The sequence below is a fragment of the Camelina sativa genome, chromosome 7 (assembly GCF_030686135.1).
Source record: "Camelina sativa cultivar CO46 ecotype springtype chromosome 7, ASM3068613v1".
Classification (NCBI taxonomy): Eukaryota; Viridiplantae; Streptophyta; class Magnoliopsida; order Brassicales; family Brassicaceae; genus Camelina; species Camelina sativa.
Window position 1 is genome coordinate 2,089,723 of NC_141886.1, and position 106,268 is coordinate 2,195,990.

Consider the following 106,268-nt stretch of genomic DNA (forward strand, 5'->3'; position numbering starts at 1 on the left):
TCTGGCCTTTGGATATATAAAAGCCGAGTAGTAGTTTGGGAAATTGATAGATTACCAAATACTCCGTACTACATTAGCACTAGACACTAGTTATCCACATTAAATTCAATTAATTTGTGTAACATTACTTTAATTAGGTCAAATTAAAAATGCACGAATACATCTTTAAATTAAATATTAAACTCTTTGACGTGTACCAAATATTTTTTTTGCATGATGACATAGCCTAAATTAAGAAATTAAAGTTTGAACTATGAAGTGTTTATATCGAAAGATCCGCCATAGTTTCCAGACCTACTATTGATACGAAAAGATCGTATATTTAGGGACGTGAACATGGATCTCCGATCTCCTCGATCGTTGACCGAAAAAAGGAAAGCAAATGGACCCTCTCTACGCATAAACCACACTATTAAACTATTAATATTCTTCGACATTACAAATCAGCTAATTACTTTCGTGTAATCAAATGGTGGAAAGTGAAGATGTAGATGTGTGTATATATGGCAACCCATATGCATGATTATTGCCTTGAATACCGCAAACCTTTTAGATTGGATGTCCAGTGGATCTGCTACAAAGTTCATTCAATAAAAAAACTTTTAGTTTGTCATATATTCCCTCTTGTCTTTTTAATAACTCAGTCCTGTTTTAATGAATAAAGAATTACGATTCCTACTTGTATTTCTATACTGTATTTATACAATTGTTTTCTAAATAGTAAATATCCATACCTAAAGATCAACTAGCTAGCACATGAATACATTTATAGAGCAATATGTAGCTTAAGCGTGTGTAGTTTGAAATTGAGGTGAAAAATAAATGAAATTAAGTTGTAGTTTGAAATGGATTTTCCATGTATATCAAATTAATGTACTTTTAAATAACTAAGTTCTATAAAGATATAATAAAGTTTTACAAATAAAGAACCATTTAGTTTAGACAGACACACTACAAAAAAAAGATGGTATTACATCATTTATATTATATTTTTGCATCAGATTTAAATGATACAAAAATAATTTACATCACTTTAATGAATAATTTATTTTTGGTTGATGCAAATAATTCGCATCGGTTGAGACAAATATTTGTATCGATTATTGTAATCGAAGTTATTATGTATCAATTGCAAAAAATGATACTAATTTTGCATCAGTTAATATAAATGATTTTAATATTTGTTTCGGTTATAGTAAGTGATGCTAAATATTTATGTCAATTTTAAATAGCTGATGTTAAGACAATATCAGTTTTAATAAATGATTCAAATAATAGTATATTTTACAATTAAAATTTTAAATCAAATCAAATATGAATAATCGATAAATTTAGTGTTAATTTTTAGAAATAATTATAATAGTTTTGCTATTTTCAATAATCAATAATTATAAATAAAATAATATAAAAATCATAAATTTCATAGAAACATGAATACATTGTTCAGAATTAAAAAACAAATTCCAAAATCATAAACACTTTTGTTCCTAATCCTTTAGCTCTTTTCATCAACGGTGAATTACAGAGACATATGTCTCTATAATCTCCATCACGCCTGCTCAGCTCCTTCTAGGTCTCATAATCCTAGAAATATTAATTGACATCATAGAAAAATGTTTTTATCTAATCTCACGGTCTCTCTCACCATCCTTCATCATCTTGATATCAAAAGTTGTAGTAAATGGAACCACTGTGACCTTAGCCTGAGGATTGTACACCGTTGACATTTTTTTTGCGATGACTTCTACGATCTTCTTCACCAGTTACACAAACGTAGACATGAACGATTGGCGCTCTAGGGACGGTGGCATGGTTCGTTCTTCTCAGTGTGCTTGGATGGCATATGAAAGGGCAAATCACTGTAAAGTTAATAATGTATTAATAAGGTATATTGATAAAAGAAAGAAGATGAGGAAGAAGAAAAAGAAGATAAAGAAGAAGTTATATTAAAAAGAATTTTAAGAAACTGTTAAATAATGCAAAGTAAACGTAGATTTCTAGAGAATTTTAGATAAGTTAGGATTCACATGATAGTGGGGAAAATGAATATTCTGTTTTCAACAATATCTTAAATCATTGTATAATGAAGGAAAGAAACAAAAAACTGACGCCCATTTTTAAAAAAAATGAAAAGAAAAGAGACTTTTTTTTTTGGTTCCTCAATAAAAAAAAAGTGATGTGAAGTCATTAAAAAAGCTGATGCTAAACTACCAGTTTTATAGAAAGTTAAGAACCGATACAGTTTTTTTTATGTAATTAGTATAATTTAATCAGCATCACTTTTAGTGATGTAAATCATATATCATTTTCTTTAGTGATGTTAATATAAATTAATAAACATATCAATGATTTAAGTGATGTAAATTTTTATATTTGCATCAATATGTAAAATTGATACAAATTAATTTAGTTTTGCATCAATTTTAATCAATTGATGCCACACATAATCGGTTATTGCAACTGATGTTACGTTTTAATTTTTGTATCAATTATAAATAAATAATTTAATATAGTATCATTTAGTTTAATGATTCAATTTAAGTGATTTAACTTAAGCTGTTTTTTGTAGTGACATGTATGTAGTTTTCGACAGTCCATATGCATATAGACGTATGTTTTGGTCTAATTCTTTGACACTTAAAGTACAATAATCATCTCAATAACAAGGTCCATATGCTCAGAATCAATCAACACATTGTCGACTCATTTTTTTTTTTTTAATATCTTATGTTGGTCAGCTTTTTAAAGATGGAAATAATAATAATAATAATACTCTTCCATTAATTATATATACTTTATAGTTATATTAAGTATAATTTTGTTGATATATATGGGAGAAAGGCGATGAGACATTGAGGATCGAACGGCACACGTAAGTGTAACTTTACGTGGCTCTCTTTTGCCTTTGATACAATGCATTATAAATTTATAATCTCTCTAAGAGTCGTCGACGACCAAACCAACTTGCCTAATTGATATTCCTCGTACTCTTTAGTCCCCATCTTCTGTTTGCTTTTTTTTTTTAAAAACGAAATTACACATTGCTATATTTTGTTCTTGTTAAAAATATTAATCCTAATTAGTTTAAAACTAAATATATATCGTCTCTCTCCGACAATCATCCCTAATTAATAGCTCCGGAGCATTTATGTACGTGGTTGGTCTAATAGAGAGAGATTGGTCGTTTTCATGAGTGATGTTAGCATGAAATTATATTTTGCTATCCAAAATTTTGGAGTATGATTAGGTTCAGAGAATCATAGGAAAGAAAAATAGGGTGACAAAGACAAGAAGAATAAACATACTTTTATGGGTTTAACTTTTTATTTTATCGAACTTTAATTAATTAAGAATCACAGATTGAAAGGGAAATTATGAGAAAAGAAAACATGTATCTGCTTCTCAGAGGTCACTGGGTTCATTGCATTTAACCTAATATATCAATTTTATGGTACAAATTCAATTAATTAGAGTCATGGTCACGGTCATGTCTAGCTAGATTTCAACAAAAACAATGTTTACGTACATTTTCTTTTTCAGAACGAGTTTTAAAAGTTGATTACATGACCAGTTTAATTTGAAAGTGAAAATCCAGTTTGTATATTAAGCAAACATAGAGAAAACCCGGTTTAGATCATTAATTAAAAGAGAAATTACCGGTTTTCACTTTTAGCTACCCTCCGGTGTAGGTTGAAACACCACAACCTTAACCAGAGGCTTTGGATCTGACGTAATGGTTAAAATATAGTATGTGTTTGGCTTTTAGTTCTAGAACCTTAACAAGAGGTTTATCCAGAGGCTTAACCAGAAGCTTAACCAGAGGCTTTTAATCCAATCATCCTTATAGTTGATTTTTAACTACATAATAATGTGGAAGCGTTGATTTTTTTTCTCCAACCAAGCGGTATATTTTGCACTATAATAGTGTGATTCCTTTTGTTGTACAGTACACTATTATATATAGTGTTTTTCTGTAGCGACAACAAACACTAAAATATTATATTATTTTTTATTTTCAAATGTTATTCTATTTTAAAATAGCTTAATTATAGTAGATTAAATATAATTTGTATTGTTTTTTAAGTATAAATAGCTTAATTATAGTAGATTAAATATAATTATATTATAAATATAATTATAATTAAAATAATATATCAAAATAGTTTTGTAGTTTTTTTTGGTGAAAGAGAGGGGATAAATCCCCTTAGTTTTATTAAAAAGTAACTATAGAATTACATCCCAACTTGACGAGGAAACGCAGTTCCATTCGCATCCTCCTAAACATTGAAAACATAATAAAAAATTTAAATAATAAAGAGAATCTTTAGTTAAGTAATATAATAGTAGAAAATAATATTTTTAGTATAATATGTGCTGATCAATTGGTGACAGTTTGACCTGTGGAAAGGTTGTTAAAGGGTGAGGACCAGAGTTCGAGGAACGCCTGGCGCACCAATAACCTATTGGTGGATTGGGATATCCACAATGATGAGTTAGAATCGATGTTCTGCAGAGCCAGCTTGAGGTCTGTTAAGACGACTAGCGTGAGACTAGCAGGGTCCACGGACAGTCTATTGGGACAGCTAACATTGGGCTAGTGGGGTTCGTGGGATGGATTGTCATATAAAATTACACCAAATACAGTGTTATTTCAGCACTAAAATTGTGTTGCGGTGGAAGATGTCCTAAGTTGAAACCACAATGCGCAATATGGTCATTGTCAGCGCAAAAGGCTCACGTATACTTTCATGTTCTTGATTCACCTTCATATTGTAGTATCGTTCAATGTGTTTCATTATTATTGCTATGTTATTTGTTAATTTGTGAAGAAAAAATTACTTTTCAATCAATATTACTATGAGTATATACTATGAATACATATCTAGAGATCCAACTGGAAACACACAAAAACCAAGGAAATGTTAGCCTCCAAATAGAACAAAATTGATTATCTTGAAGTTTCTGCCATTGTGGACTACCATTTTTGCCCGTATAAAGTTTCCATATATACAGATCTTCAAATGGTTTGGGATGACAAAACCTTTTACGAAACAAAATACTCAGAGGTATAAGACCAAGATCCTCCGACTTCTCCTATCCCTCTGCTTGCTTCCGTTTTCAATCTCTCCTTTCTCTCAGTCTTCCCCGACAATGGGTGAACAAGTAAGTTCTTTTTTCTATTGATTGATTTGGTCATTTAGAGACAATATGTTTTATGGAGTAAGGAAATCTTCTTTTTCCTTTGATACCAATTTTTTTTTTGTTTCTTGCACAGTACCGTATGCTTATTGGTGCAGTGACTTCTAAGCATGTCGCCAAGGCTCTGAAAGTCTCTACCAAAACACAAAGACATTATTGGTAAGATCCACTATCTTTTGGTATTGGAGAGAGAAACTTTTAAGCACTTTGTTTATTTATTTTCCTTTTTTTTTCCTTACATATGCTTATTGCTTAGTGCCGGAGCACCGTGAGAATTCTTTTATTTTGTATCGCGATAGTGCTGAAACTTAGGCTGTGATTGAGAACAACTAGAAGCAGATTTTAATGCTTTTTTTTTTTGTAAAAACTGCATTTTTCATATCAGTAGTTTTTATATAAGTTGCGTTTTCTTTAACAAAAAATAAATAAATGCGGTTTTACCTAAAGGATTTAGCCTTGTACAGCCTTTCCAAATAGGTGCACTATTTACCGTGCGGTTTTAAAAAAAAAACGCCAAAATATATATTTCTTAGATTTTTAATATACTAATAATTAGATATTTTTTATCCAAATAATACACAGGCAAAGAAAAAATAACTTATCTGTTTTCTCTATCCTATTCAAGTAATTTTTTAGAATGCATTAAAAAAATATGTAGTAATATATAGTAGTAATTTTAGTAGTATATATGCATTGCATATATAACCATTAATAAATCCAATCTTTCTAATAACAAATAGATTTTTTTGAAACTTTTAATATAATAACAAATGGATTTGTCATGGTCATACATAGCTAAAAGTTGATTACGTAACCAGTTTAATTTAAAAGTGAAAATCCAGTTTGTATATTAAGGAAACACTAGATTTTAACCCGTGGTACACCACATGCATATAATTTCATTATTATTTATATTTTATATTGTATTTGTTTGTTAAATATTGGATGTTTTCCAAATAGAGGAAAAACTAAATTTTCCGACTGTTTGTGCGGCTATAAGTTTATATTAATTTTCTAACCTGCAATATTTTTCATGACCATTTGTTTGCTATATTTGTTTTGTTTAGTGTTTGAGATTCTATTTTGATTTTTAATTATTATAACAAATAATAAGGGATTCAAATACATGGTAAGTCATTTATACGCTATGATTAAGTCACATTTTTCCTAATGATTTAATTATTTTACACAATCTTAATTAAATCAACTTAATTTTTATATGTCAAATATTATAATGTTAATAATATTGACAAATAATAAAATAAAAATTTAATCCGTATTAGCATAAATTTAATAATATTTTATTGATTCCAACATGTCTTCTTTATAACCCTATATAACCATATTATAAAGTATTTTAATAAATTTTAATTTTACATATTCGTAATATTTTAAAATTTTATTAAGTGTATATATATTAAATATAATATTTAAATAACTGTGAATCAAAGTTATCTTAAGTTAAGAATCATAGCTCATAAGATTTTTGGAAAACAAAATAGGAATCATATTGTTGTTTTCTTTGTTTGCAAAAGATTTAGAGATATAAATATCTATAATACACAATAGAATGTGTTGTTAAATATATTTCTGTTTCCATATTAATTATGTTGTGTTTTTAGTTGGAATGATCTGTAAACTATTCAGGAAATAAAATATGAAATAATGCTATTTTTGGAAAAAAATTAGTGATTTACTTTGTAAATAAGTTTTTAAATAAGTACAAATAGAAAGGTAGAACCCAAAATGTACTTAAGAAAATATAGATCAAATCCAGTTTTATCAATAAATTAAAGAGAAAGTCCGGTTTTGATCATTAATTAAATGAGAATTTACCGGTTTTCCTTTTATCAACCTTTCCCGGTTTAGGTTGAAACACCACAACCTTCACCAGAGGGTTTGGATCTGACGTAATGGCGGCGAACATGTCTAAAACCCTAGAATCGTACCGTTCGGCGTTCGCCGGTCGAGTTTTTTTTCAAACAAAGGTTTGAACTTTAAACTTTGATCTCGTCCCTCGGGAGCAAACTCGGACCAATTGTAAATCTTGATTCGTATAGAGAATGGCGGCGAATGGGTACCGTCTCTAAACTTGTTACATTCTTTGTCGACATTGGTTTGATCTTTAAAGTTCTCATTTTTTTTTCTTGTTCTGGGATTTGATCACAGGCTAATGGCGGCGTCCAATGTGTTTCTCCATCGTCCTGAGAATCGCAATTTCTCGTTTTCCTCTAGAACGAGTCAAACGGCTCTGATCGGTGTTAAAGGCCGTGTTACTTTCATGGGCAATGTGAAACGCTGTTTTCCTGTGGTTTTGTCAATGGCAAAGACGGAGACTTCCGTGCAAGCCGTTGAGCCCGTTTCGCCTGGTTACGGCATATCCATCATGGTATCTGGTTATTTCACATACACTCTTGAGTTGTGATTGTGATGTCCCGGATAGAAAGTTATTGCCTTTTGTTAGAATTAGCGAATCTTTTCAGGTCAAGTTACAGTTTTTTGAAGCGAGTATGATCTTTGTGAGAGTGTTAATTGTAGGATCAAGCTAAGCCATTTGTTCTCTCTCTCTTTTTGTGCCTTAGGTGAATGGATGCAGTGGCAAAATGGGGAAAGCTGTCATCAAGGCGGCAGATTCTGCAGGAGTGAAGATTGTTCCTACATCATTTGGTTCTGCTGAAGAGGCTGGCCAGACAGTTGAGGTCTGTGGAAAGGAGATTCTTGTTCATGGTCCTACTGAAAGAGAGAAGGTTCTGTCTTCGGTGTTTGAGAAGTATCCTGAACTTATTGTTGTGGATTACACAATTCCCTCTGCAGTAAATGGTACACTCCTGTATCTTAGAAACTTCATTTTTTAACATTATCTTTCACTCGTAAGTGAACCTGATTAATGTGAATGTTTACAACACCACCTGATTTTTAGAAACTGTTTATCTGCATTAGTTGATTTCAAAGGTTGTTTTTTTGTTTTGTTTTGCAAAATGTAGATAACGCAGAGCTGTATGGCAAAGTAGGAGTTCCCTTCGTTATGGGTACAACTGGAGGAGACAGGACAAGATTGTATAAAACTGTCGAGGAATCAAATATTTATGCTGTGATCTCCCCACAGATGGGGAAACAGGTGCTTACTTAGTAGTCAATGTGTCATAAAAAGCTATAAATTATGTATATCAACTCCCACCCTTTGACCCATAATATCTATTCTTTGTCCACTAGGTTGTTGCGTTTCTTGCAGCCATGGAGATCATGTCTGAGCAGTTTCCTGGTGCATTTGCTGGTTATTCCCTAGAGGTACTTCTTTTACTTTGAGATATTCATTTGATTTGAATTTATAGGTTGCAATACGGCTGATTGGCTGTAATCTCTATAGGTGCTGGAGTCTCATCAAGCCAGCAAATTGGATGCATCTGGTACTGCAAAAGCTGTTATTTCTTGCTTTCAGAAATTGGGTGTGTCTTACGACATGGACCAGGTGTTTTTTTTTTATCGTACTTCGTTTTTCTAAATTTATCATTCTCTTGGTAAAATCATCACCATTAAGACCATTTTGCTTACTTTTGAAATCAGATACAATTAATTCGAGATCCTAAGCAACAGATGGAGGAGGTGGGTGTTCCCGAGGAGCATATCTCGGGTCATGCTTTCCATCTCTATCACTTGACATCACCAGATAAAACGTACTTGCAAGACTGAAGACATTCATTGTCTCTCTCTCTCTTTTACTACTTCTCCATGTGCTTGGAAACTAAAAACAATCCTTTTCTTTTGCAGTGTGTCCTTTGAGTTCCAGCACAATGTTTGCGGAAGATCAATATATGCTGAGGGTACTGTCGATGCTGTGCTTTTCCTTGCGAAAAAGGTTAGACAGCTTCTTCTTCGAATGTTTCAAACGAATCAATGAACCTCTTAATATGTAAATCTGCTAAAAACACATTTTCATGAATTGCAGATCCGGTCTAAAGCAGAGAAGCGGATCTATAACATGATCGATGTCTTGAGAGAGGGAAACATGCGTTGAAACTACCAGAGTTGTTCAACCAAGGCTTACCAGAGCAAAACTCAGCTGTGAATTTTGTTGTTTAGCTTTCAGAAACTACTAGAGTTGTTCAACTAGTTATTGTTAGTTTTACTTTGCGCCTGCATTGTATTTTCTGTTGACAACCTTTAATTATATCTTGTCTTTCGATCTTTAAAAAGACTTAGATAAAATTGGAAGTGTATAGCCCAAAATTTATCAAGGTGACTTTTTTTTATGTTTTGAGGCAGCAAATCTAATGCAGGGATCGTGAATCACGACAAAATCTGCTGAGTATCTCAAGGGTTGAGGCATAATCACCGGTAGTTGGACAGTATCGAGCAGTGTGAGTAAGAGAATCTGATCCCTGTTTTGGCTTACGTAGATAAAAACTGGAATCTTTAGGTCGAAACTAGAACAATGTGTTAAGAATTATCCGCAAGTGTAGTAGTACAGGTTCCTAGCTCCCGTGGTTAAGTTTCTTCGTGGGCTCGATGTGTATAAGAGCAAGACTTAGGTTTATGTCTGGATGAAAGTAACTTGAGATTCTAAGGTTTAAGCTCCAACCTCCAAGGCACGAATGGTTAGCTCTTAAGTTGCTAATTTGGTAAGTATCAGTGTGAGTCCTAGGGGCATTGTTCCAAAGGGTGACTCAGTATCTTTATTCTTTACCTTTTGAGGATGAGAGTTGGAACTATGATCGAACCTCTTGTAGATGATCGCATTGTAGCTAGGATGTTAGAGAAACGTTCATACGCATGATTTAGAAGAGGTTGCGAAACTAAATATAGAGATGTCAGTTTTTAACATCAAAGGAGAATCAAAACTCCAGAAGCTACAGGGCAAGGGAATTAGAAAGTTCCTTAAATTATTGGTTTCTTAACTGCAGCGATCAAAGATTTGAGGAATGGTTACACACCGCGACATTATCGATCTAGAAACCGATGGTCCAAGATTTGATTTGATGGGAAGTTAGATATATGCCTGGTGGCAAATTAGTCTCTGATAACTGATGAGGAAGAAGATGAAGTTATCTACAGACGTGTGGCAATGATTTCTTTACTATTCGGATTATATATTAGAATTTTCGATAATTTGTTGTTTGTTCTTTGCATCGAAAAGGTAAGAGTAATATTTCAAGAACATTTTTAGGCATTGATTAATCGATCCATAGAACAAGTTTAGAGTTATTCATTTGTTTTTACTTTGTATGTTTCCATTAAGAAAAGGGTTTATTCCAAAGCATATGCTTAAGAATATCCAAAGAATATTCTTGTCTGGAATCATGTTCTTGTCAATGTCTGTACTTCTACAATCCCAAAACTTGTTTTTATACATCTTTTAACTTCCATGAACATTACAGGGTTTTTTTTCTTTTCTCTTTTGCAACCCTTGAATGTATTTGTTGATTGACATCTATGCATATCGGTCATCCTCGTGTTGATCGATTCGTTAAGATGACCATCAACAAACGCTTTCGTGGTTTTGCATCGCCTCTTGATGATGTTTTTAGCGTCTTTGTGACCATTTTCTCTAGTCAAAGCAGCCCAGGAAGTAGTTTGCATCACCTAGAACATTGAAAAGCTTCTTAGGGATTTCTTTCTAAGTTTGTAACTTCTCTGACATGGTTTTGTTCTTTTTTTTTTTTTTGCAGTCGTCTATGGTCTAGTATTTGCAGTCGTCACATATTTAATTTGAAGAGGAATCCCAAAATCTCTGAAGCTCACTGGATTAAAAAACTGTTAAGCCGCAGGGTTTCTATATCTTGAAATTCAAAGCAAGACTAGAATTGAATTTTGAGAATATCAGTTTATGGGTTTTTGTGTGTAGAAAGATGTATGATATCTGTAAAGAAAATAGACAAGTGTGTTAAAATGACAGTCAGTACTTATAGTCGATCTAAGATAGTTACATACATCGAAGCTGTTGTGGTTGTGGAGAGATGGGACCAAAAAGTCAACGAAACAAGTCTTAAGTTGTTATGGTTTAGCTACTTCTTTGATCATTTGATGTATGTATAGTTGTTGACTTTCATAGCATTTATTTCTGCTCTGGTTCCACTAGATTCCTTATTTCTAGAAAGAAACACATAAAGGTTGTTTTCGTGGTTTATAAAAAGATCAGATTCAGAATAATTCCTAAAACTGTTTGGCATTTTAGCATTAAATCATCAAAATCGATTAGAGTTTATCTTCGGGACCATTAGGACTATGACTATTGACTAGCTAGGTCGAGTGGCCCCATTATCACCCCCTTATATCGGTCGAGTTGTGTATTACGTCAACTCTTGGGAAGCTCTATTTTGGATGCTTCTATACCCAAAGGACAACAACATCTCTATTTTCTCACTTCAATACGTACTTAAGCGATATCATAGTTAGTCAAAATTAAACAACATAAAATAATAATACTCGTATCTTTTCAATAAGAACGTCAAAAGTTAGCCATCTTTAAATTTTAAACTAAAAAAAAGATTTATATTTCGTTAGTGAACACGTTCTTTACGCAAGTCTCAAACTAACACCGTGTACAGCGCATCGTCAACTGTACACTATTAGGTGAAGACTTTTGGAAACATAGTAAAAATATTATATTTTGATAACGCACTGCTAAAGTTTTCTTCGTTTTTTTCGGTATAGAGCCACAAATTAATGTAAATGTGAAACTAAACCCCAAAACTTTACACATCAATATCGGAATATCACCCCGAAGTACAAAATTTACATTCTTTCCCCCGACGACTTCAGACTTTCACCCATCATGACACAAAACAAGATCATGCAAATAAACCTTTTTTTTTGTTTTATTTAATTCTTTGGATGGATAAATTATTCACCTGAGACACAAGAGAACAATCTATGGCTTCTATTCCTCACAAGCTGTCCTCGCCGTGACGGAGAACAACCGATATCTCCGCCACCGTCTGCGCCAGATCTTCTTCCTTCCCGACAAGACATCGAAGAGAAATCTCCGACCGACCAACCACGGCGGTGACGACTTTGTTGAACACCAACGTTATTCATCTCTATATGGTCAAAAGACGACGAAGGTCGAGATACAACGGAGTGATCAGGTTTAGCGGCGAAAGGGAAATGGTCGTAGTCGTCGTAGGAATCTTTAGTCGTGCCGGTTGAGGAAGAGAGACACTCGTAACGCCGGCGAGTCATGTTTTTCTTCATAGCCTTAAACGCCATTGGAATCAAACCATCCATTGGTTCCTTTCTTCTTTTTGTTGCTCTCTCGTTTCTTTCTTTCTGTTGTTATGTTTTTTTTGTGTGTGCCTGTGTGTGTGTATATATGTATGATTGTTGAAGAAAGAACAATAGTAAAAAGGCAAAACAAGAAGAAGAGAGGAAGGAAGGGGTTTTATATGTGTTGTGTGTGTGGAGGTTGGGGACTCGGAAGGTTTATTGGGTTGGGTAGTGGTTTGGTAAATTACTCAATACATACCCTCCATCAATTTTTATTTGTCTATCTTTCTTTTCCCTTTTTATACTTTACAAATGGTTGTTGACAAAAAAAAAAAAAACAATGGTTTCTCAAATTTCTTTTATTTTCTGTTAACTATATAAAGTCTATAACTAAAGTATATTTGTTGAATTTATATTTTTATGGGATTTCACTGTTTTTAGTGTTATTTTCTCCTTTGATTTTTCTATTTAAAACCACATACATAGATTAAGAACTATTTGTGACTAATTTAATAGTTTGCAAGATTTCATATTAAATTTTCCATTTAAAAAAAAATAACAAACCTTATTATAGCATTATGACGGCTGAGAACAATAGTCATTCGGCCAAGAAGAAGTCATCAAGTAAGTAGTCAATATAATTGATTCTTAAATTACTGTTCTCTAATCTAGAAAATCAAATAATGAAAGAGTTGCAAGATTTGAGACTTTTTATTTAAAATTATGCTAATTACTTTTAGATACTGTACGTAGAGACTATTCATAGATCTATCTACTACTGATTACCAAAATTAAACTTGTAAAACAGGATTGACATTGGTGGAATAATAAAACGAATCATTAGAAGAAAAAAAAAACAAAAAAACATGGAGGCATATAAATATGCGAAACGCGAAATGAGAGAATCACTCTCCCAAAAAAAAAAAAAAAGAAGAGTGTCTTTGCTCTTTCCCGCTAATCTCTTTGATTGCTAAATCCTTCACTCGCTAAACCCTAATTTGTCCCACTGTAATCTTTCATCACCAACAATGGCTGATCAACAAACCCTAGATTCCTCTACTCCTTCTCCTCCTCCTCCTCCTCAATCCGATGATCTGTCTCATTCCCCAGCTCCTCCGCTCTCAAGTCGCCTCAACGCTAGTGCTCCGGAGTTCGTTCCTGCTCGACCGAGGATGATGATCCCACCTCCGCCTCCTCATATGTACCTCCACTACCCTTCTCCGCCTCTGTTTACTGGACCTCACGAGCGGCGTAGAGACCGTAAGAAGAAGGAGCAACCCGAAACTGGAGCTTCTGTTTCCATTGATCCTAAGAGTGGTTTACCTGAGGATACAGTCCAGAAGATAGTTAAACAGGTAAAAAGCTTCAATCTTTACCCCTTTCTTATCCCGTTTTTTTGACCATAACTGCTCATCAAGTATCCTAGATTAAAAAAAAAAAAAAATCTCTGCTTTGCTCCGATGTTTTAATGTCAGGTAGAATACTATTTCGGTGACTTGAACTTGGCCACAACAGATCTTCTGATGAGATTTATCAGCAAGGACCCTCAAGGATATGGTAAGGAGTAGATGTCTATTGCTAACTCGTCGATTTTGAAACCCTTTTAAAGTTTTTTTTTATTTCTCTCGATCCATTGTGCTTTTGATTGGTCAATCTTGGTGTGTTCTAATTCAACAATGATGTTTCATTCTGGAACTTATCTCTCAGAAACTTAGTTTTTGGTGTTGCTATTTTCAGTGCCTGTACATGTAGTTGCATCTTTCAACAAAATTAAATCATTCATCAACAGTGACTCCCAGCTTGCCTCAGTGCTACAATACTCCTCAAAGTTTGTGGGTATCCCTTATGCTATTAATTTTATTTCATTTGTTCACTGTTTCTTCTTGGCTGCTCAATCCAAATTTGTCTGATAAATAACATCTTTTAAGCGTTAAGAACTCAGGTTTAACTTTTAACTCACTTTTCAGGTTGTTAGTGAAGATGGACAGAAAGTGAGACGCATATATCCCATTACCAAAATTGCTCTTGAAGAGTTACAGGTAGTTCACTTCATTCATTCTGTTTATTATATATGTAGTACCAGCTTCCTTCAATCACTCTATGACATTTCCATTACTTCACATTTGTAGCTTCTAACTATGAGAAACTTTGATTATGTACTTGCTTTGTAATAACAACTTAACATATTTAGTCCCGAATAGTGATTGCCGGAAATCTACCTGCGGATCATTGCTACCATAATCTCATGAAGATTTTCTCAGCTGTTGGAAGGTACTGCTAATCTATGTTATAAACCGAAGAATGACTTCTTGTTTTTCCTAGACCAGCTGCGATTTTTGCAGAGTCTCTGAAATTTGATCATTTATATGTCAGTGTGAAGCACATTCGGACCTGCCAGCCACAAAACTCTGGCAATGGTTTTCCATCAGCAGCTAGATCAGCTAACACTGATTTCAGTAACAAGGTGACTTAGACGCTCGCTATGTTGTTTTTGGTTTTGAAAATAGGGGAAGCTGCTGCAGTTTGTGCTGCTGTCATGCAAAATTGATGTTTCTTTACTTTGTTTTGTATAAATAGGTCCACGCCTTTTGACAATGTGATAACTTGTAGGCTAATGTTATTGTGCAGGTTGCTGAATTAAATGAAGAAAGAAACTGGAGGAGTGGTCTTAGGGTGAGGTTGATGCTGCAGGATCAGGTACATTTAACATTGTTTAGAGATTGAAACAGCACTTATTAGTATTCTCGCCAGCCTCAGAGTTCCAATCGCTTTTTGTTGTGTTTGGTCATCTATAGACGAAAGAGCCAAAACATGTTCTTCAAGAAGGAGGAAGAAAGGAAGATGATGATGATAAAAAGTATGAAGATTGTGGAGGAGAAAGAGATGGTCATGTAAGTAGACAGACAAAAGCACTTGAAACTTTGGGTTAAGCTTTTCTTCTGCTGATATTCTCAGCTTTATATTTTCACATGAACAGGGAGAGGAGGAGGAACAAGGAGACAAGAAGAGAAGAGGGCATAACCGAGGTGGACAAGGACGAGGAAGAAGTCAGCAAAACCAAAACGAAAATTCAAAGCAGAACCAGAATTACCATAATGGGCGTGGGAATCATCATCCTTCAAACAATCAAATGCACAACAACACAGATCATCAAGTGAGCATGGGGAAGCAACAGCCACCACGAGGACCACGAATGCCAGATGGCACAAGGGGATTCTCTTTGGGGCGGGGAAAACCGGTAATTGTTCATCCTCAGTGAACCGGAGCTGGTTGGTATATAATGAAGGGAAAGGGTTAACTTCAAAGATCCACAAGAGAGAGATGGATCTTACTAGATATTTTACTCCATAAAAGAAAAACAAAAATTTTGTTACTTGGAATTATTAGATGGAGTTAGAAAAGTTTTGCCACATTTGCTTTCTTCTATCTTTCATAAACGGACCATTAGCTAGTTTGAATAATCCAATGTGCGGTCAATTAACTGAACCAAAGAGCATCTCAAAGCTAAACCGGAAATTAATTTGGTAAAATATGTCAATCATCTCTTCTTCACTGTTCACCTTGTTAGTTAGATTTCTTCACCTGAGATAATCAAAACTTATAAAGGAATCTTTGATTGCTCTTTCTTTGTAAAATCATCATCCAAGAGAACTGAATCGTCGTACGTTTACTTGGTTGGTGGAGATGAGTTCGGCTCTACCTTTGAAGCTTTTGTTACCTCTTACAACAGCAACAACAGCATCGCTACCTTCTCCGTTCCGATCCGAAAACCCTAATTTCTATCGCCGTCGTTCCTCTTCCTCTACTTCGTGTTCTTCCCAATCTCATTCTTCTTCTTCTTCTCCGCTTCTCTCTGTTAGACGACGCCGATTCAGATCCTCCTCTCCCTCCTCTATTCCCATGGTAATTTTCTGATTCTCTCTTACGGCCTTTTGATTCGTGATTGATTCGCCTCATCAATATGTTGGTGACTTGTTTTTTTTACTCATTAGTATAGAGAGAGGTTGAGTTCCATAGTACCACTGTGGTGCCAATTCATTGTTGATTTGCAATTCTCTATAAGAGTTCATTGGCATTGAATAAGATTAACGCCTGAACCTACCATCTGCAATTAAGAACTCTGTGGTCCGTTTTTATTGGTGCTATCAGATTCTATCACTTGTTTCATGATGAAGCCATTTTGAATGTTGTTGTTAAGTTTTAGTTTTCTTGGAACAGAAGATTTAATGAGCGCAGAAGTTATGGTTTACCAACTTCTTTGTTTCAAACTTTATGCTCACAACATCCCAAATTCCCAATCTCTCTGTGTCATGGTCTTTGTTTCTTAAATCAGCTATTGCATTTGGTTTTTCACTTATAATTTACTCCCAGGGGCTCTGTTTCTATGTTGTGCTGGTATATATATATATATATATAGTGCTTTCCTGAACACACGAGAGATCAAGAGGACGTAGAAGATATTTGGATTAGCAAAGAGGACAATGTGACATGTAGGTTTGATTCTGATGAAGACACCACCACTACCGGACTCAGGATTCCAACTCAGGCTCAGGCTATCGTTGAAGGACCTGGTTCAGTTACTGTGTCAGAGCTACAACCAGCCCCTGATGTGGATTATATACAAGTAAGTTAGCATAATTTTCGTAGACAAATACCATGGAAAATCAAATGTTTTTGAGCCTTTTAGGTTGTAACCATTATGTGAAAATTTGCAGGAGCTGTTGGCTATACAGCAACAAGGACCTAGATCAATTGGCTTCTTTGGAACAAGAAATATGGGTTTCATGCATCAAGAGCTCATTCAGATTCTTAGCTATGCTATGGTTATAACTGTAAGACCATTGGCCTGGCTACAACTTCTGAATCATATATTTGGCCCACCACATCTTATAACCCCTCTTCCCCTATGATTTTATCTTGCAGAAAAACCATATATACACTTCAGGTGCATCTGGAACCAATGCAGCTGTTATAAGAGGTGCACTTAGAGCAGAGCGACCAGAGCTTCTCACAGTTATCTTACCTCAAAGTCTGAAAAAACAACCCCCTGAGAGCCAGGAACTACTGTCAAAAGTAAGAGACTAGTTTCACAATTCTGTTTCCTTCAACACTCTAAATATTAACATCTGTCTGCTATTAATCTGGATCTCATCCATTCTTGGTTATGCTATAGTACAACTGAGTCTCCTTTGTTATGTCTGCAAAACAGGTACAAAACGTGATAGAAAAGCCTCACAACGACCATTTACCATTACTAGAAGCCAGCAGGTTTGTCACTAACTAACTCATACATACAGTAGCAAAACCGTGAAGAAGATGGCATTACGATATAGTGAAACATTGTAGAATAATTTTTCTGAGACGTATCTCTAAGTAAGTTAACTTGAAAATTGTTGGATTGCAGGCTTTGTAACATGGACATCATATCACAAGTGCAACAAATCATCTGCTTTGCGTTTCATGACAGTAAACTTCTCATGGAAACATGTCAAGAAGCCAAAAATCTCCGGAAGATTGTTACTCTCTTCTACCTCGATTGATTGATTTCAGTTTCCCACGTCTTCTGTCTTCTTACTGTTTTTGTTCATCTTCTTCTTTGAAAATAGATTCGGAGAAAGACAAGCTCCAATTGTATATTAGGATTCCTCATCTACACATATACACAACCTATTCTTTGTCATACATTCTAAAATTTCGATTGGTTTTGTAGGATCTCTCAATCATTTTAATGATAGTTTGTGGTTAAAGTTTCGTAAGATTGGCTTATCCATCATAACGTGATCAGAAACGAATGTATGTGATGGAGTTGGACGGTGAAGATTAGTCATCTTTTGTGGACTGCGCTTGTTTGGCATATTTCTAGCCGTAAGAAGCGCATTTCTAATTGGAGCTAAACCAAAAAATACACATAGGTCTCTCTAATACTAACACAATAACAACACAAAAACATAATAATAGACTGTTTAATTCCTAACAATTGTTTTTGTTTTGGTCAATACTGTATTAAGTAAAAATTGTTTTTGTTTTTAGACGAAATTGTTTTTTTTTTTGTTAAATTTTCTAAACGAAATTGTTTGTATCCTATATCATTCGATCGTGAAAAAGATACTAGGTTTAAATTTGTTTGGCTATACAAGTTTCCCAAATATTAATTTCATCTTATCCCTTTACAATGTAGGTCTCTCTAGTCTCTCTACGGAGTGGTAGGCCAATGGTTTATATATAGCGAACTAAAATTAACTTAAAAGGCCTCTCTACCTATCCTTAGGCCACCGATTATTTTTATTTTTAGCCAACTACATATTAACTTAAGGGTTATGTTGTGAACACGCCTAACGAAGATGGAGATATATTTGGAATATTGAATGAAAGGAGAAACAGGAACTCAACAGAACAAGGACATGCTTCTTCTTATGGTTTAAGTTCATCAACACTTTAGTTCGATATTTTAAATTACATTTCGTGATCCTAATTACACGGCATGCGGCAATAAATGTGTTTTGATTGACAAAACATCACATTTTTTTTCTGAATTGTTTGGTCATGCATGTGGATGTGAGATATCATCACCCCCTCATAATACATACTTTGCTATATGTTGTTATTGGCCAATTGCTTCTCCGTTTTCTTCTCCACTTGTCACGTTTCCCACTCATGTTTGGTTCCGTATGACCCGTACATTATTGCATTCTTTAATTGCTTAATTTATTTTAATATATGCATGGATCCGTAAATTCCTTGCCCTGCTTTTTTAAATAATTGGGATCGTGTAAACGTTTTATTGATAATTAAAGCTAAATCGGTTACTACCAATTTGAGTCGTCACATGCTTTGATCTTATGCTCCCTGCCATCAACATGCACTGTCCCTGACCATTTCCACTTGCTTTTTTTCTTCAGTTATTTATTATCAGAATACAACATAGATGATTTTAATGTAGGAACACGTTTGAGTTCTACTCTAAAAATCGTAAGAACTGGAACACAAAACTTACGTACACATTTGAATAAGAGTCCATTAATGTATTAGACACTTTTTGAAAAGTAATTAAAAAAATAGGCAGCTTTTTGTTAGAAATTTGAAGAATAGACACTTTTTTATTTTTGTGAGATAGAAAGTTTGAGAGTATAAGACAAAAATAAAAATAAAAATATCGATATATCCATGACCATGTGTCATAAAATTAGAGTTTTATTTGTGGTACCAGTTTTAAAATAGATGAGAGATGTAATATGACAAAAAAAATGTGGGACCCGATTTTGAAGTATTGGATAAAAAAACTAATGTTTTATGGTCCACTTAAATTAAGAAAATTCTCTCAAATAACACCAAATAATTTTTAAATCCTAAACTCTAGATACCAAAACTCTACCTTTCAAAATTATACATTAAGTGTAATATAGAGAAATCAAACCTAAAAAAAATATTTTAAAAAATATTGTAATGTGTCGAATAATGTTATTTTGGTGTACCAATTTGGTTTGGTGTATCATCTGAATTAAGTGTACAATATGGGTTTAGACTACAATCAGGGTTTGGTGTACCATTTGGTTTGGGGCACCATAGGTGTTTTTTGTACCATTTGGTTATACTTTACAATCTAGGTTTAGTGTACAATATGCGTCTAGTGTACTATCTGAGTCTGATGTATCATCTGGGTTTGGTGTACCATATGGGTCTGGTGTATCATCTGAATCTGGTGTATCATATGAGTCTAATATATCATCTATGTCTGGTGTATCATCTGGTTTTGGTTTACTATCTTGGTATAGTGTACCATAAGTGTGTGGTGTACCATCTGAATCTGGTGTACCATATGAGTTTAGTATACCATCTATGTCTGGTGTACCATCTGGGTCTAGTGTACCATCTGGTTCTGGTGTACCATCAGAGTCTAGTCTACCATATGAGTCTGGTGTACCATATGAATCTTGTGTACCATCTTGGTCTAGTATACTATCTAGGTTTGGTGTACCATATGAGTTTAGTGTACTATTTGGGTTGAGGTGTACCAACTGAGTTTAGTGTACTCTCTTGGTTTGGTGTGTGATCTAGGATAAATAAATATTAAATAAAATTCTACAATCTTAAAAATCATTTTCCTGTGTTTGTGTTATTTTTGGAAAATAAATCTTTTATGATTTTTTGGAAATAAAACTTAAAGCTTGATATTTTAAAGATTAATATCAATGTGTAGATTAATATTAGAAACTAACCATTAAATCATAAAAACTAATCATACCCCTAAAAACTATAACCTAAATTTAAAATTGTCAACCCAAACCTAACAAAATAAATTCTACATCCTTAAAAACAATTTTTTTTGTGTTTGTGGTATTTTTGGAAAATAAAACTTATGTGATTTTTTGGAAAAAATAATTAATACTTTTGTGTTTGTGTTATTTTTGGAAAAAAACTTAAAATTTGGTATTTTTAAGATTAATATCAAAGTATAGATTAATATTAGAAACTAACCATTAAATCTTAAACACTAAACCCTACCCCTAAAGACTATACTCTAAATTTAAAAGTGTAAACCCAAACCTAACAAAATAAATTAGAAATCTATAAAAACTATTTTTTGTGTTTTTGATATTTTTGGAAAATAAAACTTATGTGGTTTTTTGGAAAAATAATTAAAATGATGTATCTTAATAAAAACTTAAATTATGGTATTTTGAGGAATTTCTATAATTATTTTGTATAAATTAATAACAAAATCAAGTTAAAAAGTTAAAGAGGAAAAAAGAAAAAGAAAGAAAAAAAAAGTATGATTGTACAAATACTTTTTTGTGGGATATTTATGTTTGCACAAGGTTAAATAAGTCATCGTTTTCAGTAAATATGTCTTCAAATCTTGAGGGTTTAGGTGATGGCCATACAATAATTCGTGATAGACAAGCACATCACAAATCAAAGGAGGATTTGATAGAGAATATATGGAATAAATTTGGACATTAAACTATGTATTAATTAAATAAAATGTTTGTGTGCTTTAATTAATTAAGTAATATGTTTGTTTGTTTTTTTTTTAATTTTATTTACAATGTTGTTTTGTTTCATAAAAATTTGGTATTGTATTTTGAATTTTATATAAGTATGAATTTAAATGTTAATTTCTAAGTTTTTATAATATTCATATGTTTAAGAATATTATATTATTAAATCTTATGATCTTAAACATGTTCTCCCAATAACTAACTTCTTAACAAAAGATTTAAACTAATGATCTTACATTATTTTCATAATATTTTTACTCTAAGAACACCCAAAACTGTTCCCTAAAATGATGCCCTTAGAGAAGAGAGATAAAATTGCCTATACTATAAATATATTTTGTAAAGTGCCTACTTTACAAAATGCACTTTACAAAATTATTATATGAGAAAGTGTCTAACAGATACTAATTCTTGTGTATCATATTACTTGAATTTCATCATTAGTTACTAGCTATATGAAATATAACATCTTATAAATGATCATGCATTTACTCACGAATCACGATAAAAGCATATACCTAAAAACAGCCTGATTTTTTCAGCATACTAGAGTAGAGATCATGATAATAACCTACAACAGACACCAACTTCTAAAAAATCAAAGAGTCTACAACTTGCAATATTCTGAAATTTTGACAAAACAAAATATGTTGCCAATCATCGCTTGACAAACCACTCGAATAAATTAACTATTCAAGAAAATCAATTTTCATATCAAACTTTCTCCTTCAGATCTAAGGTTTCGTTTATTTGATAAATAGAAAAATATTACTCTACAAAAATAATAATAATCCCTTTCATAAATACGCAAATACTATATATACCCTCCACTAAACCGTTTCAAATTCCCACACACCCACCACCACTATTAATCAACTTCTCCATCTCTCTCTCTCTCTCTTTAAGTTTAAACAATGCCTTCTTCGCTTATCATAATTCTTCTATTTCTCCTATCGATCTCATCGTCCTCAGCTCAAACCTACAATATCCTCTCTTATGGAGCCAAACCCGACGGCAAAACCGACTCCACAAAGGCCTTAACCGCCGTGTGGGCGAAAGCCTGCGCCTCGGTCAAGCCGGTCACCATATTGGTACCTAAAGGACGGTTTTTATTAAGAAGCATTGTTTTTGACGGTGCCAAGTGTAAACGCAAGTCCGTCACGGTCCGTATACAAGGTACACTTGTGGCTCCATCGGATTATCGAGTCATTGGTGGTAAAAACTATTGGATTTTCTTCCAACATCTCGACGGCCTCTCTGTCTACGGCGGAGTTCTTGACGCTCAAGGAACTTCTCTATGGTCTTGCAAGAAATCCGGCAAGAGTTGCCCTAGTGGCGCTACGGTAAGAGCTTAATTACCATTTTAACGCCTTTTTCTTGTTAATATTTGTGAATTATGCTTTTACTGTATAGCGTTTATAATTACGTTGTGTCAACCTACAAAACGAACAATTTTATACAAATTGTGATCAACAAAATGAGTAAAATTGTTGAAAAGTTTTGTTTCAAAAGGGAAAAAGTTTATCTTCGACATAAAATTTTAAGGGCAAATCTAAAAACTTAAAAGTGTCAATTTTTTCTTACATATATTTGCTTCTGTTCCAAACTTGAAATTGTTGAAACTTGAAACCATTGAAAAGCATTTTCTTAAGTAAAATAGATTTTAAAATTGAATGTATATATACGCCGTTTTTTTTAAGTTCCGCCAATTTCGTTATAGCACGATCCAAAATTATGCATTTCCCGTAATTTTGTTTCTCTACTTTTCCGCTAACATGAATTACAAGTTTCATCCATGCGTAGCAAATGCAAAAATATGTTATGTTTGGTTGACTTCTTATAGGGTGTTAATTTAATAGTGTATATATATACACTATTATATTTGGATAAAATGTAATTGACACGTGAGCAACAAATTAAATTGCAAACAGAGCATAGGGTTTCAGAACTCAATCAACGTGTTGGTCTCCGGGCTGACGTCACTCAACAGTCAGATGTTTCACGTCGTGATCAACGGCTGCCGTAACGTAAAGCTCGACAGAGTCAAAGTTTCGGCTGACGGAAACAGTCCAAATACTGACGGCATCCACGTGCAGTCATCATCAACCGTGTCCATCCTCAACTCTAAAATTTCCACCGGCGATGATTGTGTCTCCATTGGTCCAGGCACTAACGGACTCTGGATCGAAAACGTCGCTTGTGGTCCTGGCCATGGGATCAGGTAATCAGTTTGTTACTAATTATTTAATTCCATTGGTGAACATTACTAGAGTGTTACACATTATAGAGAGGTTTGATATGGTTTAAACCTTTCATTCGTGTTTTTAAAATTCAGTTCTAACCTTTATTTGGTAATTTGGTAACTTTATATAATGCGCGCAGCATTGGGAGTTTGGGAAAAGAAAGTGTGGAGGCAGGTGTACAGAACGTGACAGTGAAAACGGCGACGTTTACCGGAACAGAGAACGGGGTGAGAATAAAGTCATGGGCCAGGCCCAGTAATGGATTTGCTAAGAACATCCGTTTCCAACATTGTGTTATGAATAACGTACAAAACCCAATCGTCATTGACCAAAACTATTGCCCCGGCAACGAAAATTGTCCTAACCAGGTTCAATAAACTTTTTTTCTTTCTTCAAATTAAATTAAAACATTAAATTTGAAAACGAACATTGTTAACCTGAATATGAATTGGTTTATAATATATATGATCAGGTATCTGGGGTAAAAATTAGCGACGTAACGTTCTTGGATATACACGGGACATCGGCGACGGAAGTAGGAGTGAAATTTGACTGTAGCTCTAAGAAGCCGTGTACCGGAATCCGAATTCAAGATGTGAAGTTGACGTACCGGAATAAACCGGCTATAGCTGACTGTAGTCATGCCGGAGGGAGTGAGGCTGGGTTTCAACGCCCCAACAGTTGTCTATGACCTAAACATATTTTATATATATATATATATATATATATATATATATATTTTCTTATTTTAATTTGTCTTAGTTGTGAAAATGTAAGTGATGTCGTCTTTTTTTTTTTTTTTTAATATGTAATACGGCTTTATTCGTGTATGTTTATGGTTGGAAGATTTGAAATACATGAAATTATGGTCTATTTAGACATTTAGTACATGCGATCTATCTCATGTCCAGCCAGCATAGGTTGTAACCAACTGATCCCACAACGGCCACAACCATTCTTTTTTTTTTTTTTTTAACTCAACAACAACTTTATTATTCACCAATGTTATGTGATACAAGTTCTGTTTCCACTAGATACTCTAGCCAACGCGGTGCATTAGAATAAAGTCGGATCTCATCTCTCTGAAAAGAGGTAGTCTCCTGAGCTATCCTGTCTGCAACCGCATTCCCTCCTCGTTTTATAAACTTGAAAGTTACTTCCTCAAACTGGCGGCATGGACACTTTATATTTTCTAATAATGGTGCTATTGGGGGTCTCCTTTCATCGCCATTAATCGCTGAAATAAGGTCTTGGGAATCTGATTCAAAGATCACCTTCTTATATTGGAACCGCGCAACCGATACCATCGCCCACCGGAGGGCTTCAGTTTCAACTTCCAAAACGCTCCATGTTCTTGGTAATGCTCTAGCTCCCATCCATAACACCGACCCTTGATGATCCCTTAGGACCCAACCAACACCACTCCGATCACCTTCCCTAGGCCAAGCTCCATCCATATTACATTTGACCCACTCTAACGGTGGTGGTCTCCATCGAACTTCCAGTGATAGAGCCGAAGGGTTAGGCCTTAATCTACCTGTGTTCTCTTCTCTGCTCCTCCACTCCTCAGCATCCTCCTCTACTAACTTGATCAGTCTTTCCACCCCAATGTCTTTCCCGTTAAAGCACATCTCATTCCGACTTTTCCATAATCTCCAAAACACCCATTGAGATACAGTCGGTTGCGGAGTCTGACTTCTCTGTTCCTTCTGATAATTTAAAACCCAATCCATATTCGCATAGAGAGAATCAGACCATTCGCCCCCTTGAGGGGCTGGGACAGAAGATACCGCCCACACCACTCTAGCATAGGGGAATTGGAAAAACAGGTGGTTCACTGTTTCTGTACAATTTGGGCATCGGATGCATAGAGCTTCCTTAGAAATATGGCGATAAGCCAGATTCCCATTCACAGAGAGGCAATTGCTTAAGCACTTCCAGACGAAATGATGAATCTTTGGTGGTGCCTCCAGCTTCCATATCTGTTGATAGAGCGCATCGAGGCTTGGCTGGGCCACTACTTGGGCTCGCCCTCTCTGCCTTATCACCTTTAGTACAACCCAATATCCAGATTTTACACTATATAGTCCCGACTTTGTATAATCCCAAGTATATCCATCCTTTGTCTGGAATCCTCCTGGTCTGATTTCCTCAATATATTGCTTATCTTCGTCCTCAAAAGCTAAGGATAGGAGATCCCTATTCCACTCTCTCCCATCAGGGCCGAGGAGATCTTTCACAGTCACTAAATGGGCGACAGAACTTTGAAACTCAGGTGGGATTTGCTTTACTCTTGATAATCCTCTCGCCGGTTTGGATTGGAGCCATTGATGTTGCCAGATATTTATTTCCTTGCCATTTCCCACCACAGCCCTAGCTCCCTGCCTCAACAGCTCTTGGGCTGCCTGGAGACTTCTCCAAGCATACGAAGGGCGATATCCCAGGGGAGCAGTCAGAGGATCTGATTTTCTAAAGTAACGACTTTTGAAAACTCTTGCCACAAGGGATTCCTTCTGGGTTATGATCCGCCATAGTTGTTTCCCTAACAGGGCATCATTAAAAGCCTCTATATCCCTAAACTCTATCCCCCCTCTGCTTTTGGCCTGGTCAGCTCTTCCCATGCTCGCCAATGCATTCCTCTGGAATCTTTCTTATTTTTCCACCAAAAATCAGCCATAACCGAGACAAGTTGATGACACACAGTTACTGGAAGTTTAAAACACGTCATCGTATAGGTCGGTAAAGCCATAACCACTGCTTTTAAAAGGACTTCTTTTCCCCCTTGGGATAGAAACATTGTTTGCCACCCATTAACTCGTTGATTCAACCTTTCCTTCAGATAGCTTAGTATGGTGACCTTGGAGCCTTTAAAAGCTTCTGGTAAGCCCAGGTAGATTCCTTCCCCTCCTTCTTTACTTATTCCTAATTTATGCTTGATCTCTCCTCTAGTTTCCTCAGGAATAAGCTTCCCAAAATAGATACTGGATTTCTGATAGTTTACTCGCTGACCCGAAGCCAGGCTATATTCCTCAATTATCCGAACCATCTGATTTATCTCCTCCTCCTCCCTCCTACAGTAGAATAAGCTATCATTTGCAAAGTGTAAATGGGAGATAGATGGAGCCCCTGTTGCAATCTTTAACCCAGTAATCTTTCCTTCCTCTTCCGCCTTGTTTAGCATCCTCACCAACATTTCTGTGCAGATCACAAAGAGGTACGGAGATAGGGGGTCCTCCTGTCTCAGCCCTCTTGTTGGTTGAATATCCCCATACGGTACACCATTAATCAGCACCTGATATTCTAAAGTTTTCACGCACTCCATGACCAACCTGATCCAACTCCCTGAGAAGCCCAAATAGGTCATAGCGTTTCCAAGGAAAGATCATTCCACACGGTCATAGGCCTTGGAAATGTCGGTTTTAATGGCTATGAAGTTCTCCGCACACATATTTCTGGAGCTGAGAGCATGTAGCATCTCATGTGCGATCAGAATATTATCTGAGATAAGCCGCCCTTTCACAAATGCAGCTTGTGTCTCGGAGATAATATTGGGGAGGATCCGTTTAAGTCTCAATGCCAACAGCTTACTAACAATCTTATAGACCACATTGCATAAGCTAATGGGTCTAAAGTCCTGGAGCTTTAAAGCCTTCATTTTTTTGGGAATCAAACAGATGTTTGTTCTGTTTATTCCTTCCTCCAACCTTCCAGTTCTCATGAAGCTTCTTACCATCTCCGTAATGTCCTCTCCAACTCTCTCCCAGAACTGCTGAAAGAAAAAACCTGTAAGACCATCAGGGCCAGCACACTTATTTGGATTGATCTCAAACACTGCTTCTTTCACTTCCTCCAGGGAAACTTCAGCTGACAGCATTTCATTCATTTCGGTAGAGACAGTGTTTGTGCCTTGTTCCATCTCTTGGAGCCTATATCCAACATCTTCAGAGGTATATAGCATCTTGAAGTAACTTTCCGCTACTCTGCCTAAGTCTTCTTCCGCAAACCACTCAATCCCATCCTCATCCTCAAGTACCTAAATGCGGTTCTGAGCTCGACGGTTTTTTGTTGCTGCGTGGAAAAACTTAGTGTTCTTATCACCATTATTCAACCAGATGAATCTGCTCTTTTGCTGCCAAAACTTCTCTTCCTGCACATACTCCTTATTGAGCTCACTTTTCAATCGTCTGACCTCTTCTATACTAAAGGGGCTCTGTTGTGTGGCCCGATCAATCCTGCTATGAAGCTCTTGGATTCTTAATGAAGAGTTTGGCTTATTCCTTCTCTTCCATCCTGAGATTTCCTTCCTGCAGCGCGTCAGCTTCTCAACCAAAGAATTTGATTGTTTTACTTGTTCCGAGTCCCAAGTTTCCTTCATAAAGTCACAGAAGCCTTCTCTTTGAACCCATCTCTGATCATACTTGAAACCGGTCCATCTTCTCCACTTTTCCCCCATCAGAGTGGTTATAAGTGGACTGTGATCAGAACTAACCTTCTTGAGGTACACAGCCTGTGCTTCCGGAAACAATTCCATCCATTCTTGATTCGCCACTGTCCTATCCAGGCGACATTGTACAAGTTCATCATTTCTATTCCCAAACCATGAAAACTGGTAGCCTTTGTGTCTTACTTCCCAGAGTCCACAAGCTGACAACATTTGTTGAAACTCAACACATGTTGCCATCGATCTGACTGGACCTCCCTTCTTTTCCGACGGATCCACCAATTCATTGAAGTCCCCTGTCATCATCCAAGGACCCCATCTTTCGATGCCAATCCTCGTTAATCTCTCCCACACTTTCCCTCTCTCTCCTCGGACTGGATCCCCGTAGATACAAGAGAGAAAGAACTCCTTATCTTGCCATTTGACTTGTACATCTATCATTCTCTTATCCGAATGCAAAACTTTGATATGCACTTCCTCTTTCCACATCAGAGCTAATCCCCCACTCTTTCCCAACGGTTCTACCGTATGTAGATCGTGGTAGCCCAGGTGACCCACAACATTCTCCAAGTAACTTCTTTTATTCTTGGTCTCACAGAGGAAAATTACCTCTAGGAAATACTGACCACGTATTTCCCTCAGGTGTCGAACTGTAGGGGTATTCCCCACCCCCTGACAGTTCCAACTCAATATTCTTATATTGATTTTGAAGGGTTGGAATTACCCATCAACCCTTCTTTTCCAAATTGACCACTAGCACCATCAGACACATGGTCTGAAGAGTTCCTATGGTTTGTTGTAACCGACAAGACCGAATGATTGGAGCCTTGGTAAGCTCCGTTCCCATCCAGATTCGTAGAACCTCCTCTTTCGCGAGTGTGAAAACTCTTCTGAGGGAGCTGGGGTTCCAACCTATCAAAAACCGACGGAGAAAGCTTTTCCTCCCTTTGAGAAGAGTTAGACCCAGATTTTGACAATTTCCTCTTCTCACCACTATTGGACTTCTCTCCACTTTGTCCAAGTCTCTCAAAAACCGAGGGAGATTGACACTCTTCCTCAGCTAACCCCAGTCTCGCTCTTTTAACTTGTTTTTCTCCACTTCCACTTTGGCGTCTTCTTTTTGAAAGCAACATCGTCTGCTCTCCCTGGGAACATAGGTCTCCCGCCTTTGCAGAGCTCTCCTCTAATCTTTTTTTTGGTCTCCATTCTACCGAATTAGTAGCCCCCTGTGCTTTACTTCCTCGCTGCCTCTTAGCCCCTTCAGATGGCCATTGGAGTCGCTCTTTAACCCCGGTCGTCTTTGGTATAGGTTCAGAGGGTGAGGGCAGACTCTTCTTCCCCGGGTTTCCTGACCGTTCCTTAACTCCTTCCTCTACATCTTCCACCACTTTTCCTTTACCCTTGGCATTTGCCTTATACATTGTAGACCTCGCTGTCGGGCGACCTTTTCTTGTTGTACCCTTTCCATTTCCCCCCATCAAATCATTGATTTGGAAAGGGCAAATGGACCTTTCATGAGTCAACCTCTTACACAGCAAGCACACCTTCAGTAACTTCTCATAAGTCAGCTCCACGGTCACTCTCTCCCCTGATGCAAAGTTCGCTACTTTACAGAACTGCAGTGGTTCATCAGCTTTCACTCATGTTCGTGCTCTCACATACTCTAAGGAGTTGGAATTTTTGGCATGAAGCTCCACAGCGTCCACTTTCCCTAGAGGTCCGATAATACTTTCCACTGTTTGTCTCTTTAGGAGGTGAATGGGAATGCCTTTGATGCGTATCCAAAAAGAATCTTGTTCAGATAGTCTGGGTCTGGATTAGGCTTCCACTGGTCCAGGGACACGATCCATCCATTGACAAACCACGGGCCCCGAAACAGAACATGATATAGATCTGCTTCTGTCTCGAAAATGAACTGAACCTTATCTTCACTCACTCCCCTTCCACGGACTCTATCATCCATTCCCCAGATAGCCGGGAGAGCTTTGACCAAACCTCCTACTTTGTGAACTGTCGGGTTCAAACACCTAACCACCACACTCATTGAGTTTTCTTCAATTAAATCTTCATTTGCCAGATCTGGAATGTTCACCGTCTCCCCTTCACCCAATAGATCTAGCTCGCGAAGTTCCTCCATAAGTGACTTCTCCTTCTTCTTGCGGGGCCGATTCATCTTTCCGTCCTCACAGATCTAATCTATGTGGTACTTCTCTGAAACTTACAGCCCACCACCCCCAGGAGAGGACACTCTACGACACGGCCAAGAACTGAGATTGAAATTTTCTTACCGACTGATTCTCTAGGGTTTCACTCAGAATAGATCTACGATTCGCCGTTGAGAAGCTCTCTGTGCGAAAACCCTAGCCATTTCCACCCACCGACAAAGCAATTTGTTTGTCAAATAAAATACAACCATTCTCGAAAGTGTAATACACATTTGTTGTTATTATAAACCCACTTGACATACCTTGTTTAGAATTGTTGTGGATATAATAAAACGTCGTCGTCGTTTCAAATTGGGGAAAAAATAAGAAATCTAGGGCTCGCGATTTGGGTTTGTCAGTCGTGATTTTATTTCGTTCGTCTTCTTTTCTAGAAAGCGGCGAAGTGAGAGTGGAGCTGGAGAGTGACGAAGAGGGACGATTAAGGTTACGATTTGGAGAATACATCGCGTAGTTGTTGTGTTTGCTCAAATCTTTGTAATTAATGAATGAATACTGGATTTTATGGTTTGTGGAAAATTCTCTGGTCTTTGTTCCCCTCTCTGGTTCTTATTGTAACATTCATTCATACAATCTTGAGCTTTGTCTAGGCCTCTTAAGTTATGTTGATATCCTCTCTTTTTTTTTTTTTTAATATTCGTTGCGTGCATTTTGGCTTTTATATGAATCACTCTGAACTCACTTCATGTTTCAGGCACTTATTACTTTTAAGGAAGAGATTGCTTCTGACTGTCACTATGGATACCAAAAATTTGGATACTGGCTCCGAAGATGCAATCAGCTGGCTCCCTCATGAGGTTCTGGGCGACATCTTGTCCAGAGTTCCGACCAAACTGGCTGCTTCAACATCTCTTCTCTCGAAACAGTGGAGGGATCTGTTTGCATTGGTGGTACACAATCTCGATTTTGATGATTCTGTCTTCCTGCAACCGGAAGATGGTAAGCGAGAGAGGGACGAGATCCGGGAGTGCTTCAGGAACTTTGTCGACAGAACACTGGCTTTGCAATGCGCTTCTCCGCTCAAGAAATTCTCGTTAAAATATCACATTGGCGACGACAGTGAGATGGATCATATGTACCCCTGGATACGTAATGCCGTAGAGCGTGGTGTAGTGGAGCTTGACGTTAGTATTGAACCTACCTATGGTGACATACTGCTGCCTCATGAGTTCTTTATGAGCAATACATTGGTTAAGCTGACACTGGGGACACGAATTTCTTTTGGAAAGTTTCCTCCAGATTTGTCTCTTCCAGCACTAAGTGTCTCTTCTTGGACTCGGTCGTTTTTGAATATGAAGATCTGTGTCATGTGCTTCTTCCTGGTTGTCCAGTGCTCGAGGATTTAGTCGTACGTCACAAGTACTTCGAAGCACTCCCATACTGCATCTCGAGTCGGAGCATCAAGAAGCTATCAGTTCACTACGATTGTGAGCTTGAAATTGGTCCTTATAGTATTATGTCATTTGACGCCCCAAGTCTTGTGTCCTTGGACTACTCCGATTATGCCTTGGCTATATACGAACAAGTTAACTTGGCTTCCCTAGTGGAAGCTAAGCTGGATATTCGTTATTCTAAAAGAATCGAGAGGCCTGATGTATCAAGTCTCATTGAAGGGATATGCAACGTGGAGACCCTGCATCTTTCTCCTGCTTCTGTTGATGTAAGTTTGCCACTTTCTTTTCTTTCTTTGCAACTTTGTAAAGAGCTTGGACATTCTCTCTAAGTGTGTGTGTGTGTGTGTGTGTTTCAGGTGATTTTTCGATGTGTTCAACGTGGAATACTTCTACCGGTGTTCAACAATCTGGTAAGCTTGTCTTTTGGGAGTAAGAATAATGAAGGTTGGGAACTGCTGCCATATCTGCTTGAGCAGTGTCCAAAGCTGGAAACTCTAATCATCCAGGTATATATATATCATTAGCAAAACCCATGAACTAACTGACAGAGATAGGAACTTAAGTGGTTGATCCTTTCCATGCATTTTCTTGATGCTTCTACAGGGGATTGATAGTTACACAGGGGATGTGACCATGATTCCGTCCCAAGTGAAGGTGTTGCGTGTTGTTGGTTATGGAGGAACCGCTAAAGAGTTGGAAAACGTGCAGAAATTTATTGGGGAGTCGGAATGCCTTGAAGTGGTGGTGCTAGAGGAGGCTGCGGAAGCTGTGGTGGATGATGTCATATAAGCTGCGTTTCATTCTAGTTCTAGGATTGAGAATAACTAAGTTACGATTAAAAAAAAATGGAAACAAAACTTTTTTTATCTAAAAGTCGAAACTAAAAATATATATGTAGAATTTTTTTTCCATAAATGTTACTTTGTTTAGAACGAATTTTAAAGTATTAAAAATAATTAAAATAATCAAATTATGAACAGCTAACAGTGGAATCATTCCACAATATAAAAATCTTTATCTTAAACAAAAACAAAATATATAAAAAATATTTATGCTTGAAACTTCCTTTATCCCCCCCCCCCCCCCCCCAATATATATATCTTCTTTCACCATCTTTCATTGAAGGGAGAGAGGTCTTCAATTCAATCGAAAAGGAAAAGGTTGAAGCTTTTACATTCTATGCCCTCTTTTTTCTTTTTTTTTTAGAGTTGTGGAACGTCATTGTTATGTGCAATTTGTAGTATCCTCATAGTTTTGTAGAAGCTTTACATTGTTAAAATTTGTTATATGAAATTGCAATTCTCTGATCTCTGTTCTCCTACAAGGGCTTAAAGTGTTGTTCTTTTGAGCTTCCACTTGGTTATATAGATAGATTGAGTAATTTGATGGATTAGTTGTGCTTTACTCGGCTTCTTGGTGTGACTATCGAGGTCGGACCTTGCCATTAATTTAAGGGTTGATTCAAGCGTGAACCTTTACGCTCCTGTGTTTTTTTTGTCTGAAAGTAATTTCGTTGATTTAGCTTTCATTGCGTAGTTGCGTGCTCAAGTGTTGAACTTCTCTTGACCTTTTGTTCTCTCCCCCTCCTTCTTTTGTAACATTGATGCGATTTTGAGCTTTGTCTCTAGGTTATGTTAATATCCTCTCTTTTCTTTGTTTAATCCAGCAGTCACTCACTGTATATCACTCTGAGCTCACTTCATATTTCAGATACTTTTGAGGAAGATATTGGTTCTGTTCTGTCTGTATGAATACCACAATGTTGAACACTGGCTCAAAAGATGCAATCAGCTGGCTCCCTGACGAGGTTCTTGGCAAAATCTTGTCCTCGCTTCCTACAAAACAGGCTGCTTCAACCTCTGTTCTAGCTAAAAAGTGGAGGAATGTGTTTAGATTAGTTCATAATCTTGATTTTGATTATTTTGACTTGCTAAAACCGGAAGAGGGTCCAGAAGAGAGGGTTGTGATGCGGGAGAGCTTCAGGAATTTCATTGATAGAACACTCGCTTTGCAGTGCGGTTCTCCTATCAAGAAATTCTCTCTAAAATGTGTCATTCACATGGCCAGCGAGTTAGCTTGTGTGGGCCGCTGGATATGTAATGCGCTAGAACGTGGTGTTTTGGAGCTGGACGTAAGCATACAGACCTTATGTACAATCGTTCTGAGTCCTGAAACTGGTGTTTACGAGCATCCCGCAGATAGGGAATACGGTGACGTCTTTCTGCCCCCTGAGCTCTTTAAGAGCAAGACGCTGGTTAAGCTGACACTGGGAACAAAAATTGATCTTGGGAAAATTCCTCCAGATGTGTCTCTTCCAGCGCTTAAGAGTCTCTGCATCAATTCAATCTTTTTTGAATCTGAAGATCTGTGTTACGTGCTTCTTCCTGGCTGTCCGGTGCTAGAGGAGTTAGTTGTCCGGGCTTACTCTGAAGGATACCCATACTGCATATCGAGTCGGACCATCAATCAAACTGTCGGTTCACTACGATTGTGAGGTTGCAGTTGATACCATGCAGAGTATGTCATTTGACGCCCCAAGTCTTGTGTCCCTCGACTACTCCGATTATGCCTCGGCTGAGTACGAACAAGTTAACTTGGAGTCCCTAGTCGAAGCTAGGCTGGATCTGCGTTATTCTGAAAGGGTCACGGAGCCGGATATAACTCGTCTGTTTAAAGGGATAAGCAACATCGAGACCCTGCATCTATCTCCCGGTTCTACTGACGTAAGTTTTTTTTCCCCAAAATGTGTTTATCCTTAAGAAACGTTTAAGAGCTTAGACATTCTTGAAGTATGTGTGTGTGTCTGTTTTCAGGTGATTTCTCGATGTGTTAAACGTGGACTATTTCTACCGGTGTTTAACAAACTGGTGAGCTTGTCTTTTGGGAGTAAGAATAAACGAGGTTGGAAACTGCTGCCATATCTGCTTAAGCAGTCTCCAAAGCTTGAAACTCTAATCATCCAGGTATGTATATCATTTGCAGAACCCCATGAAAGAATATATTCTAGAGAGAGACGGACGGACTTAGTCGTTGATCCTTTACATGCATCTTCTTGATTCTTCTCCAGGGTTTGGATGGTTACACAGGCGATGTTACCATGCGTCCATTCAAAGTAAAGGTGTTGCATGTTCTTGGTTATGGAGGAACTGCTAAAGAGTTGGAACACTTGAAGAGTATTATTGGGGAATCGAAATGCCTTGAACTGGTGCAAGTGGAGGTTGCACAAGGTATTGCGGTGGATGATGCCATTCTGTCTAGGGATCTAAAGACGCATCTTGGAGTTTCATCAAAGTGCAAGATCAAAGTTGCTGATTTCATGTGCAATTATTCTGTGTAACATTAAACTCATAAATTGTTTCTTGCAGGTTTGAACTGTAAATATTTTTAAATCGCGGACTTACTTTAACCATTAGGCCATCATAAATCAAAAACTACACAGTGAAATATTTTTAGAAGATATTTTAGTAACTAAGATAATATATTTCAATTATTGATACATATATACTTATAATAATGAATGGTGTTTGGCGTTGTGAGATTTAATTAGTTAGTCACTTCTTGTCATCGTCACAGTACAGTACTACAAATACGCATCTGGGCCAGAAATGTTCCAGCACCACAAATATTATATCGTACCAATTACCAAATATGCTTTTGGCATGCAATTGAGTCCTTTCTATGATGTGTGACTATGTGAGCCAACTAAAATTTTGTTAAGTTTGGAAGACTGTATAGATATCTGACCAAAGCAAGAAGGGGTTTACTGATCTTAGGAATATGGAGACCACCGTGAAAAACAAGCAAGTGATTCTAAGAAATTATGTGAAGGGTATCCCTAAAGAGTCTGATCTTATGATAGTCACAGCTTCAGACATTATGGAACTCAAGGTTAAGCCCGGATCAGGGGCAATTCTGGTGAAGAATCTTTACTTGTCTTGTGACCCTTACATTGGGATTTTCATGAGAGAACCAACTCCTTCGACTTCAGCACTTTGGGATGCTTTCGTCCCTGGCAAGGTAACAGCACTACTCACACATTCATACATACACAAGCACCTGAGATGGTTTAATTAACAATTGTTGGTGATGCGTGGTTGCAGCCTATAGCTGGATTTGGAGTGTCTAAGGTGATTACTTCTGATAATCCAGGTTTTGCAAAAGGTGATTTTGTTTGGGGAATCGTCGACTGGGAGGAGTATAGTATTATTAACGCGACTGGTAGTTTTTTCAAAATCGACATCAACATCAATGTTCCTCTTACATATTATACCGGAATCCTCGGTTAGTATCAGATTTATTTTTGCAGAAATTGAAAAATATACATTACAATGTTAATTGACCTATTTCTCCTAAAAAGCTCTGTTTTTTTCCTTTTTCTTTCATAAACAGGTATGCCAGGTCTGACTGCTTACGCTGGATTTTTCGAGATATGTTCACCTAAGAAAGGAGAAACAATGTTTGTGTCTTCGGCTTCTGGTGCGGTTGGTCAGCTCGTGGGTCAGTTTGCTAAGTTGATGGGCTGCTATGTTGTTGGAAGTGCTGGAAGTAAACATAAGGTCCTTGGTTCTGCACTTTCCGATCAAAAAGAGTTCAACTTTTTGGTTTTTTTTTTTTGGCGTTCTCTTACATTGTTTTAGTTCCCAATAAAGGTTGATCTCTTGCTGAACAAATTTGGTTTCGATGATGCATTCAATTACAAGGAAGAGCCTGATCTTTGACTCCACCTTAAAGAGGTTCTTATATATTCTCCTTCTTAATATTCAGTTTCTTGAATCACAGAAACAAAATCTCATAGCTTTCATCAGTTTCCTCTTCATTGTAGGTGTTTCCCAAAAGGCATTGACATATACTTTGAGAACGTGGGAGGCAAAATGCTTGACGCTGTGCTACTAAACATGAGAACTTCAGGAAGAATCGCTGTCTGTGGGATGATCTCTCAGTACCATCTCGAAACCAGAGACTTGGTACAAAATCTACCGGACATCATCTTCAAGAGGATAAGGATGCAAGGGTTTGCTGGATATGACTTCATCGATCGATATCCCAAGTTTTTGGAGTTTGTGCTTCCCTACATAAAAGAAGTCAAGTTAACTTACGTTGAAGACATCGTCGAAGGACTTGAGAACGGTCCTGCTGCTCTTGTTGGACCTTTACATGGACAAAAACATTGGTAAGCAAGTTGTCAAAGTTGCTCAAGAGTGACCGAGTTGTATGTAAAACTATACCAATCTGTTATCTCTGATTACTTAGCATCAGCATTGTGGGCTGTATGCGGAACTTTTAAAAGTTTGGTATGAAATATAAGGATATACTACCAAATTCACTGCTGCAACATATTTATTTTTTCGTTAAAAATCTGTCCTAATTTTTAAACGAGAACATAATTACTACTTTTTAATTTAACGGAAAATATGCTTTCGTCCACCGGCTTTAGTGTTGTATTTCACCTTTGGTTCCACCACAAGTTGATGAATAAAAATTCCAGTCGACCAAAAAAAAAAAAGTTTAAGAAGACATTTTTTTTTTGGTAGAAAGTTTAAGAAGACATTTTGTTTCCTTGTTAGTTAAAATAAACATTTAATTCATCTCAATTAAAGAAAAAGAGTTCATATAAATTATTTACTCCCTCAGTCTCATTTTATAAGATTTCTTTGACTAAATACACAAAGATTAAGAAATAATAAATACACTATTATTTATAAAAGTTCAACCAATAGAAAAAATATTGCAGAATTTAAAAAGTCATAAACTATTTAAATATAAAAATTTGAGAAAATCTAATAAAATGGAACAAACAAAAAAAAGCTAAAAGATTCTATATTTTGGGATAGAGGGAGACATGAATACAATAGGTCTAAATTGAGATAACTCGTGAATAGTCACTTGTCATTTTCACAGTGCACTATATGTCTATATATGCATCTTGACCACAAATATTCCAACACTCACAATAAATAGATACTCCCTAGTAAAACAATCCGGAGGGAGTAGTTTTTTTTACATCAGAAACACCACACATATCGTATCCCAACAAAGATGCTTTTGAGTCCATGTGTAACATGTGAGCCAACTAAAACTGGGTTAAGTTTGGAAGACTGTATATAGATCTGACCAAAGCAAGAAGAAGGGCTTTACTAAGGGCGTAAGTGTGCAGCCGAGGAATATGGAGACCACCGTGAAAAACAAGCAAGTGATACTGAGAAATTATGTGGAGGGTACCCCAAAAGAGTCTGATCTTATGATTGTCACCGCTTCAGACATCATGGAACTCAAGGTTAAGCCCGGATCAGGGGCAATGCTGGTGAAGAATCTTTACTTGTCTTGTGACCCTTACATTGGAATTTTGATGAGAGAACCAACTCCTTCGACTTCAGCACTTTTGGATGCTTTCGTCCCTGGCAAGGTAACACTCACACATTCATACATGCATTTTGCATACACAAGCACCTCATGAGATGGTTTAATTAACAATTGTTGCTGATGCGTTGTTGCAGCCTATATATGGATTTGGAGTGTCTAAGGTGATAGCTTCTGATAATCCAGGTTTTGCAGAAGGTGATTTTGTTCACGGAATCGTCGACTGGGAGGAGTATCGTATTATTAAAGCGACTGGTAGTGGTAGATTCACCAAAATCGACATCAATATCGATGTTCCTCTCACCTATTATACCGGAATCCTTGGTTGGTATCAGATTTGGTATACATTACAATGTTAATTAAAGACATATATATATCTCCTAAAAGCTCTGTTTCTTTCTTTTCATAAACAGGTATGCCAGGTTTGACTGCTTATGGTGGATTTTTCGAGATATGTTCACCTAAGAAAGGAGAAACAGTGTTTGTGTCTGCGGCTTCTGGTGCGGTTGGTCAGTTAGTGGGTCAATTTGCTAAGTTGATGGGCTGCTATGTTGTTGGAAGTGCTGGAAGTAAACAAAAGGTCAGGAGGCCTTTTTGTTCTGAAACTTTTCGATCAAAAGAGTTAAATCTTTTTTTGGCGGTCTCTAGCTTACATTGTTTAAGTTCCCATAAAGGTTGATCTCTTGCTGAACAAATTTGGTTTCGATGATGCATTCAATTACAAGGAAGAGCCTGATTTTGACTCCGCCTTAAAAAGGTTAATTATTATAAATTCTCCTTCTTCTTCTTAATATTCAGTTTCTTGAATCACATAATCAAAAGTCTCCTAGCTCTCAATTTATTTTCTTGATTGTAGGTGTTTCCCAAAAGGCATTGACATATACTTTGAGAACGTGGGAGGCAAAATGCTTGACGCTGTGCTACTTAACATGAGAACTTCAGGAAGGATCTCTGTCTGTGGGATGATCTCTCAGTACCATCTTGAGACCAGAGACTTGGTACAAAATCTACCAGACATCATGTTCAAGAGGATAAGGATGCAAGGGTTTACTTGTTACGAGTTCATCGATCAAAAACCCAAGTTTTTGGAGTTTGTGCTTTCCAACATAAAAGAAGACAAGTTAACTTACGTTGAAGACATAGTGGAAGGACTCGAGAACGGTCCTGCTGCTCTTGTTGGACTTTTACATGGACGAAACGTTGGTAAGCAAGTTATCAAAGTTTCTCGAGAGTGACCAAGTTTATCAGTGTCTGGTTGTTATACCAATCTGTGTTGTTTTTGAGTTTGTTTTGGTCGTCTTAATTTGTTTCTGAATAAGCTCCCATGTATAAGGAGTCAATAGGTTGTCCTAGTATTTTGTTAGTGCTTCCTATTTATTTGCTTCCAGTATCTGTAGAAGATTGAGTCTTCAACCTTTGTGTATTTGCTTCTGAGAAATTTGGGTTTGTATGTGGTATTTTAAAAGTTTGAGCTCTAATTGGAATTCATATGAAATATAAGGATATATTTATCAAAACTACATATTTTTATTTATTTATGGGCTTAAATTGAAACCCAACTGAAGCCCATACTAAAATTACAAGGCCCAATGTATGTAACAAAGGGGGGAAAAAGATGAGATAAGCCCTAATTCAACATTCCCCCCCCCCCCCCCCCCCCAAATCTTTCGAGAGAACCACCGATTCGAGCGAGAATAGCGATGGGGATTCTATCATGGTTCACGGGAAGTCCTAAGCCGTCACAGTCCGAGACGTCTAAGCAGGATATGATACAGATGCCGAAATCAGAAACTCCAGCTCCGGGTATGAACGGAGCCATAGAAGTTCCTCGACCCGATCGCGCGACGGTTTTCGAGTTCGGCTCCGTTGCGGCTACCGGAGACAGAGTCACTCTCGCTGGATACTGTCCCGTTTCCGAAGATCTCGAACCTTGCCGTTGGGAGATTCTTCCCGCCGACGGCAAAGACGCCCCGCAGTTTCGCGTCGTCTTCTGAAGTATCAGTCACTAGTTAATTCCCAGATCCGAGTTTCTAAAAGATGTAATCTCGTCTTCGAGAATTGTATTTTGTTCTGGTAATGCCATCATCGCTCTTCTATAAAAAAATGTACAATTTTTATTTTTCACTTGAAGTCGAACAAGTTCTCATCTTTGCTAATTCGACTGTTTATAACAAATAAATGTCAACGTTTGAATTTATCATTACAAATAAGCTTCGTTTTGTTTGGTTAATTGTTTTTTTGTTTTGTAGTCATATAAATTTGTAATTAGTTATCTAATTATGTATGAGATGAGAGATTAAAAAAAAATAGCGATTACCCGCGTTTTACTGCTCAAGAACGACATTGTTAGCCAATGAAACCATTGTTTTGTCAATCTGTTTATGGATAATACCAAAACGAAGAACAATCAAAAAAAAAAGAAGGAAAAAAAAACGATCGTCTCTGTTTCTTGCAATTTTCAACCTTTTCTTCATCGTCTTATCTCCAAAAAAAAAGATGCAATGTGGTTTTGATCCTTAACTGATCGTTGGTTCTTTTTTTTGTTTGGCAATTCAATCACATCATGGAGAACGTAGCGGCGCAATTGAAGCGTGGGATATCGAGACAATTCTCGACAGGATCAATGCGGCGAACACTAAGCCGACAATTGACGCGCCAAAACTCTCTGGATCCACGCCGTAACAATATGAGGTTCAGCTTTGGTCGTCAATCTTCGCTTGATCCGATAAGACGTAGCCCTGAGTCTCTTAGCTGCGGGCCGCATATGTCTGTCCCCGAGAATCTTGATTCGACGATGCAGCTTCTCTTTATGGCGAGTAAAGGTGATGTTAATGGCGTTGAGGAGCTGCTTAATGAAGGAATCGATGTGAACAGCATTGATCTTGATGGTCGTACGGCTCTTCACATCGCCTCTTGTGAAGGTCATTACGAAGTTGTTAAGGTTCTTCTTAGCCGGAGAGCTAACATTGATGCTCGTGATCGTTGGGGTAGCACGGTCTGTGTTCATCTGATTCCCCTGTTTTCATGAATATATTATTGGATTCGTTTTGGTTAAACCGAATTATGCATCCTTAAGGTGACATTTTGTTAACATTGTTCAGGCGGCTGTTGATGCAAAGTACTATGGGAATGTTGAAGTGTATAATCTTTTGAAAGCTCGAGGAGCTAAAGCTCCGGTATGGTTTTTTTAACAAAAAGATTTATCCTTTATGTTCTTAAGATGATTGGTTTCTTTCTCTTCCTCTGGTGCTTTGCTTCGTCTTCAAGATTTGTTTTTTTGTGTTAAATTTTAGAAAACCAGAAAGACTCCAATGACGGTAGGGAATCCGAAAGAAGTTCCTGAGTATGAGCTTAATCCACTCGAGCTTCAAGTCCGAAAAGTTGATGGCATCTCTAAAGTTTGTTGATTCTCCTGTTACAAAGAGCTGAAAATTTTTTTGTTTCCTACTGCATCTTTTATCCTGCTGATGTGTTTGCTTTTGCTTCATTTGCAGGGAACTTATCAGGTTGCTAAATGGAATGGCACGCGAGTCTCTGTAAAAATATTCGACAAAGATAGTTATTCAGATCGGGAACGCGTGTATGCATTCTTCTTGTTCTTGAATTACTCTGTTTAACATGTTGGTAACATCACATGAAATAACTTAACTCTTTGTTTTGCTCTTTCTGTCTCTTTGATATGACCAGTAATGCTTTCACAAACGAATTGACTTTGCTAGCAAAAGCTCGGCATCCAAATATTGTTCAATTTGTTGGAGCCGTCACTCAAAATCTACCAATGATGATTGTAGTTGAGTATAATCCAAAAGTAAGTAAGCACTGTATTTGTCTTTTTTCACTTTATTTCCAAATCCAACTGTGGCAATCTTGTTTCATTAACCAATTTCAGGGTGATCTAATTTGTTTCATTAACCAATTCCAGGGTGATCTAAGTGTTTACCTTCAAAAGAAAGGTCGTCTGTCACCTTCAAAAGCTCTGAGATTTGCTCTTGATATTGCCAGAGGCATGAACTATCTTCATGAATGTAAACCAGATCCGATCATCCACTGCGAGTTAAAGCCAAAGTAAGACAAAGTCGAGAGCATGTTAGTTAAGGGCGAAAAATAACAGTTTGGATAATATTTTGAAAGTTTTTTGTAAGGTGCCAGAAATATTTTGCTGGATAGAGGAGGGCAATTGAAGATCTCTGGATTTGGTTTGATAAAGTTGTCAAAGATTGCAGAAGAGAATGCAAAAGTAGTGAACCACGAAGCTCAAATCGATAAGTCCAGTAAGAAAAATGCTACATTTTAGTTACAAACAGAATTATTACATACACAAGAAGCTTTGTTCTTGAAAGATCCTATGTTTACCTTTTTGAACTGCAGGTTACTACATAGCACCCGAAATATACAAAGACGAAGTCTTCGATAAAAGGGTTGATGTGCATTCGTTTGGTGTCATTTTGTATGAGGTAGTAACACAAATCTTTAGCCTTTTTGTTTATAGTTAAATGTCTCAGTCTCATAGTCTGCAATGTTTGTTTGGTATCATATGTGAAGTTGACTGAGGGAGTATCTTTATTCCATCCTAAAACACCTGAGGAGGTTGCAGAATCGATGTGTATAGAAGGAAAAAGACCAACAATCAGAACAAAAACAAAGAGTTACCCTCCGGAATTGAAAGAGTAAGCATTTCAAGATCTTGTTCATGTTTTAAAACATTATCTGTGATTTGTTTCTTGAACATTAACAAGTCAAGAATCGTGATTATATTATGTAGGTTGATTGGGGAATGTTGGCATCCAGAAATCGGTATGAGGCCAACATTCTCTGAGATTATCATACGGCTCGACAAGATAGTCGCAAACTGTTCGAAGCAGGGTTGGTGGAAAGACACATTTAAGTTCCCTTGGTAAACAAAAAAAAAAGTTTCATTTTTTTTTCCCTTTTCTTTAATCTGAATTAGATAATCTTTAGTTAGTCCAAATATCTAGGTTCATCATGTTATGTTCTCTTTTTTTTTTTTGCAGGAAATGAAATGGAAATATTAAATCAATCAAAACCTTCAACTTAAACCCATGGAGAAAAAACGAGATGGGAGTGAGATATTGCATACTAAAAGAAGCAGATTCACAAACTCACTAGCCTTGTTAGAAACAGAAGATCACTTTTTGTTGTTGTTATAATGTTTGTTTGTTACATTTCATAAGTTTTTTTTTGGTTATTTTGTAAAGAATATATTTTATGATAAACATACACATCACTTGTTCATATTGAAATTGGAAGCACATGTTAAATTCTAGACAAGAGTTCTATCATAAGAGAGGGATAGATGAAAAAAAATATAGCATCAAATCCAACATGATTAATGCTGAAATTACAAATATGTGAATTTTGTCTGAGAGGTGAACAAATATTTAGTTTTGATAAATTATCTTACAATAATGGTAATGGATTTATCAAAAGCGTATATATTATCAAATACGTTTTTCTTGTTTATTTGATGAAGAAGTAAAAGCGTATATATTAAAAAAACAAAAAAAAAGAAGCGTATATATTATTTTATTAATTTAATAATGAATACAAAACAAATATTAGTTTTGATAAATTTATCTCTTGAGTAATGATAATGGATATAATACTATTTTTGTTTGTTTGATTGAGAAGTAAAAGCTAATAACTATAATTCATTTAATAATGAATACAAAACAAAACCAAAATAATTGATGAAAAAAATAAAATAAATCTATATATCCCTTCGTCGTGGGCATCAAGTATATTACATCTGATCGAGGATTCGCACACGTGGTGACAATGGAAAACGTACGCGCCCTACAGATACGATCCAACGGTGGAGATTCACTCACTCATACAGGTGTAAGCAAAAAATGTCTTTATTTATTATTTCTCCGTCTTCGAAAAGAAAAGAAAAAAGGGAAAAAAAATCTAAAACCCTTTTGCTCACGATTTATTTGCCGCATCCCTAAAACCTCTCAAATTTCTCCGGCTTGGTGATTCACTTTCTCCGGTCAACAGTGTTCGTCATCTTCAGATTCCTCCGTCTTCTGTAAGTTTTTCGTATCTTTTCTCCGATTTCCTCAAACTAGGTTGAAATCAAGAGTTTCGCATTTCACTTTCTGGGGTAAAAGATTGTGACTTTTCTCGTAATCGATTTCGATTAATCGTCTAGGGTTTTTGTTTCGGTTCTGATTCTTAGTTATGGGTTCGCTGAATTTGTCTTCATCTTGGTAGCTTTTGATTTAGCGCCTTTTTTTTTCCTATTCCAAAAAAATCAGATCAAGGACTGTTCTCTTGTGGGAGATGACCAGCTGATTCAGCTTTGAACAAACGACAAGGATATTAACAAAATGGCGTCAAGAGCGATCATTAGGAGAAAGAATATAATTTCAGATTATTTGAATGTCTATGCTCGTTCGATTCAGAGCTTTCAATCCATTGGAAACTCCTCTCAGACGGTGGTTCATTCACATGCTTACCATTCCGCTATCAACCGTCCTCCTCCCGTGGAAACTAAACCTGTGACTCAACAACACAAGTCTTTTACAGGAAGAGAAGATGGTCTTCTGTTGCTTTCTAGATATGGATATTTCAATCGTAGTTTCCATGGTTTTCACTCCTCGGCCTTCGGTTATGGAAGTTCAGAAGTTGGTCCTTCTCTTGGGATGAGATATAGGAGCGTATTCATTCGTGATGCTACTACAGTTGCAGCTAAGAAGCCTGATGATGAAGATAAAAAAGTTGATGAGGTTGCTAAAAATAGGAAAGAGGCGTCTCCTGAGGAATGTGATCAAGCTGTTGAAAGTCTTAGCAGTGTTAAAGCAAAGGCCAAAGCTAAACGTCTTCAAGATTCCAAAAAGGTTGCTCGATCTATTGTACAGAGGGCATGGACAATTGTTCTTAAGATAGGTCCTGCTATAAGAGCTGTTGCCGCCATGAACAGGTTTAGCTTTCTCTCCTTACGTTTTTTGTGTTCTTCATCGCCAGGCTTTATGCATGGATATTGTAGTGTACTGACTTTCTGTTTTTCTACAGAGCGGATTGGGCGAAAAAGCTTACTCACTGGAAGCAGGAGTTTGTGTCAACAATGAAACACTATTGGCTGGGGACCAAATTACTCTGGGCAGACACTAGAATCAGTTCTAGATTGCTTCTCAAGTTGGCTGGTGGAAAGAGTCTCTCCAGAAGAGAAAGGCAACAGCTTACTCGAACTACAGCTGATATCTTTAGATTAGTGCCGTTTGCAGTGTTCATCCTCGTGCCGTTTATGGAGTTCCTTCTGCCAGTTTTCTTGAAGCTCTTCCCTAATATGTTACCGTCAACTTTCCAAGACAAGATGAAAGAAGAGGTATGTGTCAAAGGAGTGTCGGCTTTACACATTCATTTGTTACCTTCTTGCCTTCGTGATCTCTTTTTTGATGTTGCTCTTTTGTTAATGCACAGGAAGCATTGAAAAGGAAATTACTTGCAAGGATGGAATATGCTAAGTTTCTTCAGGAAACTGCCAGAGAGATGGCTAAGGAAGTTAAACATTCAAGATCTGGAGAAGTAAAGAAAACCGCTGAAGACCTGGATGACTTTCTAGACAAGGTAAAAAGTCATAATTTTGTGTTGGCTAAGATACTTTCTTTTCTTTTGGTTTTTGGATTTGAAATTCATTTTCCTTGTTCTTATAATCCTGGCTTGCAGGTTCGAAGAGGTCAAATAGTCCATAATGATGAACTTTTGGGCTTTGCAAAGCTTTTCAACGATGAGCTTACTTTGGATAACATTAGCAGGTTTGTTGCTCCTTTTTTGTTTGATCTTGGAGATATCTTGCGCTCTTAAAGGAACATATTCTGACAGTAGTTACCTCTTTGTTCTTCAAATATAGGCCTCGCTTGGTTAACATGTGCAAATATATGGGTATTAGCCCTTATGGAACAGATGCTTATCTGCGATATATGCTCAGGAAAAGACTGAGGAGGTTAAGTTGCTTCCACATCTCATTGTTATTATACTTGCTACCTTGCTTTGATGTTTAATTTTTACTCTTTTTCATTGCAGCATTAAGGAAGATGATAAACTGATTAGAGCTGAGGGTGTGGATTCCCTTTCAGAAGCTGAGCTACGCGAAGATTGCAGGGAACGGGGAATGCTAGGACTGGTTTCAGTTGAAGAGATGAGGCAGCAGGTTTCTCCTTTTTTCCTCCTATGTTTCTTGGTTCTTTATTATTATATATTAAACTCCATCAGGAAAAAATAATGTTACATTTATTAATGTTTTTGTATCGGAACAATCTTGCAGCTTCGCGACTGGATGGATTTGTCGCTCAATCATTCTGTCCCCTCGTCGTTGTTGATCCTCTCCAGGTAGGTTCCAGAACTCTTTTAATTCGTTTTTCCATCAGTTCTATTGCGAATAAATTTCTGATAGCAGTTTATATCAGGGCATTCACGGTTTCTGGAAGAGTTAAGGCAGAGGATGCTGTCCGAGCTACTCTTTCTTCTCTACCTGACGAGGTTGTGGATACTGTTGGTATTACTTCTCTGCCATCTGAAGACCCTATTTCTGAGAGAAGGAGGAAGTTAGAGTACCTTGAGATGCAAGAAGAACTGATCAAGGTCTGATCATATACCACTTGATTGTATTATATTATGCTTGCTTGAGGAAGTTAAAGAACTCGAATTCTGTGTTTTCCAGAGTTAATATTTTGTTTATCAATATATTTACAGGAAGAAGAAGAGAAAGAAGAAGAAGAGCTTACAAGGATTAAGGATGTTAAAGGTGCCGAAGAGGATAAGGCATTGAAAGAGATGACCATACCAACGGCCAGCGAAGCACAAGAACAGGCCAGAGCTAGAGTTCTTGAACAGCAAGATGATCTTTGCAAACTTAGCCGTGCATTGGGTGTTTTAGCTTCTGCTTCTGTAAGAAAAACGAGTCTATGGTTTGTCAATAATGAATACCCAGAGCAATTTTTCTGATACTTATTTGAGGCTCTGCTTGTTTTTGATATGAACAGTCTGTATGTAGAGAGCGCGAAGAATTCCTGAGATTGGTGAAGAAAGAGGTACGCTGCACACAAATGCATTAGCTTTTTGTGTCCTAGATTAAAAGACTTTTTTTTTCTGTTTCTCCAGATGGAGTTCTATAACACAATGGTCGAGAGAGAAGATGTAGATGGTGAAAAAGCTGCAGTAAAGGCATACAAAGCAGCTAGAGAAGATAGTGACCAAGCTGAGGAAGTTGCTGAATCAGACGAGGTTTCGTCTGCACTCATGGAAAAGGTAAATAGGTTTTAAATAATTCTAAAAGAATATCAAAGTTCGATGAGATTTTTATCAGAACTAACTTGTCAAGCATACTTTTTAAGGTTGATGGTCTGATACAAAACCTCGAGAAGGAAATTGATGATGTGGATATCAAAATCGGCAAAGGCTGGCAGCTTCTTGACAGGTATACACATTATATTCTCCATTTTCTCGTTTGAGTGTTCTGTTTCTGTGAGTAAAATATTAAAGTGATCCAATTTGAATGCACGCAGGGATCGAGATGGAAAGGTCACACCAGATGAAGTTGCAGCTGCTGCAATGTACCTGAAAGACACAATTGCCAAGGATGGCCTTCAACAACTAATCAGTAGTCTCTCCAAAGATAAAGGTAAAGAACAGAGCGATCCTCACCTGCTTGAGCTCTTATCTCTCAGAAGTTAATATGTTAGTTGATCTTTGTTTTGAACTGGTTATTCAACAGAGGGAAGAATTATGGTGGAAGACATCGTAAGGTTAGGGAGGTTGGGAAGTAAGCCAGAAGAAAATGCAACGGAAGAAGAATCAAATTGAAGGAAGGATACTCTGATTTTAAGACATTTTAAGTAGCAGTGAAGATAGTTTTGTAGAGTTTCATTGAGAGAAACTCTACTTCAGGTTTTACTGCTTGGACATAAGCAGTTATATATACAAGCGGCTAAGAGTATGAGACCTTTTGCTAGTTATGTGAAAAGAGGTTGGAAACTAAAAAAACCACATTACGCCAAGAATGATATCTTGAGCGTATTATTTTTATTGAAACTTTTGATTCAACTGTGTCAATGGCTTAGAATATGATAATTGACAGGCTTACTATTTTGACAACGTTTTTTTTTTTCTTTCCAAGCGTTTCCCTAAACGACATTATTCGACTCCTAAACTTGCTTGTTCGTCTGTGTATGAAGTCATAGGTTAATCTCATAATCTTTGGGGTCAGCATCTCCTAAAAAGTGAATTATATCATAATAGCAAGAAAAAAAAGCGACGACTGTGATAATAAGATTCTTGTACATGTCAACTACAAGAAGCTTCTTTTAATATGAGATCGAAGAAGACAACACCAATGGCAGCCATAACGTGACCACTAGTGTTGTTGATGATAATGCATCAGGATGGACCTAGGCGCCGTCAGCTACAGTCCTCTTTACTGTACTGATGTAGAGAACTGCATCCAACAATTACACACTTAAAAAGAAGGATACACAAAGAAGTAGATTGGGAGAAAGATGAATCAGAGAGATTCAATTTACCATTGTTTCCACGGATAAAGGCGTCACCATATTTGTTCTTGAGCTGCCCGTTTATATACTCCTCTGTCTGCTCCATTGCTATGTTCATATACCCATCAAGGCAAGTAAGAATGCCTGTGTAAAAAAAGTTATCAATTCTTGATCAAGAACTCGATATTAAGTTTGACCAGAACTTAGGTAAAACTGACTCGGGTACCAAGGGAAACAAGTTAACAAGAATAAGATAAGTGGTCTCTCTTACATGACCTTAAGCCGTGATCATGAGACAAACTAACTTAAACATTTTTATCAGACAAACCCAAGCTCAAAAATCTCTCAGTCAACTATTATAATAACCTTATTGCAGGTACAAAGGAACATGTTATTAATGTAAAGAACAATATTCACAAGAAAACCACAGAAAATGTAAGGAAAGCTTCTCATTTTGTGGCAAGTTTTAGTTATAAGTGAGGAATATAACCTCCAAATGAATGATAATTAAGTTACTTGAGTGGGCGCTTAACAAGCAGCTCTTTCATTCCATTAACATAGCCAAAAGAACCAGCCCTAAGTCAAAACTTCTAACCTAAAGTGCAGTAGAGATAGGTAGAGAACTTGCAAAAACTACACAGCCACACAAGAACATAAGAATATGAAGAAGAGAGAGAGATAGAGAGACCAACCTCGATAATCAACACCAGAATTGAGCTTCACAACAACGGGTCTCCCACGGATAGATTTGAGGAAATCAGCTGGTGTCTTAGTCGTCCCAGAAACTTTCTCTCCAACTCCACTCATCTTTCAAAGCACGATCCTTTATATGTAACTGCTGCAAAAACAGTTAAAGAGATCTGAAAATCAATTGACTCACTCTGAAATTTCTTTCCTACAAAGACGAAAACAGGACAACGACTCAAATATGTCTATACGACCACAACACTCATCTAAAAAACAAACCATTCACCATCAAGAGTAAACAAAACCCATAAACTCACTCGAATTTAAAACAACAAAACTCAGTCGTAACCTACCGGAACAGTAAAGCTCCTCAACGATCTCAATTACAAAAAAAGACTCCGAACCCTAAAGATAAAAAACCTAAACTTTCAGTCGAATCGATTGAAAAAGTAAAGAAAAATCGAAACTTTAAGATGGAATCCATACCTGACTTTACTCGAGTCGAACGAGACAGAGAGAGAGAGAGAAAACGAAGAAATAATGAATCAGTCCTCCAAAGGGTTTTTATTAATTTCCAAAACTATATAATAATATATATGAAAATATACATATTAATACTATACAGTATATTATATATGTATGTATTAATAAAAATTGGTCCTTTTATAATTTGGGGGTGAAATTAAATCTCCATTACGTTTCGGTTCGGCCTCACAGTTCTCGTCTCTCTTCTCGCTCGCTTCTATACAGATCCCTAGATCCTCTCCTTTGGACCTTTAATCCCCAAACCCTTGATTTTTTTTATTAACCAGAGGAAATCAAAACCCCTCTCACAGCTTCTTTCATCTTCAATCTCTAATTTGTTGTCTTTCTCTCCTTGTCCCCTTCAAGAAATTTGCGGACTTTTTATTTCTTGTTGGGTAAATCAATCAATCAATCAGATATGGGGAAGAATCAAGCTTACAAGGCTATGCAGAGATCTAGGGTTGGCTCCAGCTCAGCTCAGCCCGATGAGGTTGAAGACGGAATGGTTTGTACCTTTTCATACTATTTTCCTCCTCTCTATCCCCCAACTCATTCTGATTTTTGTTGATTGATCTTTGTGTTAATGGGTAAATTGATCAAGCTGCGTAACTTCACTTTTAGAATTAAGCTTGTAGATCTCTGATGAAAGTTCTAATTTTTGGGGAATAATAACTTTGTATCAGGGCTTTTTGACAATACCAATTCATGTTTCGATGTGATTTTGTAAAGTGTGTAGCATTAAAGTTTGTGTTTCAGTGTGATTTGAGAGTCTCTTATTGTTTTTGTAATCTCTTAACACAAGAAGCATTTTGGAGAAGTCAAACTTTGATATTGGAGCAATTTGCTTCTTTCTGCTGTCAATGTTTTCTTCGTTGTATTGTTAGCTTGATGATCGTATTTTGTATCTGTACCGGAACATTTCTGATGAGGATTGTCTCAGGTGGATGGTTCATTTCATACACCAGAGTGGCATGCGGCTCGTTTGGCTAGCCTTAAGACGACACATACAATCACATGGGAAGAGTATAAGCAGAAGCAAAAGGTAAAGCTTACTACAATTACATAGTAAGGTTAAGATCTTATAAATGGTGTTTGGAATGTTTATCTTTGTTATAAATGCCGTATATATTATTAGATTGACCATTGAATCAATTAGTGTTGATAAGCTTGCTATTATTGTTGTCAATTTAAAAGCTTTAATCCAGCAACTGGTTTCCCACTGTCGCTTATTCATCTTCACCCATAGATAGACACAGTTTTTTTTTTGTATACATATATAAAATAGAGTTTCTTCTCTCTGTTATGTCTATCTCTATCTCGAGGTTTTGAAGTAACTTGAGCATCGTATTTCTCATAACGCATAGATGGACCAGTTCAGTCTAACATTGTCATTAGACTCATTACCTTGCAATATCTGTTTCTAGTTCTTACCCTTTTGTAGCTTCTCTGCATTGTGAACACGAGGAAATGTTTAACATTGTATCTTCTTCACGTGACATGTTTAGGAAGAAGAATTGAAAAAGGGAGAACTTGAAGCAGATACCGATAAACTGATGCGCGAGTATAGAGCTCAACTGGATGCAGAAAGGGCGTTGAAACTCTCTAAGGGAAGGAACTACTCTAGCGATAAGTCCCGAAAAGGTAATATATGATCAACTTAACATAATATCTGAATTTCTTAACCTTCTTTCTGAGGAAGTAATTAACTGGTGACCTCACAGATAAAAAAGATAGAGATTCAAAGAAGAAGAGAAGCAAAAAGAGAAAGGTGCTTTTAAAAGTTTTAACTTATAACAGATGGTGTCATCTTTTATAACTTATGTTAACATTAACCATTATGTGTTTGCAGCACTATTCGTCCTCAGAGTCATCATCTAGTAGTGATGAAGATGAATCTAGAAGATCAAGATCGAGTTCTAAAAGATCAAAGAAGGAGAAGAAGCACAAGTCCAGCAGAGACAAACACTCTAGCAGAAGTAAAGATGAAACCGACGGCCCTGTACCACTCTCTAAATTCTTTGGCAATCTGAAGAACTGACAGAAGCAAAACTGCAAAAGAACCATTACGAGAGTAAGATTGTCTTCAATCAAAATACTCAAGTTAGGATATGGTTGGCTTCTTCCTTGTCGCAATGTTATATTTTTGACAATAGCTCATGTATTATTATTTGTTGGATTGAGAGTTGCAATAATGTCCACATAATCAATCATGGTTTTTCAGTTGATTTGCTTTAAAAAAAATGAATTTTGACAACAGCAAAAAGGATTTTATTGGGGGAATTCAGCAGAAAATCATATGACATGCAAAATGTTCTGAGAAACTCTCAGTCCAAGCAACAGGAAACTGAAGAAAATACAAGAAATTATCCAACAAAACTGAAAAGAAAATAACAGAAGAAGGTTCAAAGTGCAAGGATTTGAAAAGCAAAAACATGGATAGAAATAGAAACATGGACGGCTGTTTTCGGAATTGTTGTCAGGCCAAGGAGGTCACTTATGGCTGGTGCTCAGGATTGAAAGCTAGGGCTTCACAGTAGATGAACTCCTTAACCTGCTCCTCTGTGAGTGAACGTTCATCTGAATCGAAAGTGAAGGGCATCATGCACTCTGGTTCATCGCTAGGGTCGTGCAACGAGCTAAGGTATGGATGAGCAAGCGCTTCTTTAACTGCAAAGTGGCAAAACAAATGATGATAAGAATCCAAATAAAACTGCAAAAGAGGCTCTATATAAATTGACAGAAACTGACCTGAGATTCTCTTTCTTGGGTCAAATGTTAACATCTTCTCCACCAAGTCTATTGCCAAAGGAGGCACATTCGGGAATTTCTCAGAGAAAGATTGGCGAGGATGCTTAGAAAGCTGCCGTATGTATCGCTTAGCGTTTTCACTGAACAATTCAAGGTCTTCTTCAGTTGGAGTGCCTATGAGCTGCAAAACAAGACTTTTTTAAGAGTAACAGAAAACGTATATGTTCTTAGCGCAAAAAGAGGGTTTTACTTTATTATACCTCCATATGCAAACGAAGCTGATGAACTTGATCTTTACCGGGGAAGAGCGTTTTGCGGTTCATCATTTCCATGAATATACAGCCAACGGACCAAACATCTATTGCTGCGGTGTAATCAGAAGTGCCCAACAGAAGCTCGGGCGCACGGTACCACCTTGTGACAACATACTCAGTCATTTCATGACTCTCAGGAGTGGAACGAGCAAGCCCGAAATCACAGATCTTTAAGTCACACTGTGTAGTCAAGAGGAGATTGCTCGGTTTTAAATCTCTATGTAGCACATTAGCCGAATGAATGTACTTCAATCCGCGCAGGATTTGATACATGAAAAACTGCAAATAAAAAAACAGAGAGTACATCATTAATATTGAATCATCTCAAGCTCTCTAATAAAATGATTTTTACGTTTCAAGAAACAATTCCAAACACAAACCATGCAGTGGTCTTTGGTTAGTTCTTGTTCGGATGTTAAGACTCCAAAAAGGTCATGCTCCATGAATTCATATACAATGTAAACATCTTCGAATGAATCCCTCCGAGCAGGCACGATTACGTCTCTGATTCCAACAATCTTATACAAATAAAAATTTATTACATAATTAGCTTATTAGTCAAAGAATAATAAATAAAATTTCAAAAAGTGAGAGAATTGTGTGGTTGGAAAATAAACGAACGTTTTCATGATCGAAGTGACGAAGAAGCTTGATTTCACGGAGAGTTCTCTTTGCTTCGATTAGGTTATCAAATGCATGCGATATTTTCTTGATTGCCACCTTCTCATTGGTCTCTGAGTTCATAGCCGAACTGTCCAAAAAAATATTTCATAAAAACTTATGTCAGTAGTGATTTTAAAGTAACAAATATAACATAAAATTATGAATAATATTCATTTATTTACTTTTTTTCCATGAAAAAAAAAAGAAGACAATTGTTTAAAAATCTTAGAGATGGAAATATTTCGAGTTCTTCTCATCATAAAAAAGAGACGAAACTTTTATCAACTAACAATCATTTACCACAAGAGCTCAAAATGGTTAGGAAAAGAAATAAAACGATTCAGTTAAAAGGAAAGTAATATTACCAAACGATACCAGAAGCACCTCTGCCAATAGGCGTAATCGGTGGCTGATACTTTGCGGTAACTTTAAAGATATAAGTCTGAAAGAGGTTGTATTGAATATATCTTCCGTCATGGCTGAGATTCCCCGGAGCATCCTCATCAGTCACAAGCATTGGAGATAATGGCAAAACGCCGTTAGTAGTAACCTCACCTTGATGAGTTTCCACCGTCTCAGCATCGTTAGATGGTTCCATGATTTTGTTTTTTTTCTCTCTCACAAGCTTAAACTATTCTGTTTAGAAGAACTGAAGTAGTTCTGTTTGTTTTTTTGGGTTGGGTTGGGTTGGTGGTAGTGAACTAAATTTATATAGTGGCTGGAGTTTAAGCATGGAAGCTTAACTCAGGGGATATGAGTTGTGATAATACAAGAAATAATCATAATTTTAATTTCTTAAAATTTTTTGGAAATATTAGCTGTCAATTTTCTTTTCCATCTGGGGATAAAAATTACTAAGTATTATTTATTTTAATTTTCTCAGCTTCTATATATAAAAATAATAATTAACTAATATAATTTTTGAAGTGACCTGTTTTTAGGTAAGTTGTTAAAAGAAGATTATGTGATCCCTATGGATTTTTTTCCTGTGATTCATACACCCTCTTAAGTTAAAATACAAACATAGTGATAAAATTTGGATAGATTTCCATATTCCTAATTTTTCTTTATTTAAAAATATTATTTGACATTTTTATTTTAAATTATATTAAAATAATATTCTTGAACCATAAAAAGTCCATTAGCATCAAAGATTTATAACCGAAAATGTATAGTCCACCTAATCATGAATATGATACCTCGAAAGCCCATCAATTCACTTTGGCACTAGTACATCAAACAATCAAAATTGGTATCAAAACAATGGAGAAGGAGATCACTTCTTCTATGACAAGAGGGGAAACTGCGAGGTTATAGACGAAATGGACGACAATGGAGAAGGAGATCACTTCTTCTACATAGAATTCACACTTGTTAGAATTGATCATTCTTTTTGTAATTCAGTTTGCAATCCTAAATCCATCAAAATTAATGTTTATGGGTTTTTCGGTTTGTCTCTTATTTATTTGAGTTCTGTTTCATGTATCAACGTGAGTTTTAACCCTTAATCTTTGTTTTTTTTTACTATTTTAAATCATCACAACTGAAGTTTGACATCACCAATCATTTACAAAGAAACCTCAAGGCAGTAGATTATTGTTAACCAAACAGAATTCAAACTAGTCTTACAGGTTTATTTTGTGCTAATTTGTAGTTTAAACTAAAATATCTGTATATGTCCAAAAAAGAGCTTAAAATATATTTATAATTGTTTTTATTCTATTTATTTATTTACAATATGTATTAAAAAAATTGTTTCTATTTATTTATTTACAGAATAATAAAATATTTGTTACCTTTTCGTCGAAGATATATTCCCCTTTGTTGCACTTAGTTTTTTTTTGGGTAATGATGTGTTTTTCTTCTTTAAGTATTTTACCGAGATTAGCAAGAAATATACATTTGCAAAAAAAAAAGAGTTCTTATATAGTTAAATTCTTTCATACATGTCCTCATATTTATGAAAACACATAATAACAAAAATGGCAGTCCAACAATCCAGTGATGAATTTGTTATATATATCATTATTTGCTACTTATGGATGATTAAAAATAGACCACACATTTATATTGTTAGGGATTTTAAAATCTGCTTACACTTTCAAAATTTTTAGTTCTGATCGATCCATAATAACTGACTAGTCTATTGGAATAGTGAATTGACGACACACACAATATTTTAGCAACTTGCACAGATGTGTCCAGTGAAGAAAAATCACAAGTTGCTTAACGAAAATGAAAATTTAAAGCCACGAAGGGTTAGATCAAAACTAGAAGGAAATAAAGAAATTTCCAAGATTTAAAGAGGGAGGAAAACGTTTTCACTCCTGGTCATCTTCATCGATGGCTTCACCAGCTGAGTTAAGTATACGAATACGGTCAATCAAATTAGCTTTCCTCTGTTTATAAGTAAGCCTCTTTAAGTTAAACCTCTTATGCTTCTTTAGAGATTGCTTCCCTTTCTAGCTAACGGATCAGCTCGGATCTCGGCATGAACTTTCTTGTACAATGCTTCCATCTCATTTGCTTCAATGCCTTTCTTCACATACTCACTGAAATGAGTTTGAAATTTCTCCGGCTCGTATTCGTTTAGAGTCTACGGAAGAAATTGCAAAACGTTTTGGTTTGCTATGTACACAGAAAAACAGAGCAGAAAACAGAGACATTCTAGTTGTTTCCGGTTTTGAAACTTAATGTAATCAGCGACATGACCACCGTAGATGTATTTGGCGTGAGTTGTGGAATCAAGCTGTTTGTCTTCTTTGGAGAATCCAGCGAATCTCTTGTCGCAATGAGGTATATCAAGACCACCATCAAGAGCACCCTTTTTTACAACAAACATACCAAGCTAAGCAAAGTTTCTGATCAATACTGGAAGCAATTATCACATAAACGCATACCTTCAGAGCACCAAAGACACGGTTTCCAGTAGTTGTTCTGATAAGTCCAACATTGAGAAGAGAACGGAATGGTCTCCTATTCTCAGTAGAACCCCACCGAGAAATCTTCTCCCGAGGCCTAATGTGAACATTATTGAAACATTTCCTTGATATACAAGAAACAAAACAAGAAGCGTTTTTTTTATAGGTATAACCTCGAGATTCCCTTCATACTATGCATCTATTTCAAGCATTTTCAGGACACGGCGGGCTAGGAGAAGTCCGGTACAGTATGCTAACCAATCATTACAATAAACAAAAAGGCAAGTGATCAATTCAAGATAATTGAGAGAGAGAGAGAGAGAGATTAGTTTTCTTTAACATATAACGTAAGAGCAAAGCACCTGCAGAATAGTTAGTAAGACCAGCATGAAGCCCATATAGTGGCAGCTCGTGAGCATAAGCAGCATCGAGAATTATATCGGCAGAAATGCTTGCAGATACAATCTGTGCCGTTATGTCTTTGTTTGTCTACGTTACAACACCGGTCAAGATCAAAACAGAACATCATCCATAGTAGAAAGAAAAAAAACTAACATGAACTGCAAATGGAACCAAAAAAAGGATAGAAATCTAACAAAAAACCGATACTTTGGAGTGTTGTATTTGTTCTTGTCCTGATTGATAAGACGGATTCTGGCAGGGTAATCAGTCTTGCCATCTATTCACAACAAAAAATGTAAGCTTTTTGAATTTTGATTATTAAAGGGCAAAGCTTTTTTCTTTGATTAGACAACAATGAGGTTTAACCTCTTCTTCTCCTGAATTTGACCTGATACCTCATGGCATAAGGCCTTGACTTTTGGGACTTGACGAGGACCTGTCGATTTTTTTGAAAGACACATTTCACTTTTTATTTTATTTCTAAAAATCTTTACAAGACATTAGGATCGAATCTATAACTTTGATATCACACGTAATCAAACGTGTAAACCTAAGAATCCGAAGCAATTTGAATCTATGTGTTTTCTCAATCAACCAAGTTAGTTAGTTTGGACGTATATATTCAAGTACTGTAGCGGATCATATCAAGCGAGCGAGGAACATAATTCGTATTGTGCTACCTATATAAAGCGAAATTGAGACAGCATTGTTTGGGATATGATGAACATGAACTGACCCATTGTTGCTCCCTCAAGCTTCAAGTGCCAAAACCAGACCAGGATTATAAAAAGACGGCTTTATATATATTAAGAGAGTTAAAGTGCCCTTTCGTTATTGGGCTTAAAGCCCAAATTGATTAGTTAGAAGTCACTAGTACTTCTATAACCTACAACTTTGTTCTTATTTAACCTTTGACCCCACTAGTTCTAAATTTGTTGAAAGGTGGTCTGAATTGAATTACACTATTTTCTTTGGCGTCGTCACAGTTATATCATATATGAATTGTTTGCACGAATCCACGAGACGAGTAAAGTAAATTTTGGAAGTTACAAGAAGAAGAAAAAACGAAACAAAAGTTGGAGCCTTTACGCTTCTGAGACATCAACGTTGTTCAAAGCTTCTTCTGGTGATGATAATGATGATGATGCATCCTCTTGGAGACTTTCAGATGTTTCATCAGACGGCTTAGATTCATGCTTAGCAGCAGCTTGCAAAACACGGCTTCGAACATCTGAGGAAGAAGGTGACGTTGGCAGGCCAACACCATTTGTCTCAAGCTTTCCTGCAGCCCATGAGAAAGCCTGAGCTCCGAGTTTCACTGGAGCAAGCAGCAGCCTTGAAGAAAAAAGAAGAAGACAAATCAGAGGTTTTTTCTGAGGTTTCGTAATGAACAATGATGGCCTTTTATACCTGACGTCTTCCTTGAAATCTTCGGAGTCATCATACGAAGAAAGTCGTAGATATACAGTCTGCATAATGTTTGAGACTTGAGAAACAAAACAAAGAAGAAACTATATTTGACGTATTTGACGGGTAAAGCATAGAAAGTCAGTAAATGGTGAAAGATATAAATACCAGACTGAGGCCAATGACAGCTATGAGTTGCAGTGTTTTCTCCCATTCTGCAAGAGAGAGAGCAATCATGTTAGTGCAAAGTTGGAAGTGAGGAACTTGATGTTTTGGCGAGAAGGAGAGTTTCTAAAGGGGAAATGAGAAAGAATTGAACGCACCAAACAAAGCATACAATCCTGCGAAAAACCCCTGCATAGATCTCCTCGGGTTAGTCAGGATGAGATTAATATTTGACAGAAGAAGAAATATAAAACTTAGAAGCATACCACACTAACTCCAACTAGCTGCAATGGAGAAGGATTTATGTCCTCAAGAATCGCCTCAGCTTCCTGAAGAATTTAGGATTTGTTTAACTCACCGATAAAAAGAACAGAGAGTAGTTTTGATTTCATCCAAGCAATATATTAATATAGTAAGGCTGATAGTAAAAACAGTGATGGATTACCTCGTTGAGAATGGTAAGTGTTGTCTCAGGTTTCAGCTCTTTTACACGAATACCTTCCTTAACCCATGATCTAAAGCCACCTTGCACCAAGTATGGTCTCTGTCACAATATAAGCAACCAAAGAATAGATTATTTAAAAATGTTTTAGGGTAACTCTAGTGCTCAAAGTGAATTAGTCCCAAATGTCTTGCCTTAATCCCAACTTTTCTCAAAGCTCTTGCAATACCCTTCGAACGAGTTCCATCAGCATCCATAACAATAACCTTGGACCTGTCCTATTAGTAGCAGGGTAAGCAAAGTTTATGAGAAGTCAGCATACTTTAGAAATTGAAAACTCCACCAATGAATTGCTTGGGCATGCACAAAACCGTAGTAAGTTACAAAAGAGGCATGAAGGTGGATACCTGAACTGCTTTCAAGTTCTTGATGATTACTGCTGTCAAGATATCTTCAACTTCATTTCCACCTTTCAGTAGCCGTTTAACAGCACCGTCAACCTTAAACATGAATCAGGAACAAGAACCATAAAACTGTGAACAAAGGAAAGTCTTTTATCCTACTTGATGGTACATTGTATGATCATTAATTTTCTGTTGTAGTGATTGCTGAAACTTCGTTGTGTTCATAAATTACATCTGCGGAGTTTCTATATTTTCTGTGCTCAACAACAACGAGGATGCTGAAACGAACCTCAGGCAGTGTCACGCTAGAATATCGAAAACGAGCTGTTCTCCGCAGATCAGGGATTCCATCTTTCTCTCTCAAGGCCTTCAAAAAGACGGTAGCCAGAATGAACATTTTTATATCAACACAAAGTCCTTGACGAACATTATGTGAAAGAAATAGCCAAAAGGGTTTTGAAAAAGTTATATATCATGAAATGGAAACTTGTTAGAAACTTAAGAGCAACTTACTTCAGGCCTGACATCTACAAGCATTGACTTTTCTCTTGATGTTAAAAGCTCCAGCGTTGACTTTGGAGACAAATCTCCAGCATATCCACCATATGTCCAAACCCGATATAGAACCCTGCAAATATCTGGTGGAAAATATAAATTCTTCTATACTACATTGTCCTCTCATTAAAGGAAGATTTAACATCCACCCAGGGTAAGAAAGCCGTGTACCAAAAGGTTCCTGTGGTGCCTACGAAAAGAAAAAGGTGAATGATTGGGTCATCTGGATCCAAACCCAAATTTCTCTCCAAACCTCCAATGGCAACAGATACCTGTCATCATTATGCTGTTAGAAACATGTAGTCCATCAAAATATGAATGGAACCTTCAGTATATAAGACAAAGCACCTGCTGCAACACAGCTCCCACGGGACTCAATACTTTTAGAGCAACATCTTCTGACGATTTAAGGGCACTCTTAACATCTGGAGGAAGTAATTCTTTTGCTGACCCATAAGAGTACACAACAAAAGAAACTCCATTTGTTATAGAACTCTCTGCAATACCAACTGATTGCCTCAACAGATCAATGGCAACAACAGCTGCTCTGTTTGAAGCTTCCTTCAAGCCAGTAGAAAAACTTGAAAACTTGTCTTCAGCTATATCTCCTGTTTGGTCTAGCGTAGAAAATGCTCTGTTGAATGCACTATCTACAACTTCAGAAGCATTCTTTGTAATGGATGTCACAGACGAGGAAAAGGAATCCAAAGTGTTCTTTACAGCATTCTCTCCTTCGTTAAGTGATGAGCTAAAGGACTCCTTTACACCAGAAGAAAAGTCATCAATGCTAGATTTCGCATCAGGAAGTGAAGAACTGAAAGACTCTTTGACACCAGAAGAAAAGTCATCAATGCTAGCTTTTGCAGCAGGAAGTGAAGAACTGAAAGGCTCTTTGACACCAGAAGAAAAGTCATCAATGCTAGCTTTTGCATCAGGAAGTGAAGAACTGAAAGAGTCTTTGACACCAGAAGAAAAGTCATCAAAGCTAGCTTTCGCATCAGGAAGTGATCCTGGATTCAGATCTAGAGTATCCGGAAGAGAGACTGAACTATCAGGAGATATCTCAACAGTAGATTTGGTTCCCGACTCAACCGACTCTACAAGGCTACTGGTCTTTTCGGTTAAAGTCTCAGCAGAAAGGCTTTCAACGGGGGAAACATCTGCTGGAACTTCAACAGGGAAACCATCTTCTCCATTTTCTACATATGTCAGTCCCCCATCACCCGCTACAACAGCTTCACTCATGTCATAAACCATGCAGTTTACTCTGTCCAACTCATTCTGGCACAAACTTCCGAATGTTGATACAGGTTGTTCTATTTTCTCGATAGTATCGGTGAAGAAACTCCCAGTGGCTTGAGGTAAGAAACTCTTCTGCAGGTGTGCTCCATTAGAGATACCAAGGAAGGCATTATCACCAGAACTGTATCTGTGAATTAACTCTCTCCTGAAGGAAGAACAGCCTCGCCAATTGCCAGGAAACAAAATCTGCAGAAACAATCCACTATGAGGTCTACGCAAATTAATCCAACATTTTGTATAACAAAAGCATATACACCACAGCCCTAACAAACCATAACATCCCAGATCCCAAAGTAATCATTTTTTTCTAGCAATTAGCTTATTTAGCTTCCATTAATCTCACCTGAGAATGGTAATGGCAGCTTGCGGCTGAGCATAGGGGAAACATTTTGGTCTCGACAAATTTAATCAGTCCTGGTTACTTCTAAGCAATCTCATAGCTTTTACAACATACCGGAAAAAAAACAACAACAAATCAAATAAATCTGAGCCAGAATAAAGAACCTCCCAAGGAGAACAAAACAAAAATCACATACCAAGAGTAAGATACAGTGACTCAAAGACAAGCAGACTCCAGAAACAGATTTACAATAGTGGGTTTCGTCTGAAACCTACAACAAACAAGACCCATCATCCAATTACCCCTGGGAACCTTAAACAACAAAAGAAACACAGAGAGAGAGATGAAATGCAGTAAATTTATAACCTATCAGGAACAAGAACAGGGTCAAGGTCGACGATGATGGAGTATCATGAGAAGAGTGAACATGAAAGCTGTTGTTGATGGGCGATTGTATTGAGAAAAAAAAAGATAGAGGCGCGTGGATTCGAAAGAGATTGTGTCGCAATTTGGATTGGGTGGAGGAAGATAAGCGAAGAGGATCGTGTGGCTTGTCAAAGCCGTTGTTACATCTCCTTGTATTTATTTTGATATATTTGATTGGGTCAATTATGTAACGTTTTAAAACTAATGGGGTGAAATGTCAAAGTTATCAATAATTGATACCCTTTTGCATAAAGTTCACATTTTACACGTGTCGTAGTGTAGTTGTTTTAATTCTGTGGGTTGAGTCATAGCCAATTTTTTTTCTTTTTCAACTCATCTTTTTGGTCAGTTCGTGAATTTTGCATCTGATCATCATCTCTGCAACTTCAAGGTGAGTTCCCTTCTCTCTTACGACTTTATGATTCGATTCTTGTTTTCTGAAGATTTCATCTTTATGGGTTCTCGTAACATGAATATTCGATTTGATGCTTCTTTAATTTTGCTGTTCTCGCAAGTCTCAGATCTCTGGTACTCGGATTTTTTTTTTCCAATCGGAATTTTTGAGAAAAATCTTAGCTTTTGACTCAGTGATGTTGGAGATTGTTTTAAGGAATTTAGAATTTACTATACTGCATTTTGGATTCTATTGCTTTTTAAAGTTCCTTATTTTATCTTTTTTTTTTCTTTGTTAGATTGTTGGTTCCATATTTGATCCGTGAAACTGTAAACAAGGGAACCTACTCCGCCTGGTCCTGAGTTCCAGATGGATCTGCATCCACCAGGTGAGTTTCTTTTTTTCACTCTTAGGTACTTTTTATCATGTTGGTTGGCTAATTTTCTTATCTTCTTGGAGTAGGTGGTTCAAAGAAGACATCTATAGTTGTTGTCACCTTAGACTCTGGTGAAGTCTACGTCATTGCAAGTCTGTTATCTAAGGCTGATACTCAAGTTATCTATATCGATCCTACGACTGGTATCTTACGGTACAATGGGAAGCCTGGTCTTGATAACTTTAAGTCAGAGCGTGAAGCCCTAGATTATATCACGAATGGATCAAGAGGAGGTGTTAGAAGCTCAGTTTATGGCAGGGCAATACTCGGTTATGCTGTGTTGGGCAGCTTTGGGATGCTTTTAGTTGCAACCAGGCTAAATCCAAGTATTCCAGATTTGCCTGGTGGAGGATGTGTATATACTGTCGCTGAGAGCCAATGGGTCAAAATACCACTTTACAATCCACAGCCACAAGGAAAAGGTGAGATCAAAAATATTCAGGAGTTGACAGAGCTTGACATCGACGGGAAGCACTACTTCTGTGATACTAGGGACATCACTCGGCCCTTCCCAAGCCGTATGCCACTGCAAACCCCTGATGATGAATTCGTATGGAATAGATGGTTATCCGTGCCTTTTAAAAATATTGGGCTGCCTGAACACTGTGTCATTCTTCTACAGGTTCGTCCTCCATTAATGAATTGATGATGGTTGATCTACCTATCTGATTTCTGTTTATGTGAAGTTTCAAAAGCATAGAAATTGATATTTTAAGATGATATGACATCATATCATGTCTTCTTATATGATGTTAATTATAGGGGTTTGCAGAATATCGACCTTTTGGGAGCTCAGGTCAGCTAGAAGGGATTGTTGCTCTAATGGCCCGTCGTAGCAGACTGCATCCAGGGACTCGTTACCTAGCTAGAGGCATTAATTCATGTTCTGGCACAGGTGAGATTCCCTCCAAAATGCTCCTCTCTCTTTATTTTTTTGTTGTTGCTATTAGTTTTCAAGTTTTCTTGGTTGGGCTCTCTGCCTACAAAAATCTGGGGTATCTTTATGACTTTTTTTTTTTTATGGCACCCTTAAAAGCAATGGGTATTTGGAAGAAAGGCAAACATTTGATGTAAGTGTGGCTCTGGATATGACTAGGGCCTAATTTAGAAGTATATGTGTAGTGCAGGTAACGAAGTTGAGTGTGAGCAGCTTGTATGGACACCTAAAAGGCATGGTCAAAGCATTGCTTTCAACTCGTACATTTGGCGACGTGGCACCATACCAATATGGTGGGGTGCAGAATTGAAGATGACTGCAGCAGAAGCAGAAATTTATGTGGCAAGTAAGGATCCTTATAAGGGCAGTACGGAGTATTACCAAAGATTAAGCAAGCGATATGATACTAGGAATTTAGATGCACCAATTGGGGAAAACCAGAAGAAAAGGGCGTTTGTTCCTATAGTGTGTGTTAACTTGCTGAGAAGTGGAGAAGGGAAATCAGAATGTATCTTAGTACAGCATTTTGAAGAATCAATGAACTTTATCAGATCCAGTGGAAAGCTTCCTCATACTCGTGTTCACCTGATAAATTATGATTGGCATGCCAGCGTTAAATTAAAGGGGGAACAGCAAACCATTGAAGGATTGTGGATGTATCTAAAATCTCCCACTATGGCAATAGGAATTTCTGAAGGTGACTATTTGCCTTCATGTCAAAGACTAAAAGATTGCAGAGGTGAGGTCATCTGTATTGATGATATTGAAGGTGCCTTCTGTTTGAGATCACATCAAAATGGGGTAATACGCTTTAACTGCGCTGATTCTTTGGATCGAACAAATGCGGCTAGTTTTTTTGGTGGTCTTCAAGTGTTTGTAGAGCAATGTAGAAGGCTGGGAATATCACTTGATACTGATCTCGGATATGGTTATAATTCTGCTAACAATCACGGGGGATATAGTGCTCCTCTTCCACCGGGATGGGAAAAAAGAGCTGATGCAGTAACTGGAAAATCGTATTATATAGATCACAATACAAAGACAACAACATGGAGTCATCCATGTCCTGATAAACCATGGAAACGACTTGACATGAAGTTTGAGGAATTTAAGAGATCAACTATTTTATCTCCTGTGTCTGAGCTTGCTGATCTTTTTCTGCAACAAGGTGATATCCATGCAACCCTATATACTGGCTCGAAAGCTATGCACAGCCAAATTCTCAACATCTTCAGCGAAGAATCAGGAGCGTTTAAACAGTTTTCTGCTGCACAGAAGAACATGAAAATTACGCTACAGAGAAGATATAAAAATGCTATGGTTGATAGTTCACGGCAAAAGCAGCTGGAGATGTTTCTGGGAATGAGGCTTTTCAAGCATCTTCCATCAATTCCTGTCCAGCCTTTACATGTAAGCAAATTAGCACGATTTCAGTAAACTTCTTCCCATCTCCCAGCTCACCTTTTTCCATGTATATTTACTGCTCTAAAGTATGATTCATGTTTCTTGCGCGTAGATTTGTTTTTCATATTGGGCCGATACTCTTTATTTTGTTTATTGTGTAGATATTTGATTTCTAAGAAAATAACACATTTGTTAATGTGTAGACTCTACTATTTTGTTGCTCTATATATTCCTTGTCTACTTCTCACTGTAAAACTTTTCATGTCAGGTACTTTCTCGACCATCTGGTTTCTTTCTGAAACCGGTACCTAGCATGTCCGAAAGTTCTAATGATGGGTCCAGTCTGCTGAGTATCAAGAGGAAGGACGTAACTTGGGTACTTCCACTTAGATTAAAATTACCTCGTAGTTCTTATTACTTGAAGACTTGAGCTAAGAAGATTTCCTACTTTTTGTATATATTACAGCTATGTCCACAAGCTGCAGATATTGTTGAATTATTTATCTATCTCAGTGAGCCTTGCCATGTATGTCAACTTCTATTGACCATCTCACACGGTGCGGATGATTTGACAAGTCCATCCACTGTGGACGTGAGAACTGGACGCCACATAGAGGACCTTAAATTAGTTGTTGAGGTTAACACTCTTTTAGGTCTTGTCCCTTCTCTTTTATTGTTTGGAGGAGATCATGTAGACTTACATGCAGGTTAGTTGGACTGGATTACTGATTGCCTGTAACTATGTTTTCTGGATAGGGTGCTTCGATACCACGCTGCGCGAATGGGACAAATCTTCTGATATCCTTACCAGGGCCAATTAGTTCTGAGGATATGGCTGTTACTGGAGCTGGTGCACGTCTTCATGAAAAAGATACGTCAAGTCTTTCACTGCTGTATGATTTTGAAGAACTAGAAGGACAGTTGGATTTCTTAACCCGTGTAGTTGCGGTTACATTTTATCCGGCTGGTTCTGTTAGAATTCCTATGACTCTTGGTCAGGTACTTACTAATTTCAAAACTGTGAACTGATGATTTATCTAATAGCTTCATCATGCTCTGAACTAGTTAAATTTTATCGTTAACCATCATCAAAAGAAGTAAAAAAACAAACATTTTTTTTGCACTTTGTTTTGTTGCAGATAGAAGTCCTTGGAATTTCTCTTCCATGGATAGGAATGTTTACTTGCGAACGTACTGGAGGAAGATTAGCTGAACTTGCAAGGAAACCAGATGAGGATGAGATTCCTTTTTCACCTTCTTCTGACTTGAATCCGTTTGCAGCAAAATCTTCACAGACTGAAACTGTCTCCACACCCGTACATCAGAAAGATCCTTTTCCCGGTAATCTGCTTGACCTTTTAACAGGAGAGGACTCGTCTTCTGACCCCTTCCCACAACCAGTGGTGGACTCTGTTGCAAGTGGAGACAATGACATGCTTGATTTCTTAGACCAAGCAGTGGTTGAATATCGCGGCTCTGAAACTGTTCCTGGTGGATCTGTCCCACAAGATAAAAGGCCCAAGGAAAGTGGTGTTCATCTGTACATAAATTGTCTAAAGTCTCTTGGAGGTCCAAACATGGTATGTTATCTAATCCTTTTAATATAACTTGGAGGGAGAAATTGGTATCGGGAGATGCAATTACGTCCTGCCAAAATTATGTCTATGATTGTTTCCTTGGTTTAGCTATTCGTCTCACATGTCATCTCTCTTCTTAAAGTTCCACTTTAAAGGATATAATTCTTGCATGTCTGACATAACACAGGGGAAGAAGCTTGAGTTTGTAGAAGCTATGAAGCTGGAAATTGAACGTCTACGTCTCAATATATCAGCAGCAGAAAGAGATAGGGCACTGTTATCTATTGGAATTGATCCGGCTACCATTAATCCAAACTCTTCATACGACGAGTTATATATTGGAAGATTATGCAGAATAGCAAATGCACTTGCAGTTATGGGCCAGGCTTCTCTTGAAGATAAAATCATAGCTTCTATTGGTCTAGGGAAGCTAGAAAATAATGTGATAGATTTCTGGAACATATCCGGAATTGGTGAGGGTTGTGATGGTGGAATGTGTCAAGTCCGAGCCGAGGTCAGTAAAAGTCCAGTTGGGTTTTCTACCAAGAGTTCAGGAGGAGAGTCAGGCTCAGTGTTCTTATGTTTCCAATGTATGAAAAAAGCTTGCAAGTTTTGTTGTGCTGGAAAAGGAGCTCTTCTGCTTTCAAAATCATACTCCAGGGACAATGCGAATGGAGGTGGAAGTCTTACAGATATGTTCGCTACTTCGATAGGTTCAGATCATTACATTTGTAAAAAATGCTGCAGTTCGATAGTGCTTGAAGCCTTGATTGTAGATTATGTAAGAGTCATGGTCAGCTTGCGAAGAAGTTGTCGTGTCGATACTGCTGGTCGGGAAGCTCTGAACGAGGTCTTTGGATCTAACATTAAAAATCATCTTGCTGTTAAAGGTCACCCTTCTCCTAATCGAGAAGACTTTAATTTTCTTCGTCAAATTCTGGGTCAAGAGGAGTCACTTGCTGAGTTCCCATATGCAAGCTTCTTACACAAAGTAATTTGCTTTTTATCTGTTTTAAAATTACGATATCTTTGGAAAGAGCTGCTATATGGTATCTAATCCTCTTTTTTCTCTTTTGGATGTTTGCATAATGCAATGTAGGTCGAAACTGGAACTGACTCGGCACCATTTTTCTCATTGCTGACCCCTGTGAATCTTGCTTCAAGTAATGCCTACTGGAAAGCTCCTCCTTCTGCAAACTCTGTTGAAGCTGTCATCGTTCTCAATAGCCTTTCAGATGTCAGCAGTGTGATTCTACTCGTTAGTCCATGTGGTTACTCTGATGCTGATGCTCCTACCGTAAGTTTGACTTTTCTATCTTCAGTTGAATTCTTGTTCAACCATGCCATTACTTACGTGATAATGCTTCGAAAATAGTGGCGCACTCATTTCAGCATTTTATGTGTCTCCATTGCAGGTCCAAATTTGGGCGAGCAGCGACATAAATAAGGAAGCACGGACTTTGATGGGAAAGTGGGATGTACAGTCCTTAACTAGATCTTCGCCTGAGTTGTATGGTCCTGAAAATTCTGGTAGAGCTCCTAGGCATATAAAATTTGCTTTCAAGAATCCTGTTCGTTGCCGCATAATATGGGTATTACTGCGTCTTCCTCGGCTTGGATCTAGCTCAGTTAGTTTGGACAAAAACATTAATCTCTTGTCTTTGGATGAGAACCCTTTTGCTCCGATCCCTCGCCGTGCCTCTTTTGGAGCAACCATTGAGAATGACCCATGTCTTCATGCAAAACGCATCTTGGTCACTGGAAACATCGTGACTAACAAAACGCTTGCATCATTACAAAGTGTTGAGAGCATGAGCGTAAGAAACTGGCTGGACAGAGCCCCACGTTTGAATAGATTCCTGGTTAGTATAGTACCTTAGAGAACTACTTGTTCTTTCACATTTTTCTATAGCTTCTCCATTATCGTGACTAAGATTTGTTTTTTTACGTCTTACAGATACCACTAGAGGCTGAGAGACCAATGGAGAATGATCTAGTCTTGGAACTTTATCTGCAACCTGGTTCACCTTTAGCAGCTGGATTCCGTTTAGATGCTTTTAACGCCATAAAGCCTCGGGTGACCCACTCGCCTTCTTCAGATGTAGTTGACATTTGGGACCCGGCAAATATCATAGTGGAAGACAGACAAGTCTCTCCAGCCGTCTTGTATATACAAGTATCTGTTCTTCAGGTATCTATCTCTCCTCGTTTTACTATTCTCAGAAACCAAAATCTTCTAAGAACTTTTTCATGTTGATCTGAAAAATGTTTCAACAGGAACAATACAAAATGGTGACAATCGCGGAATATAGATTGCCTGAGGCAAGAGTTGGAACACAGATGTATTTCGATTTCCCTAAACAGACTCAAGCACGCAGAGTTTCGTTTAAGTTGCTTGGAGATGTAGCAGCTTTTTCAGATGATCCCGCAGAGGCTGATGACTTGAGCGGCCGGGCATCTCCATTTGCTGCAGGACTGTCGTTAGCAAATAGGATCAAGCTATATTACTATGCGGATCCTTATGAAGTAGGCAAATGGGCTAGCCTTTCAGCTGTCTGATTTTAGCCTTTCACTGGCCGTAGCTTGAGGGAAAAAAAAAGGTAAAGAAGAGAAAAATTCAATATACCTAACAACCTTATTTGTCAATTTTGGAATTCTGGTTAACTTTATTTATTTATGTAACATTATTATATTCCCTTGGAGAAAAATAATTTCTTTTGTTGACCAAAATGAACGTGAAAAACCATTTTATGCTCTCATTTTCTTCTAAACGATGGCTTTGACAAACAAAAAGATAATAAAGAAATTAAAAAATCACAAGTGATTGTTGACAGTTTTCACTAACTTAGTCGGATCATCATCATCACACCATTCACCATCTCATGTTGATTTTGACTTCTCCTTCCTCTTCTTCAACAACACATATAATCTTTCATTCTTCCCCCATATTTCGCCATACAAACGTTCGATTCCCTGTCTCTGTTAAACAACCAAAGTAAGAGAACGACAAGTAAGTAATTCTCTTTTAGATTTGATATTGATTGATCATTATTACTGATTACTGTGTATAAAAGACAAACCTGATTGGCTTTGGGAATTGTTTTCATGTTTTCGAGAACCTAGATGGCTAGAACTTTGCAAACTTAGCAATTCTAGCAAGGGCAGTTCTTAAACTTCCTATGCCTGCTCCTGACCTTGAGCTCACCATCATCTACAATAATCAAACGTTAACCATTTGCTTCTTAGGTCTCATCTTTTTCTGCAGCCATACATAAGTAAAGAACAAACTAGGACAATCATACTCATACATACCAGAGGCTGGACAATTGATCTGTTTGCTTTCAATTTCTGCATTTTTTAAGAAAAAAATGTTGATATTAGTAAGAACATGACCAATATTATTTTATTTTTGCCTTCACTATATTCACTTAGAGTATAATGACTAAGACCTCTTCGATTTGCATTGCCCGACGTGCCACATCCATTGGAAACACCACATCCGTCTTGGTTAAGACTATCTGATACTTTGTATTCGATCTGCAATTCAGTTTTTGGCTGTAAGGACACTTAACTACATGGCATAAGCAAAAATATTAAGAGCAGCAACAATGATTTTACCTCTCCATCAGATTAATAAGTTCCTGGTCTCTTGGCTTCATACCCCATTTTGTGTCAACAAGGAGGCACACCCGTTTAAGACCAGTTCTTGTTGAAACATATTCCTTTACCTGCATTGGTCAATATTAAACAGATGGGGATCATTGACCTGTTCAGTAATACACAAAATTGAGCAAAGCAAAAGAGATGGGCAATGCTCACAAGATCTTCCCATGCTTCCTTAACTTCGTCTTTTGCAAACGCAAAGCCGTATCCTGGTAAATCAACAAGGCGAACCTTGGAACCAAGATCGAAGAAATTGATGGTCTGCACTTAAAACAGAACTTTTGTTATTACAGAAAAATGTAAGCCATACAAGCAAGTAATTCTCAGACAGGGGAAATAATACCTGGGTCAGTCCCGGTTTGTCAGATGTTCTTACAACACCCCACTGTCTGGTAAGAGCATTTAGCAGAGACGATTTGCCAACATTTGACCTTCCTGATCAGAGTTGAGACACCAGACAACCCCAGTTTTTAATTAATTTAAGTTGGTTGTTATTAAAGTAGTAGTTTAACATATGCATACTCTGAAACTCAAAAAGAGGTGGAAATAAAGATTCTGGTGGGAACAACAATTAGAATGCAGTACCTGCAAATGCAATCTCAGGTACATCAGGCGGTGGAAATGAAGATGAAACATTTGCAGCAGCAAAGAATTCCAACTTATTCCTAAATACCTGTAAACGGGGAATTGCAACATGAACTGAAAAGTCTAGCAAGGAAGGCTTTATTATCTTTAGGTATTAGAGAAAGGGAATGAAGAAAGAGAAGAGAACATACACTTTCTTCTATACGTTCTCTCTCAGTGCTGGTTGACTGAGGAATATTATCTAAGGGAGCAGGAAGCTCAGTGTTGTAGCCGGCCCTCTTTAGCTCAATTAAACGTCTACGCCCCAACAGCTGCCATAAGATGTATGTTACCTACCAGCCAGGTAATGAAAATTGCGCATAAAGGATTGGAGATAGTTATATAGATTACATTTTCTTCCACATAGGAAAGGATGGAATGACTAGGCTGAATTGCCCGAAACTGAGCATTTTTGGACATTTCTACACTTTTCACTGCGTCTTTCTTGTTCTTTAATCCATGGACATCTGAACAAATGAAAAGAAAAGCAGCAATTGGATGTAGCGGGTTTTAAGTAACAGTTGCATACTCTTTTCTAGTGAAGAAGCACAAAGAAGTACTAACCATCAAGAAGGACATCATCATCAACTATTCTTTTATTTGAGGTATCATAGCGGTCTAATCGTATCCTCTTTCTCTTCCTTGGTTTATCCTCTTGACTATCTGAGCCATCTCCCACGACTCCTCTCTTATCTGAAAGCGCTTGTTTCCTAGCCTTAAAAGCAGCCATCGGCACATCCGAGCTTTTCCTTCGTCTACCATCCAATTCATCTCTCTTTTTGTGGCTCTTTCGAGTAGCATCATCATCTCCCCCACTCGGTGACTTTGTTTTAAACACACTTGTTGCAGCATCGTCGTTAATAGAGGTCGAAGCAGACCGTTGGTTTCTCTTTGGTGCAGCCCACATCGTGCGTGGGGTTTCGTTCACATGGTTATTGGGGTAGACCCTCTTCTTCTTCTTCAAATACGAAACCGTAGTCTTCTTACCAGTCTCCCGAGAGTTAGTGGTGTCATCATCACAGCGTTGAGTAGTGGATCTACTCCTTCCTTTATAAGAAGAATTGGAGCTAAGTGATGAAAGCTTCAGCCTTTTCTTGACCTTATGATCTAAAGACATTATGTGATAATCGTGCTCAAGCAGAACAACAAGCTACCAACTTAATTGAAGATCCGCCATAGATGAGCTGAAGGAAGACGACGATGGAAGATAGACAAAACGCTAGGTTAATGGGCGTTTAAGTGAAAAGACTCTTGGGTTTGTTTGGGCTTAAAGATAATGTGATTAAACTGTAAGGTCTGGCCCAACAGTTATTAGAGCCCACGTTATACCTAAGAAAATAAAAGCCCTAATTTTTTTATTTGTTTTTTCACTTTTTTTCCACTTACCACCTCTCCCAGCCGGTTTGGCACTCAAAACGGAACAAAAACACTAGAGATCTCTCCACATGAACCACACTTGAAGTGCTCTTGATATCATCCCTAGAAAGGGAACAATCGAATCCCTTACCGAATATGGTATTATGATTGTTCCCAAACGCCTCCTTATGATTATTGAACTTGCAATCATATTCTTCCACCTTTTTCGTTTTCCTTGTCAAAAAGAGATATTATAGGTTTGTAATTCTGATTTAGCCATGGTTCTATCCACACACACTTTGTGGTCAGAGATTTTGATTTCTTTTTCTTTTCCTCTGAAAATAACAGTTTGTTGTGTTTGTTTAATGTTGCAAGTATATATTAATCACCGTATAATTTGTATTTTCTCCTCAAAGATTAAAAGAAATTGTGGTTATTCCTTCAACAACATGTATCTACTTCCTCTTTACATAAACTCTTCATTACTGTAAACCTCCCTTCCAATATCAGAACAGACGCTTCAAGCTCATCGACATCGATCAAGAACTTGTTAGCATCTAAATCATCTCTGCACTGTGAACAAAAGAAACAGCTACAAACCCCACTCGTCTTCCCAACCGGAACGGATCCAAGTCGATCCCAGTATTAATAAATTACGAACAAGATAATTTAAAGACAAGGAAAAGAATCTTGCGACACTTGGGAGGTAGAAAGGGACAAGACCACATTCTCCACGTTCACCTAATGGTTTCACTTGGTTGGTGATAAAAAAAAACTTTTTTATGTATATAATGTGAAGATTACTAAATAAACTAGAAATTTAAAACATTTAATCCTTCTAATAGTGTAATTAACAAAGTACGATATAGTAATAATATTTTGGTATCATCATCAAAGTTGAAAGCTTGTCTTAAAAATGGACTGTATCTGAAAATTCAATCGACGTCGTTTTCCCAGAAACAAAAAAAAAAAAAGTACGATCTTTCACGGCGATGATCATGATGGCTTCAAGGTTGAACCGTGAAGCTAAGCTCACATCTCAGCTCCTCCTGTCTACACTTTTGGGAAAGCGAAGCTGCAACACATCCATGGCCGCCGCATCTTCCTATGCTTTACTCCTTAACAATCCGTTGACTTATTCGTCTAGCCTCCGTCGTTTCAGATGCTCGCCGGGAATCTCTTCTCTCTCCTTCTCCTCCGATCATGTAACTGCTTCCGATTTCTCTCTAGCGATGAAGAGACAAAGTCGGAGTTTTGCGGATGGCTCGGAACGAGATCCGTCTGTTGTGTGTGAGGCTGCTAAGCGCGAGACTGGAGCTGATGGACTCAACATTGCTGACAATGTGTCTCAGGTTAGATGGGTTTTTTCTTAGTAGAATTGAAATTGATGGAAATGTTAAAAAAACGAAATTGGTGATCAAATTCAGCTTCTTTCTAATAAGAATGTCGCTAAAAAGTGTGATTAATCCACTAAATTTTGAAATTTGATTAGCTGAACTGTGGAATTTTTCACTATTTTCTTGATTCAGCTCATTGGTAAAACTCCTATGGTGTACTTGAATAAAATAGCAAAGGGTTGTGTGGCCAATATTGCTGCCAAACTCGAGATCATGGAGCCATGTTGCAGTGTCAAGGATAGGTGTGTAGTCTAACTCTTCTTTTGTTGTTTTTTTGTATATTTTTAGTTAAATCTTTCAAGTTTAATCTATTATGTTGTGAGGAATTTCAGGATTGGGTATAGTATGGTTACTGATGCTGAGCAAAAAGGACTTATAGCACCTGGAAAGGTATCGACTATAGATTGATCTTTCTTTTGTAAAAACTCATAAAGATTGTACATTCTAGTCCGTTATTTGTGGTGGTGAACCCTACCTAATTGTGTCAGTTCTCTGACTTTATGTCCTTACTGCACTTATCTAGAGTGTTCTTGTGGAACCTACAAGTGGAAACACGGGTATTGGCCTAGCATTCGTCGCTGCTTCAAAAGGCTATAGACTTATATTGACAATGCCAGCGTCCATGAGTATGGAAAGAAGGGTTCTTTTAAAGGCTTTTGGAGCTGAGCTTGTTTTAACAGATCCTGCCAAAGGCATGACTGGAGCGGTTCAAAAGGCTGAAGAAATCTTGAAAACCACTCCTGATGCCTACATGCTCCAACAGTTTGACAACCCTGCGAACCCAAAGGTTTGTGGTGTCTGTTACTCCCATTCTCTTGTCGTATTTGTAAACTGCTGTTTAATGTCACTGTTATAATATAATGCAGATTCATTACGAGACAACTGGTCCTGAGATTTGGGAAGATACAAACGGCAAGGTGGATATATTCGTTGCAGGAATTGGAACCGGTGGAACTATCACTGGTGTTGGTCGATTCTTAAAAGAGAAAAACCCCAAGTCACAGGTAAAAGCAGAAATACATTTGAAGGTGTTATCTATTAGACAGGAGCCATAAGGGTATGTTCATTGAAGCAGTAAAATTCGTACTTAATTATTTGATGTTTACATGTACCAGGTCATTGGTGTAGAACCCACGGAAAGCGACATACTTTCTGGTGGCAAACCGGGTAAACCTTACTAAAATATACAATTAGTAATTTTGTTTTTGTGTTTTCAAACTATGATTTAATATTCACATGTTTTTTTTTTCTTGTCTTTGAATACAGGACCTCACAAGATTCAAGGAATTGGAGCTGGGTTTATACCTAAGAATTTGGATCAGGAAATTATGGATGAAGTCATAGCAGTATGGTTTATCTTGTATCTGTATGATTATTCAATTTATAACCTCACAAGACATCCACAATTTTCTTGTCAATTTATTGCTTAAATGTACCAATTCGTGAGACTTAAACTACTCTAATTAGGATGCTAATTACCATCTTCTTTATGCTTTTTACCAGATTTCAAGTGATGAAGCTATAGAATTCGCAAAGCAACTAGCTCTTAAGGAAGGGTTGATGGTTAGTTATTTGTATTTTTTCTGATTTTCTCACCAAGATGTTTTGATGTCGTGTTGCATGTGAAAGGTGGAAACTACACAAGATTTATAGGTGAAGTTTAATAATTTTTTCAGGTTGGTATATCATCTGGAGCTGCTGCTGCTGCTGCAATCAGGGTCGCGAAGAGACCTGAGAATGCTGGAAAACTCATAGCTGTAAGTAATTTCTGTTTCATATATGAGTTATGTCTTGAAAACGCAGGAGTCTTTGTGCATCAAAGTCGATCTCTAGATTTCCTTAGAAAAAAACCATCTCAAGATGGAATTTTGGATTTAATAAGTGACTCAAGTCCGTGATCCCAATGCTAAACCCAAAGAACCAACACTAAAGTCACTTAGCTAGTTATAGCTTTTCAAATGGTCTTTGTAAAACGATCATCTATGAAGCCATCAAAGATTTTGATTATGTAATGAAATCTTCCCCTAAGATAGAATCTATGAATCCGGTTTTTCAGGTTGTTTTCCCAAGCTTCGGAGAGCGATATCTATCTACCCCTCTGTTCCAGTCGATTCGAGAAGAGGTCGAGAAAATGCAGCCTGAAGTATAAACAAAAGCAACTTGGTCAAGTTAGTTCTCTAAATCTCATCAACTGAGGGCTAATCATTTTATTTTATCAAATAAAGGCATTAACCGAGAGTGGTTTGAGTTCCATTTTGGACATCCATCATTTAGTCTATGTATCACTCAGCATTTCAGTCGGAGAGTCCCCAACGATCGATTAAGATACACTTGGACTAAATAAATTATCCCTATATGTTTGTCTTATTAGCCAAAAAAAATGTAGACTTTGCTGTGTTATGTTCTACAGAACGATGGAATGTAATATTAAACTTTATAGGATTTATATAAGTGTTACTCTGATCAAACCATGACATATTAGTGATTTTTAACTTCACGTTTTTCTGTACCAATAGAATTTTTGTCCGAATCTACATAGAAAACACGTCAAAACTTGTTTTAAATACAAAACCACAAAAATTTGTATGTCACTAAAATATGTCAAAAACTCTATTTTTTTTTATTACAAACTTATGGGGTCAATACGTTGGTGGTTGTTAAACTTGCAACGTCTATCCTTGTTTTGCTCCGTAATGTTCGACGAAACTTTCGTTGTAGATAAGATATACTAATAGAAGCGTTTTTTGTTAAGTATTGCATGTTATGCTTTTCACACTGTTTTTAGTACTAAAAAGTAAAAAACGTATATGGACAAGTTTGACAAACCAAAAAAAAAAAGGTTTTATAAAGCATAGATCATTTGTCTTTTTGCAACTTTGATCCACAACTTTTCTTATGCTTTTGACACACTGTTATTACACACTACCAAGCAATCCCGACGTAACTGCTGTTGATCAACTAAAGATTAGAGAAAGCTTATTATATCATTAGTTGCTTTACGATATGATTTAGCTAGGCCATGTGCACAAAAATAACAAATACTTATGTTTGTTTATAAATAAACGAGGAACATCACGAGAACGTTCGTTCACATTATGGTGACTTGTGTACAGTTTGACTTATTAATAATATGTTCGTATTACTTCTTACTTAACTCTTATGATAACTAATCACAGTAGATCATAACTATCGCATAAAGCAAAAAAAACAAAAAACATGTGTGAACTCAAAGTCATGCAAATAGTTCTTGGTCTGTTGCTTACTCTGTTTTCATCTGCTTACGGCAAATTTATCCTGGAAGGATCTGCAGTTTACGACCCAAACAGTTACATGATTTTAACGAACACCACGAAGTATTCCTACGGTCGAGCTATCAACAACGAATCCATTTCTTTCAAGAACCAGTCTTTCAACGTCAACTTCTTATTTGGGATCGTGTCTGAGCATAAGCAGCAAGCCTCACACGGTATGGCTTTCCTTTTCTCTCATTCAAAAAGCCTTCCCGGAGCTTCCTCCGATCAATACCTTGGACTCTTTAACGAAAGAAACAATGGTAATACCTCGAATAACGTGATAGCTATCGAGTTAGATATACATAAAGACGATGAGTTTGGAGATATTGATGATAACCATGTTGGGATTAACATTAATGGCTTGAGATCTGTTGTCTCTGCTTCTGCTGGTTACTATGATGATAAAGATGGCAAGTTTAGAAACCTTTCTTTGATCAATGGAAAGGTAATGAGGCTTTCGATGGTTTATAGTCACACCGATATGCAGCTCAATGTTTCTTTGTGCCCTGCTGAATTTATTGTTCCTCCCAAGAGGCCACTTTTGTCTTTAAACCGAGATCTCTCGCACTACTTTTCCAACGACACGTATCTTGGCTTCACGGCATCAACGGGATCCGATAGAGCACTCCATTATATGTTGATTGTGCAGCCCTTTAATGGAGCAGAATATCCACCGATGGAGTTTGGCGTAGTCCCCACCCTTCCTCCATATCCCAAAAAATCGTCTGACAGGACAAGGACTATTTTAGCGCTCTGCTTAACATTGGCCGTGTTCGCTGTGTTTATCACCTCCGGGATTGGTTCTGTCTTCTATCTGAGGCATAAGAAGGTTATAGAGGTTCTTGAGGAATGGGAGATTCAATATGGACCTCATAGGTTTGCTTATAAAGAGCTTTCCAATGCCACAAAGGGTTTCAAGGAGAAACAACTTCTTGGGAAAGGAGGTTTTGGTCAAGTCTATAGAGGAACGCTTCCAGGTTCTGATGCTGAGATCGCTGTGAAACGGACTTCTCATGATTCAAGACAAGGGATGAGCGAGTTTCTAGCCGAGATTTCGACCATTGGTCGTCTCAGACATCCAAATCTGGTCAAGCTTTTGGGATATTGTAGGCATAAGGAGAATCTCTACTTGGTTTATGACTTTATGCCCAATGGAAGCCTTGACAAGTATATAAACCGTAATGAGAATCAAGAACGGCTCACTTGGGAACAACGTTTCAAGATCATCAAAGATGTTGCGTCTGCTCTACTCCACCTGCATCAAGAATGGGTACAAGTCATCATTCATCGAGATATCAAACCGGCTAATGTTCTAATCGACCAGGACATGAATGCGAGGCTCGGGGATTTCGGATTGGCGAAGCTGTATGATCAGGGATTTGATCCTCAGACATCTAGAGTAGCGGGAACCTTCGGTTATATTGCACCAGAGTTTCTAAGAACAGGAAGAGCAACCACAAGCACAGATGTTTACGCTTTCGGGATGGTTATGCTTGAAGTAGTATGTGGTAGAAGGCTGATTGAGAGACGTGAAGCAGAAAATGAAGAAGTTCTTGTGGATTGGATTTTAGAGCTTTGGGAAGATGGGAGGATTTTTGATGCGACAGAGGAAGGCATCCGTCAAGAACAAAACAGGGGAGAAATAGAGCTTGTTCTGAAGCTAGGCGTGTTGTGTTCCCATCAATCTGAAACAATAAGACCGGATATGAGTGCAATTATGCGGATCTTGAATGGCGTTGTGCAGCTTCCAGAAAATCTTTTGGATGTGGTAAGGGATGAGATACTGAAAGGACGCTCTGAGAAATCACTGGAAGTACTACTTGATGCGAATTCATTTGCTACATTGACGTTTACAAATTCTTTCGTCTCCCATGGAAGATGAAAGCATTAAGAATGTGACATTCGTTGAACATCTATCATCAATCTATCTTAAGCATTAGGGAAGTACTTCCAGTGTTTTGGCCATATAATGTAACATAACAATAGTCAAGTAAAAATGTAAAATATATGATTGAGTAATTTGCTTTTTGTTTTTAATAACGTATGTATATAAAAGTAATTTCCATGTTTTATTTTTCTTGGAACAACCCAAACACCTCCATTTATCACCATCTCTTAAGAAATCAATATTAGATCACAGATTTTTCCTTCACCACCAGATAGAAAAAACAATGAGAAAGGAGTTAATAGAGAGCGTTCTAATGGCGTAGATTTATTGATTCTCGTTGATGATCTTGAATCATACTGTCATCTCTACCAATCCCACTATAGAATTAGTTACTATTAATCTAATAAAGGGTTAGAAAAAAGACTATTATATAATTGTTTACGATTTGATCTAGGCCATGTGCATTGTGCGTAATATACTAATACATAATGTTTTGTTTATTAATAACGAGAAACTTCGTTCACATTATTGTGTTCATACATACCTTCATAGCTTGATTGATGCTTCTTACTTCTTTCTTCAACTCTTATCGGAAATATCACAGTAAAGATCATTCATAACTTCCCATAGGCCAAAAAAAAAAAACATGTCTCCTCGACTCAAAATCTTGCAAATAGTTATTATCCTATTGCTAACTCTGTTTTCATCCACGTACAAGTCCCACGGCAAATATGTCCTGGAAGGATCTGCAGTTTACAACTCAAACAGTTACATAATTTTAACAAACACCACTAAGCATTCCCACGGTCAAGTTTTCAACAACGTACCCCTTCCCTTCAAGAACCAGTCTTTCAACATCAACTTCTTCTTCGCAATCGTTTCCGAGCATAAGAAGCAAGCCACACATGGTATGGCTTTCGTTTTCTCTCCTACGATAGGCCTTCCCGGAGCTTCTTCCGATCAGTACCTCGGATTATTCAACGAAACAAACAACGGTAACACATCAAATCACGTGATAGCTTTCGAGTTAGATGTACATAAAGACGATGAGTTTGGAGATATTGATGATAACCATGTTGGGATTAACATTAATGGTTTGACATCTGTTGCCTCTGCTTCTGCTGGTTACTATGATGATAAAGATGGAAAGTTTAGAAACCTTTCTTTGATCAGTGGAAAGGTAATGAGGCTTTCGATCGTTTATAGTCAACCCGATACGCAGCTCAATGTCACCTTATCCCCTGCTGAGTTCATTTATCCTCCCAAGAAGCCACTTTTGTCTTTGAACATAGATCTCTCGCAGTATTTTTTGGAGGGTGCGTATACTGGCTTCACGGCATCCACGGGATCCATTAGAACACTCCATTACATGTTGATTTTGCACACTGATGAGGGAGCACACTCTCCACCGTTTGAGTATGGCCGAGTCCCCATCATTCCTCCATATCCAAAGGAAGCGTCTCATAGAACAAGGACGATTTTAGCGGTTTTCTTAACGTTGGCCGTGCTCGCTGCGTTTTTCGCCTCGGGGATTGGTTCTGTCTTCTATCTGAGGCATAGGAAGGTTATAGAGGTTCTTGAGGAATGGGAGATTCAATGTGGACCTCATAGGTTTTCTTACAAGGAGCTATTCAATGCCACAAAGGGTTTTAAGGAACTTCTTGGGAGAGGAGGATTTGGTCAAGTCTATAAAGGAACACTTCCAGGTTCCGATGCAGAGATTGCTGTGAAACGAACTTCTCATGATTCAAGACAAGGGATGAGCGAGTTTCTAGCCGAGATTTCGACCATTGGTCGTCTCAGACATCCAAACCTAGTCAGGCTTTTGGGGTATTGTAAGCATAAAGAGAACCTCTACTTAGTTTATGACTTTATGCCTAACGGAAGCCTTGACAAGTATATCCGTAGCAACCCGAATGAGTATCAAGAACGGCTTACTTGGGAACAACGTTTCAAGATCATCAAAGATGTTGCGTCTGCTCTACTCCACCTGCATCAGGAATGGGTACAAGTCATCATTCATCGAGATATCAAACCGGCTAATGTCCTAATCGACCAAGGCATGAATGCTAGGCTTGGAGACTTTGGACTGGCAAAGCTGTATGATCAGGGATTTGATCCTCAGACATCTAGAATAGCGGGAACATTGGGGTATATCGCACCAGAGTTTATAAGAACGGGAAGAGCTACTACAAGCACAGATGTTTACGCCTTTGGGTTAGTTATGCTTGAAGTCGTTTGTGGTAGAAGACTGATTGAGCAATGTGCAACGGAAAATGAAGAAGTTCTTGTGGATTGGATCTTAGAGCTTTGGGAAGATGGGAAACTTTTCGATGCAACAGAGGAAAGTATCCGTCAAGAACAAAACAGGATAGAAATTGAGCTTGTTTTGAAACTCGGCGTGTTGTGTTCTCATCAAGCTGAAACGATTAGACCGGATATGAGTGTGGTTATGCGGATCTTGAATGGCGTCTTGCAGCTTCCGGAAGATCTTCTTGATGTGGTAATGGAAGAGAAATTGAAGAAACGGCCTGAGACATCAGTGAAAGTATTACTTGATGTGAATTCATGTGCTACATTGACGTTTACAAATTCTTTCATCTCTCATGGAAGATGAAACCTGAAGGAAGAATCTTACACACACACAAAACAGAAGTTTGAGCAAAAGAAAGAATCTTAGAGATATGACATTGATTCTCATTTATGTCATAATATTTGATTGATCTGTTTTTGGAACATTCTGTAACTAGCTTTACCTAGAATCTCCTCCTCTCATCTTGTATAAATAAGGCCCTGTACAATACTCATGAAAATATGAAAACACATTCTCTACATCTTTACACACACAAAACAGAGTTTTGAGATGCAATAGGTTGCTCTGTTCGTCTGTTTTGATAAATCAAGAAAGGCTTCTTCAACCGCTCCGAATTCTCGAACATAAATCAGTAAACTTTCGCACAACAGATTCATCTCCAAGTAATATTTTAAGTTCTTCTATGTTCATTTTTTAGGGATTTACTTAAGAGTTCTATCATGTTTTTTCTTTGTTGCTTTTTTTACAAGTTATGTTGTTCTGCTTTATATAATAAGAAATCCAATTTGCAGAGCAATGACATCGAAATTAACAAATTGCGATATCTTGGGCGCTTGAACAAATCACATACTTTTATTCCACACGAGCTGAATCGGCACAAGATAACCCTAGACAATTGCATTCCCTTGTCTCTTCGTGGGACAGAATTAGAGGCTATGACATTAACTCGTTATCTTTTTCTTCTTAAGTTAATGTGTTTCAACCAGAAAGATTCCCTTTTCTGTTTATAATAATATACATATCTTCCTCACCAAACCCCTCCGACCAAAGACTACTAAGCAATAAAGGTGTTTTTTGAGTCATATATCTAAACATATAGCACAATGTGCAAACCATACATTAATTTTTATTTTATTTAGTCTTCATTCAATAATTGGTTTGTAGATTCAACACTTAGAATGACTTGGTAAGATTCCGTATTGAGAGCTCTCATCTCTTTTCCTCGCCAAGCCTTCAAAACTATGACTGTTTTTGGTAAGATTCCGTATTTAGACTCGGTTCTTGTTTGCTTATGGATGCAGAGACGTTCGCTTTTGACAATAGCATTGGTCATAATGGCATTAAGGACAAAAAAGAGAAAAAGAAACAGCGACATATGTTTATCGGGGTTATCTAAGGAGGCGAGCCTATAATACTGCAACCTGTAAATTAGTATTTTTACGTGGATTAGAGCGCGAAATTTCCACCAGCGTGTTGGTCGGGCAAAAAGTCTGGTTAACTCATTTAATTTCTTTGGGACGTCTAGAACAACTTTTTGTCTACTGCTTGCAGTACAGATCTATAAAGACCGATCGAGATAATTTCCAACACCTTTCATATGGCTATATCACGTATATTATATAGAGGCCATCAAAAGCTGACGATATATGTACATATTATATTATGTTTGATCAAATGAAACTTAATAAACCCAATAATGAAGCAAGCGCATGCCTAAATCCCACTGACTCTGTCGTAGTCCATAAACAAAGAACTTTGAACTTTTCAAACCAAGTAATTTGTTTACACAAAACCAAGTAGAGACATAATTTTGTGTAAATTAAATGGGTTTTCTTAATCAGGCATGCAAATGCAAGGCATTAAACAATAAATTTATAGGTTCGTCAATATTCTATTTACACTCCTTTTTTCCTCTAGACCACTACAATATTCTGTCGTAGTCCATACATTTATATCAACTCAACTACTCTAATGATTTCGTTCGGATCTGATCCACATATATTAATGCCTGATAGGTACGAGACATGTTTGAATCCAAAAATAACTAACACAAAAGAAACGTTTCAATTCGTTTTTTTTTACACATAGGCCAAAATTAATACATATGACAGGTAGTTCACTTTTAGATTTATTTGATATCCCATGGATGATGATCTAAATTAGAAGTTAAGTAGAAGCTTATTATCTTGAAACCTTATATTATCACAAAAATTTCATTTAAAATCAAAACTCTATACTTAACTTCTAATATTAGATCATCATATCAATACTTTTTTAAATAGCCAGCTGGAATATAAATGTTTTATATACAGATTCACTTTCATCCGTTGTTTTTTTTTTGTAACAAAAAATTCGAAAAAGATATACATTTTTTTTTTTTGAAAAAAAGATATAACATATTGTTATACTTATATGAACCTTCTTATAACGAAGTCTCTTAAAACCTTTTTCGTTAGCCTTGTATATTTTGTTTGCCAAAAATCAAACACGAAAGAAAATAAAGACAATAATCTCAGAAACCTATATAAAAGAAAAAAAAATCAATATTGTTTTTGTCGTCTAAAATGTTAAACGTACGTGGAGAAAGACACCCAAGAGAGTCGAAGATCAGCAAACAAAGGTATAGCCGTATAGATGGGAACAACCGAACAAGGAGACATATACGTATGTAACTTTCAATAGCGCTATTAAGTTGTAACTAGCTTTCTATCAGCAAACTGAATCACTACGGTACATAAAGTTGTAACTTTGGTGAACTTGGTTTGATCACTACAGTTGATCCTTAATTCTGAAAATAATTGTAGGTTCTCGATTCGACTTAACACTTCTCTCATTCATCGTCGAAGAGTTGTTCTCTCCACTCTCCTGCCTCTTATTTAATTATATTCCTACGGTCTAAACTCTTTTATTTGTTAAAATCTCTTAAAATCACCTAATATTATTCTATTAATTTTCACCACATCACAAACCATTTTTCCTTTAAAAAAAAAACAAAATCTAAAATTTCCAAATTCGACAAAATCATTAAAAATCTTCAATCCAATAATATACATAGGTCCCGGTTTTGGAAGTTGCTGTAAATTATTGTTTGTTGGTTTCTGTTTCATTTGGTCCCATTGAAGTTTATATAAAATGGTATATTTTTGTAAAACGAAAAAAAACAAGAATAAAACCTGACATTGTTTACAGCATTATTTATTCACGTGTTCTTCTTGAATATTTTATAATATATATACTAGATAACTATGGTTTTGAAAAGAAATGATAAATTAACTATGACCATGCCTCTTTGTCGGTCATGGTTATGTGTCTTGAAATTACATAATTCTCCTTCTTCTATTTTTCTCTTTCTCTATTCCCTTTTCCCTTTTTCTTTTCCTTTATCTTTTTTTCTCACATTTTTATAAAATCACATCCATTTTGTCCATTTTCTCTGATCCATATCCACCCCTCTCACGCCAGCCGCCAACCACCACCATAATATCCATAATTTCTTCAATTCTTTCTAATTTTTCTGTCATTACCATCCTCAGATTTAATTTCCTTTTTTTTTTTTTTTCCCTTATATCCCTTTCATCAAATTTTTTACCACCAATTTTCTCTTTTTTTTTTCTCTTTGGAAATCTACCATTCTCTCACTTTAGTCTATTCTCTATCTTCTCCTCTTGTCGGATTTTTCCGCAACTCACTGACTAACATGTAAAATTAGATCTGATATTCAAAACACATATAAAAATTGCATGCTGTGAAACAGAATGACATGATTTTTTTGTCCATATATCATGCTATTTCACATAATCACATGAGGTTTAACAATTCTACACAACCAACCTACATATTTTGTCCATTTATCATGTTATTTCACAGAATCACATGAGTTTTAACAATTCTACACACCAACACATATATTTTGTCCATTTATTACGTTATATCATAAAAACACATGAATTTTAATAATTTTACACAACCATCACATGTATTAGATCAATATATCATGTTATTTTTGTAGAATCATATGATTTTATAACACCAAATCCCGTAAATGATAAGTGTTCCATTTTGTAAATACAAAATAATATAAGGATATTTTAGTATTTTTCCCACTCCATAAAATGTTATTTACCGATGAAATCTGAGACAAAGCTATTCTCTCTATTCTTTTTAAATCCATAGTCGTCTACCAAAGTTGCTTAATATTTTATTCTTATTATTTTTTGGCACCGCCACACACGAACAATTACCATGTATGTTGTGTATTTATTTATATACCAATTAACATGCATGTGTTTCAGATCCATGGTCTATTTACATAACCCTATCATGTAAAATTATATATAATCCCTTCATCAAGTCTTCGTTAGCCTCAAATATATCATATCACCTTGTTGCTTTCCCAAAAATATTAAAAATGGATCATCTGATCTCTCCTCTTTCTCCAACAAATAAGTATATATATAAAATCCCGTTCTTAAAGAGGTTTTTTTTGTTTATGTCTCTCTCTCTCTCTCTCTCTCTCTCTCTATGTAACTTCTATAACCATTTTTTTATCATTGCTTGAAGGTGGTGGTCGGAAGGAACAACAGCTGTCGTGACTGGAGCAAACAAAGGTATAGGTTTTGCGGTGGTGAAGAGGTTACTCGAGCTTGGACTAACCGTCGTTTTAACATCCCGAAACACCGTAAACGGAAGCCAAGCCACCGATTCCCTCCGGCGCATTGGCTTTCAAAACGTTCATTTTTGCTCCCTCGACATCTCCGATCCTTCTTCCATCGCCGCCTTCGTCTCCTGGTTCCGTCGCAACTTGGGAGTACTCGACATTCTGGTAATTATTTAGAAATAAACATTATCTTAAATGCATACGCACTACTATACAATTAGTCCACAACTACTATATAAAATATGACCGAACTCCAATGAATCTTAGAAATTTGATTAACTTCTTAATTGTTGTGTGTTAAAAAAAGAATATGTTAGACTGACAAAATTAAAACTTACAACTTTATCTTCCACAGGATCAATATATATTTTTCAAATATTTAATTTACTATTATTCGAATTTTTTTTAACTGATGGAAATATTTCACGGCGTCGGCTTGGTCAGGTGAACAATGCGGGGGTTTCATTTAACGCGGTAGGAGAGAATTCAATTAAACAGCCAGAGACCATTATCAAGACCAATTTCTACGGTGCAAAGCTTTTAACGGAGGCTCTTTTGCCCTTATTCCGCCGTTCGGAATCCGTTAGCCGCATCCTTAACATCAGTTCAAGGCTTGGCACATTAAACGTACTATATATATATATATATATCATCCTCCATACAATTTTTGACGAGACGCTTTTGCCCTCTACAACTTTATTTGTGTACTCAGTACTGTATATTAGTCGAGTCTATTTGAATCATTTCGATATGTTTTTTTGGCATATACAGAAACTGAGAAGCCCTATTATAAGACGAACGCTAGAAAGTGAAGATCTTACCGACGAACAAATCGATGCGACGGTGACCCAATTTCTAGAGGATGTGATGAGCGGGACGTGGGAAAAGCAAGGATGGCCGGAGAATTGGCCGGGTTACGCCATATCAAAGATGGCCTTAAACGCTTACTCTAGGGTTTTGGCTCGACGTTACGACGGCAAGAGACTAAGTGTGAATTGTTTTTGCCCTGGTTTCACTCGTACGTCTATGACCGGTGGTCAGGGGACTCACACGGCAGATGAGGCTGCTGCCATTGTCGCCAAGTTGGTGTTGCTTCCTCGTGAGAAGCTGTCTTCCGGCAAGTTCTATATTTGCTTAGAAGAGCCTAAGAAAATTATTTCCAAGCTGTGACACTTTGTTCACCTGGACGCGCGTAATAATTAGATTATTAGTATTGGTTAATGTCAATTTGAATATATGTATAATTGTAACAATAAATAAATGTGAAGAGACTGGCTATACGCCTATACCTATATATATATCAATTAGTTGAACATCCCAATCTATACCGAACGAATCATGTTTGGAACCTTTTCACTGTACCAAAAATAATTGGTCAGGCTCGATTGAATTTTTCGTCCAATTCTAAAATGCGTAAATGAGTAATGGAGACATTTTTTTGAAGTAAAAACTACAGTCGTAATGTAGTATAGTTTTATATATTTTCGGAGATTGGTTTTTAATTTTTATAACTAGTTTGTCAAAATAATAATTTCAGTGCAATTACTTTGTGGATCTAGACCCATTTTGAATCGAAAGTAGGCCCTTTGGCCCATTAACTTCAATTTCGTTGGTTTGATTGATAAAATAATGAAATTAGGGTTTCTACAATTTCATCCGCAGCCGCTTTCTATTTCTTCTAATAAATCAGTAAAGTCGATGACTTTCAGAATCATCTCTTAGTTCGATTTATATAGCCATAGTTCATCTCTTCCTCATCTTCTAGGGTTCTTTTTAGCTGTCTCTCTGGCTGCGTTTCTAGGGTATTAGTTGTTTTGTTTCCGAGTTTTGTTTTATTTTTCAAAATAGTCGAGTTTTTTAGCTTAAGAAAAGCCAATTAGCAGAGCAATGACGTCAAAATTAAAAATGGCGTAAGTTGCCTTGAAGGTTGGCAATAACAAATAGCGATTCTCCGTGCCTATCAAGTTTTCTCAATGTTGATCGTGGCCTCGAACAAGTCGCTACATCCACTCTCAAATCCTAATCTATTTTTGTGTTTTTTTGTTTTTAATGCCTTTCAACTTCTTCTTTGGTTTTCAAGATATGCTTCTTTGGTTTTCAAGATATGCATCTTTGAGGTTTCTTAGAGGTTTTGGTAACGGCAATGTTATGAAGTATGATATTACTGATCGATCATTACTGTGTGATTCCTGGTTGGGCTGTGGAAGCAACTATGATGGGATAACTTTCTTTTTTGATCTTGTTGGTAACTGTTTTGTTGAAGGATTGCATAACCATTCAATTAAAATTGCCAATTTCGGAAGTTTACCTGATCTTGATATACTGCCTACAGAGATGAATTTGAATGATACAAGAAGATCAAATATTAAATTGTTCATAAATAATGCTACCGGAATAAAGAAGGATAATAAACCAAAGTTTGGAGGAGACAGTGTTGGTCTAGTTCTTGTACATATCTCTACATCAGGAATCAAAATGGGAAACTGAAAGTTCAACGTCCGTGGTTAGCAAATGAATCTGTTAACTCCAATGTACTCAATGAATTCACATCAAGTAGTATTTCCTCCATTGATGTCTCTGGCCATCCTTTGAATTTCTCAGCTCTTACGACATCAAGAAGATTATCTGGAAGCTGTGAAACGCCGTTCAAAATCCGCATAACCGCACTCATAGCTGGTCTGATTGATGCTGCTTGATGCGAACACAACACACCTAGCTTCAAAACCAGCTCAAGTTGTCCCCTGTTTCGTTCTTGACGTATACTTTCTTCTGCCGCATCGAAAATTTTCCCATTTTCCCAAAGCTCTAAGATCCATTCCACAAGATATTCTTCATTTTCCGCTGCACGTCGCTCAATCAGCCTTCTACCACAAACAACTTCAAGCATTACCAACCCAAAGGCATAGACATCAGTGCTTGTAGTAGCTCTTCCCGTTCTTAGAAACTCTGGTGCGATATACCCGAATGTTCCCGCTACTTTAGATGTCTCAGGATCAAATCCTTGATCATACAGCTTTGCAAGTCCAAAGTCCCCTAGCCTCGCATTCATTTCATGGTCTATTAAAACATTAGCTGGTTTGATATCTCGATGAATGATGACTTGCACCCATTCTTGATGCAAGTGTAGTAGAGCAGTTGCAACATCTTTGATGATCTTGAAACGTTGTTCCCAAGTAAGCCGTTCTTGATTCTCATTACGGTTTAGATACTTGTCAAGACTTCCATTAGGCATAAAGTCATAAACCAAGTAGAGATTCTCCTTATGCCTACAATATCCCAAAAGCCTGACCAGATTTGGATGTCTTAGTCGACCAATAGTTGAAATCTCGGCTAGAAACTCGCTCATCCCTTGTCTTGAATCATGGGAAGTCCGTTTCACAGCGATCTCTACATCAGAACCTGGAAGCGTTCCTCTATAGACTTGACCAAAACCTCCTTTCCCTAGAAGTTGTTTCTCCTTGAAACCCTTTGTGGCATTGTCAAGCTCCTTATAAGCAAACCTATGAGGTCCATACTGAATCTCCCATTCTTCAAGAACCTCTTTAACCTTCTTATGCCTCAAATAGAAGACGAAACCGGACCACGAGGCGGCAAACGCAGCAATCACGGAAACCGTTAAGCAGACCGCTAAAACCGTTTTTGTTCTATTAGACGATTTCTTTGGATATCGTGGAAGGATTGGTATTCTACTGAACTCCAATCTCGGATACTCGACTACTCCGTTAACAAACCAACTCATCATGTAATGTATTGCACCAACCGACCCTGTAGATGCAGTGAATCCAAGATACATTTTCTCACGCAAATACGGAGAGAGATCACGGTTTAAAGACAAAAGCGGCTTCTTAGGCGGAACAGAGATATCAGCAGGGAATAAAGTAACATTGAGCTGTTGATCAGGTTGACTATAAACGATCGAAAGCCTCATTACCTTTCTGCTGATCAGAGAAAGGTTTCTAAAGTTTCCATCTTTATCATCATAGTAACCAGCAGGAGCAGAAACAATGGATCTCAAACCATTAATGTTAATCCCAACATGGTTATCATCAATATCTCCAAACTCATCGTCTTTATGTACATCTAACTCAATAGCTATCACGTGATTTGATGTGTTACCGTTGTTTGTCTCGTTGAAGATTCCGAGGTACTGATCAGAAGAAGCTCCGGGAAGGCCTCTAGTGGGAGACATGACGAAAGCCATACCGTGTGAGCCTTGATGATTATGCTCAGGGACGATCGCGAAGAAGAAGTTGACTGAGAAAGATGTTAAAAGACCTGTTGATGAGTTCTTGATTGAATAAAGTTCGCTGTCGAAAGCTTGACCGTATGCATGTTTTGTTGTGTTGGTTAAAGTGAAGTAACCGTTGTAGCCGATTCCTACAGATCCTTGTGGGATGAAGTAGCCATGGGAATTGTAAAACAGAGTAAAGAACAGAGCAAGAATTGCTTGGCAGAGACGAAGCATTGATGTATTTTTTTTTTTTTTTTTGTGTGAAAGATTATGAGCTTTCTGCGATATTATCATACCTTTAATTCTTGAGTGTTGAGAAGAAACACTAAAAAAGTCAAAGGTTTGACTTTTAGGGCATGTGGTCAAAATTTACAACTAGGATATTTTGTTGATCACTATTCAGTATTCACTATCCTTTGTGGATTAATATGTAGTGTGAAAGCATCAAATCAATATAGGAAATCAAGTCAATTATCACAATTCACAACCAAAGTTCTGACCAGAAGATATATATTTTTTACGTAAAATGATGATACATCATACATGACGCCAATTTATCATACATAGATTGACCTTTCATTTTTCTAATATTGATATGCTCTACGCACATTCAAAATTCTTATCTACTTTATATTATTCAAAATTCTTATCAATTTTCTACATAAAGTTAACGCATCAAAATTGATTGGTTTTCTTAATTTAGTTGCAATTATTTGACTGACGACAACGAAAGAAGGGTTAAAGTTTGGGCCCAAAAGAAAGGTTAAAGTTTGTAGTTTGAAAATCGAAACCCTAGTTCTGGAAAATCAAGATATATAAAAGAAGATTACACTGTACAATCCAAATCCTCTGTTTTTGTTGTTTACTTTTTTATTATTATGTTTACATGTGTAAAAATCGTAATCAAGACCACAAACAACACTCAAAATCATCACCACTCATAAAAATTGATGTAAGATAAACAAATCAAAGAAGAATCAACTGAGAAAAAGAAAAAAAAAGGTCAAGGTGTTTTTTTCTTTTCAAAAAAAAAAAAAGACAAATCACGCAAATCTGTTAAAAGCCCTCCTCCCAACTGTGGCAGGCATCGAAACAGTAGAATCAATACTCAAATTTCCTACGGATTTGAGGGTTTTGTGCTTCTCAAGCACCACAGCACTAGAAGATGAAGAACCTGGACCCTTGTTGTTGTTGTTGTTACTGTTGCTGCTCATGAACAATGACCCTTTGTTCCATTTAAACGAACCAAGAGGAAACGAACTCCGTCTCTTCTCGTTTGTGCTTACCGGTGTACGGTCGATTCTCTCTTTTGGGTTGCTGTTTGCTCTCAGTTTTGCTTTAGCTGAGACTGTTGGAGCCATGTAGCTTGGAGCTGAGAATGGAGGGCAACTTGTGAGGCTATCATCATCTTTATAAGGAGAATCTAGTGTAGCTCTTCCTCCTCCACGTGAGTATCTTGAGACGCTGCTACTGTATGGTTGCGGAGTATCAATGGGTCTAGATGGAGTAACGAATGTGGATTTTGATGAGTTGGGTGTGGAGATGTCGAAACTGTTGTTGAGCCTGAAATGGTTTTGATTGCTAGTTTGAGGCTGAGGGCTTGGGCTAGGCCGTGTTGGTGTTAGCCTGAATGGTTGGCTTTGGTTCTTCTGCCGATCCACCCAGTTCCACCAAAGTGGGAACCCACTTGTTCGAATGTCCTGAGCAGACTTTGGACTATTTTTCCATAACTGCGTAGCAAACAAGCAAAGTGACAGAGTGTTATTGGCGAAAAAACCATAGATATTACATTGGTATGATGAGTAAGAGAAGAAGACGAGATGAGTGCATACCTGGTGAGAATAAGCATACGCCATGGACCGTTCTCTTTTGATCATTGCATCAATCTTCCTATGTAGCCTCGCATCTTTTTCTTCTTTTGTCAGCACACTATCGTCCCAATCCTCAGACTGTGATAAAGAACAATAATGCTTGAATGATTCAATATTTAAGAGATATTTTTTCTTGTCGAACTAAGTTTCATGAGAGTACTTACCATAAGGCTAGAGACGAATTTGGTGTCATCTTTATCATTCCTAACTCTGTTTTCCAGCATTTGGATGCGGCGTGACTGAACTTGTGTTTGGACTCGGACTAAAAGCTGCATATACTTCATAGCATTCATCGTTTGACGCTTCACGCTGTGTCCTCTCACCACTCCTTGAAGCCTAACAAGACCTTTCAAAGCTCTGAAACTCCTCCTTGCCTAACAAACAAATTTCCATCTCCTAAATTATGGATGCCTTGAGATTTATTGTGACAAAACAGATTCATCAAAAATGTTTTTACATTACCATGTAACCTCTGAAAGCTGCTTGAATCTTTGTTGCAGTAGCATTTCTGACCAGTAGAGTTGGTTCTGGTCTATGCACAAACTCACGTCGCTGCACAACCCTAGGCGAAACGGCTCTTGGAGAAGGAGGCTTTGGAGAAGGGGGCTTCGGAGAAGGTGCTTGAGAGGAAGCAAGTCTTGGCGAAACTGGTTTAGGAGAAGAGACATATCTCTGAGAAGGCAATTTAGGAGAAGCAGGCCTAAAAGAAGGAGATGGAACAGAGGCAGATGAGGCCTTTGCTCGATCCGTGAGGGGAGATGGTGGCCTAAAGACAAGGTTGTGCTCTCGTTCGGCATCAGACAAGATCTTTTCGATACTACTAGGCTGTCTAAAAATGGGAAGAAATGTATTGGTTTCTCCATTCCTTAGCTTCTTTCCAAAACCTTTCTTCTTCTTTTCTTTGTTTTCACTCTTTCTCTCTGGTTCTTGCTTTCAAAACACAAAACCAACATCATTAAACACCAAAAATGTATTATGTATATACACTTCAATCTCATCTCAAATCATCGCTTCAGTTTATCAAAACCAAATGTTTAAGTACATACATGTATATAAGAAAATAGCTTACGTTGTTGTTGCTTAGCTGTTTCTCTTTGGAATGTGGTGTGAAAACCCTTTTGATTGCAGAAAACCAACTTCCTTTCTTCCCCATTTCTCAAACATTACTTTCCTTTTTTAACTGATAATAACAACAAAGGAAACAGAAATATATAAAACATTGTTACGAAGCTTTTCTTGATTCAAACACATACTCATAAACATTATTTGCTTACTGAGTTTGATGATGGCCAAGATTTAGCATGATTGCTCTGTTTTTACCAAGGAGGAGGAACAGCTTGAATCACAAAAAAAACTCCTGCAACATATTCCAAATCGAAACAGCAGTTTCGGACAAAGGAGTTAAAACAAAGCAACAAAAAAAAAAAAAAAAACTGAAGAACAATCAATAATGACAAGAAGAAACTGCCAGAAAATAAAGATTTGAAGTTGTTGAGCTTTCATGAAAAAGGAAAGTTTTTTAGCTTTTGAGAAATCTTAAATCGAACTCTATCTTTCTAAGCCCAAATTAGGTAAACTGATTATATCACATAAAATTTGACTAGAAATTTACTTATGCAGCAGATAATTAGTATTATTATCGATTTTGTTTGAAATTTTTTTGATTAAGATAACTCTAAAAGATAACTTAGACAAGATAGAAAGATCAAAGAAACCAAAACTTAGACAAGATAGAAAGATCAAAGAAACCAACAAAAACATATTATACACAACTTCTTGATTAAACAGACCCAACCACAAAAAAAAAAAACTATATTTTTGGAAAAAGAATCATTGGGATAATCACAAACAGCATGAATCAACATACCTTGATTATGGGGTTACGGAGAAAAATTGTTACAGAGAAAGAAATAAAAAAAGAAGCAACCAAAGAAGAATGAGTCCTTATTGTATATTAATTTGCTTTCTTTCTTTCTTCTTCACTTCTTATTGCTTTTCTAACATATTATTCTCTTTCTTTCTGTATTTTGGGTTTTTTTGGGAGATAAGTTACTTTGAATATGTAGAAAAACTAAAAGTCTGCTACTTTGATTCTGGGTCTAGCTGGTATGGAAGAAATTTTAAAAAACCTTTTTCTTTTCTGTCTCTGACTACCTTTTTGGATTAATCAAATCAAATCAAATTAATTTTTAAATTGATGGTACAGAGAGAATTAGTTGGCCACTTTCTCACTCAATGTTGTTTTTAACCTTTACTTCATTGTAAAGACAAACATTTTAAGGAAACCAAACTCGATTTCAAAATTCGACCAAAGACTGTTGATATATAATCATTAATTAACCAGACTTAGATAATGATATAGATAGATCAAGGAAGCTACCTAGTAGTGTGTAACAGTCCAACAAAAATTAAAAATCATCATTGTAAATTGTTAAATGTTTTGAGTTACATTAGTTAACATGTTACAAAAATAATAATAGATTTTGACCAAAACGGTTAGGTTTGGTGGAGGACTCTGTCGTACTTATCATGATGTTTGCGTCAGTTGATGCTATTGAAGAAGGCTATAATATAAAGTTTTTTTTAGTGATTTACTTAAATGTTATTTAAATTAGGTAATATTATCATAATCTACGAACAAAGATTTTATTATTAAAATATTTCGGATATTTTCAAAATATCCAGCATGCCCTTATTTTATGTTACCAGAGAAAATGTAATTATAAAAATGTCATTGCCACGTCAGACGCCACGTCAAAAACGTTGACGTGTAACAATAATTTAGCCATAACACGTTATAAAGGTATGTTGCGGCTGAGTTATAAGTATATTCCGGCTGAGTTATGGAAAAAAACATTTGAGTAAGAGCGGACGACTAAGTTAGAGCATAAGTCAGCCAAGCGTTACGGCTGACTTATCAAAATCTGGCTGACTTATCGAAATCTGGCTGAGTTAGAGCATAACTCAGCCAAACGTTACGGCTGACTTATCAAAATCTGGATGAGTTACGCTCTAACTCAGCCGTCCTTACGGCTGAGTTTTCATCTGATGGTTGAGTTGTTAAAATTTTGGCTGAGTTATCACTATGACACGACTGAGTTATCACTACGATACGGCTGAGTTACCATTTTCCGACTGGCTGAATTATCGTACAACTCAGCCGTGATAGGCTGAGTTATCGTACAACTCAGCCGTGATAGGCTAACTTATCGTACAACTCAGCCGTGATAGGGTGACTTATCGTACAACTCAGCCGTGATAGGCTGACTTATCGTACAACTCAGCCATTCGACGAATGACTTATTAGCAAAAGATTAATTACTAGAATGTTATTCAGTTACGGCTGACTTATTAAACGAAACGGCTGAGTTACATATTTTCAGTTGATGAAGCGGCTGAATTTGACAGCAATTTTTTTTGCTTTTTAATTACTGTAATGTTTTTCATGTTGTGACTCAGTTATAATTTGTTTGATGGCTGAGTTTTATATAGACTGAGTTATTAATTGTTTGATGGCTGACTTGCCACGTCGGACGCAACATCCATGTCAGCATTCCATGTCATCTTTTTATTCCTCCGGAAATACGAAACGTCGTTCGATTCTTGTTTTTCAACTGGTAAATAAGTGAATTATTTATCTTCTTCTTCACCTTGTTCTTATACTTCTTTTTCACCTTGTTCTTCATTTTCTTTCATGGATCCAGTTCCGGTTCTAGTTGTTTCCGGTAATTGGGTAAAAACACAGAGATATGTATTTAACACCGACGATAGAGGGTGTATAGTTGTGCAGATAGATGGAGGCACAACACACGATCAGCTACGTCTCTGTGTAGAGTTTTCGGCGAAAGAGTCTACAGAAACTAGTGGAGCTAGAGGAAGTATGATTCGACCAAGCAGTGACTCGAAAGTAGAATCTACATACGAAGTGTACAGTGGGGGGTTTGAAGGCACTTGTTTTGATTATGGTAAGATCGTTGACAAAGAAAACCAAGAAGAAGAAGAAGCTGTCGAAGTAGCATCTGACGAAGAAGAAGACGATGAATTTTCAATCCGATTTAATGTTTTCGACGACTCCGATATATCAACCATTAAGGATTTATAAATCACTATAACTCAGCCGTCACATGAATCGACGAGACCTTTCGTTTTCCTGTAAATAATATAATTCAGCCGTAAAGTCATATATATCAGTCATTTACTTTCATATTGTTTCTTGTGATAACTCATCCATAAAACACTATAACTCAGCCGTAACATGAATCGACGAGACCTTTCGTTTTCCTGTAAATATTATAACTCAGCCGTCAATTTACTTTCAAATTGTTTCTTGTGATAACTCAGCCATAACTCACTATAACTCAGCCATCACATGACCTTTCGTTTTCCCGTAAATATTATAACTCAGCCATAAAGTCATATATATCATCCATTTACTTTCAGATTGTTTCTTGTGATAACTCAGCCATAACTCACTATAACTCAGCCGTCACATGACCTTTCGTTTTCCCGTAAATATTATAACTCAGCCGTAAAGTCATATATATCATCCATTTACTTTCAGATTGTTTCTTGTGATAACTCAACCATAACTCGCTATAACTCAGCCGTCACATGACCTTTCGTTTTCCCGTAATGATTATAACTCAGCCGTAAAACGATATTTTGGCGGGAAACCATCAATTAACCTAATAATAGACATATTTCCATCTAAATTTAAATTTTGAGTTATAATAATTTTAATATTCACTTGTTGGAGAGATACTTTTAGAAAAATAAAATTCTAAATTTGAATAATAATTATTTAATTATTTACAATAATATCTTGTGATAAAAAGCTCACTTTATGAATTTATTATGCGTGTGGATTTGAGCAAGCACAAAATTAGTGATTTTTCGCGCTTCCCTAACAATTCTTTTTGTGACATCGAGAGACGTTTTAATACTTATTAGGAATCTGACAGAACAAAAGACCCAGGAAAGAAAGAAGAATATGTTTTCATATTATTGAAAAGACCCTAAACCGACCAAACCGAACCAAACCGGAAATAATAGACATATTTCTATTCTAAATTTAAATTTTGAGTTATAATAATTTTAATATCCAATTGTTGGAGAAATACTTTTAGAAAAATAAAATTCTAAATTCAAATAATAATTATTTAATTATTTGCAATAATATCTTGTGATAAAAAACTCACTTTATGAATTTATTATGCGTGTGGATTTGAGCAGGCACAAAATTAGTGATTTTTCGCGCTTCTCTAACAATACTTTTTGTGACATCGAGAGACATTTTAATACTTATTAGGAATGTGACCGAACAAAAGACCGAGGAAAGAAAGAAAAATATGCTTTCATATTATTGAGAAGACCCTAAACGATAACTTAGCCATAACTTTACCATAACTCAGCCAACCCTCAAATTAGAATGACTAAATAACCAACTAAACCGAACCGAACCAGAAACTACTTTTCCATTATTTTCGGTTAATTACGGTTATATTCGGCTTGCTATCAGTTATATTAAGTTAATCGACCTAATTTGGATAATATTTGGATTATTTATGGTTATATATTCATCTAACCGACCCATAACCGGAAATAATCGAAAAGTAATTTCAAAAATTTTTAAATTTTCAAATGGTTATCATATTAGTATATCCAAATTACTACTTTAAACCAAACACAATATAACCAAAACCAAACTGTTATATTAAAACCCATAATATTGGAAATATGAACCCTAAACCTCAAACCCCTAAATGTCATGTTTTGAATGTTTTACACATTTTGATCAGATTGTGTAAAAATCAATCTTTGTCCATAATTATTACTTTTTATTGCTTATAATGATTGTAATCATTTTTTCATTCTATATTTAATTTTGAGTTATAATAATTCTAATTTACAAATATTTCATAAGTGAGCCGTTTATGTCGATAACTCAGCCATATCAGTCAATTGATTGAGAAATACTTTTATTAAAAAAATAATTAAAAATTCAAATTCAAATTTTGAATTCCTTTTAAATAAAAAATCGCTTAAATCTCATTTATTAAGCGTGTGGTTATTAACAATAAATATAACTATTGTTTGCGTCTCCCCAACAACACTTTTTGTATTCTTGAGAAGGTATATAATAAATTAATATATATGTTGCATAACTCAGCCATAACTATATCATAACTCAGCCAACCCTCAAATTAGAATGACTAAATAACCGACCAAACCGAACCGAACCGAAAAAAATAATTTTTCCAATTTGGTATTTTTGAATTGGTATGTTTGGTTAATTTCGGTTATATTCGGCTTACTTTCGGTTATATTAGGCTAATCTACTTAATTACAATATATTTTGAGTTATTTATGGTTATATATTAATCTAACCAACCCATAACCGGAAATAACCAAAAAAAATTTGATTTTTTTAAAAAATATTCAAATGGTAATAATATTAATATATCCATATTACCACCTTAAACCAAACACATTAAAACACATTAGAACCAAAACCAAAAAACAAATAATGTTACTCATTTGAACCCTACATCTCAAACCCTAAACCCCAACCCTAACCGTAACCCCTAAACGTCATGTGTTGTATGTTTAACACATTCTGGTGAGAATGTGTAAAAATCAATCTTTCTCTATAATTATTACTTTTTATTGGTTATAATGATTGTAATATTCATATTCCAATTGTACATTTAAATATTGAGTTATAATAATATAAATTTACAAATATTTCATGAGTCAGTCGTGTAAGTCAATAACTCAGCCATCACTTAGTCACTTCGTCGGAATTTTTTTTATTTATTATTCAAATTTTGAGTTCAATTTTTTAATTATTTTGTATAATATATTGTGAAAAAACTAACTTTATAAATTTATTACGCGTGTGGATCTGAGCAGACACAGAATTATTGTTTGGGTTTCCCCAACAACACTTTTTGTAATATCGAGACACGACACGAAAGACCAAATGAAGCCGTACCAAATACATAACTCAGCCATAATTGAGCCGTACGGCCATAATTGAGCCGTACGAAGTATATAATTCAGCCATAACATATATGTTTATTTAATATTTATCAATATTAAATACACAAAGATATGTATCATATGGCCTCAATTCAATGTATCATATGGCCTCAATTCACACAGATATGTATCATATGACCTCAATTCAATGTTATATAGAAAGATGGCAATTTGCATAAGCTGTGTTTCTTAATTAGTTTATAGTTTTATACATACTCTATACAAGTACAACTAGCATGATGATGATACATACTCTATACAAGCATAACTAGCATGATGATGACATATGGAGGCAATTTAAGATCCCTACCGTAAAATGTTAAACTAATGTTGTATAGGCACACAACTAATAATCTTTTTTTTTTTGACAATTGGCACACAACTAATAGTCTATATACTCTACAAGCACAACTAATAGTCTATTATAGCAGTTGTAGTATTTTGTAAAATGGAGACTCCACGGTTGTAAACGTCATCCAACATACTAATTTTACCATTTAATCTTTTCACATAGCATGGGAGATTTTGATATGCACTTCTAATGATATTTTTCGAAGTAATCATGTGATTGCAGAACTTACAGCCTGTAAAACTGAAAAGTGAAAACAGAATCGTGAAACCTAAACAATATTATGATGTTACCAATCTCGCATCGTTTCCAGACCAAAACAAAAATTATCCAAAGTTCACTAAGAAAACGAAACGCAACCGACATTACTCAAAAATAAAAATACAATACAGGGTTTGTTATGTTTTGCATCCCTAATCTGCACTCTTTGACTTCTTCTTCTTCTTCTTCGTGATGTGGCCATCATCAGTCTCCTCGTCTCCTCCAGCTTTACTCTTCTTTTTCTTCTTCTCTGATTTCTCATTCTCCTCTGCTGTCTCCATCTTCCTCTTCCTTTTTCTTTCTTCTTCTTTTTCTCTGACTTGTCCTCTTCCATTGCCACCACCTCTTCTTCTTCTTCTTCACCCTTTGCCGTCTTCTTCTTGTTTTTCTTTGCTGAGACATCCTTCCCTTCATCATTGGAACAGATCAAACACTGAGTCCACCATCACTCTAAGGAATGGCAAGATTACTTTAGAATATGACAACAAGTACTGGTAAAACCCGTTCAAAGTCTGTTTTATTTTGCATAACAAGATTGCTATGTTTACATAACAAGAACAAGAAACTTAGTTCACAAGCCATGTTAGGTATTCAATGGTTGCGTGAACTAATGATGAGATATATAAGGTCTTGAACGAAAAGCCTTGTACTCTTTCTGTATAAGAAAACTATGGTAGACACTAGACATAGGTTATACGGTCCTTCTATTAAAAGATGCGCAAAGAAATGGGTTTGAGATCATCGAGAGATCGGGTTCCTAAGGGAAAGTTACATAATCAAAATGTTAAGGTTCTTACAACTTCATTACTAATATATATGTAAAGACAGTTCTTATAATCTGATTGTATCAGACAGAGATGGATAGAGAAATGAGAATTGATAGACCATAACACTGTCAGTAGCTTTCACGATAGCGGTACTGATAAGAGGCACTTTAGAACACATGGCAGCAACGACCTGCATTCTCCTTGGAGGAGACCATAATCAAAATCTTATATACTAAAAAAAACTTTCAAGCAAGAAGACATACAAATGAAACATACGTAACTACCCAAAATCCATAAGTAAATAAAACATTACTAGGAAGAGGAACTTACTGAGGGAGGAGTTTCCTCTAAAGTTGGATAATGTAACTTGGGAATAATAAGAGTGTGCCTGAAACACCCGAAGAAAAAAAGTTCATAGCTATCAGATTCAAGAATAACAAACACTTGTAACAAAATGCAATCCATCAATCAAGATTCTAACCAAATTGCACCAAGTAATCAAGAACACACAAGTATATAACAGAGCATATGGCAAACCAATCTCAGTTTTGATTGTTCTTAAAAAAAAAAAAAAAAAAAGAATCAAGATTTGTTGACTATATTACCCATTGCGTAGTGGATTAGTATCCAGTATACACAAACACATATCATCCTCGTACAACTGCATCAAAAGAGTTAAGTTAGTTTTTAGTTCTCTGTTATAAAGAAATTTGAAGAAATAGAGAGAGTTTTTAAAACCTTGAGACATGGAGACTCGCCACGGATAATCTTGCAGAAAACGCAGTCGTTTTGGAGATTGGATGGTTCCACTTTCCCGTCGTCGCCGGACGAACCAGAGCTGCAACCGAAGACCCTGAGAGTCGGGTCTAGGGACGGGTTCGGACCATGTGGGTTGAGGTGTGAACAGAGGATCGCAAGCCTTCTAGCTTCCATTATCTGATGTTGAACCAAATAATAATAATAATAATCCGATTCTTTTGATTCCCGAAAAGAGCAAATAATGTAGATGATTCTGATTCCGATGGTGGACTCAGTGTTTGATCTGTTCTCTGATCTCATCTCATCTAGGGTTTCAGGGTTTAATACGATTTGTTTGATGGCTACAGAGCTGGACAAAAACGGCGGAACTAAAAAAAATTCAGCTGTGATTCTGAAAAAAACTGCTTTGTCTAAAATTGAAAATGATATCTGTTTTAATTTGCTGATGTGTATTTTTTTTTATTTTTTTACTCAAAATCAAAAAACAAAATCCAATGAGTAATTTGTAACTATTCCAATGTTATAAATTATAATTGTAACATATTTAAGTAATTTTCAAAAGATTTATAGAGATTTGAATAATAAACGAACGGATAACATTTGAATAATTCTTTTTTTTTTTTTTTTAAATCGTAGAAGACGAGGACCAAGGTTGATTCTTCTTATTTCACCACAAAAAAAAAGGTTGATTCTTCTTTGGTCGTGCCTGACGACCACACACGCCTTCGTTCGTACGCGCGTAATTCCTTCCCATACTTATGTCAGTTTAAGTCACAATTTTGTCCCCCTCCCTTTTCTTTTTGGTCAGCTTTGATATCATTCATCAACGGTTATATTCACCAGATATTAGTTAAGGAAATATTTTTAAAATATGTTTACTTTACAGATTTTGAAAATTAAATATTTGTAATGCATAAACTATAGTGTTTCTATATTTTAAAAAAACTTATCACCGCATAAATCTTGGACCCAAAATATACCAAACTAATTAATCTTTTAAAAATATGGGAAGACTGGATACTTGTCATCATTTCAAAAGTTTACAATTTTTCAGCTATAATTAAAATTTTCGTAATGGAATCAAACTCTAGTTCTTTATGGACAATGATGAATCATACAGCAACTAAGTAAAGGGTTTTTATGAAAATGAAAACATTCCTATCTTAAGAAGTAGTATAAAAACATTGTTAGTTGAAAGACAATTGTTCTTAGTACTATATGAAAAGAGAGTTATACTATTTAGATTGAAAAGTTGTGTCATTATCTCATAGCCCAAGTACAGTACTCATTAAACATGTATATTTGTTAAATAAACCATATAATACTGTAGTTGTTTCAGAATTTCATCAGTAGTAATGGAAAGAAATTTGGTAATAACAATAGAAATCATAGCTAGGTTCGAGATGTTAGAAAGTAAGTAAGAATAATAATGAAATGATATGAGCTTGGAATACGATTCAAGCAACAAGATTGAAAAACAAACAAACAAAAAAACTTGCAATTGACCCAAAGTGACAACTGACTAGTCTCCTTCCAACATTCCTTCTTCTTCATAGGCTGACACACTTTGGTCGTGCGCGCGCGTGCGTGCCTCTTTTCTATCAACTTTATGTTTCTCCAGTTTTCTTGTCACCAAATTTCTTTTGTGATCTAGAATAGATACGATCAACTAGAGATACATATTATGAGGCGCAGTTGAATTTAGAAACACTATACACTGATATGACTAGTCTGATGCAACGTTTTGTATAACCGATTTTTTGGATTTTGTAATTCAGTATGCATTCGTGAGAATACATGCCCACTAGCTACCTCTATTAACTATGGTCGATATTTATTGAGCAGGATGTGCTCTCTAATGTAATTAACATAATCTTGTAGATAGTTTTGGTAATTACATTTAAGTACTTAGGTTAAATCGAGTATATGTATATATATGGCATGGCCTTCCACATTGTAAAAGAAGAAAACCTTTATACCAAACTAGGTTTTTGACATGGTATCAGAGCAATAACCTAAAATTTTAGGTTCTACGATCCTCTGTTTTTTTTTCTCTATGTTTTTCTTTGTTCCTTCTATTGACCTTAGTATTTTCTGATATATTCTAATCGGTATACTATCTCAATGTCAACGACGAAAGATGGAACTGGTGTGTCGGATGACTCATCTATCATGAAGGCAACACGCACACGGGTTGAAGCAACACGACGACGAATAGATCTTTATGATTTGTCTTCGGGTGACAATCCTCGCTCTATCATCTCTCAACCACAACTACGAGGTACTAACTATGATGAGTGGGCGATGAATTTGAGACTTGCTTTGAGAGCAAGAAAGAAATTTGGTTTTGCGGATGGTTCTATTCTTAAACTAGCCGATGATTCTGAAGATATTGAAGATTGGTGGGCAAACAACGCTATGGTGGTGTCTTGGATCCGACTTACTGTGGCTCCGGACTTAAGTAGCTCCTTGTCTCATCATGAGATTGCTCATGACCTATGGACGCACATACAAAAACGTTTCTCTGTCAAGAATGGACAAAGAGTTCAACGGATTAAAACTGAACTTGCTAATTGTCACCAACGTGGTTTAGCAGTTGAAGCATATTACGGGAAATTAACTAAACTGTGGACAAGTTTAGCTGATTTTTAGAGAGCAAAGGCGGTTGAGGAGATCGCAAAGGAAAGAGAAGAAGACAAGCTTCACCAATTCTTAATGGGCTTGGATGAGACGATCTTTGGGGCTGTTAAATAGTCTCTGCTTTCTAGAGATCCTCTTCCCTCTCTGGATGAAGCATACCAGGTGGTTGCTCAGAATGAAGATTCTAAGAAGTCTGGTCGTTTGAATGAAGAACGACATGATGGAGTTAGTTTTGCTGTCCAAACCACTCCACGCATACGACCATATACTAAAGCTAAGGATCCTTCTGCGGTGTGTGTTAGTTGTGGCAGACACATCCATCTTGCGGAGAACTGTTTTCGCAAGATCGGGTATCCATGGTGGTGGGGAGATCGCCCTCGCTCCAAACCCCAACAAGGCAACTCCGGTAGTGATCGTCGGAGTACCTTTGGTCCTCCACAGTTACCATCGTCTCAACCTGTGAAACTAAATGAACCAGTTAGTGTGAATCAACTCACCGCGACTCCACATGCTGTTGCAGCTCACACGTTTCTCACTGATGCTGACCGGATTGGTTTTAGTGGCTTAAGTGATTCGGATTGGAAGACACTTCAAGCAGTACTCAACGAGAGGAAGAGTGAACCTCATGAGAAGTTTTCGAGTAAGTTTTTTGTTGAATCTTGGATTATTGATACCGGTGCTTCTAATCACATGACTGATAACGTTGAGTTTTTGTTGGATGTGTGTGATATGGCTCCTATGTTTATCAAATTACCGGATGGTCGTCTTACAAAGACTACTAAGAAAGGAAATGTGTATTTAGGCAGTCAACTTCAGCTAACTAATGTCTTTTTTGTCGATGAACTGCAATGCCATCTTATCTCCGTCTCTCAGCTTAGCAAACAACAGGGTTGTATTTTTCAGATATTTGACAAACTTTGTGTGGTGCAGGACCGCATCACACAGACGGTGATTGGAGCCGGTGAACACCAGCATGGACTCTATTTCTTTCAAAGTATTGAGATGGCACATCGAGCACATGTCATGGAGAAACAATCATGTGATGTATGGCATCGCCGGTTTGGTCATCCTGCTTCTAAGGCGATGGAGTTGTTGCATTTATCAGATTCTAGTATTAGTAGTGGTTTTGATTCTAAGTCTTGCGATGTTTGTATTCGAGCAAAACAGTCACGAGACTCGTTTCTTTTAAGCATTAATAAAACTTTTGCAAGTTTTGAGTTAGTTCATTGTGATCTTTGGGGTCCGTACCGGACTACATCAATTTGTGGATCTCGTTATTTTCTTACTTTATTTGATGATTTTTCACGTGCCTTATGGATTTATCTCTTACCAAACAAGACCGAAGCTCCAACTACTCTCCGCAGTTTTATCTCTTTGGTTGAATGCCAGTTTGATCGTAAAGTTAAAACAATATGCAGTGACAATGGGTCTGAATTTGTTTGCCTTACCGATTTCTTTCGAGAGAAGGGAATTATTCATGAGACCTCTTGCGTTGGAACCCCACAACAAAATGGACGGGTCGAACGTAAGCATAGACACATCTTAAACGTTGCTCGTGCACTCCGTTTTCAGGCATGTCTTCCGGTTCAGTTTTGGAGTTTCTGCATTTTGGCTGCTGGTTATTTGATTAATCAGACTCCTACACCTCTACTTCATGGGAAGAGTCCATTTGCCGTGTTGTATAACAATTCTCCACCTATAAATCATTTGCGTGTTTTCGAATGTTTATGTTATGTTCATAACCAAAAACATGGCGGTGATAAGTTTGCTTCTCGGAGTAACCGCTCTATGTTTCTTGGATACCCTTTTGGGAAGAAAGGATGGAAGGTCTATAATTTGGAGACTGGTGTGATTTCAACTTCTAGAGATGTTTTTTTCATCGAACATGAGTTTCCTTTCTCTACTATGCCGTTGGCATCTTCTTCCTCTCCATTGGTTTCGGTTAGTTCTCCTATATCTTTAGACGATGATTGTTTTGCACTTGATCCACAGGATTTGTCTTCGTCAGATTCAGAGTTAGTACCTCTTCCAGCAGTTCCTGATTCTCCTATTACTAATACCATTACCCCGACTTTATCGGCTGAACCTACTGTTCTTGATACACTAGGCTCTGGTTTGCAGACCAGTGACGATATGTCTAGTCCGGATTCCTCATCTTCGTCATCGGATGATGAAGAATCCACTCGTGTTGATATGGATCTTCCGATGGATAAGGGGTGTAGACAAAAGTTTGCCAACACTCGCTTACATGATTATGTGACCAACACTACTCATGTTGGGTCCGATAGCGACTTTGTGGATTCTACATGGTATCCCATTGTTGACTATGTTGATTGTGATCAATTTTCGGAACATCATCGGGCTTTCCTTGCAGCTATTAGTGACGGTGTTATTCCCAAGTCCTATGATGAAGCATTTGAGAATGAGCATTGGCGTGAGGCAGTTCATGGTGAGATAAAAGCTTTGGAGGAGAGTGGTACTTTTACGGTTGAGACGTTACCTAAAGGCAAGAAAGTTTTGGGATGTAAGTGAGTGTTTA

The 106,268-nt window shown here is 36.8% G+C and overlaps 22 protein-coding genes, 1 long non-coding RNA gene, 1 other non-coding gene and 5 pseudogenes across 52 annotated transcripts; 19 read left to right on the top strand and 10 right to left on the bottom strand.

The window, feature by feature from the left end:
* The first annotated feature begins 4,653 nt into the window (after nt 1-4,653).
* On the top strand, nt 4,654-9,405 carry LOC104699924 (4-hydroxy-tetrahydrodipicolinate reductase 2, chloroplastic-like). The gene is made up of 11 exons (XM_010415321.3): nt 4,654-5,163; nt 5,276-5,358; nt 7,069-7,276; nt 7,369-7,588; nt 7,782-8,019; nt 8,184-8,317; nt 8,413-8,487; nt 8,567-8,668; nt 8,764-8,873; nt 8,968-9,055; nt 9,146-9,405. Exons 3-11 carry the CDS (start codon nt 7,263-7,265, stop codon nt 9,212-9,214), a joined length of 1,050 nt encoding a protein of 349 aa, XP_010413623.2. The 5' UTR covers nt 4,654-5,163; nt 5,276-5,358; nt 7,069-7,262; the 3' UTR covers nt 9,215-9,405.
* A 1,210-nt stretch (nt 9,406-10,615) lies between these two features.
* Nucleotides 10,616-11,216, top strand: LOC147940746 (uncharacterized). The gene is made up of 2 exons (XR_015562231.1): nt 10,616-10,765; nt 10,866-11,216. It is a non-coding gene; the product is annotated as an uncharacterized LOC147940746 (long non-coding RNA).
* Nucleotides 11,217-11,788: 572 nt separating this feature from the next.
* LOC104699925 (uncharacterized) lies at nt 11,789-12,570 on the bottom strand. Its single transcript, XM_010415322.2, has one exon. The coding sequence runs from the start codon at nt 12,421-12,423 to the stop codon at nt 12,040-12,042; it is 384 nt and encodes a 127-aa protein (XP_010413624.1). The 5' UTR covers nt 12,424-12,570; the 3' UTR covers nt 11,789-12,039.
* Nucleotides 12,571-13,306: 736 nt separating this feature from the next.
* Nucleotides 13,307-15,814, top strand: LOC104699927 (la-related protein 6B-like). Its single transcript, XM_010415324.3, has 9 exons — nt 13,307-13,757; nt 13,878-13,959; nt 14,140-14,234; nt 14,370-14,441; nt 14,594-14,673; nt 14,776-14,866; nt 15,031-15,099; nt 15,198-15,293; nt 15,380-15,814. Exons 1-9 carry the CDS (start codon nt 13,431-13,433, stop codon nt 15,659-15,661), a joined length of 1,194 nt encoding a protein of 397 aa, XP_010413626.2. The 5' UTR covers nt 13,307-13,430; the 3' UTR covers nt 15,662-15,814.
* Nucleotides 15,815-15,842: 28 nt separating this feature from the next.
* Nucleotides 15,843-18,158, top strand: LOC104699928 (uncharacterized). Its single transcript, XM_010415325.3, has 6 exons — nt 15,843-16,305; nt 16,820-17,026; nt 17,118-17,234; nt 17,326-17,475; nt 17,612-17,670; nt 17,807-18,158. Exons 1-6 carry the CDS (start codon nt 16,087-16,089, stop codon nt 17,940-17,942), a joined length of 888 nt encoding a protein of 295 aa, XP_010413627.2. The 5' UTR covers nt 15,843-16,086; the 3' UTR covers nt 17,943-18,158.
* Nucleotides 18,159-22,252: 4,094 nt separating this feature from the next.
* On the top strand, nt 22,253-24,517 carry LOC104699929 (polygalacturonase-like). The gene is made up of 4 exons (XM_010415326.3): nt 22,253-22,744; nt 23,333-23,622; nt 23,784-24,012; nt 24,117-24,517. Exons 1-4 carry the CDS (start codon nt 22,316-22,318, stop codon nt 24,333-24,335), a joined length of 1,167 nt encoding a protein of 388 aa, XP_010413628.2. The 5' UTR covers nt 22,253-22,315; the 3' UTR covers nt 24,336-24,517.
* An 85-nt stretch (nt 24,518-24,602) lies between these two features.
* LOC147940747 (uncharacterized) lies at nt 24,603-30,258 on the bottom strand (annotated as a pseudogene). The gene is made up of 3 exons (XR_015561502.1): nt 29,854-30,258; nt 28,898-29,701; nt 24,603-28,805 (listed from the first exon to the last, which is right to left on the bottom strand). The product of XR_015561502.1 is annotated as an uncharacterized LOC147940747 (transcript).
* On the top strand, nt 29,998-32,637 carry LOC104699931 (F-box/LRR-repeat protein At3g60040-like). Of its 4 annotated transcripts, none has more exons than XM_087456572.1 (5): nt 29,998-30,906; nt 31,002-31,567; nt 31,639-31,967; nt 32,058-32,207; nt 32,305-32,637. In XM_087456572.1, the coding sequence occupies exons 2-5, from the start codon at nt 31,045-31,047 to the stop codon at nt 32,488-32,490; spliced, it is 1,188 nt and encodes a 395-aa protein (XP_087312698.1). In that variant the 5' UTR covers nt 29,998-30,906; nt 31,002-31,044; the 3' UTR covers nt 32,491-32,637. The 4 variants fall into 4 exon arrangements, with proteins under 4 accessions (XP_087312698.1, XP_087312697.1, XP_087312696.1 ...); XM_087456571.1 differs by having other exon boundaries at nt 30,043-30,733; XM_087456570.1 differs by having other exon boundaries at nt 30,566-30,814.
* Nucleotides 32,638-33,334: 697 nt separating this feature from the next.
* LOC104704200 (F-box/LRR-repeat protein At1g06630-like) lies at nt 33,335-35,153 on the top strand (annotated as a pseudogene). Its single transcript, XR_015560804.1, has 3 exons — nt 33,335-34,424; nt 34,515-34,664; nt 34,769-35,153. The product of XR_015560804.1 is annotated as an F-box/LRR-repeat protein At1g06630-like (transcript).
* A 177-nt stretch (nt 35,154-35,330) lies between these two features.
* Nucleotides 35,331-37,020, top strand: LOC104699933 (NADPH-dependent oxidoreductase 2-alkenal reductase-like; annotated as a pseudogene). Its single transcript, XR_015561883.1, has 5 exons — nt 35,331-35,718; nt 35,802-35,982; nt 36,091-36,257; nt 36,351-36,434; nt 36,507-37,020. The product of XR_015561883.1 is annotated as an NADPH-dependent oxidoreductase 2-alkenal reductase-like (transcript).
* Nucleotides 37,021-37,639: 619 nt separating this feature from the next.
* Nucleotides 37,640-39,575, top strand: LOC104699934 (NADP-dependent alkenal double bond reductase P2-like). The gene is made up of 5 exons (XM_010415331.3): nt 37,640-38,104; nt 38,196-38,382; nt 38,472-38,638; nt 38,733-38,815; nt 38,915-39,575. Exons 1-5 carry the CDS (start codon nt 37,865-37,867, stop codon nt 39,291-39,293), a joined length of 1,056 nt encoding a protein of 351 aa, XP_010413633.2. The 5' UTR covers nt 37,640-37,864; the 3' UTR covers nt 39,294-39,575.
* A 118-nt stretch (nt 39,576-39,693) lies between these two features.
* LOC104699936 (uncharacterized) lies at nt 39,694-40,288 on the top strand. Its single transcript, XM_010415335.3, has one exon. The coding sequence runs from the start codon at nt 39,759-39,761 to the stop codon at nt 40,050-40,052; it is 294 nt and encodes a 97-aa protein (XP_010413637.1). The 5' UTR covers nt 39,694-39,758; the 3' UTR covers nt 40,053-40,288.
* A 131-nt stretch (nt 40,289-40,419) lies between these two features.
* LOC104699935 (integrin-linked protein kinase 1-like) lies at nt 40,420-43,319 on the top strand. Of its 4 annotated transcripts, none has more exons than XR_015561885.1 (11): nt 40,420-41,053; nt 41,160-41,234; nt 41,352-41,456; nt 41,553-41,638; nt 41,746-41,866; nt 41,981-42,123; nt 42,190-42,329; nt 42,427-42,512; nt 42,601-42,725; nt 42,821-42,952; nt 43,071-43,319. XR_015561885.1 is itself a non-coding variant. In XM_010415332.3 (11 exons), exons 1-11 carry the CDS (start codon nt 40,622-40,624, stop codon nt 43,075-43,077), a joined length of 1,434 nt encoding a protein of 477 aa, XP_010413634.2. In that variant the 5' UTR covers nt 40,420-40,621; the 3' UTR covers nt 43,078-43,319. The 4 variants fall into 4 exon arrangements, 2 of the variants coding, with proteins under 2 accessions (XP_010413634.2, XP_010413635.2); XR_015561884.1 differs by having other exon boundaries at nt 42,201-42,329; XM_010415332.3 differs by having other exon boundaries at nt 42,208-42,329.
* Nucleotides 43,320-43,909: 590 nt separating this feature from the next.
* LOC104699937 (uncharacterized) lies at nt 43,910-48,174 on the top strand. Its single transcript, XM_087458067.1, has 15 exons — nt 43,910-44,107; nt 44,337-45,001; nt 45,094-45,406; nt 45,502-45,648; nt 45,748-45,836; nt 45,932-46,024; nt 46,105-46,231; nt 46,346-46,410; nt 46,488-46,662; nt 46,774-46,968; nt 47,064-47,111; nt 47,182-47,328; nt 47,415-47,497; nt 47,586-47,701; nt 47,795-48,174. Exons 2-15 carry the CDS (start codon nt 44,409-44,411, stop codon nt 47,881-47,883), a joined length of 2,280 nt encoding a protein of 759 aa, XP_087314193.1. The 5' UTR covers nt 43,910-44,107; nt 44,337-44,408; the 3' UTR covers nt 47,884-48,174.
* A 116-nt stretch (nt 48,175-48,290) lies between these two features.
* LOC104699939 (sm-like protein LSM6A) lies at nt 48,291-49,864 on the bottom strand. 4 transcript variants are annotated; one of them, XM_010415340.3, is made up of 5 exons: nt 49,743-49,851; nt 49,610-49,661; nt 49,262-49,404; nt 48,600-48,713; nt 48,291-48,514 (listed from the first exon to the last, which is right to left on the bottom strand). In XM_010415340.3, the coding sequence occupies exons 3-5, from the start codon at nt 49,374-49,376 to the stop codon at nt 48,468-48,470; spliced, it is 276 nt and encodes a 91-aa protein (XP_010413642.1). In that variant the 5' UTR covers nt 49,377-49,404; nt 49,610-49,661; nt 49,743-49,851; the 3' UTR covers nt 48,291-48,467. The 4 variants fall into 4 exon arrangements, with proteins under 4 accessions (XP_010413642.1, XP_010413640.1, XP_010413641.1 ...); XM_010415338.3 differs by having other exon boundaries at nt 49,262-49,407; XM_010415339.3 differs by lacking the exon at nt 49,610-49,661 and having other exon boundaries at nt 49,743-49,864.
* A 31-nt stretch (nt 49,865-49,895) lies between these two features.
* Nucleotides 49,896-52,001, top strand: LOC104699940 (uncharacterized). 2 transcript variants are annotated; one of them, XM_010415341.3, is made up of 5 exons: nt 49,896-50,286; nt 50,722-50,823; nt 51,287-51,422; nt 51,503-51,549; nt 51,631-52,001. In XM_010415341.3, exons 1-5 carry the CDS (start codon nt 50,200-50,202, stop codon nt 51,817-51,819), a joined length of 561 nt encoding a protein of 186 aa, XP_010413643.1. In that variant the 5' UTR covers nt 49,896-50,199; the 3' UTR covers nt 51,820-52,001. The 2 variants fall into 2 exon arrangements, with proteins under 2 accessions (XP_010413643.1, XP_087314196.1); XM_087458070.1 differs by having other exon boundaries at nt 50,747-50,823.
* Nucleotides 52,002-52,026: 25 nt separating this feature from the next.
* On the bottom strand, nt 52,027-54,252 carry LOC104704201 (mitogen-activated protein kinase 10-like). The gene is made up of 6 exons (XM_019227405.2): nt 53,872-54,252; nt 53,465-53,594; nt 53,224-53,361; nt 52,790-53,122; nt 52,530-52,710; nt 52,027-52,448 (listed from the first exon to the last, which is right to left on the bottom strand). The coding sequence occupies exons 1-6, from the start codon at nt 54,102-54,104 to the stop codon at nt 52,276-52,278; spliced, it is 1,188 nt and encodes a 395-aa protein (XP_019082950.2). The 5' UTR covers nt 54,105-54,252; the 3' UTR covers nt 52,027-52,275.
* Nucleotides 54,253-55,711: 1,459 nt separating this feature from the next.
* LOC104699941 (large ribosomal subunit protein uL18z-like) lies at nt 55,712-57,229 on the bottom strand (annotated as a pseudogene).
* A 565-nt stretch (nt 57,230-57,794) lies between these two features.
* On the bottom strand, nt 57,795-61,997 carry LOC104699942 (uncharacterized). Of its 4 annotated transcripts, none has more exons than XR_015561769.1 (15): nt 61,811-61,950; nt 61,641-61,715; nt 61,448-61,544; nt 60,151-61,290; nt 59,974-60,074; nt 59,761-59,875; nt 59,537-59,614; nt 59,251-59,343; nt 59,038-59,116; nt 58,847-58,945; nt 58,668-58,730; nt 58,560-58,590; nt 58,405-58,451; nt 58,240-58,298; nt 57,795-58,164 (listed from the first exon to the last, which is right to left on the bottom strand). XR_015561769.1 is itself a non-coding variant. In XM_010415342.3 (15 exons), exons 3-15 carry the CDS (start codon nt 61,490-61,492, stop codon nt 57,915-57,917), a joined length of 2,205 nt encoding a protein of 734 aa, XP_010413644.1. In that variant the 5' UTR covers nt 61,493-61,544; nt 61,641-61,715; nt 61,811-61,997; the 3' UTR covers nt 57,795-57,914. The 4 variants fall into 4 exon arrangements, 1 of the variants encoding a protein (XP_010413644.1); XR_015561771.1 differs by having other exon boundaries at nt 59,761-59,885; XR_015561770.1 differs by having other exon boundaries at nt 59,038-59,121; nt 59,761-59,885.
* A 29-nt stretch (nt 61,998-62,026) lies between these two features.
* LOC104699944 (putative phosphoinositide phosphatase SAC9) lies at nt 62,027-69,348 on the top strand. Of its 5 annotated transcripts, none has more exons than XM_087458062.1 (14): nt 62,027-62,261; nt 62,563-62,652; nt 62,727-63,322; nt 63,463-63,595; nt 63,828-65,047; nt 65,310-65,417; nt 65,508-65,678; nt 65,798-66,040; nt 66,181-66,621; nt 66,806-67,609; nt 67,718-67,915; nt 68,034-68,480; nt 68,576-68,809; nt 68,896-69,348. In XM_087458062.1, the coding sequence occupies exons 2-14, from the start codon at nt 62,634-62,636 to the stop codon at nt 69,175-69,177; spliced, it is 4,896 nt and encodes a 1,631-aa protein (XP_087314188.1). In that variant the 5' UTR covers nt 62,027-62,261; nt 62,563-62,633; the 3' UTR covers nt 69,178-69,348. The 5 variants fall into 5 exon arrangements, with proteins under 5 accessions (XP_087314188.1, XP_087314190.1, XP_087314189.1 ...); XM_087458064.1 differs by having other exon boundaries at nt 62,168-62,261; nt 63,823-65,047; XM_087458063.1 differs by having other exon boundaries at nt 62,178-62,261; nt 63,473-63,595.
* Nucleotides 69,316-72,141, bottom strand: LOC104699943 (uncharacterized). The gene is made up of 11 exons (XM_010415345.3): nt 71,470-72,141; nt 71,257-71,372; nt 71,058-71,177; nt 70,867-70,954; nt 70,625-70,716; nt 70,438-70,542; nt 70,237-70,346; nt 70,068-70,155; nt 69,931-69,966; nt 69,699-69,829; nt 69,316-69,597 (listed from the first exon to the last, which is right to left on the bottom strand). The coding sequence occupies exons 1-10, from the start codon at nt 72,020-72,022 to the stop codon at nt 69,746-69,748; spliced, it is 1,392 nt and encodes a 463-aa protein (XP_010413647.2). The 5' UTR covers nt 72,023-72,141; the 3' UTR covers nt 69,316-69,597; nt 69,699-69,745.
* A 929-nt stretch (nt 72,142-73,070) lies between these two features.
* Nucleotides 73,071-76,126, top strand: LOC104699945 (cysteine synthase, mitochondrial-like). Its single transcript, XM_010415347.3, has 10 exons — nt 73,071-73,613; nt 73,791-73,900; nt 73,991-74,048; nt 74,182-74,445; nt 74,525-74,662; nt 74,774-74,825; nt 74,925-75,004; nt 75,162-75,221; nt 75,335-75,415; nt 75,715-76,126. Exons 1-10 carry the CDS (start codon nt 73,254-73,256, stop codon nt 75,805-75,807), a joined length of 1,296 nt encoding a protein of 431 aa, XP_010413649.2. The 5' UTR covers nt 73,071-73,253; the 3' UTR covers nt 75,808-76,126.
* A 623-nt stretch (nt 76,127-76,749) lies between these two features.
* Nucleotides 76,750-79,025, top strand: LOC104704203 (putative L-type lectin-domain containing receptor kinase V.8). 2 transcript variants are annotated; one of them, XM_087458069.1, is made up of 2 exons: nt 76,969-77,124; nt 77,397-79,025. In XM_087458069.1, the coding sequence occupies exon 2, from the start codon at nt 77,400-77,402 to the stop codon at nt 78,831-78,833; it is 1,434 nt and encodes a 477-aa protein (XP_087314195.1). In that variant the 5' UTR covers nt 76,969-77,124; nt 77,397-77,399; the 3' UTR covers nt 78,834-79,025. The 2 variants fall into 2 exon arrangements, with proteins under 2 accessions (XP_087314194.1, XP_087314195.1); XM_087458068.1 differs by having other exon boundaries at nt 76,750-79,025.
* A 372-nt stretch (nt 79,026-79,397) lies between these two features.
* LOC104699946 (putative L-type lectin-domain containing receptor kinase V.6 pseudogene) lies at nt 79,398-81,671 on the top strand (annotated as a pseudogene). The gene has a single exon (XR_015561167.1). The product of XR_015561167.1 is annotated as a putative L-type lectin-domain containing receptor kinase V.6 pseudogene (transcript).
* Nucleotides 81,672-85,353: 3,682 nt separating this feature from the next.
* Nucleotides 85,354-87,125, top strand: LOC104699947 (short-chain dehydrogenase/reductase 2-like). Of its 2 annotated transcripts, none has more exons than XM_087458071.1 (4): nt 85,354-85,629; nt 85,714-85,975; nt 86,255-86,437; nt 86,582-87,125. In XM_087458071.1, the coding sequence occupies exons 1-4, from the start codon at nt 85,562-85,564 to the stop codon at nt 86,978-86,980; spliced, it is 912 nt and encodes a 303-aa protein (XP_087314197.1). In that variant the 5' UTR covers nt 85,354-85,561; the 3' UTR covers nt 86,981-87,125. The 2 variants fall into 2 exon arrangements, with proteins under 2 accessions (XP_087314197.1, XP_010413651.1); XM_010415349.2 differs by having other exon boundaries at nt 85,435-85,599.
* A 567-nt stretch (nt 87,126-87,692) lies between these two features.
* LOC147940748 (small nucleolar RNA snoR86) lies at nt 87,693-87,817 on the top strand. The gene has a single exon (XR_015562918.1). It is a non-coding gene; the product is annotated as a small nucleolar RNA snoR86 (small nucleolar RNA).
* Nucleotides 87,818-88,155: 338 nt separating this feature from the next.
* Nucleotides 88,156-90,329, bottom strand: LOC147940749 (L-type lectin-domain containing receptor kinase V.5). The gene has a single exon (XM_087458072.1). It carries the CDS (start codon nt 90,273-90,275, stop codon nt 88,302-88,304), a length of 1,974 nt encoding a protein of 657 aa, XP_087314198.1. The 5' UTR covers nt 90,276-90,329; the 3' UTR covers nt 88,156-88,301.
* A 546-nt stretch (nt 90,330-90,875) lies between these two features.
* Nucleotides 90,876-94,209, bottom strand: LOC104699948 (protein IQ-DOMAIN 13). Its single transcript, XM_010415351.3, has 7 exons — nt 93,780-94,209; nt 93,187-93,269; nt 92,982-93,092; nt 92,375-92,842; nt 92,077-92,286; nt 91,874-91,990; nt 90,876-91,771 (listed from the first exon to the last, which is right to left on the bottom strand). The coding sequence occupies exons 3-7, from the start codon at nt 93,063-93,065 to the stop codon at nt 91,085-91,087; spliced, it is 1,566 nt and encodes a 521-aa protein (XP_010413653.1). The 5' UTR covers nt 93,066-93,092; nt 93,187-93,269; nt 93,780-94,209; the 3' UTR covers nt 90,876-91,084.
* A 5,355-nt stretch (nt 94,210-99,564) lies between these two features.
* Nucleotides 99,565-101,585, bottom strand: LOC104699949 (adenylylsulfatase HINT3). 6 transcript variants are annotated; one of them, XM_087458073.1, is made up of 5 exons: nt 101,069-101,491; nt 100,936-100,991; nt 100,661-100,718; nt 100,454-100,520; nt 99,565-99,971 (listed from the first exon to the last, which is right to left on the bottom strand). In XM_087458073.1, exons 1-5 carry the CDS (start codon nt 101,387-101,389, stop codon nt 99,643-99,645), a joined length of 831 nt encoding a protein of 276 aa, XP_087314199.1. In that variant the 5' UTR covers nt 101,390-101,491; the 3' UTR covers nt 99,565-99,642. The 6 variants fall into 6 exon arrangements, with proteins under 6 accessions (XP_087314199.1, XP_010413657.2, XP_010413660.2 ...); XM_010415355.3 differs by having other exon boundaries at nt 100,449-100,520; XM_010415358.3 differs by having other exon boundaries at nt 100,449-100,530.
* Between the last annotated feature and the right edge of the window lie 4,683 nt (nt 101,586-106,268).

Bases quoted from the DNA above. Each gene is read 5' to 3' on its own strand.
- LOC104699948 (XM_010415351.3), bottom strand. From the start codon at position 93,065: ATGGGGAAGAAAGGAAGTTGGTTTTCTGCAATCAAAAGGGTTTTCACA. The intron at 92,843-92,981 runs GTAAGCTATTTT...GTGTTTTGAAAG, and splicing joins AACAGCTAAGCAACAACAAC to CAAGAACCAGAGAGAAAGAG. The intron at 92,287-92,374 runs GTAATGTAAAAA...TTTGTTTGTTAG, and splicing joins CAGCTTTCAGAGGTTACATG to GCAAGGAGGAGTTTCAGAGC.
- LOC104699949 (XM_087458073.1), bottom strand. From the start codon at position 101,389: ATGAGATCAGAGAACAGATCAAACACTGAGTCCACCATCGGAATCAGA. The intron at 100,992-101,068 runs GTTTTAAAAACT...CTTTTGATGCAG, and splicing joins GCGAGTCTCCATGTCTCAAG to TTGTACGAGGATGATATGTG. The intron at 100,719-100,935 runs GTAATATAGTCA...CGGGTGTTTCAG, and splicing joins ACTAATCCACTACGCAATGG to GCACACTCTTATTATTCCCA.
- LOC104699945 (XM_010415347.3), top strand. From the start codon at position 73,254: ATGATCATGATGGCTTCAAGGTTGAACCGTGAAGCTAAGCTCACATCT. The intron at 73,614-73,790 runs GTTAGATGGGTT...TTCTTGATTCAG, and splicing joins TTGCTGACAATGTGTCTCAG to CTCATTGGTAAAACTCCTAT. The intron at 75,005-75,161 runs GTATGGTTTATC...GCTTTTTACCAG, and splicing joins TTATGGATGAAGTCATAGCA to ATTTCAAGTGATGAAGCTAT.
- LOC104699934 (XM_010415331.3), top strand. From the start codon at position 37,865: ATGGAGACCACCGTGAAAAACAAGCAAGTGATACTGAGAAATTATGTG. The intron at 38,105-38,195 runs GTAACACTCACA...GCGTTGTTGCAG, and splicing joins ATGCTTTCGTCCCTGGCAAG to CCTATATATGGATTTGGAGT. The intron at 38,816-38,914 runs GTTAATTATTAT...TCTTGATTGTAG, and splicing joins TTTGACTCCGCCTTAAAAAG to GTGTTTCCCAAAAGGCATTG.
- LOC104699935 (XM_010415332.3), top strand. From the start codon at position 40,622: ATGGAGAACGTAGCGGCGCAATTGAAGCGTGGGATATCGAGACAATTC. The intron at 41,639-41,745 runs GTATGCATTCTT...TGATATGACCAG, and splicing joins TATTCAGATCGGGAACGCGT to TAATGCTTTCACAAACGAAT. The intron at 42,330-42,426 runs GTAAGAAAAATG...TTTGAACTGCAG, and splicing joins AGCTCAAATCGATAAGTCCA to GTTACTACATAGCACCCGAA.
- LOC104699942 (XM_010415342.3), bottom strand. From the start codon at position 61,492: ATGTTTCCCCTATGCTCAGCCGCAAGCTGCCATTACCATTCTCAG. The intron at 59,615-59,760 runs GTAAGTTGCTCT...GTCTTTTTGAAG, and splicing joins TTGTAGATGTCAGGCCTGAA to GCCTTGAGAGAGAAAGATGG. The intron at 58,591-58,667 runs GTATGCTTCTAA...AGATCTATGCAG, and splicing joins AGCTAGTTGGAGTTAGTGTG to GGGTTTTTCGCAGGATTGTA.
- LOC147940749 (XM_087458072.1), bottom strand. From the start codon at position 90,275: ATGCTTCGTCTCTGCCAAGCAATTCTTGCTCTGTTCTTTACTCTGTTT.
- LOC104699924 (XM_010415321.3), top strand. The intron at 8,874-8,967 runs GTACTTGCAAGA...TTTCTTTTGCAG, and splicing joins TTGACATCACCAGATAAAAC to TGTGTCCTTTGAGTTCCAGC. The intron at 9,056-9,145 runs GTTAGACAGCTT...CATGAATTGCAG, and splicing joins TGCTTTTCCTTGCGAAAAAG to ATCCGGTCTAAAGCAGAGAA.
- LOC104699943 (XM_010415345.3), bottom strand. From the start codon at position 72,022: ATGTCTTTAGATCATAAGGTCAAGAAAAGGCTGAAGCTTTCATCACTT. The intron at 70,717-70,866 runs GTACTGCATTCT...AACTCTGATCAG, and splicing joins ACCTGAGATTGCATTTGCAG to GAAGGTCAAATGTTGGCAAA. The intron at 70,347-70,437 runs GTGAGCATTGCC...TGACCAATGCAG, and splicing joins AGGAAGCATGGGAAGATCTT to GTAAAGGAATATGTTTCAAC.
- LOC104704203 (XM_087458068.1), top strand. From the start codon at position 76,875: ATGTGTGAACTCAAAGTCATGCAAATAGTTCTTGGTCTGTTGCTTACT.
- LOC104699939 (XM_010415339.3), bottom strand. From the start codon at position 49,376: ATGAGTGGAGTTGGAGAGAAAGTTTCTGGGACGACTAAGACACCAGCT. The intron at 48,714-49,261 runs GTTGGTCTCTCT...TTTTTTACACAG, and splicing joins TTCTGGTGTTGATTATCGAG to GCATTCTTACTTGCCTTGAT. The intron at 48,515-48,599 runs GTAAATTGAATC...TGTTGGATGCAG, and splicing joins CTTTATCCGTGGAAACAATG to TTCTCTACATCAGTACAGTA.
- LOC104704201 (XM_019227405.2), bottom strand. From the start codon at position 54,104: ATGGAACCATCTAACGATGCTGAGACGGTGGAAACTCATCAAGGTGAG. The intron at 52,711-52,789 runs GTATAATAAAGT...CTTGTTTTGCAG, and splicing joins AGCTTCGTTTGCATATGGAG to CTCATAGGCACTCCAACTGA. The intron at 52,449-52,529 runs GTCAGTTTCTGT...GCCACTTTGCAG, and splicing joins CCCAAGAAAGAGAATCTCAG to TTAAAGAAGCGCTTGCTCAT.
- LOC104699944 (XM_087458062.1), top strand. The intron at 63,596-63,827 runs GTGAGATTCCCT...TGTGTAGTGCAG, and splicing joins TAATTCATGTTCTGGCACAG to GTAACGAAGTTGAGTGTGAG. The intron at 65,679-65,797 runs GTTAACACTCTT...TTTTCTGGATAG, and splicing joins ACCTTAAATTAGTTGTTGAG to GGTGCTTCGATACCACGCTG.
- LOC104699940 (XM_010415341.3), top strand. From the start codon at position 50,200: ATGGGGAAGAATCAAGCTTACAAGGCTATGCAGAGATCTAGGGTTGGC. The intron at 50,287-50,721 runs GTTTGTACCTTT...GGATTGTCTCAG, and splicing joins ATGAGGTTGAAGACGGAATG to GTGGATGGTTCATTTCATAC. The intron at 51,550-51,630 runs GTGCTTTTAAAA...ATGTGTTTGCAG, and splicing joins AGAGAAGCAAAAAGAGAAAG to CACTATTCGTCCTCAGAGTC.
- LOC104699927 (XM_010415324.3), top strand. From the start codon at position 13,431: ATGGCTGATCAACAAACCCTAGATTCCTCTACTCCTTCTCCTCCTCCT. The intron at 14,867-15,030 runs GTGACTTAGACG...GTTATTGTGCAG, and splicing joins ACACTGATTTCAGTAACAAG to GTTGCTGAATTAAATGAAGA. The intron at 15,294-15,379 runs GTAAGTAGACAG...TCACATGAACAG, and splicing joins GAGGAGAAAGAGATGGTCAT to GGAGAGGAGGAGGAACAAGG.
- LOC104699928 (XM_010415325.3), top strand. From the start codon at position 16,087: ATGAGTTCGGCTCTACCTTTGAAGCTTTTGTTACCTCTTACAACAGCA. The intron at 17,235-17,325 runs GTAAGACCATTG...TTTATCTTGCAG, and splicing joins GCTATGCTATGGTTATAACT to AAAAACCATATATACACTTC. The intron at 17,671-17,806 runs GTTTGTCACTAA...GTTGGATTGCAG, and splicing joins CCATTACTAGAAGCCAGCAG to GCTTTGTAACATGGACATCA.
- LOC104699947 (XM_087458071.1), top strand. From the start codon at position 85,562: ATGGATCATCTGATCTCTCCTCTTTCTCCAACAAATAAGTATATATAT. The intron at 85,630-85,713 runs GTTTTTTTTGTT...CATTGCTTGAAG, and splicing joins AAAATCCCGTTCTTAAAGAG to GTGGTGGTCGGAAGGAACAA. The intron at 86,438-86,581 runs GTACTATATATA...TGGCATATACAG, and splicing joins CAAGGCTTGGCACATTAAAC to AAACTGAGAAGCCCTATTAT.
- LOC104699925 (XM_010415322.2), bottom strand. From the start codon at position 12,423: ATGGATGGTTTGATTCCAATGGCGTTTAAGGCTATGAAGAAAAACATG.
- LOC104699929 (XM_010415326.3), top strand. From the start codon at position 22,316: ATGCCTTCTTCGCTTATCATAATTCTTCTATTTCTCCTATCGATCTCA. The intron at 22,745-23,332 runs GTAAGAGCTTAA...AATTGCAAACAG, and splicing joins GTTGCCCTAGTGGCGCTACG to AGCATAGGGTTTCAGAACTC. The intron at 23,623-23,783 runs GTAATCAGTTTG...TAATGCGCGCAG, and splicing joins GGTCCTGGCCATGGGATCAG to CATTGGGAGTTTGGGAAAAG.
- LOC104699937 (XM_087458067.1), top strand. From the start codon at position 44,409: ATGGCGTCAAGAGCGATCATTAGGAGAAAGAATATAATTTCAGATTAT. The intron at 45,649-45,747 runs GTAAAAAGTCAT...CCTGGCTTGCAG, and splicing joins TGGATGACTTTCTAGACAAG to GTTCGAAGAGGTCAAATAGT. The intron at 47,702-47,794 runs GTAAAGAACAGA...GTTATTCAACAG, and splicing joins TAGTCTCTCCAAAGATAAAG to AGGGAAGAATTATGGTGGAA.
- LOC104699931 (XM_087456569.1), top strand. From the start codon at position 30,910: ATGTTGATATCCTCTCTTTTTTTTTTTTTTAATATTCGTTGCGTGCAT. The intron at 31,568-31,638 runs GTGTCTCTTCTT...CTGGTTGTCCAG, and splicing joins TTTGTCTCTTCCAGCACTAA to TGCTCGAGGATTTAGTCGTA. The intron at 31,968-32,057 runs GTAAGTTTGCCA...TGTGTGTTTCAG, and splicing joins TTTCTCCTGCTTCTGTTGAT to GTGATTTTTCGATGTGTTCA.
- LOC104699936 (XM_010415335.3), top strand. From the start codon at position 39,759: ATGGGGATTCTATCATGGTTCACGGGAAGTCCTAAGCCGTCACAGTCC.